The sequence below is a fragment of the Rhinolophus ferrumequinum genome, chromosome 21, assembly GCF_004115265.2.
Source record: "Rhinolophus ferrumequinum isolate MPI-CBG mRhiFer1 chromosome 21, mRhiFer1_v1.p, whole genome shotgun sequence".
Taxonomy (NCBI): Eukaryota; Metazoa; Chordata; class Mammalia; order Chiroptera; family Rhinolophidae; genus Rhinolophus; species Rhinolophus ferrumequinum.
In genome coordinates this window covers 32,604,426-32,748,604 of record NC_046304.1, presented here as the reverse complement: position 1 = coordinate 32,748,604, position 144,179 = coordinate 32,604,426, and the positions used below count along the sequence as shown (strand labels likewise).

The 144,179-nt window shown below is 39.7% G+C and overlaps 1 protein-coding gene across 20 annotated transcripts; it reads right to left on the bottom strand.

Annotated features, from left to right (window-relative positions):
- Positions 1–31,094: 31,094 nt before the first annotated feature.
- SPAG9 (sperm associated antigen 9) lies at positions 31,095–140,038 on the bottom strand. Of its 20 annotated transcripts, none has more exons than XM_033089465.1 (33): positions 139,558–140,026; positions 116,043–116,163; positions 102,470–102,540; positions 96,697–96,791; positions 90,931–91,081; positions 76,766–76,973; positions 76,106–76,205; positions 71,881–72,002; positions 67,278–67,289; positions 66,028–66,042; positions 65,509–65,566; positions 64,438–64,590; positions 63,892–63,943; positions 61,586–61,716; positions 59,667–59,723; positions 59,474–59,485; positions 58,451–58,624; positions 57,256–57,385; positions 56,492–56,581; positions 56,067–56,234; positions 55,444–55,615; positions 54,103–54,321; positions 53,599–53,794; positions 52,281–52,403; positions 50,943–51,023; positions 50,176–50,243; positions 48,065–48,213; positions 46,886–47,057; positions 45,062–45,175; positions 43,246–43,284; positions 42,149–42,325; positions 38,377–38,526; positions 31,095–34,455 (listed from the first exon to the last, which is right to left on the bottom strand). In XM_033089465.1, exons 1-33 carry the CDS (start codon positions 139,858–139,860, stop codon positions 34,340–34,342), a joined length of 3,999 nt encoding a protein of 1,332 aa, XP_032945356.1. In that variant the 5' UTR covers positions 139,861–140,026; the 3' UTR covers positions 31,095–34,339. The 20 variants fall into 20 exon arrangements, with proteins under 20 accessions (XP_032945356.1, XP_032945355.1, XP_032945362.1 ...); XM_033089464.1 differs by having other exon boundaries at positions 52,281–52,406; positions 139,558–140,025; XM_033089471.1 differs by lacking the exon at positions 43,246–43,284 and having other exon boundaries at positions 52,281–52,406; positions 139,558–140,025.
- Between the last annotated feature and the right edge of the window lie 4,141 nt (positions 140,039–144,179).

Genomic DNA, 144,179 nt, shown 5'->3' with positions numbered 1-144,179 from the left:
GTTCCTCTAGTACTGTCTCCCTCTTTCTTAACCTTTGAGGATGCTCAAAGGGGAGGAACCCAACGCTTTAGTCCTGGGTGCTGTTCTGCCTGTAACTCGTGGAGGAAGCTGAGACCCAGGCCGACACCACAGCCTCCCGGGTAGGGTTGCAGTTCCTCTTCTCCACCTGCATCTCCTGTCTTAAAGGTCAATAAACAGTGATGTCGGTCAGATGAGGGCTGAACACACACCAGGGATGCCAGGGGTTGGCCGGTGAATGGTGAGAGGACTTCTCAGCCCCGGGCAGGGTGCGCCTAACGCCAGCCAGTTTTCTGGCCCCAACCATTACCAAGCTTTGCTTATCATTCTTTCATTGAACAAGTATTTCCTGAAGTCTGTGCTTCATATTAGGAAGGATTTTTTTTTTTTTAAGTCTCCAAACAAGCCAAAAAGGATGGAAAGGAAAAAGAAAAAAAAAAAAAATAGGCTAAATACCTGTGATCCCTGCCCCCACAGAAGAATACAATCTAGTTATAATTCACATCTAACATCACTTGGGGACAGAAAGAAAGTACTATACCTCGCAACACTAACAGTGGTCCTCTCTAGCTCGTGGCATCGTGGGTGACTTTTAAATATTTTTGCCATATTTACATACCTTCTACTCTGTAAGATATAAGTTTTGTAAGCAGAGGAGCCCCAGTAAACGTGAGTGTCTCTTGGGAGCCTCTTAAAAGACACACCATTTACAGCTTCCGGGCCTGAAGGATGGGTTTGTCAGCTAGTCCATCCCTTCTCCTGACAGGGGCATGCTCAGACAAGCCCATAACGTCCTGCAGCCCCACCTCTGCAAGATGAGTGAGACTGTCTGGGCTGAGAGCCTGGGCCAAGCGGGCCCCTGGAGACCAACCCCAGCCAAAGAGTGCAAACCAACCAAGGCACCAGAGGGCAATGAATGGACAACACCCACCACAGGCCTTTAACCTCCTCCCTGGCCCTCCCAGCCTGGGGGAGCAAAGGGGAGAAGTGGGGAAGAGGAACCAATGTGACCTGGCCTCTCCCAGCCTCAGTTTAGTCATCTGTAAATGGGGACAATAATACCACTTGCACAGGCTGTTGGAAATAAATGAGACAACTGGTCCATGGGCCCCTAGAGAGCACCTGGCACATAGTAGTTACTTACTGCTGAACATATGGGTGAAGGCACAAGCTAGCTACTCTCCCTTATTGGGTTGGAAACCCTCCCCTCTCTGACTTTGGAGTTGTAAAACATTCTTCCCTTTATAATCTGGGCGAGAAGCTGTCTTGCTCCCCAAATTCTCCAACCCAGGCTGCAGCAGGAAGCCCATGACTGAGGTGGCAGTGAGGCGCAGCTCCCTGGAATTCCTCCCCGTGTCCTGAGGCCCAGGCAGCCCCTGTTGAAACTGCCACGTCCAATCCCACCACACCCCAAACAGTAGCCACAGGAATGAAAAGGATTATGGCTGTTTTGTGGGAGGTTCAAACATTTAAAAAGCCCTGTGAAGGCCAAGGCCATCTGCGGGCTACAACATATGTTCTAAATCTTAGCGTGGATCTTGCTGAAATAACACCTTTGCATTTTATCAGGGCCCTTCTGGGAAGTGATTTCCGCCCAAAGGAGAGAACCCAGTGGGCTGAATCTCCGGCCTTTTGGCCGCCCTTGGGCCACACCAGGAGTCCACACGTTCTGTGCTGATTGACTCTTATCTGCCCCCACGGCATTTTCAGGTACCAGTGGTTTCGATTTTGGCAACAGGTAAGGCACTGAGTTTTGGCCAGCAAATAAGGTGGGGTCCTCTCTGCAAGCACAGTGTCAGCTGTGCCCTGCAGTTACAGCCAGAGGGTCCACCAGGGCTGTGGGCTTGGCATTCCCAGGAACATACCCTTCCCCAAACTAAGTAGATTAGGGTTTCCATCTGCTCTTCCCTTCAATAGTCCCAGCATTTGATTCTCTCACCAACCATGAACCAGGCCAGGCAGGGATTGTCATGATTCCCATCGCAAGTGAAGAAATGGAGGCTCAGAGTAACTCACTAGAGGTTGCACAGGCACTAAATTCAAGTCCTAAGAACTAGGACCACATTACAGCAGATTTCCCAAAGGCTGTATCTTAAGCACATCTCCCCCAGGAGACTTTGTGGCTATTGTGGCCAGTGGGCTTTCTTTCCCTCTCTAAATTTTATTTTGTAATCATTTCACAAACCCCATGTTCATACCCATGACAAGAACCCCAAAAGACCAAAAAATAACCTGTAACCCACAGCATCATTCTGTTGTATTTCTTCATGCATCCTTCCAATCTTTGTTCATAGGACAATCCTATTTCATTGTCTCTGAGATATACATTTTTCACATTTCCAAAATCCAAATGTATTTTATAATTGATGTATACACATAGTGTACCGGGGGTTTTTTCCACAAAAACAAAACAAAACAAAACAAAACAAAACAAAACTCTTGGTAAATCTCTTAGAAATCAAGGAAATACGACAGGTCGTTTTGCAGAGACATAATAAAATCATCAGTGTGATTTGCCTCCCACTCCATACACTTCCCTTAGATGCCTTGGCATCGGCAAAGGTTTTAAAGTAAGGACAACCAGCCCTGACTGGATGAGACCCAGTATTTCATAATCCCCCGCCAGCTGGCCACCCCCACGCAGGGCACTTGGGCAATGTGACTAATTTCAATATAAATCAAGACAGCAGTAGGACTTATGTCAAGCCACTGCTCTATAAATTCTAAAGGGAAAAGGGAAGGAAAGAAACAGCCATTTAGTGAGCACCTACTACATGCCAGCCTTGTGTTGGGGAATGAGGAGGTCTGCAGGCCCCAGACTGTACAGGAGGGGTTGATTAACAATTCCGTGGTCAGAGTAGGGAAGGTTTCCACTTGAATAAGGGAGAATAGCCCAACCTGGCGTGTCCCCTGACCCTGGGAAATTAATAAACCTCAGTAACATTTTCTTTTTTTCTTCAAAAATCATATTTTAAGCAAATGTGTCTTGTTAAGCTGCTTGTCTTCAGATGTGTCGAGTTACTGATGGGCACCACCTGTGCCTCATACCTCCTCAGTCTGAAATGAGAAACCTCAAAATTTATGGAGAAAGAATCAAAATCACACCGAGGGTTTGTTAAAGCACAGGTTGCTGGGTTCCCATCCCCAGAGGTGCTGATTCAGCTGGTCTAGGGTGGCGTTTGAGAATTTGCATTTCTCACAAGCTACCTGTGATGTTAATGCTGCTGGTGCCCAAGAGGAGCTTTGTAAAACGCTGGTACCTGGGCCCTCCCCCAGGATTCTGATTTTATTGGTCTGGATGCGGCCTGGACGTCAGGATTGTCAAAGCTCCCAGATGATTTGCACGTACTGCCCAGACTGAGAACCACTGGGGCTTATGGGAAACACCGCAGACATGACTAAGGGTTCTTCGGGTCTGAAGGGTTCCTGGGATTTCATGGACAATCTGTCAATCTTCTCAGATGGGGCCTGCCAGGCAGTGGGTCTCTGAGGGTCGGAGGGAAGCTGTCCTTTGCAAGCCATACTTCCAAACCTATATCTTTGAAACCAAGTCAATTGTTTGCTGATGATGGAATTAATGTTTTTTTTGGATTTGAATCTACCTGACTCCCTGGACTTCTGTATTTCCCTGTTCACCGGTTCTTGTGGCCCACCTGTTGGGACACATTCCAGGAATTTTGACCATGGGTCACATTAGGCTCTTAATATACTTGGCTCCCACTTATACCTCCCCAGACGATTTGAGCCATAGAGCCAACCCCCAGGGCCTGTTCCACATCCCCTCACCACCTCATCTAACCTAATGGATCTGATGATCGTTTGGTACTCTTCATTCATTCATCCAACACATTTTATGAAGTGTCTGTGATTGTCACACCTCCTCCCCAAATCTCTCCCCAAGTTTTGGGTTGAATGTCTAACGAGCTTCTAAACATCTCCACATGGACCTGTCTCAACACTGCAAAAAGGCCAAATCATACTCGCTTCTCCTCCAGGGTTCTCTAAGCTGCTGATGCTACTACCCACCCGCCTACCCAAAGCAGACACCCGGGAGCTGCCTGCGACCCTCCCAGCCAGGCACCTGGGCCTGACAATTTATTTCCTAAATGTTTCTCACGTCTCAGCTCTCCCAGCTGAGATCTGGCTCTGGGATCCCCAAGTTCTCTTTCCTAGGTTTCTGCCTCCTCACTGCTCTATCCACCTCCCATCTCCCCCTTCTCTTCTCCACCTCCTGCCTCCACCTCCCAGTTGTTCTCCTGTCCCTCAGGGCTCCCATGATCTGGGGTCCCTGCCACGTGCCCGGCCTCATCTCTTTCCATTTTTTCCAGCTTCAAAAGGAGGCCCCTGACTGACATCATTCTGTTTCTCACCTCAGGGGCTTACTCATGCTACTCTTCTGCCTGGACCGCCTTTCCATCTTCACCTCACCTCTTATTTGGACAACCCTTACTCACCTTTCAAAGGTAGTTCAATGTCACCTCCTCCAGGAAAACTTTTCAGACCCCACCCAGCCTAGATTACAGACTCTAGCTCTGCTCCTATATTATGGGGGCATGACTCTGTCGTGCTTACCACATTATATTATAATTATCTGCTTAGGTGTCTAGCTTCGCCATTAAGTTGTTAGTTTATTGGGGGCAGAGACCATGCTTATTCGTCATTCTATGCCTCTGTGTATGATGCCTGGCGTAGAGTAACCCCCTTTTCAGATACCATTGCTTTGTAACAAATCACCCTACAGTTTAGTGGCTTAAAATTCCTATTTTATTTTGTTCATGGTTTTGTAAGTCTGCAATTTGGGAAGGTCTCAGTCAAGGGTCTGCTAGGGGCTGTAGTCATCTGATGGCTCAACTGGGCTGGATGGACAAGATGGCCTGTGTACCTTCCTGCAGCTGATGCTGGTGGTTGGCTGGGGGCTTGGCTGGTCTTTTGACTAAAGTGCTGTATAGGTGGTCTCTCCAGCATGGCAGCTTCAGCCAGCGTAGTCAGACTTCTCACATAATCTGGCTTCCCCCAGAGCAAGAATCCCAGAAGAAAGCTGCCTGGCCTTCTGTGATCCAGCCTTGGAAGTCAGGCAGTGTCACTTCCACTGCATTCTGTGGGTTACAATTGAGTTGCTAAGATTCAAGGGGAGGGGACAGAGACCCCACTTTTCAACAGGAAGAGTGTCGAAGAATTTTCAGACATGCTTTAAATCTGCCATAGCCCTCAACGCATTTGCTGGCTAGCTCGCTGGGTGCCAAATTGCCCCCCACCTATCCTGTTCCACAAGTACCTAGTTCTTTCCTTCCGTCCCCCTTCTCCTGTACCACCATGACACCAGCATATTTGGGAACTGGGAGGGCAGAGCAGCCTGGTGGTGGAAGAACCACAGGCTAACAACCCACAGCTCCTGCCTCCACATGCCTGCTGCCAGCTGGTGTGAAATGCTGGAACCTATCCCTCTCTGGTCCTGGGCGTCAGTGCCCCATTCAGATAACAAGGTGCCAGACCCCCCTTGCTGTAGGGTCCGCCATGTCCCTTCCTACTTGCTGTCTGAGAAGGCTGCTGGAGGCGGAGTTCAGCCTCCATGGACAAGTCTGCCCCCAGGCTTCCGGTCTTTGGGGTTTGTTTCCTAATGGCACAAGCACACAGTGCATGCTGGTGTGAGAAATTCAAACAGTCCAGAAGTATACAAAGTAGAATGTGAGCTTTCAGTGACCTTCCTTTACTCCCAGCCTCCCTCCACAGACCGTCCCCATCAGTGCAGTGACCACCCTGTGGCCCCTTTGAAAGCAGCTACTACTTTCCCGTACATTACAGATGCAGAAAGAGATAGCTTTGCTGGGAATCTGTGGTTTGTTTGTTGTTGTTGTTCTTTTAACACAAATGAGCCCATGCTATCCATGTTGTTCTGCAACTTGCTCTTATTCACTTAATCCCACGTCTGGGACTTCTTTCCAGGTCTGGCCGGCGAGATCACGCCAGTCTTTTCGCACTGCTATCGACGATGCCAGGGGACCAATGCTGCAAAGTTCACCTGCCCACTCTCCTCACTGTCAAACATTTTGGTAGTTGCCCATTTTCTCTTAATTCCACACAATGCCGCAATGGACATCCTGGGGCTGTGTTCAGGGCTCCGGGAGCTTGCAGGGCTGCGGAACATGCCACGTCTGTGCAACCACCCAGAGAGCCTCTTTCCAGGCAAACTGAGTTGAAATCCTGAGTGCGAGTTCCTAGCTGTGTGGTCTGGGTCGAATCACTTGAGCTCTCTCAGGGCTCCCGCGTGGAGCAAGCTCACAACAGCGCCCGCCTCGTTCGGGCGGTTGGTGAGTGGTGGTGGGGGGGGCGCCCGCGGCGGGGCAGGTGGCACAGAGGCAGAGGCCGGATCTGGCTCGCTGTGGCCGCTCATCGGAGCCGGGCTGTGGCTCCGGTTACGTAACTGGGCCGCGAATGCTGCTTTCCTGGTCTGTGGAACGCAAATTAAAAGAGGAAATTATTCTCCTGATGCTCAACTCGCCTAATCCCCATCTGTCTCTCTCCTGGTGCCCCGCGCTCGCATCTAAAGGTCTTGAACGCATTCCAGAGTTCTAATTTAGTTTGCTTATGCAACCAAAAATATTATGGCCGCGTTTCCTTGGGGTGATTAAGTCTATATTCTGGGCTACAGGCACACTAAAAACGGCAGCGCCAGGGCCGCGCGCCGCTCGCGCGCGCACCACGCGCCGGCTTTTTTTTTTTTCGGTTTCTCGGAGGCGCTGGCAGCTCTGCAGCCGCGGGGGCTGCAGGCAGGAGAGGCCGAGCGGGTGGACGGTCCAGAGCCCGGAAGGGCCGGGGAGACCCCGGAGAAAATGAGGGGAGCGCAATAAGGGCGGGCCTAGAGCTCCTGCAGACAAGGGGGCGCCCTGGTGGCAGCCCCCTGGGGTCCTCTCAGACCCTCGGCCTCTTCCCTGGTCTTTTATTCTCTGGTTTTGGTTCCCGTGTGCCAGGCGCAGGCATCCATCTTTTCTGCATGTGCCCCCACCCACAGATCTGTGGAAAGATGTCATACCTGTGTTTATTCTGGAATAGAAAAAATGGGAAACAACACGTCTGTCAATAAGGAGTAAATCAAATAAATGAGGGGAACATGGACACTCGGATCCTGTGTGACTGATAAAAAATAATGGGGGTGTGTTAAGATGTATTGACGCAGATCAGATTAAATTTTAAAGAAAGCAAGTCATAGAAAAATGTAGAGTATGGTTCTACTTATGTTTTAAAAAATCAACGTGGAATGGAAGGAGATCTCGAACTGTTAACTTGGTTACCTGTGGGGTGGGGACCAGGATGGGACGATGGGGAGGGGGGAAAGAGACTCGGGTTTTACTCTACTTCTGTATTATGTGAATGGTACGAAGAGACGGTCGTCGTGTATTACTTGCATCATTTTCAATATTTGCTTTCTGTGGTGTGGGGGAGGAAGAGGACAGTAGCCTCCCTGACCATCCTATTCTCTGACCATCCTATTCTCTGGAAGCCGTCGGTGGTCAGATCAGGAATGGACCTGGCTGGACGGCATCTGCTCTCCACCAGCCCAGGCTGGGACTTCAAGATGTCTGACCACTGTGCTTTGAGGTCTGGGCTGCTGGAAGGCTTGGGGCTCAGGAAGGGATGGGCCCCTGACCTGATAGGGTGAAGGCTGAGGGGCAGAGCACTGGACCAGGAGTCACAAACTTGGCTTTTAGTCCTGGAGGGGTGACTCAGATGGCTGAGTCTGCCTTACACCCACTGCTCTGGCGTCCTCTGCCCTGATGGCCAGGCCAGGCCCTGGGTAGGAATGAGGTGCCACCCCCAGGCCACCAGTTCTGAGGCCTGGGACGGAGTGCGAGGACTCAGCCACTTCTGAAGAAGTGTCCCCTGACTTGGCTTATTCCAGCAAGGCCAGGGCTTTGTGTGGCCCCAGATGCAGAGGACCAGAATGTGTTTCCCCAGCCCAGTCCCCACTCCTAATATGGGCCCAGGCTATGTCCAAGCAGCATCAGCCAACCGGAAGCGTCCGTACACAAGCAACCAGGCTGCTTGTCCACAGTGGGGTGACTCCACCTCGCACTGCAGGCATATCCAAGTGTACACTGGTTCCAGAAGGGTATTATAGTTCCAAACAATTCCAGGAAGCCCCATGTGGGACTAACCTAATCAGGTTTCTTTACTTCAGCAATTCTCTGGACCTTTAATATGCTCAGGCACATGGAGATTCTGTGTGTGCTGAATGCAGCTTTTCCCCAAAATATATGCCTCAGGAGCCCTTTCCTTGCAGGGCCTCCCATGACGCTAGGGAGCTACAAACCGATGAGCTAGTGAAAGTGGGAGATCAGCATGGAGAGTGACGGACCGTCACCGGCACAGTTGGGGGAAACTAAGATGAGGATGGTTAAGTACAAGGAGGTGTGAGGAAAGTAGAGTCTCCCTTATCTGTGAGAGGTTTAAAACACCAGGATGTGTGGGGAAGAGGAGGGGCGTGTCTGCCAGGGGCCCGCCCCGTGAGGGGCTGACGTCCATCTCTTTTCTCACCTCTGGACACACGCATATATGTGCGCATGCCAAGGATACACGCGCATACACAAGTTCACATACAAGTGTGTACTCATACAGAATGCACACTTGTGTACCTGCCAGGCCATCCACACAGCTCCTCACGCAAGCATATCCACTCGTGCATACTCATACCCACCAACTCACATCAAGTGGGTTCACCACACGTAAACAGAAAAGCACACGTCCGTACACACACCCAGGTACACAGCCACACAAGCCCACGTGCCCAGGCAAACCCATGGGAGCACACCCACAGGAAGGCAAGCACGCAAAGACACCAAATGCCAATAGAGCCACCGGTGTCCACACACCCAAGCACAGCACCCCACACACCAGCACCCACTCATATACACACACTGGGGCGTGTGTGCAGGTGAGTACAGCTGCCAGCCCATGGGAACACACATAGGCCGGCTGCAGAGAACACACCTGCATCCACACAGTCATACTCTCACACACAGTGGTTTCTAAGGCAATAACAGGTTCCCTGCTTCTTCAAGTAAGTGGGGCTGTTGGGGGTGGAGTGAAATTGTGGTTTAGAGGGACGCTGAAGGACTCCCAAAGCACATTTAGCAAAGCAGTTCACAGAAGGCATGTGTCCGATTATTTTTATCTTTAGCACTCATATGTCTAGCAGAGTCTGAGTGGCTCTGTATTGCTACCAGGAAGGAGGACAAGTGGCTGGATTTTAAAGCAGATGGCCTCTGGGTTCAGAGGAAGGATGCCTTTTGCTCCCCACCCCAGCCCAACACACACCACACTGTTCCCTCCCCGCAACAGACTGGGTTCCCCAGAAGCCTGTCAGCCTGCCCCCTTCCCACCAGGAAAATAGCTGGCAGGGCAGATTCCCCAACCCCTAACTAGGTGCTTGGATGAGGGTCTGACAACCCCCAGCTTGTAATCCAGAACCCCCTCTCAGGAGCTCAGGTCTCCAGAGCACTTTGTGCCATGACCATCAGCTTTGGGCCTAGGCTGTGACCGATTGTGGGAGGCCTCTCCCCAGCTCCCCCAAATGTATGCACAGATGATTTTCCACTATTCATGAACTGGCAAAAGGTCTGGGCATGTCCTGGCCCTCCGACTGGTCTCCGAAATCCACAGCTGGGGGATTTCGAAAGCTCTTTAATCCCTGGGTTCTGACACACCCGGTTCACCACCAGGCAGGATCTAGTGCCCACGGATCTGATGTCAGAGGGCGGCCCTGGCATAGTGCCATCCTTCCTGCCTACATGGCAGCGTGGCAGAGCCGACAGAGAGAAAGGGGAGCCCCACAGCCTTTGCCTCTTGAATCACAACTATTTGGTTTATGCTACTCCTGCAAACATCAGCACTTTCTAAAAAATGATACTGTAAAAGAATAATGACAAGGAGAAATAATCAGGAGCTATCAAGTGAAGAGAGCAGATCAGCCAAACATTATAACCTTGTGTTTAATTTAAAACAATAATAAATGCATTTAAGCAGAGGGAGAAAAACTAACAGTGACTATCTTTAGAAATTTACCATTCAACAAATATTTATTGAGCACCTACTATTTGCCAGACTGTTCCAGGAGTTATAACAGTGAAGAGACAAAACCCTTAGGGATCTTATATGCTAAAGTTAACAGACAATAACAAAACACCTAAGTTCAGTATATATAGTATGATAAATGGAGAAAAGTGAGGTGGGAAAAGGGCTATGGGATGTTGGGGGTTGTAATTTTAATAGATTTTATTTTTTTAGAGCAGTTTTAGATTTACAGAAAAATTAAGAAGGTAATGCTGAGAGTTCCCCTAAACATCTCTCCCTGCACACAATTTCTCCTGTAATTAACATCCTATATTATAATGGTACATTTGTTATGATTGATAAGCCGATATCGATACATTATTATTAACTAAAGTCTATCATTTATTCAGATTTCCTTAGTTTACCTAATTTCCTTTTTCTGGTCCAAGATTCCATCCAGGACACCACATTCTACTTAGTCGTCTTCTTGGACTCCTCTTGGCTCTGATGGTTTCTCAGATTTTCCTTGTTTTTGTTGACCTTGACAGTTTTAAGGACTGGAATTTGCCACATGTGTTTCTCATGATCAGACAGGCCTATGGGTTTCTGGGAGCAAGCTCACAGAGGTAAAGTGCCATTTTCATCATATGTCATATCAAGGGTACATATTATCAACATGATTTATGATCATGATTTATGGCTATTATTCATTGATCACCTGGATGAAACAGTGTTTGTCAGTGTCTCCATATTGTCCTCTTGGGAGGGAAGTACTTTGTGTGGCCCACACTTAAGGGGTGGGAGGTATGCTGCCCCTCCTCCATTTAGGGTGCAGTATCCAAACAAATTATTTGGAATTCTTCTTCATGGGGAGATTTGTCTCTTCTCCCCTTTCATTAATTTATTCAACCACTTATTTATAATAGACTCCTGGATATTTGTTTTACATTTGGGTTATAATTAAATAATGCTTTATTTTGTTGCTCAAATTGTTCTAACTGTGCTGTTGGGAGCTCTTTCACTCGGCTCCTGTGTCCCTTTGACACGCCCACTCCCCTGCTTCAAATTTTTTGTCAAATAAATGAATCACCATCTCTCACCTCCTACAGTCCCCTAGGGCTGGCTCAGGCTGTCCTCCTCAGGTCCAAGCAACTTGGTTCTCAGAAGTTCTTAGACCTAAGTAGATCCTGCTAAAGATGGGAAGGAAATTCACCAGAACCCCAAGAGAACCAATCACAGCCTTCTGCAAATCTGCAATTCTACCAGGCCTTCCCCGTTCCCCTCTGTAAGACTGAAACTTCACATGCTCCCGAAGCCTCCTGGTCCCCTACGCTCGCTCTGGAGCCATCCGGGCCAAGACCCTTCTGGGGCACCTCCTAAACGTCTCCTTAGTCCCCCTTTTCTCCCGTCCCACTGCGCCTTCCTTATCAGCTCAAGACCGCCAAGGTGTCCAGCCTTCACTCTTGTCTCACCTCAAGCCAGTATGGGCAGGGGTCCAGAGTGATCTTGCTAACACGTACACCTGATCTACTCCCTCCATTCTTAGCCCCCTTCTATGGTCCTCAGGATAAAGTCCAAAATCCACATGCGTCTGCCTGGCCCCACGGCTCTCCATCCTCACCTCCCAGGTTTTCCTTCTGTGAGCTGCTATCTGGACAGCCCCAACACCTGTCCTGACATCCATCCCTCCTCGACAGCTGTCTTTTTGCATGATTACAATTCACTGTGTCGTTGCCATCCCGACTTCCCATTCTGAGTTCTCAGGGTGCAGCCTGGCTGGACAGAGGCCTGGGCCTCTGTCTTGAGTCCTGGTTGCATGGCAAGCCTCCTGGTCTGTTTGGAGTTTATCAGGAGCTGCTGTGGTGGATGAGGGCTTGCTGAGGGAGGTCATGGAAGATGCTGAGGCCACTGGTCTCTCCTCTGGCACCATCACTGCTGACATGGCCCCAGACCCTGGACTCCATGAGGGAGGACCTGGAGCTGGGTGCAGAATCTGACACAGAAGAAGCTCTGGCCATTGGCTGTTTGGTTGAATGGTTGACTCTAAGTAGTACCCCTGAGTGATTTGTTTTTTCTTTCTGTATTTTCCAATTTTTAAAAATAATGCACATCCCTTATTTTTTAAAATGAAAATCTAAGGGCGGTCGGGTGGCTCAGTTGGTTGGAGTGCGAGCTCTGGGCAGCTGGGCTGCAGGTTCGGTTCCCACATGGGCCAGCGAGCTGTGCCCTCCACGGCTGGAGTGGGGTCAATGAGCTGCTGCTGGACTCCTGGGTGGCACGGGCTCTCAACCACAAGGTTGCAGGTTCCACTCCTCGACTCCCGCAAGGGATGGTGGGCTCCGCCCCCTGCAACTAAGATTGAACACGGCACCTTGAGCTGAGCTGCCGCTGAGCTCCCAGATGGCTCAGTTGGTTGGAGTGCAGGCTCCCGACCTCAGAGTTGCCAGTTCGAGCCCGGGGCGGGGATGGTGGGCTGCACCCCCTGCAACTAGCAGCAGCGGCTGGACCTGGAGCTGAGCTTTGCCCTCCACGGCTGGGATTGAAGGGACAACAACTTGACCAGGAAAAAGTCCTGGAAGTGCACACTGTTCCCCAACAAAGTCCTGTTCCCCTCCCCCAATAAAATATTTAAAAAACAAAACAAAAAAACCTAAAACTTACCTTAAAAAAATCACTCATATTAGCAGACATACACCCGGGCCCCACAATTCCTCTTGCAGGTATGTACCCAATGAAATGCATCCATATATTCACAATAGACAGGAACTGGAAAGTTCCTCGCATCACTATTCATGATAGCCAGGAACTAGAACCTACCCCAGTGTCCATCCACAGCAGAATGGGTGAAAACATGACAAAGCCACACAGAGAGGAAGACAGTCCCCCATATATGAGCAAAAGGAACCAGACACAAAAGAGCCCACGTGTGTGGTTTCATTTGTGAACAGGTCAGAAGTAGGCAGAAGTAGCCTGTGGGGTTAGACACCCCCACAGTCTAACCCGATTAGAATCTTCTCGCAGGAGAGAGGTTAAGTCTGGGGGTAGTAAGCGAAGGGGCTTCTGGGTGCTGGAAAGATGCTGGGCATGCTCAGCTTGTGCAAATCCATCCAGCTGTATACTTTTAATTTACGCAATTTTCTGTATAATTTAACTCCAGTAAAAAAGTTGAGGGGGAAAAAGCATGCATCCGGAGCAGGTTAAAACCACCTCTCTTTTCTGTCCAAAGGGAGGCGGAGTGCAGGTGACTGGAGGAGTCCCTCGTGTGCTTGCCCCTCAATGGTCCCACTAGAGTCCTTCTCCAGTCTCTGAGACTCCCAAAGCCCCAGACTCAGGGATTTTGTTTCCAGCAAGCCTAGAGAATGCCAGGAGCTCTGGGGTCAATTCTCAAGGTAAATGCCACCATCACAATTTAGGCTCCAGAAGCAGGGCTGGGGGACGGGGCTGTGGTGTGCTTCAGGGTGTCTCTCCCGGACAACCAGCCACAAGCTGTGAGGCAGGGCTTTAGCCCAGGGACTGTGGACAGGCTTGGTGTGGGAGGTCAGAGTGCAGGGGTACAGTCTGCCTGGGTCCCTGGGCTGTGTCCAGCAGCCTCTCAGCAACTTGGGGCCCCTGCGGGGGGCGGAGGGGGGGGAAGGGGGCTCAGCTGGGAGGTGGGGCTGTCTACACTGAAGTGCCCCCACCCCCACTATCCCAGCACAGGGTAGGGAACTGGGGCACCTGCTTCTCCTACACATCCCGGCAAGGGAAGCGGCAAAGGAAGCGCAGAGTCCTCCTCTGACCTTGCACCTCGGCCTCAGAGGTCACTGAGCGGCGACTCTTAGGGGTTCAGGTTGCTGCAGTTGGGATAGGGAGGGCAGTAAGGGCGAGGGGCGCGGATCCAGCAATGCCCTCTGCCCGCCGGCTGCCCCAGCCAGGTTATTTATAACCGTGGGTCTCCTTACCTCCTGACCTTCAGCTGGGGCCCAGCAATCCTCTGCGATTAGAATCTTCTCGCTGCCCACTGCAAACAAACAGCCTTCTGTGTCCCCTCCCTGCACCCGGCCCACACTGCAGGGCCCTGCAGGAAGCAGGATGTTGACCCGGAGTCAGAGTCAGCGCCCTGGGGCTCCCTGGGGTGGACCAGCCACGTGTGAGTTGGGGGAGGTGGGTGCGGTTTAGGGGAAGGTATGAGAAGTACTGCTGTTCCATTGCTTCCCATGTTGAAAATTTTGGTCTATTCTGGGAGGAAGTTTTATTCACAACATAGGGCTCTCAAGCCCGGCTTTGCCCACAGGGGTGCCGTCTTCAAAGCCCGTCCATGGGTGGGGAGAGTGGGGGTGGGATGGGGAGGCGGAGCTGGTGACTGGCCCCTTGCCCCCCAAAGGCATGGTCCTGTAATCACACAAGACACACTGCCTTCTTCCCAACAGTGGCCCCTCCTTCTTAGATACCTGCTGAAGTTCAGAGGGAAGTGACTGGTCCAAGGTCACATAGCCACCCATGGCAGAGCCCCAGCTCCTGGCTGATGGGAAGCAACTAGCCAGAATTCCTGATTATGACCCAGAGGAGGCACTGTAAAAGGAGGCCTGGGAGGGGAATTGGCCCATTCATTTATTCAAGACATTTTATTGAGGACCTACTAGGTGCCAGGCACTGCTCCAGGCAGAAATCCTTCCCCTTCTGAGCTGACAGGCTCCAGGTCAGAGTCAGTCCCGGGAGCCTGTGGTCCCCTGATGGAACCACATTCCAGGCAGCTGCTGAGGGTCTTGAGTCCTGGGAGGGAGACTGAGGTAGGGAGCAAGGGGGCCAAGCTGAGGGTGTATTGTGGGACTACAGCCTTGTGCTGAGTATTTGCTGTGGGTGGCCAACGCCAACTGAGTGTTAACATCCTAAGCCCACAAGGACTTTGCCTCAACAATAGGTGCCCTTCCCTGCAGCTCAAATGACCTTGCAGCTAGGCTAGAGAGTGAAAGTCTCACAGAGCACCCAGTCTTGGCAGTCAATCCTGGATGAAGCCCTGGGACTGGGACCAGCTGAGGGGCTGGTTCTGCCCAGTGCAGGGAGGAACTGAGTCAGGAGGTTTGAGAAGGGCAGAGGGAGGGAAGAAGGAGTTCAGACGCTTCCTTCCTTTTCTGCCATGCTCTCAGACACTTGGAAGCACTTGGAAGAACTTTGGGTGTGTGACTTGACCATCCCCTTGCTCTCTCTGGGCCATAGTTTCCACAAATAAGAATGAAGGGGTTGGCTGGGATGAGCTCTCTCAGCTCTGGTTGCCTGGGGTTCTAGTCAAAGGACTCAGAGACGTGCCCATTCCAAGTCTGGCTCAAGGGCACAGGCTGGAGGTGAAGTCCAGACGAGCCAAAGCTAGCCGTGGGTAGCTACTGGTGCCCAATCGTCCACGCCAGAGTATAAGGAAGTGCCCTGTACACACGTGTGCCTGTGTGAGCGTGCAGGACATGCTTGCAGCCACATATGTGTAGGAGCATGTATTTGAGGGTAGGTGGCTGTATGAAAAGTACACATGGGAGGGAGTGTGTCTCATGGGGTGTGTGTAGGACTATTTATGTTGAGGGGCAAAGGGGTAGTGTGTTTAGAAGTGTGAAGTGTATGTGTGTGGGGGTCACATGTGTATGGTCCAGGTATGTGTATGGAGGGGGGTGTGTGTGTGTGTTTGTGTGTTTATATGATGGAACCACATTCCAGGCAGCTGCTGAGGGTCTTGAGTCCTGGGAGGGAGACTGAGGTAGGGAGCAACTGGGCCAAGCTGAGGGTGTATTATGTGTGTTGGAGGAGTGTCTTGGGGGTGGGTGTTGGCTTCAGGCAGGGGATGAAAGCCTGGAGGTTCACTCTTCAAACCCCCTCTGACCTCATGGTTAGCCTGTGGCCGATGGGCCCTGACCAGTCAATGAACTCAGGGTCTGGAAGAGTCAGCAGCTTTTCCAACCTCTTTGCCAAATGGGATGTCAGCAAGGAGCCTGGGTTGGACCGGCGGGGTGGTGTGGGCTGAGGAAGGTGGGAAAGATTTCATGACAACTGGCTGCTGAGCAGTTGGGGAAGAGGGGGTGGAGAGCCAGGGCCTGGCCCAGCCGAAGAAACCTGCCCCATTGGCCCCTGTTTAGGGCAGGGCCTGGGGATCCACTCTGGGAGGGGAGGCAGGCCCGCCACAGACTCATGCTTCCTGGGGACCCTTTGGCTCATGGGAGCTGTGGTTGTTATGCCAGGCCATCCCAGAAAGGCGGGAAGCGGGACCTCTAGGGGACTGAGCACCCTCCAGGAGCTTTCACACATGATCCCGTACACACTCACAGCAACCCCACCAGGTCAGGACTCTTCTATTTTGCAGATGAGCAAACTGAGGCTCAGAGAGGCAAAGGGATGTATCTGAAGCCACACAGCTAGAGTTAGTGGTGGAACTGGCCTGGGAACATGGGTTAGTATGTTCATACTCCATCCCACAGTGACATGGGATGGGAAGCAGGGAGAGCCCTGAAACACTGCTCCTCTGAATGCCTTGACATTTAGGCACTGGACCGGCTGCTCTGAATCCGTAGACATGATGCTCTTCATGCCACCCAAAAGGGCCTCCTTCTTGGGGAGGCCCTTCACACACTTCCCTACAATTAGTAACCATGCAGTGGGGCCACCACAAGGAAATAGAACCCTTGACAGGTGCCAGACCCTTTCTCCAAGCACAAGCCAGAGTATGGGCCCTATTCTGGGCAGAATGCCCTGGTCTGCGCCAGGCCACCTTGACTCACAGCGATCAGTCTTGCATTGCTCCTTTGTGGGGTTGGAGGGTTCCCAGGATCACACACTTGGGAGTGGGTGTGAGCACTGTCATTGCACCCAGAAACTGAGATCAGCTGTTGGGGTGCTCTTTCTTCAGTCATTTACTAGTTTCCTATAATAATAACTACCCCTGCCTAAGCTTTGTTTCACAAAGTACTTTCACAAACATTCTCTCATCTAATCATCACACTAGCCCTTTGATGAGGAGTTAATAATATGCCCATTTTATAGACCAAGACATTGAAGCTCTGGGAAGGAGGTTCTGGGCTAGTCTCAGGTCACAGGTCCAGGAAGTGGCAGCCACGCAGGCACACCCGAGCCCTTGTCCAGATGGCTCCTTCTGCAGCAGCAGCCCCTTTCAGAAGATCATGGTGTCTGCGTGACTCCTCCAGGGGCAAGCCTCCATCAGGGGGGAGCAATGTGACCAGACTGCCATGTTTCCCCGAAAATAAGACCTAGCCGGACCATCAGCTCTAATGTGTCTTTTGGAGCAAAAATTAATATAAGACCTGGTCTTATGGGTCTTATATTATGTTATATTATATTATATTATACCCGGCCTTATCTTCCATTATATTGTATTATATAAGACCTGGTATTAAATTACATCATATCATATCATATCAGACCCAGTCTTATAGTAAAATAAGACTGGGTCTTATATTAATTTTTGCTCCAAAAGATGCGTTAGAGCTGATTGTCTGGCTAGGTCTTATTTTCGGGGAAACACGGTATCTGTTTTCTTCATCTGGGAGCTGTGTGAAGACTGCTCCCCATATCCCCTCCTGCAAACATTGTGGGGTGGGACGGATGGAAAAATGTAAAGAAGCAGACGTGACTGCTGCACAGAAGAACTGAAGAGAAAGAGTTGGGGAGGGGTTTCCCACTGGCTGCCTTTGGCATTAGGCCCAACAGAGAACAGCAAGGGACCAGCAATTCCTGGAACATGAGCCCATCGATGGGGTGCCCAGTGCTAGCTGTCGCCATGTTCTCATCTGCTTGTGGCAAAAGTGAAAAAATAAAATAATAATAATAATAATAATAATAATCAGGACAATATAGTGAGATTTTCATCAAGCTAGATCTGCTCAGTCTGAAGTATGACCCTCTTACCTGAGCTGTATATTTTCAGTTGTGTGTGTGTGTTTAACATTTCCTTTGACATTTCCTTAACTCAGCAAAATGAAAACCTGGTGACCATGTCAGATCCTAAGTTGTTTTTGTGGAAATGTTGGTGACCTGAGAAATCCTAAACACTGGGAACCACTGAGCTGGTTCCTAGTTCTCAGGGACCTGGCATGGAAGTTGTTTTTAATTGAGGAATGATATATGAGCAGTTGGAAAAACCCAGGGGGAGAAGGGGTTGGGGTTCCTGCCCAGACTAAGCCCCCACAGCCCCAGGGACCAGGCATCCCCAGGAAACCTGAGCAGAAAGAACATTGGAGGAACCATACAGGGAATTCTGAGAAAGGCCTCAGGGCCAATTCTCCGGGTCACTCACCCTCAGCCTCTTCTCTGACCTGGAGCCAGGAGGAAATGTTCCCTTAAAACTACCCCCCACACACACCTCCCCCAACCCCTCAAGGCTGGTTTCAAAATAGCCCAAGCCCTGGATAGGACGTCATGGGTCAGGCTGGCTGCCTGCCCCTCTGAGAGGGCATGTTGGTAATGCCGAGGCCAAATATAGAAGGACACAGGACACCAATGAGGGATGGGGCTTGGGGAGCCCCTCTGGCTTCTCAGTGCCTAGCCAACCTCCATCCCTTCGGAGCAACCCCTAAACCCAGCAGCTGGGAGGCCAGCACTTCATGGCCTGGCCGGAACTTTGTCCCAGCAAGCCCTGACAGAGGTGGATGCTGGCCTGAGAGAGCACCGGGCCTGGCCTGGGTGTGAGGCTGGGGACGGACACCCCTCAATCTGGGTGTCTCAAAGCACTTTTATGAGCGTCAGTTTCTTCCGGGTGCTCTGGAGATCAGGAGGCGGAAAGATACAGCATGTCAACCAGGAGAAACCACTCTTACTCCTGCCCTCTGTTCTTCCCAGCTTCCGAGGAGACCAACGCCATAAATCTGGGGTGTGGGAGGTGGAGAGGAGGGCAGGAATCCAGGCCTAACCCCAATAACTGCTGGTTGAATCGAATTGCAAATACTGAGTTCTGATTGCCAAGGTTGCCTCCACCCTCCCTCCACTCCCGGGAATTAAAAGTCAAAGGGCAGAGCTGCTGACGCAAATGTCAGGGGAGACACGCGGTTTGGAACAGCTGGGATCCTGCTCCCCAGGCTCTGCCGCCCGAGGTCTCCGGGCCCCAGCGCCTTGGATACGGAGGTGTCTCCCAGGCTGGTCCCCAAAGCTCACTCGGGGTAGGGGGCTCCACTCCCTCTCCCTCCTCTTGCTTCTAAGGTCCACAGAACTCGACTGAAGGGTAATCAGAAATCCCCATAAAATGGCGTTTCCGGATGCCTGGGGGGCTGGGGAGAAGCAGCAGCCCAGCGGCCGGTGAGCCCCGCTCCCTACCTCCCCTAAATAAAAAGGAAGAAAGAAACCTCTGCCCTCCCTGCCAGGGGAAGCTGGCTCTCTAAACCCGCCGAGTCCCTCTAGGTCGCGGTGGGCCGGGGACCCGCGGTCTGCGCACCAGTGGTGCCCCCCAGCGGTCAGTGTGGGACTTGAACTTGGGCCTGGGGCACTGACTATGGCCGATCCAACCCTCCTGCCTCAGGCTGTGTCAGCGGCTGGAGAACTCGCGGTGCTCCAGGTTTAGGGATTTGATTTTGGTAAGGAGGTTGTTGACAGTTGGAGGTATTTTTGCACGTGCTGAATTTTCCTAATTGAACTGGCTCTTGGCCTGAATGGCCCCCTAGTAGCAAATCAGCGTCAACATGTCTAAGAACACACTCATCCTCTAGCCCTAAACCTCCTCCTCCTCCCGACTTCCCTATTTCTATTAATAGCACCATCACCCTCCCAGTCCCGCAGGCTCCAAACCTCCAAGTCATCAACTCCTCCCCGCACTGGGCTGGGTGCCTCATTCAGTCCCTCCTCACTCTGCAGGTCATGCTACGTCCCTCTCCTTGGTACTCATCGCCACCGTCCCAGTCAGTTGGCTTCTCACCTGAGCTACTGTCATCCTCAGCAGTGCCCCGGGGTCAGACCTGGGTACATGACTGGCCCCCTCCACTTATGGCTGTGTGACCTTGGGCAAGTTACTTAACTCCTCTGAACTCAGCTTCCTCAGCTGTAAAATGAGGATAATAATTACACTCCCTACTTCACAAAGCATTGTATGAATTAAATGATAGAATGTATGTGAAGACTGTGTCACATACGAAATGTTCAATGCGTGTGAGTTATTAGAAATCATTCATCCAGCCCAACTTCTCCATTTTACAGACTAGGAATCTGAGGCCCAGAGAGCTAGAATGAGAGCTAACATCTGGCACTGAGTTCTGGGTGTGTTTACAGTGTGCTACAGAGCAGGGGGAGTGCACGTTCTTGGAGTCCTGGAGCTCCTCCTCCACGGCGCCCCCATCATCACATTCTAGAACTCAGAATCAAAGGCCGCCTCCTCCTTTCATTGGGCCCCTCCACCTGTCTTGAGGGGCAGGTATGCCTGGATAAGTGTTGAGGTCACTCAGCCACAGCAGATATCTTCTGGGGTGAGACAACTGTGGGTCACGTCCAGCGGCTGTGAGTCAGGGCGACCCATCTGCAAGGTGATGAGTGAAGTTCAGCACGTTGGCCTGGCACAGCCACCTGCCTCAGGGCTGCTGGGCATGCAGGGGTGTGGCCACATGTCAGATGTCCAAAAAGGGCAGGCGCCTGCCTCTCCCCCAGCCCCACCCTCACATCCTCTCCTAACGCACCCTCACCCCCACCTCCAGTGCCCCCCGGGCATTGAATGGGGGTCAGAGGGAGGAGGGTAGGCTGACTTGGTGGCTTTCCAGCCAGGCCTATTTTCCCTGTAAGCAGGGACTCCAGGAAGGAGTACTTGGTGTTCATGAACTCCTTGAAATGGAAGGTGGGAGGCTTGTTCTGGGAAGTGATTTTCAAAGGGGACTTTTCCTCGCAAAGAGGCAGCAGCAAGAAAAGCAGATGATCCAGGTCGTTGGGCACCTATTGTCTAAGACAGTGGTTGTCAGACGAGGACAGTTTTGCTCCCGAAGACATTTGGCAATGTCTGGAGACATTTTTGGTTGTTATAACTGGGGGAGGGGTGTGCATGTCCTGTTGGCATTTAGTGGGTAGAGGCCAAGGATACCAAACATCCTCAAGGCACAGAACAGACCACACAACAAAGAACTGTCCAGCCCCCAGTGTCAACAGTGGCCCGGTGAAGAAACCTTGGTCTATGAGCCAACTGTCTGGTGGGGGAATCCCTGCCTCACTGCTGCCTTTGGATGAAGGGAAGTTATGTGCGTGAAGAACCCAAGACTGGGCCAAGCTCATGTTCCCTGTTTGCAAGGGACCCTTCTTGCCTGAGGCCTTTTCTTGGCCTGGGACTCTCTAGCTGGTGGGCGGAGGTGGAGTGGGCACAAGCTGTGACCATTACGAGAATTTTCTGAAATTATCCTGGTGTTTCGCCCCACCCAGCTTGGGGCAGAGTTTCTAGAACAGTCTGGTGCTCATTTGTCAACCCTTTTCAACACGGAAGAAGTAGGCCCTGGAAGGAGAAGCCCACCCTCCCAGCATGTGAATTCTCTGGAAAACTGGGCACTCACCATTCTGCCTCCATCAGGCCTCCCTGGATCCATCCAGCCACACTTTTCACTTGCATCTGTGCGGAAGAGGGGAGAGGACGGAGGTAAAAACTCTGAGCTCGACTCAGACCTTCAGGAAGACCCCCGCAGGGAGGAGGATTTGTGTAGGAGCAGCCTGGCAGAAGCAGGGGGATGGCTGAGAAAACCTTTGAAGGGGGTGTGAGGCGGTGAGTCAAGGAGCTGGCAAGCCCTCCCTGCCATTCAGTTCAGCGGGCACCTGGTACTCCTTCAGCCTCAGCTGTGGGCTCAAGTGTCTTCTCTACAAAAATCGGTCCCAAATAAGTCACCACCTTCTCCCCTGGGACGGGGCTGGTGTACCCATATCAGAATCCCCACACCCTGGCCCTTGAGCTTGGCGTTGCTGGTTTACCCAACTCAAGTATAATATAGATTATCGGATTATGTCCCGAGGTGGGTGGAAGGCTCAAGGCAATTGACAGAGATGGGGCCCTTAGACCCCCTGTGTAGCACTGCTCATTTGTGGGGTCTGGGGGATTAAAATCACACCCTCCCTTTCTGCGTCTCAGTTTCAGGCACCTGTTTAATGGACAGACACCGTCACCTTCCAAACCTCTGCGATGGTCTCAGGCTGGGGTGGGGGTGGGGCTTCTGTCTGTGTCTGGAAACCCAGCTGACTCCGCGGCAAGCCCAGACATGCAGCTGTTTCTGAAAGGAAGCAGCAGCTGTGGGGGAAGGGCAAGCACAGAGGGTCGGGGGAGAGGAGACCAAGGACACCACGGACTGAATATAATTAAAAGGCCTAATAAAAGGATCTGTACTGAGTCTCCAGGTAGGAGCTGCCTCCTGCCATGAGGGCCTCTTCTGTGGGGAAACATTTTTGTTGATTGGAAGCTTCTTCCTGATGTGTGACATCTGATCTTTACTTTTTGGTCTATAGCTTCGCTCTGCTGCGGGTGGGCTGAGAAAACTGTGACTGCCCACCTCCCCCTAAGTCTCCAGCCTCCCTACTCTCTTTCTTCCCGCTCAGAGGCTGCAGGCCACCCTGCCTTCTGCCAGTCTTCTCATGCAGGAGCTCTCCTGCTTCAGGAAGGGCACCCAGGCCTGTCATGATTCAGGTTTGTTTCCAACCCAAGGCGTGATCCCAACAACTTTCAAAGTCTCAAAATAGGACATGCTAGACCTGCTCACTCATGTCATGTCATTTTTGCTTAATAAACGAAACCGCTTCCATTTGTTTATTTTCTTTTCCCAGTGACTCACACTCCGAGTTAAATAAAATGTTCTGTAGTTTGGAACTTTTCCTGGGAAACTCTGGTGAGGAAGAAGTTAGGAAACTTGCTAGTGTAGAAAGCAGCACAGCCGTGTCATGGATGCTTTCATTCATTCAATCATTTAGTAAACATTTGTTAGCTGTTTTCTGTGTCGGGTATTCTGCTTTGCATTATATTTGGATTCTAGAGAAACTGAACAAGGTATTTAAAACCTCTAACAGCCTTGTACATCTGGGAAAGGGGAGATGTGGAAGTGAAGAAACTGCTGCAAAAATAATGTTCCAGGTTATATTGATTGGTACATTATGGCTTTAGTAGAAATAGAACTCAGGAGGTCTACTCACTTTATAATTTAAATAACTACATACCACTAAATGTATTCGAGCCTGAAATCATTTGGCCAAATTGTCATTCTGAATAAAATTCTTGCTGAATTTCCCATCTTGATTTTCTAGGGCTCTTCTGGGATAGAAACCTAGAAACAATGATAGTGGAGAAAGAATGAAAACATCCAGAAATACTTGCCTTACATAGCAATAGCTACAGGCTGAACAGAACATGTTTGCATCTGTGGTGTACCTTACGTATACCTGACTTCTGTGATTATCATCAAACAGTGGTACATGTTTTTAAAATATATTTAGAATATATTTACTAAAATCAATATACTTAAGTGTTATGAAGTACATAGCCCCAAATAATGAACAGGTTAAATTGAGGTAGTATAGAATTTGAGATCTAATACTACATAGTTTGTAGTTTACAGAGGTGAAAAACATCAATCCTAAATATTTCCAATAAATAAATCCTGTCATGTGATTCCCGTGTTACCCATGTGTGCCACAAAAGCAGGACCCAGGTATATATCTTGTTCATCATTACCGACCCAGTGCCTAATCTGGTAGGTGCTCAATAAATATTTGTGAAAGGAATGAAAGGAAGGGAAAAAGGGAGAGATTTGGGGTAGGGGCATGGAAGAAGCTTCTATAAGAAGAGGTGTTTAAGGAGTGATGTAGGGTCAAATTTCCTTTTTTGCTGTCCCTTTAAGAGACTAAAGACAAATTACCCTTCAGTGCTATTGAGAGTCAAATTTGTGTTTGAGAGTGAGGGTGGACAAAGGGAGGGCGAGAGAGCGAGGGCGAGCGAGGGAGAGAGAGAGAGAGAGAGAGAGAGAGAGAGAGAGAGAGAGAGAGAGAGAGAGAGAGAGAGAGACTTCATGCTGGCTACAAAGGTATATTCACTTTGAAAACATTCATTGAGCTGCAGACTCCCATGTGACCTCCATGTGACCTCCATGTGAACCCCATGTGACTTCCGGTTCACCTTTTATTTGAAATTCTTTATTCATTGTATGTATTTATTTCTAGGAGCCAAAATTCTCTTCTGAGCCTCTCAGGAGAAGAACTATTTCTGACAGAGGTTCAGCCAGTGCTACTGTTCATTAGGTTTACAGGTACCTTCTAAGGACGCGGCAAGATTAGCATTGCTGAGTTCACATTATGTTTCACAGCAGAAAAAATATTTCCATCAGCTCTAATGCCTCTTTTGGAGCAAAAGTTAATATAAGACCCGGTCTTATTTTACTATAGTATAAGACTGGGTCTTATCTAACATAATATAATATGACTGGGTCTTATGTTAATTTTTGCTCCAAAAGACGCATTAGAGCTGATGGTTCGGCTAGGTCTTATTTTCGGGGAAACACAGTAACTGCATATGAAGAATTGTTATTCTGTGTGCCCAAGCTGTGATCCCATCATCAAAGACCTGGGTCCAGGCTCCTAAGGAACCAGGCAGCCCGGCTCCTGCTCACCAAAGGATTCTCATCCCTCTGGCTGGTCCAACTCCCATCCAGCTTTCCTGTCACTTTCCAATACCACAAACCTTTTCACGTCCTCCCCTCCCTCACCAACTTTCCACGGGCACTCCCAGCTGGTGGGACCTAGCTTGTAGCTTTGCACAGGAGGCTGGGCTAGGAGGGAGAAGCTCTGAGTGGTGTGTGGGTGATGGGAGTTTCCATCCCCAGGGGTGAGGGACGGAAGCTGTGTCTAGGGCCTGGATGGGGCCTGTCGACTAGAGTTTGGGACATGCATACCCATGCCCTGGCACAGCCCTGAACCTTCTCAGGCACTGAACTCCCAGGGCTTGAGGATGGCAAATGCTGCTGAGATGCCCTCCTCTCCAGCCCTCTGTGCGTGTGTGTGTGTGTACCCAGGCTGGCTCTGTCATCTGTGTTTCCTAATCCCAGCCACCTCTGGTCTACAGCACCTAAAGGACATGGGGAAGGTGGCAAGGGTCCTTTACCCTGTGCACTCCCTGGCTCCCTGGCCTCAACCCCCCCGCCACACACACAAGTCAGCCACCTTTATCTCCCTCCCTCCTTGGGACCCTCACTGCCCCCATTAATAAGGGAACTGGTCACTCTCCCCCTTCCCCATCAAGAGGATCCAGCAGCTTCTTGGAAATAACTCTGGGGATTAGGGGTAACAGGCACTAACCCCCACTCTTTTGCTCCTAATGTTTAGTTTAGAAGCCAGGGGTGGAAAGGGATCCTAGCAGTCATCTATTCCAACTTGTCATTTTACAGAAGGAGAAACTGAGGGCCAGAGAGAGAACGACAGCCTAAAGCTCCTGGCTTCTCCGAGCAGCTTGGGACAAGGGTCCATGTTTCCTGGTTGGACACCCAGAGGGTCTGGATGCACTGGAGCTCAGCACGCCCCTCCAGGACTTAGCGGCAGTGGAGGCGTGTGAGAGAGTGGACGTGGGGATTTATTCCAGTCACATGGATTCTCTCCCTCTAATCCTCACCTCCTCCTTTTTTTTTCCTTTTCAGCAGCAGTTATAAAATCCAGGAAATAAATGTGGATTTATGGCCTATAAAGGGTTTAGTTAGTGCTGTGACCTGCTGTGTTATGTAACTCCTATTTATTATCGGCCTTGGATGACGTTTCTATTGAAGCAACTCACTAAGCTGATTCTGTGACATTTCCTTTAGCCTTGTTCAGAGGTGGCTACAGCAGAAATTCCCCTGCAACTTCAAAAACCAGAAATTGGGGGTGGGGAGGCTTTCAAAAATTCCCTTCTTTAATCCCCTGGGCTGATGTTTCTCTCAAGCCCTGCTCACCTCAGCAGTGGTCCCAGGTTCTGCACCACCTGCCTTCCCTTTGGGTTCCTGGGCTGCCTTTGTGGGGAGGCCGAGAAAGGTGTTTTCACTGCCCTTGGTGAATGAAAGGAACTCAGGGCTATGAGAATCTAGAGGTACCCTTGTAGAAAGAGCATTGAACCAAGTCAAGAGTTCTAGTCCGATTCCTGTTGTTGGATAACAGCAGCTCTGGGCCTCAATTTGCTTCTTAGTAAAGAGAAGTAGTTTACCTTATCTGTTCAATCAGACCCCCACTAGGCACCCTCCTGGATAGGGTTTGGCCGGCCTTGCAGGAATGGAGAGGAAGGGAGGGGGGAGGGGCTGGCAGTCTTTGGGTGCTACTAATACCAACACAGCGCCACCTTGTGTTGAGAAGGGAGCAGAACCCAGCCCAGCTTCTAGCAAGGCCGCTTTCCAAACAAGTTGTTTTCCGACCCCACACCACCTCTTTTCTGCCCTGGTTGGGAGTGGTATTGGGAAGCCAAGCATCTCCCTAATCGAATGTCACCTCTCAGCCCTTCTCTTTTTTCCCCCAAGTGGTATCAAAGGGGCCCTAGGGAGATGCTGTCTCAAGGCTCAGCTGCCATCCTAAAGGACTTTTGGAGACTTCTTCCCAGGTTCAAGAAGGAAACGATGGACACCCAGGGGAAGTGCAGGACCCAGAGAACTTAACAGTGTCTCTCCTCATAATTAAGACCTATTCCTCCCGGTCACGGAAGTGATGCTTTGATGCCTCAGGGACAAGCTGGTGTATCAGACAAAGGAGCTGGTTTGTACCAAGTGGTGCAGGCTATGTGATCTTCCCTCCATTAAGGATCTGGCTGGGCAAGAAGGTTACTAGTCCATACAACCCAAACTACACGCACACAGGTGAGCCACCCCTAAAGAATGTCACCCCAGAAGCAGCTTTAGAACTCACTTGAGCCAAGCCCCAGCTTTTACAGATAAGGGAAGCTGAGGGTCCAGAGAGAGAAGCCGAATTTTGATGGATCAGTGGCAGGGCGGGGCTAGAACGCTATTCTTTAACACGACTTGGTTTTTTCAATGCTGACTCATATTATGGGGAGAGGGGTGGGGGTGGGGGGTCTCTGGAAGAAAGGGCTGTCACCGTGGGGCCCCAGAAACATGGCCTTAATATTTGAAAGGAGATTGATTTTAATGAGTGCTCTAACTTCATAGCCTTGTGATTTTGAGTTAGTCACTTCATTTTACAATACACATCTGTAAAACAGGAATGGTAATATGAAGCTATTGGGGCAGGATGGTCTGATAAACCCTCAGTTGGGTAAAGCCCAGGACTGGTCTCTAAGTCAGCCAAGGATGTCTACAGGCCTCTGCACAGTTTCTGCTCAGCTCCAGCCAGGCTCCTCCAGGAAGGACAAATGCTTGAGATGCCTCTAAGAATCAATACTTTTCTGGTGAGAAAAATGCCCAACTTTTGCATCTAGTTCCTTATTTACAGCTCCAGGTAAACTCTCCAAAATAGAGATGTAGATTGCTCACAAGAGCCTTTTTCCACAGAAGCACAACAGGCTGAAACGCAGCAAATGGCAAGCAGTGGAAAATTCACTCTGGGATTTGTCACTTGTCTGGGTTAGCCGAAGGTAAGGGAAAGGAAGCTTGATGAAAAAGGGACAATCCGAAAAGAAACCGAGGCCTCACCAGGGGAAGGGCACAGATATTTGGTTACTGTAGAGTGGTACCTTATCTCATTTAAACTTTCCAACAATCCAGTGAATAAGATATCATTATCGTAATACTCCTGATGAGGAAATGCAAGTTTTTGGGAGACCACCCACTCTCTTTGGGTGTCTCTGCACCTGAGATGTCCTGCATCAATTGTAACAGATGGAGGTCTACATTCTCCCTTAGGCAGAGTCATGCTCAGCTTTTTAATCACGTAGAAAGCATAGCACCCTCCTGGCCTCCATTCCACACAGTTGTGCATCAAATGTTAACACTGTCTTTAGTTTTCTGTATGTCTGTTCCCTACCCATTTATATGCAGTGACTGGGAGTTTAATTCTTGTCATAAAGCATTATGAACAACAGATACTGAATAAATGTTTAATGGCATCTAAAAATGTTGAACTTAACCACTTCTTTCATGCTTCAATTATGTCCCTTAGTGTGTCTGCACAGGAGTAAAATGAACTCTCAGTTACAAAAGAGAATATGTGTCTCCTCCTGTATTTAATATCCATGGAACACTCCTTTACCTTAAATTGGGGAGAGTGGGGCAACAGAGAAAGTTATTCCCTGAAAGGTGAGACAGGCCCAAGGTACCTCTGCTTCTTAACACAGTTCTTTTGGGATAGACATGGTCCAGAACACTAATAAACACACTGGAAATAAGAATATTCTGCATTAGATAAGCATGGGAGAGTTTTTCTCGTTTTTACATTACAAAGTAGCCAAAGCAGACACCATACCAATATCACGTTAACTACTGCTTCTAACGTACAGACCTAATACTTTATTATACTTCACCATTTCCGTGTCTCCTTCCCTCTCCTATCCTTATCTCCTTGACCGTGTCTTACTCATCCTCACATACCTGACACTGAGGAAGCTCCAAAGTCTGCTGCTGAGCTCCGACCAGAAGCAGGTGGTGTGCTGGTGGCTATCACATCATTTCTTCACTTAGTCACCACAAGAACCCTTGAAGGGGAGGAGGGTTGTTACTCTATTTTGATATATATAGTAAGGAAACGGAATAGTTAAGTGACTAATGAAGGGTCAGAAAAACAGTAGACCCGATTCAAACCCAGGTCTCCTGACTTGAGAACGAGTACTTTCCCACACACGCCTGCAGTCGCCTGTAGTGTTGAGTGAATCTGGTTATTCTCGCCACAGTGAGGACCCTGAGCCTTTACTCGTCTCATGTGGACCTGAGGCAAGGCCCCTCCTAGGTCCAGGCCCCTAGATCACTCCAAAGAGTTGCTCTACCAATCACCTTTGAGTTTATGGAGTAAAGACTTTGGGAAAACTATTAGAGATGTTATGGAATGTAAGCTAGTCATGATAACAACTAAAGGGTTTTATGGCTTTCTTCTATGAAAAAAATAGGCTGACCAAGTGAATGGAAGATGAAATATTCTCTGTAGTCTTTTAATGTAGCAGGAAGTTTGAAGTACCCTAAGCTTCAATTATCCATGAAAGAAAAGGGAAAGAGCAGTGCGTGGAGCCTGGGGTGAGCTCATGTGCTGGTAATAACTGGCCAAGAATGAATAAAACTTTGTTGCTCCTGGAAAACAGATGTTTGTGAATCCAGCTGGGCTGCTCTTCAGTTCCTCTTAAGCAGCTGTTCCCAATGCAAGAATCAGAATCACCTGAGGTAACTTTTTCCATATACAGTCTGATCGTCCCTATATGAGAGGAAGAAGGAAATCATTTCATTCTGGAACTAGCTGGGGGGCGGGAGGTGGGGATGGAGGGGATTCAGGCCACACTGTCCTCTACTGGCCGGGTTGAGAACTGCAGCTTTTACATGAAAAACTGGCCGCCCGGAGCTGAGGCTTGTTGGTCCACCTCTTCTTTGAGGCCTCAAATCAAATCATACCTTTTCGTTCTGTGGGTCAGAGGGACATGAAAACTAGGAGCTAAACTATCTGGCTTCTTTTGTGCAGTGTCGTTCTGATAAATTGGAAATTCTAAATTATCAAATCCCACCCACTAGATACCTGGACCTCCTGAGGGGGTGGGCAACCCTGGGTCTGCAGGCCGGTGAGGTTGGTACCTATGCACACAACACACTGAGGCAAATTAGAGCCAGGGTCACAGAACCAGAGACATTAGAGCTAGGATTTTTTTTTTTTAGATCACCTGGATAAACCACCCTCCTTTAACTCATGAGAGAACGAAGGTCCAAAGATGTAAAAGCAGTCTTCTTCAGCCTAAGGCACACATCACCTGTACCCATGACACTTCACCGATGCATAGATTCAGTAGATCTCGGCTGCAGTTTTATGCCTTCGTGGGTGATTCTGGCGTGCTATGTTAAAGTGACTTGCCGAGGGTCACTGCAGGGCACAGCCTGGATGGGTCTACAGCCCACTTTGCCATTATACCACCGTGTCTCTAAAGGAAATGAGTTTAAAACAACCGTATCATTAAGGAATATTTAAGGCATTCTGAAAAGTCTCCCAACTACCAAACCTTTTCTATCAAATTGGCCACTGCTGACGGTGAATTAAGTTCATGTCTTTTGTGATGGCCAGGGCTCTGAAGCCCACAACTGAACAGGAGAGGCCTGAGGGGGCTGAGGAAGAGCCCAGGCCTCAGACCGCTCTCTCTTCCCTAAGGTGTGAAAGGCAGTTTCGCCACTGGGTGGGACTGCACGTTGCAGTCCCAGTTATGAGGACAGCACTCCCGTCCTTCCCCCAACACAATGAAAATGAACACTTCCAGTCCTGCACTGCGACTCTGGCTTTCCACTAGAGACCTGCCAGCTCAGGGAGAGGACCGAATGAGGCCGACCAGAATTAATCAGTTTCCCAAACAGTGACCTGGCAGGCCCCCGAGGACTGAGGGGGCCTGTCAAGTAGGAAGGAGCCAGGCTATTAATTCTGTCCTAGAGTGTCCCACCTCACTGGATAGACGGCTGTGCTTTCATCTAGTCAACTGTTCTATTAACGTGCCAATCAGGACTGTTACTATCACGCCAGGAACCCACATTTCTTATAAACAAAATACACTGGATTGGTCTAAATACCACTTCACATTGTGCTACCACATGATTGGTTTTATAATCATCCTTCCTTTCGGTCTCTCCCAAGCAAATGGATCACAAATAAGCATACCATCCATTAACATCTACGGTGCGGCCCGCCTCTCATCACTGAGCAATCTGGCAAACGGCATGCCTTAGTATCACGTGTAGGTTGTTACTCAGCACACCCACATTTCTAGAAAGCCCTATTGTCTATTACTCATGTCTCATGTGAACAGCAAGCCAAGCAGATGTGTGTTTTGTGTACCCCCCAGGGCTCACCTTTAGCTAGTGCCAAATGGCAACAGTCCCTCAGAAATGACAACGACAACGTGTTTGATGGGGAAGGATGACTGGACTTTCAAATAAAAACCAAGGTCAGATGCCTCAGAAAAGCAAAAACAAAATACACTGGACCTGATACATGTTTCATATACATATTTATATATATTTCATGTACAAAGTTACATTCCGAACCCCAGGGATTCCATAATAGAAATAAATACTGAAATAGCTACATTGCTAAACAAGCTTTTTGCTCATAGAAATGAAGCCTCAGCCTCTAAGAGACAGCAAGTAGGACATCCTAGAACCCATTTTTCAGATTACAGAGGCAAGTAAAATTTGGGATAAAATGTCTAGGACAAAAAACAAATTCAGAACATAAAATGGTTAAAATATATTCAAATATTGAGAAATGTATGACAACATTAATAAAAACTTAATTTTTTAAAGAGAAAGAAAAAGACATTCTGTGTTATAAAACAGCGTAACCCTGTTAGAAAAGCATTTATGATTTCCACATTTAATTCTCTCTTCTCCACTCTTCCCATGTCACAAACTAGGACCAATGAGTCCCTTTCTCAACATGATCAATTAAGAAGTGCCCTAAATCTGGTTGAGTCCTTTGGTAAAGGTCATAATACTCACAAGGAAATAAATATTCAGTTCCATAGCAGTTGCCCGACACACATTCTTTAGGCCGGTTAATATTATGAGACAATTGTTTTGTTTCTAAGGCAGCCATTGTTAAAGGATCTATTTTCAAATCTAGGAAGACCTTTAAAAGCTGAATCCCTAGAGAATATTCTCCCTTCGCCTCACAGGGATTTTAACTTGCAAACAGTAGTGTTTGGTTGATGTGTATGATACTGCCACTTCTGTGGATCAGCAATGGTCCAACATCAGCAATTTTACACAGTTCAACCTCACACGTAACCCAAGCGTAACAAAATGAGAAAATTCTCAGGCATCCCTTATTCCTTCCAACAGGAGTAAATGTTTTTTATATGGAGACCAACCCGAGGTACTCAATCCTCTTCTCTGCCCTTAACGTGCTAGCTAAGGGCAGTTTACACCAATCACTTTGCTGCTTGAAAGAAGCTTGCATTTTGGCCTTTTCTTCCAAAGGTTGCCACTTTGACTAAAGTGAACATTACAAGAATATAAACGTGTTATTGGGGGCAAAGGGGAAAGAAAGCAATATGCGGAAAATACTTAACTGAAATTACAAACATGAGGACAAGCCCTTAAAATAAATTGTACAGGTTATTTTGAACTCTGTGCCCCTGAAGTTAATTAACAGGGGCACAGGCAATCTGACAGTTTGAGATAAAATAACGACACACCCACATTCCTTAAGTTAAAGCCAGTAAGTTTAAAAAGAACAATTACAACATGTTTGTTAACATTTCTCATCTTTAACTCCTGATTTCCTAAATTACATTCGGCCATATAAACTGTAAAAGATTGAACAGCAAATGGAGTATGACTCTGGGATGTTTACTTCTGGATATTAAAATTTTCAAACACTTTGGTGTCTCCTTTTTGTGAATTTAAACAACATTCCCCAAAATGTTTAAGACTGTGGGTTTTTTAAGGTATTGCCAAAAATGACTCAAATTTAAAATGAATTAAAAGCATAGCTTACAAGTTATGGAAAAGTGGCCTGAGTTTTAGTGTCCTAAAGAAAAGTACATAGCTCAAGCAAAAACATCCTTTTAACAGCTTTTACCAAAAGTTTTTTCTTCTAGCCATTTAAAGTGGCTGCAATTTTACTGTGTACATAATGTGCTTATAGACACACATGGCCAAATGGATCCAAAGGCCTCCTCCAGCTCCTTAAATCTGATGTAGTTTACAATCTAGCCTAATCATGTATATGTTTAAAAGATACATGTACTTTTTACAAATATCTTGCATGACAATTCAGAAAAAAAGTCCCTGGTAATTAAGAATGCTTAGATAATCTGAGACCTGTGTTTGCTTTCTTTTCTTTGAAGTAGTCCTTCTGATAAGAGGTCTTTATCCAATAGGTTTATATTTTTAAAATAGCACTTAAATTTATATTTAGCTTTGCTTAAAGTAATCAGTAAATCACACATTTTCAAGAAGGTTGAGAAGGAAAAAAACTGCAGTATAATTAAACAAGGCAATCAGACCTAGACTCTATTTTTTAAATGGGTATTGTGAGTAAAAAGATGTCACGTCGACTTTTACTCTTGGTTTGGTCTTCTTGGCTTTGTCTTGGCTTTGTCTTCTTCCCCTTCGTAGTTTTCCTCTTTGAAGATGGCATTTCAATTTCAACAGGGCATAAAAGCTCAAATGTGTCATTTACATACAAAATATCAAGTATAGCTCTTCTGTAGTTTTATACAGAAGAGAAAACACCATCTAATCAAATCCCTCATTCAGTCCGTCAGGCCACACTCCATCACCACTACGGCTTTACTCTTAGGAACTGGAAAGAGCAGTCCAACAACTGGTAAACAGGTGAATCTTTCACATGGAAGAAAACTCAACCAACCACCACCACCTGCTGGTACAAGGAATCCAAAACACAATTTCCTTTAAAAGAAAAAAAATCCTCCCATTGCTGATACCTATCTTCTAAGCCTTGTAAGTATAAACCTTTCAAACTTGTCAGTATGAAATGAGTGAAACTAGTCTCAAAAAAACAAACAAAAAAAAAACACAAAAAAACACAAAAAGTCAGAATATTCAGAGAAGCAGGCCTCACAAACTTTAGAGCTCTAATAAGTCAGAAACAGGAAACTTTTATTTAAATAGTGTAGTCTTAATTTCTTTAATATAAAACCCCCCCAAATCTGATGAAAACAAAGTTTTATATATCATATAAACAAGATTTGTCAGATTTGAAAGTGAAAATTAAAGTAATTTACAGTTAGCTTTTAGCCCTCTCGGGACATTTAGATAAATCCTGATAATCCACCTGATATTAGTTTGTGTCAATTTTATAATACACTGGGGAAAACTTTACTACTGTAGTTTCATTTATCAAGTGTTTCCATTAATTCCATTATTAGTGACAGCTAAAAAGTGACCCCATCAAACGAAGTGTCATTAGCTGTGGCAGAATATACCACATCTGGATTGCTTTCTATAATTCACCAGTTTGCAGAAAGTAAACATTCCTTGATTTGTTCATAATATACTGAAATTGCCTATAACACTGGTGCAGTAAAACGGCTAGTTCCTGTATTGTTACGATAAGACAGATTTTGTAATGTAAAGTTAACAGGGAAAAAAATGCTCACACATTATGTGGTGAAACTTATTTCACGAAGAGAGCATTAAATAAAGAGGAAAAGGGAAAAGAAACCATGCAGAAGAGACGGCGTCTACGTGTCCACCGGTGTCCCATGGGCTCACTCACTGCCATACATCACTTGCCACACGATCAAGTGACTCCTTTCTGCTTTGGCAACAGAAGGTTCAAGTGGAAGATCCTCTCCAAGAAGTTCTGATTCTCCACCTTCATCACCTGGAGGATGATAAGGAGGATGATAAGTTAGTTTGAGTGTGGAATATGCAGGCCGACGTCCATCCCACAAGACGCTAATGCTCAGTGCATGAACAGTGCGCACGGAACTCGTCTGACTCCCATTGCGGACAACACAGTAAAAGAAATGCCGTGAATCCGAATCTTCTCTGTCCGATTTCTGAAAAGATTCTTCATTTCCAGACTATATGTGTAACAGTGAGTTCACTATATTATGTTGGGGGCTCATCCCAATATGTGTGCATACTGACGCTAACAGAGACGGAAGCTAAGAAAGCAAAGCTGTCCAATTCTGTGTTTATCCAAAATGGACTGTCTGCTCTTGTCTATTTCAAAGTAAGAACGAGACGAGACAGTACTATTAATGTGAAAGCGTGGGGATAGGCCCCACAAATAAGCAACAACAACTCATGCTTATTGTGACAGTCAAGTTCTCCAAAGGTAACTGACACAAGCATATGGAAACTGACATCATCTCCCTGCAGCGCTATGACATGGCAGATTCATCACCTAACAGGCTGACTTTTCCTTTTCAATTTCAAATTTAGAATAGGTCATGAGTATAGTGGAGATGAAGAAACGAGGCCTAGGTACAAATAGACTAGAGGTTATTCCAGTAGCTGCTGAACGAATTTGACAAATGAGGTCCTGATCAAAGGCACTGCTCTCTATAAGGCCCAGTGCAAACACCCGTACCCCTCTATACAAGCACCCGTACCCCTCTGTACAAGCACCCGTACCCCTCTGTACAAGCACCCATACCCCTCTGTACAAGCACCCGTATCCCTCTGTACAAGCACCCATACTCCTCTGTACGAGCACCCATCAATTGTTTTTTTTGTTGCAGAGCAGGGTTATTCTGGCATAACCCAGTGACAACTCGTGTAATGGGTCAGATTCTTCAGCAGAATCCTACCCACTTATATAAAAAGGGATTAAGCTATAACGCTGATCTCCAATAACCTTGTGCTGTGTCCCAGCTGAATTTCAGCGGGCAAAAGAAAACATTGATACTGTCAACTAGGAAGAGTGGAAGAGGAAAAGCCATAAAAATTTGCATTTTCCTCAGCAGGCCAATCTCTCCCTTACCCACCTCCTACTGGCCTTTTCACAGCAATGTCCAACTGTGGAGAGGAGCATGCTTTAAAAGGCTCAACACAAAATCCAATTCTGAACTGAAATATAATCAGGTAGAGTTTGAGTATAAAAAATTAAGTTTGGTTTTTAAATTTTAAAAACTTACAATGATAATGACTAATTAGCCGAGACAAGATTGCTGGCATTTGTTTTTTGTGTTGTTTTGTTTTGAAGGTTCTATTTTTAAAAATTACCCTGTTTCCTAAGGTCTCTACATCCTACTTAATCCATATAGGACTGCTGGGATTAATTTTTCATTGTTAATATATTACAGGAAATGAAAAAGAAAAAGGAACAACAACAAAAATCACACTGAATTTTTTTTTTAAAGCATATTTACTATTAAAATTAACCTATGCTTTAAGACAAGTCTGTTTTTCAGGTTGGGTTAACTAGAGATACCGACAAACCTGGTCAAGCAATTTCTATGCTATTTTCAGACTCTACAATGGAAGGAATTTTTAGTGAAAATGGAAAAACCAGAGGTTTTAACAACATACTTTGTATGGTTCCAACTGCCATATTGCAGTCAAAAAAAAAAAAAAAATCACCTCAGCCAAGTAAAGTCCCTCTTTTAAAAAGGAATTCTGTACCAACAGACAATTATTTAAAACACTTTGAAGTGACTCCATTCCTGCTAACGTCACCAGAATCCAGCAATTTCTAAACTTAACATTAACATCCCCTCGTTAAAATGTGTCAATAGCCTTTTTGCATCAGATATTCTAGTTTATACTAATTACATGTGGCACACTGTCACTTACATGACCCTAAATTTTATACCTCTTTTTTACAGTGTTCATTGATGTTTAGGAACTTTTGAATCACTATAATTTCAGGCCAGTCTGAAGGATCCCTTCTTTATAGCAAATACATTTACATCACAGTGCTCTATAGTTTATAAAGCACTAGACTTGCACAAACATCAATTCTCTGTTTTCTTTGTACCTCTTTGGTCATTCCTTCTTAGACAGATCATTTCCCAAGATCCCTCCCTCCTGAGACAAACAAACAAAAAAGACCCAAAAGCCCAGTGAACGTTTCCCACCTACGTAACTCCCAACTCCCATGCTCTCTTCAAGGTCAACACACCCAGTCCTGGAAATCCTCTTTCCCTCCCTCCAAATCCTCTTCTTCTGTCCTGAGAGTCCATATCTCTGAGTCAATGGCTCGCTCCCTTCCCCCACAGCCTCTTCCAGTCATAATGGCATTGCAGATGGTGGTCCCGTAAGATTATAATGGTGCGGAAAATTTCCTGTTGCCTAGGGATGTCACAGTGTGCATTCCTCACGTGTTTGTGGCAATGCTGTGTAAAGTGACTGCGCTGTCAGTCACAGAAAGTTTAGCACATACATTAAGTACAGCACGTAATACCTGAGAATGGTAATAAACGACTGTTACTGGTTTATGTACTTACTGTACTACACTTTTTATTATTTTAGAGTCTATTCCCTCTACTTATCAAAATAGTTTGTTGTACAACAGTGTGCTGTCTTATACCGGCAGCAGTCTCACACATCTCACCTTTACTTGATTGCATGATTTTCTCTTGTGTGTGATTTAACTGCGTGTTGTTTTGTACAGTAACAGACTGCATCGGCTTGTAGCTTAGGAGTGCTAGGCTGTACCGTAGAGTCTAGCTGTGCAATAGGCTACACCATCGAGGTTTGTGTAAGTGTACTCTATGAAACTGCCGAACGATGCATTTCTCAGAACATACCCCCTTCATTATGGGGTTCACGACTGCACTTACCAATTTCCCATCATGCTGTTTATCTATTTCTACTGCTACTACCTTAATCAGTTCACTTTTGCTTAAGTCATTTCCCTATCTCTAGTCTTTTATCTCCAATCTATCTTCCACACAAATCTAATCACATTGCTCTTCTATTTAAAGGCCTCCAATAGTTTTCCTTTGCTTTAAAGATAAAAATGCAAATTCCTTAATTTGGCACATATAAAGGCCTTCCCTAATCCAGTCCCTTCCTCCCGTTCTAGACATATCTCTGGTCAAACTTGTACTTGCTTCTACTCTATGCTCTAGTCACTTTTCAATAGTTTTTCTTCAATTAAGGTGGTGTCACATTTCTAAACCTTTGGTCAAGTTATTCTCTTACTTGGGAATGCCAACCCCCAAGTCTTCTCACCCCATTCCGTAACCCTGTTCTTCAGACTAACACTACGGGGTGTTGAGTCACCTCAAGCACCCTTTCTGGACTTCCTCCTGCCCCTGCTCCTTCTCCAATAGAGCATCAGAGCAGCTCTACACTGTCGCTCGTCAGCACACTTCTATCTCTGCACTGTCCTATGGTCTACAGGGGGAGATACCGGATTTGTTTCTGTATCTCATGCTTAAGGCTGACAGGCACATAGTAGATAATGTTTACCAGGTGAGAAAATGAACAAATGAAATCAATTTGATACAAACAACACTTTATAAAATATTATTATTTCTCCATTTTGCAGGTGAGGAAACTAAGGTTCTGGGAGGTTGAATGATTTGCCCAAGGCCTTCCAACCCCAAATCTTATGCTCTTCACATATACCTTAATATATGACAAATCTTCTATTTTCTAATGCTCCTTCAAACACATACACTTTGGTGGAAGAAAGAAAGGATGGAAGGGAGGGAGGAAAACAGAAAGTTCTTTTCCAAGTAATGAGTTCAAAGAAAACCTAGAAATCACTTATCAGAGTTTATCGTGGGTGAAAATCCAGGTCACAGAACACAGTGGAAACTGAGCTCCCAGAAGCTTACCCACTTACCCATCCGGAAGTCAATGTAGCCCTCTCCTCCACTGATGACGAGCATAGACTTCAAAGGCGTCTGGCTGCCAGGCTCCTGTGCAGATGGCCCTGCTTTGTCACCTGCCAGATCTGTGCCACTACTGCCACTTTGTGGGCTGACGACTTGACCTATTTATACAGGATCAGAAGTGAATATTACTTATCACAGATTGGTGTGGGAAACTCATTTTTTCTGAATATTTTCAGAAAGTTGAACCAAAAAAGGTAAGTATAATCTAATACAACCAAAGTCCTGGAGATGCTAGAAGCCTCTGCGTGATCAGAAAACAACTATAAAGGTCATAAAGGCCCAATTTGAAAAATCTAAGTGAAGCCGTTTTGTACCAAAGCAGATGTAGGTCCAAAATCCAGTATGAAATCTGTTTATGGCCAGGCTAGTCTTAGCTGCCTGCTTCAGACTTTTACAATCTACATCTTTTGACTTGAGGGACAGTGGAAACGTCTCTTCCCTGAGAAGGTACATGTGGGTTTGTGTAAAAGACGGAGAAAAGTATTCATTTCAAGCATTATGAGTTTGAGTACCCCTAATTAATATTTACATTTATTTCAAATCCATGGTTTTCCTCTGATATTTAAGAAAAGTACATCTTATTTTTAATTTAGATTATGCAAATAAAATTACTGGTAAACATGCCATTTCCTGTAAAGTTTACTTCTAAGGTAGAATCCTTGAGCTTAAAATGGTAGAGAGAGAAACCAAATATTACCCACAGTGTAATCCCTATGACATCCCTCTTAGAAAGCTTTGACTGTGTGGGGAATTTGCTTTTTCTTGCCACAATCTGTTTGCTGTCGTTTGGTCAAACTACACAGACCACACCTCCAGGAGACAGCAGGACACACTATGATGCAACACACTTTAATTTATGTTGAAAGTGGAGAGGGCAGTTTGATTTATTCCCACAGTATCTCCTTCATGTATTACTCATTAAACTCTGGAAGAAATAAGGCCTGCTACAGAGAACTACTGGCAGACTAGTTAGTTCTCCCACAGAAGCAAGAGCACAGTGGGATGAGAAGGCCACCCTGATGGTTTAATCCTTAGGGCCAACTGGTCAACAAACAGCAGTGTTACCAATTCTACTTCCAGGTTTATAATAGAAAAGTCTTTGCCACTTGCACAAAAAGATCTGGGGCAATATTGTTTTTAATAGTGGTGGTGGTGCGGGGAGGAACCCAGCCCTCCATCAATAGGAGACTGAGTAAAATGTAACACATTTATTCAGATATTAGAATACGATAGTTAAATGAATGAACAAGATCTGTATGTATAAACTTAACAAATCTCAAAAATGAGAAGCAAGTTGAAGAAACCCTTCTTGTCTTATCTAATGAACAATTCTGTTAATAATGTAACATAACATTTAAGTTAAATTCAAAAACACTATGTATTGTTTATCGATATGTTCCAATGGAGTGAAAGTATAAAACATGGTTAATGTTTACAGGAGGACAATAGTTACAGATGGAGAGGAAACGGGAAAGGGATGGGATTGGAGGAATATAAAGGAGACTCAAAGGGGACTCTATGACATTTAATTTCTTTTTTAAAAAAAGCAAGAAGACACTATTACCAGCAATTCCATTTCTAGGAATTTATCCTAAAGAAATAACTACACAAATATACAAGATGTGTGTTTTGGGACGCTCATCACCATGTTGCTAAGGGTACCACGGGCCAACCCTGCAATATTTACACGAATCATCTAATCTTTGGGACACCCTCGGGAAAATGAGTGTGATGGTTAATTTTCTGTGCCAGTTTGGCTAGGCCATGGTGCCAGATACCGTGTTTCCCCGAAAATAAGACCTAGCCGGACAATCAGTTCTAATGCATCTTTTGGAGCAAAAATTAATATAAGGGCCAGCCTGGTGGCTCAGGCGGTTGGAGCTCCGTGCTCCTAACTCCGAAGGCTGCCGGTTCGATTCCCACATGGGCCAGTGGGCTCTCAACCACAAGGTTTCTGGTTCAATTCCTCGAGTCCCCCAAGGGATGGTGGGCTCCGCCCCCTGCAACTAAGATTGAACACAGCACCTTGACCTGAGCTGCTGCTGAGCTCCCGGATGACTCAGTTGGTTGGAGCGTGTCCTCTCAACCACAAGGTTGCCAGTTCGACTCCCACAAGGGATAGTGGGCTGCGCCCCCTGCATCTAACAACGGCAACTGGACCTAGAGCTGAGCTGCGCCCTCCACAACAGAGACTGAAAGGACAACAACTTGAAACTGAACGGCACTCTCCATAACTAAGATTGAAAGAACAACAACCTGACTTGGAAAAAAGTCCTGGAAGTAAACACTGTTGCCCAATAAAGTCCTGTTTCCCTTTCCCAATAAAAATCTTAAAAAAAAAAAAATTAATATAAGACCTGGTATTATATCATATGATATATTATGTTATAATTATATTATATTATGTTATACCTGGTCTTATAGTAAAATAAGACTGGGTATTATATTATATTATACCCGGTCTTATATTATAGTAAAATAAGATCAGGTCTTACATTAATTTTTGCTCCAACAGACGCATTAGAGCTGATTTTCCGGCTAGGTCTTATTTTCGGGGAAACACACACAGTAGTTGGTCAAACACTAGTATGGATATTGCTGTGAAGCTATTTTTTTTTTTTTAGATGAGATTAACATTTAAATCAGTAGACTTTTGAGTAAAGCAGATTACTCTCCATAACGTGGGTGGGCCTCATCCAATCAGCTGAAGGTCTTAAGAGAAAAACATAGGTTCCCCCAAAAAAGAGGGACTTCTGCCTCCAGACTGCGTTTGGACTTGAGCTATAATATCAACTCTTGCCTGGGTCTCCAGCCTACCAACCTGTCTTGCAGATTTCATACTTGCTGGCCCTTAATATCACGAGCTAATTCCTTAAATCAATCAAAATATCTCTCCCGCTTCTCTCTCTCTGTGTTCTGTTTCTCTGAAGAACCCTAATACATTGAGACACTACTATGTCCAATGTCACACAGTTAGTTGATGTGGCAAAATCAGATATGAACTTTGTCTAACTCCTACACTTGCCTCTTATAGGGGAAAAAATGCAAAACATTGGTCAGTAACATCATTTTAATATTCTCAATATTCAGAACATTTTTCATTGGACTCCATCATTACCACCTTTCATCTGGATGGCACTTTGTAGTTCTCAAAGCACATTCATTAACTTTCACAACAAATGAGGCCAGCAGAGAGCAGATATGAATCACATCCGCTTAAAGAAAATAAGGCAATGAGTCTCAGAGGTTAAGCGACTTGCTCAAGGAAACAAGGCACGGAGCGAGGTGGAGGGCCCAGACCCCCCGGCTCCTGGTCTACGATCTCTGTGCCACAATGCCGAAAGAGGCACCAGGGCACACTCTCCATCTCTTCCCACACACAGCCTTGATGTCGGGGCCTTTGTTCTAGTGATCTCCTTTATTAGGCCAAGACCATTTTGGTACTCTGTGGTGACAAAATAATTCCACCGCTTTTCAAAAGCAAGCAGGTCTCTTAAATAAAAATCAAGAAGTTTATTTTGGGGGGTGGAGGAGAGATTCCAAAACAACTTCATTCAAGTATCCCTATAGCCCTTCATTCATACCTCCATTACAGAACTTTTCATGTGTTACACTGGAATGGTCTGTAATTCTAGTACTTAGCATTAAAGTAGGTAGTGGACCCAAGGGCCAGAACAGAGACAATTGCATACAACTTCTTGACAGAATAATCTATGTCACCTGGGACTGCCACAAAGAACTTCACAGCGTCCCGATGTCCATGGAAGCAAAGCTGTGCATGTGCCATTGAACAATAGGGTATAAATGTCCCTGGAGTCACTTTATCGCTGTTTTCATCACCATACACACGGATCACACTTCCAGGGCGATTTCCAGGTGCTCCTGAGGTTTTATTTGCTGCAACAAAAAAACCAAATACCAAATATTTTCCAGTAGAAAACAGTAATGATGCAAGAGGTTACTGGTTAATCCTTATGATATTATCTAAAAGCTACAGCCAGTTGAGATAAAACAAAGGCAGCAATGCCAATTCAACACAAAGCTGGGAAAAAAAGATACATAGCATGCTAGTTATTTTGAAATACCTCAGTGAATGGAGTAGGGGATTTTGCCAGTCTAGCAATTACTAAGCTTACTTTTTAAACACGTGTATTACTTTTTAAAAAATCATTTTTAGTTAACAAAATAGATTTCATGTATGAAACAAACAGGTATGTCTGTTTTATTTTGTTGTTTAATCCCCATTTTAGAAAACTAACCAGTTACATAGTTTAAAGTAAATGGGTACATTTTTTAAATAAAACTTTTATAGTTTATCTTCTGCTTTTTCTCCCCTGTAGTAAGAATACCTCCCTTGAGGGGGTGGTAAAAAGCTGTGCTTAAAAGGATCCCACCACTACAACAGACTAGCTTTTATTCACACCAGACTGGCGTTTGCTGGATTATTTTGGAATGACCAGACTCACAAAACATCCCCATTCCATGGGCTAGGAAGTGAATGAAAGAAACATGATTGGTAACAAGAGTAAACAATGTAGATTAATGACAGTTTTAAGAGATGTTTCGTGTTTTTATTGCAAGGAAAAAAAAGTCTGAAAGAAAGTTCAGCTGCAACAAAAGGTGATCAATAGACTAAGCCGCTGAGCAGTAGTTTGGTGGCCATGTAACAGACATCAAAACAAAAACAAAACAAAACACCTGCTGCGATGCGGTGACTGCAAGTGGATGACATTTAGGAACATTCTAGAGCTGTGAGAACAGCCTCACAGTGGCTATCAGAAGCCAGGAAGGAGAGTGGGTTCAGGATCTGCACTTACCCCTCAGCCCCAGTAAACGTCCCTGGTGGAGGATTACGGCTAAAGTGAGAGAGGAGGAAAGGGGACATGGAGAGGTGCACGACAGGGAGGAAAAGAATTACTAGGAGCCAGCACTCTGTGTCTTCCATCTGGCAACGTGGTGCCCAAAGCTCCTAACAAAATCCAACTTGGTGTAATACCAAGTCACACTCAAAATTCTTACCAAAGCCTCTACAGAATCTCTCTGCTCAAAAAACACAATTTCATTTACTGTGATTTTATTTTTCTTAATATAAAGCAATTTCAGTGCTTTATAATTTAATGGGAAGCATTTCCTAAATGCTAGTATTTCTACTTTTTCTTTAGAAATCCCGTTCAAATAACTGGTAAAATGGAACTCTCTTTTATAAAGAACTGAAATGAACTCTGGGGATCCTAGAATCGCTTAGGATGCAAATGGTCTAAACACGTAGATTTATAATTGCAGAAAAGTCAGCTGGGATTAAGAATTTAGTTCTCTAAAGGCCCCAGATATATCACCTTCCAGATATACCAGTCTTCCTGTCTTTCCCCTAAAAAAAAGGTGGGGCGATTCTGAGGTGTTCATTTATTAAACTTATTTTATGGACTTATGGCACTTGTTTTCAAACCATTCCCTGCCCATGAATTTTGCAACACAAAAACAATTATTTGATGAATGACTAATGTAATGGAACATAATGTGAGAAACATACAATGTGTATTTTGTTCACAAAAATAATGGAAAATAGAAACAACATACAATGTACATTTTGTTCACATTCTTTTCAAATACAGGATAGATGACTTGTCTTCAGCATAAAGGCTTGCTAACCTCCTGAGAAATTTCTCCCACAACTTTCCCTAAACCCCAAATAAGCCAAATGGAATATCCTACACTAACTGCCAGGGAGATATGAAAAACTAGGGTGAATGTTAGGTAGTGTTTCTGGATACTGATGTAATAAGAGGAAAGGAAAATAGACTTTGACCTTTATTTAAAAGATGAAATAGAAATTCAATTCCTGAATTGAAAAAAAGAGCTGCTCTGGGGCCAGTCCGGCGGCTCAGGTGGGTGGAGCGCCGTGCTCCTAACGCCTGTCTCGGGTTCAATTCCCACAGGGGCCGGTGAGCTGCGCCCTCTACAGCTGAGATTGTGAACGACAGCTCTCCCGGGAGCTGGGCTGCCGTGAGCAGCTGGAGGTTGGCGTGAGCTGCTGTGTGCTGCCGTGGGCTGCTGTGGGCTACCGTGTGCTGCCAGGAGCGGCCGGCGGCGAGTGTGAGTGGCCAGCAGCCAGCGTGAGTGGCCGTGGGCTTCTGTGTGCTGCTGTGTGATGCCATGAGTGGCCAGAGCCAGTGTGAGTGCCCGGCAGCCGGCGAGAGCTGCCATGAGCTGCTATGAGCAGCCGACCAACAACCAGCGACCGACTGCCTCAGCCGGGGGAGCGCAAGGCTCCTAATGCCAGCATGGGCCAGGGAGCTGTGTCCTACACAACCAGACTGAGAAACAACAGCTTGAACCGGAGTGGTGGGAAGGCGGAAGAAGGGGAGAAAAAAAAAAAAGAGCTTCTCATAGTGAAAAACTTTTAATTATAAATATTGGTCCTGATAGATGGAAATAGTTATTCATTATTCACTACAGTTCATAAGTTTCTATGAAACAGTTCCTAAATAAGAGTGAAGGAACAACAGTTAGATCTCTGCCACCAGCTTGCTTTTCTGAATTACCAGAGCTACTGACATTAACACAATTCCTTCTGCCTGAATTCTGGCCATCACTATTCCCTGCACTGCGACAGTCAGGTGAAAATATACTTACTTTCTGTCAATGGGATGGAGATAATGACACCGTTTCCTGTCCCCACCCACAAACGATTGCAAGACACCATAAGAGCTGTGATCCTCACAAAAGAGAAGCCCAGTTTTCCAGTACCTGTACATGGGGGAAAAGCATTTCATTGAGAAACTAGAGCACATGATGTTTTAGGTTCCAGGTCCCTCAGCGTAGCTGGATTAATTATAATATAAGAGAGAGAAAATGTCCAGAGCTACTTGGATGTTTCCTAACAGTACACATCAAAGCAAAATAATTTTGGCTTTATCATCTATCTGACAATTCATGGTCAATGGGAAAGAAAATTCTAAACATTATCATTCAGAAGGAAGATACCGTGGATCAGGAAATATGGCACGGGATTTAATTACGGAGCTGCAAAACCAAACCAAAACAGAACACAAAACATAAAACCCTACACAGAAACAGTGTTTACTAAATTGGGAAATCAAATGTCCTTCAATTGTATACGCTGAAAGAGTTCTGGTTTGCCTTAAATTTCTTTGAATGGATGAAAAAAAAAAATCTTTGCTAACAAAACCTACACTCTTCCCTTGTTCACATATTTAGCAGTTCAGAAATTTTAGGAAACGGTAGGCATATAATTTAGAGAGAATAGATGCACTTTTTTATTTCAAGAGAATTTTTAAACTGATCTCATTTTGTTATTTGAGAGGTTAATTATTAAACAGATAATACATTTAAGACAAAGAGCATTTAGTCACTCATAAAGTTCTACTTGTAAGAGTTGAGAGTACGATCACAGAATCACTGTGTCAGAAGGAACCTTTATTCAGTCTAAGCCAGAGACCTATCACCTGTGGTCAAAGTCTTGCCCTGAAATTAGTCTGGGTTTATGTGTACATATGTCCGGTTCCAGGGAGGGTACAATAGCTACCAGCAGGTTTTCTGAGGGCAAAGACCCTAAAGAGATAAAAACCACTGATGCAGTTCAATCTCTCTTCATAAAGGAATCGTTTGTCATCCCTAACAGTCATGCATTAGGAGGAAGGATACAGCAGGGAACACCCCGAAATGGTCCCTGCCCTTCATGGGGCTTATGGTCTGTGGGGCAGAGATATAGTAAACAAAAAGCACATAATGCCAGGGCAACCACACTAATGACAGGTCCATGAAGAAAAGGTGTAAGGGGACCTGTATCAAACTGGGAGATCTGAACGTGACACGTAAGCGATGGGCTGAAAGCCAAGTAAAAAGGGACCAAGAAGCCGTTCTCGGGCAGCGGATACAGCACAGGTGAGGGCTCTGAGATGGGAAGGAACTTGTAGAGTCAGGCTCAGTGTGGATAGAACAGAGTGAGCGAGCAGAGTGGTCCGGGCCCCTTAGATTCTTCTGGTCATGTCACAAAGTGCCACTTCACCTAAGGCAGGAATATTCTAAAAGTGGCCGGCATTATGTAAGTGGAAGTATGTCACAGTGACACTGCATAGTAGTTACTATGCAGAGAACAGACGGGAGTGAAAACAGGGAGACCAGTTAGGAGGTTCAGGGTTATCCAGTGGAGAAAGCATGGTGGCCTGGTCTACAGGGATAGTGACAGAGATAAAGAAGTAATTGATTGAAGGTATTTTTGGAGGCAGGCTTGACAGTCCCCCACAAAGGTTAGATGTGGGAAAGAAAAGAGGAGACAAAAATGATTCACATAACGACAGGGTGGATGGAGTATCTGTCTGATGCTTTCAGTGATTAAGAGCTCAACTTAGTCACTGGTCCTACTCAGCATTTGAGACCATTGAAAAATAAAACATTTTCTTTAATTGACAAAAATAAAATGCTTTGGAAGCTTACCTAACATTTTGCTTACATAAGGCTCAATGTCCACATCCTGCAGATGCTGGTAAGTGTGTGCATGATAGAGACGGAGTGTGGAATCCAAGCGAATGGAGACCCACACACCGTCACCCACCCACGCAAGCTGCCGCACTTGGCTCTCCTTCCTGGGATGTGCATCGAATGATTTCTAGGAAAAAGTGTTCAATCATGTTACTTTAATTAAGTAGGAGTTCGTCTTTAAAAACTGATGATTTGGCAGAATGTATATTGAAAGAGGAGCCTAAATATTTTTATTAAATATGATCGCTGTTCTATACATAATTGCTTTTATCCTGGACTGTAAAACAAAATAAAGAACAAAGGGAAGCTGGATTTCAACACTGTACAGGGTACTGACTTATGAAAGCAATACTGGCACATATATCCATGCTATGTAACAGTGTTCAACAAAAAGACTGAATTTGATCTGAAGAATTTGTATGGTTGCAGAGAAATACATGAAGATACCATTTATAATTAAACTAAAGGAACCTACATTGGTGTGTGTTGTGTGTGTGTGTGTTTGCACGTGCGCGCATGTAGGGAATAGATCTGAAAAATAAACACCAAATGGTTAACTTTGGGACTTTTAGGTAAGGGAATGAGATTTGGGACAAAGGGAGAAGGGGACCTTCCACCTTAACATTTTCCTTTTGTAAGTTTTTCCTTTTTTAAACAATTATAATGAATTTATGTATTACTGCAAAACTTTTTTTAAAGAAACCAATGCTAAGAGGTTTTATATTTATAACAAATGCCCATTGCAATATTATTTCTCAGTCTTTGACACATATATGGATTTGCCTAAACACACATAGGGTGGCAGAGACTTGGGAATCTCCCTCCCCAGCAACCCACACATAATTACATCAAGAACCATGTATTCCAACAATACATGGATGCATCTATGGATACTGGGACACACATGAAACATTTGTGTTAATCTTCTTCCTTTAAAAAAAAAAAATTTCCCACCCTCAAAGTCAAAAGTATCAAGAGGTGAAGGAACACAGAAAGCTAAGATGCCATCAATACATCACTGAAGTACCCTGAAACACATAGATTCAGAAAACAATTTCTACAGAAGCTGAAAACAGTCTTAGAACCTTCAGGAAATACAAATTCAGTAAGGACAGAAAACATGGGTTAACTTGCCTCTATTTTCATGGCCTTTGGCTGAACCACATAGATTTTGTTCCTATAGCCACACCAGACTTTGTCATGGACCACAGTCATGCATCGGATGGAATGGTGAGGCCGTCCAAGATCTAACAGGTGATAGTTTGACAAATCCCACTGCCCGTCTTTAAATAAAGAAATCGATTATGAGTTAACGTACACCATCTTTTACTCAATTTTAACACAAGAAACATTCTATAGGGTGCATAACTAACTTTATTGATGAAGCACCCCCAAATACCATGTATTCAGTGTATCTTTTATTTGTAGAGAGTCAGTTCTCTTATTCTATAAACTGCAAACTTGGAAGAGACCTCAACCTGCCATCCAGTACCTGGACCTGCATGCCCTCAACAGTAGTGATGTGATAAATCAGTTGTAAGTTATCTATTTGTAATAATATCTTAAGAATTAGAATGGATTTAAAGTTATTTGGGGGATATTATCTTTCACTCGTTTGCATTTTGATACATTTTCTTGAGAAGTCAAGGGCACCTCAACTGCTAACACTTTAGGAATCGTGTGTATTATAATTTTAGTGATAACAGAAATACAAATGAGAAGAAACTACTGGAAGTTTGCTTTGCTTTGTAGCTGTGCTTGAATAATTTCAGTGGAAGAAAATGTACTGCCTCACAAAGCAGCTGTTCCATTTTCAGAAAGATATTAACTGTCAGAAAAGATATTCCCCCATACCTAGCTAAAGTCTGCCTCCTCGTATGTAATTACCCATTAGTCTGTAGTTTTGCCCAAGGGAAACAAACAATAAATCCGGTCCAACTTCTTTGTTACTGCCCTATTGTCTTCTACTTTCACAACCAAGCTCCTTGGCATAGGTTTTGTGCATATCACAGTTTATGGACCCTTCATCCCAACTCTGCTTTGTCCATGTCTATTTAATGTTGTCTATCTACCAGAATGGAGAGGATTATCACCAGCCCTGTTCTGGGTACTAATTTCTATGAGACTTAAGGTGTTAACTAACTCATATGGAATTTGTAGTCAACCTTTAGGTTAATTCTCACTCTTCAGACGTGTCTCCTCTATCTTACTCTTCTGAACCCAAACGCAGGACTTTACGTTTATCCTTATTAAATGGACTTTGTCTTATTTTGTCAACATAATCTTGGACTCAGTTTACCAAAACATTTACTATTCCATTTTTTAGGCTATTCCACTTACTAGCTGAGTGACCAAGAACAAGTAACTAAAATACTTTGTGCCTCAGTTTCCTCATCTATAAAACGAAGATACAATACGATCTTCCACATAAATTATGGTGAGAGTTAAACTCAAATAGTCTGTACCGGGCCTGAAAAAGGTAAAACAGGGGCCTGTTACTCTTTCTGTTACGTAGTCATTAACCAGCAACCTCTAGGTACCAGTCAGTTACAAAGCCCCCAAGCACAAAAGCATATGAGTCTGGGGAAAGCTTTGCTAGAATCCAAATTTAGTGTATCTACATTTTTATATTTCCCTGATCTGATCTACCAATCTAGCAGGTAGGGAATGAAGTACCATTTTTGGTTGATACATGTACCAAGAGTTATGAAGTGTTACACGCGCTCGATTCCCTTAATTCACTCAAGGCAGGTTTTCTGACACCACCACTCCTCTGTGTGAAGTTGGTGGAAACACTGCTTTTAAAGGGGAAGAATATAAATAATGTGTCATGAAAGTGATTAAACCATAGCCACTTAAAAATTATTTTTAAATACTTACTAAATGTTAAGTGGATGCAAATTATTTTTAAAATACTGGACAAAAGAAAACATATCCTCTCATTAAATTTCTCCCAATTGAATAAATATATGAATAAAAAATAAATGTCTCCATATCACAAAATGCTAAACTACTTGTTCATTACGGTAAGCATATTTTCAGTGGTATACTATTAATGTATATACATACCTCTAAGCAGGCACTCACGTATTTTCTGATCGTATACATTGTTAGTATTCAGTTTAAATCTTTATTCTTTCTCCTATTAAGCATCATTTCTTTAAAACATAAGAAGCCAGTCTACTTGAAAATGCTTTTGCAAAGCAACACATTAGTGCGCATGTAATAGATTCATAACAACTCACCAACTCCTCTGTGAAAGATTGCAAGGGTGCCATCAGCCAGGGCCACTAACACAATTCCTTTCACATGTCTGCAAACAGGGCAAAGGATTTCAGAACTCTCCATCCGGAAATACAGAAGGGACCACATGCTACTGAACTAATTCAGAGGCTCTCAGAGGGCCAGTATGCGACAGATGAAGAGCTTACATTAGAACCTAAATGAACACACTCTTTTCATCATTGAGAAAGTCTTGCTATGAAAATGTCAGCTGAACGAAATAAATAGCACATGTGGCGCCTCAGGTGTTCACTTTCTGACCCAAACTATCCTCCTCATCGAAGACTACAGAGAAAAGGTCCACAGACCAGAGACACATACCTTAAGTGGAACTAACAGTCAGCTCTGCGACTTAAGAAACAAACTGATTTTTGATAGTCAACATATAGAAAAGGACTAGTAAATGACTCTATCAACATATTCATACAGTAAGAAGAATATTCCCAAACAACTGTAAATTAATAGGTATCAACTGGTTTTTCTCCTCAAAGTACTAAAGAACTCATAGTATGGTAAGGAATCAAATTTGGCAAGTTTTCCACTTAAAGTTTTCTATTTTACTTTCTAGTTAGGCTTCAATTGCACTCAACATCTCTAATTCTATAAAGAGGGAAAACAAATCTGGATACTGATTTAGTCATTTAGCACATGTTAGCTTTAATAGTTTTAAAATTTAGTTTATACTAAAATAGATATTTTTAAAAGAAATAATTTCTAAAATGAAACTTACACAATACTGAGAATCGAATCTTTAAGTTTAATAGAATGAAGACATTTCCTCCACTGGGCTACAGATGAATGGACATACAAACTGCAAGAACAAAATCAAGACTGGTAAGGCATAGAGAACATCAAGTCATTGCTTATATCTAATACAAAGCTCCTTCAGGAGAAAAGAAGAGTAACATACAAATTATAGGAAAAAAACAACGATAGTAAGGGTAGGCCTAAGGCAGAGAAATAAACTGCTTAAGCAACCAGAAACATATGAAGACTGAAAAGCCAGAACTAGAATAATGCACGGTCAGTTAGTTTCAGGTTACCCCATACTTCAGAGTCCTTGGCTAAACTCCTGTTTAAAATGTTCTTACTTTTCTACTTGACTGAACTATAGCTTTCTGATGACAGAGTGGCTTACAACAGGGAGTGGAAAACTATGGCCTACAAGATACATCCAGCCCTCCACCTGTCTTAGTACAATCTGCAAGATAAAAATGGTTTTTACATTTTTAAATGGTTGGGAAAAATCAAAAGAAGAGTATTTCATGATGTATGAGATCTGTATGAAATTCACACTTCAATGTTCATAAACAAAGTTTCTTGGAACACAGCCCCACTACTCCACTTACGTATTGTCAATGCAATGGCTGCTTTTGCACCTCAGCAGCACAGCTGACAAGTTGTTCGAGATCATATGGCCACAAAGCCTAACAATTCTTATCCGACTCTTCATGAAAAAAGTTTCCCAACCCTTCATTTTATAGTTTTAGACCCTTATGGAAAAGATACACTAGTGACCTTGCTTATTAATCTTTGGACATGTACAATTTTGTTAACACTCCCCACACTGCTAGAAAGTGAACAAACCATGTAATGTTAGTTATCATCTTCGAAGCTTACAGATTGCTTTTCCTAGTAACTCTACTAAAAAGTTGTATGTGGATTTGCGCCTTCCTGAAGCCAAATACATTAGTTTAATTCCTAGTATTTCCTGAACACACTCTAGCCTATATAAACCTTCTATGCATCAATAATTCTGTCTCTGTGCTGTTCAGAATCTTCTATTTCTGGGTCACCCGGATTTTAAAATTTTATTTACCTCTTCTTCCAAGATTATATAAAGGGAACACTGTGACAAAGAAACATATGGTTTACCATTCAGAACCAATGTAAGTCCAGTTTATGAGATAGTTGCAACATAACCTCAACATGTGTGTATATAAAATTCTTTGCTTTAATATGTACTTTTTGTTTGTATTTATATGTACCACATTTTGCTTATCTTCTGATTTCAAAAGCAAAGGTAAAAGACTAAAGATACTCTAATATTAAAAGAGTTGGCACCTACCAGCCATTCTGAGCGCCAAGCCACATAGTTGGTAAAAGACTACTCATTTTCTGGGCTTCTTCTCTCACCAGGTCTTGTTCATTTGGCAATACTGATATTTGATCTTTATATGCATCTGAGTCACTACTGAGAAAGGTGGGACAAAAGGGAAAAAAATCTGAATGTGCTTCGTTTTCAGGAATTGATCATTAATATATTTTACTTTATAATTTAAGAAAAAAGCTCAAACAAAAATTCCAGAAAAGCCAAAGTTAAATGTTTACATTAAATATAAATGTTACATTAAATATATAAATGTTTACATTAAATATTTCAATGATTGTACCAAAATAACATTAACATACTAGGAGGCCCAAGGTGCAGGTTCTAAAAAATAAGGGAGTTAAGACATGGTAATGAAATATAGCAGTTAATATTCAGGCTATAATTATGGCTTTGCCTTACAGTTATTTTGAATTTTCTAAGTTTCTTCTTAGAGGAAAGGGGGAGGCATGGTTTGTTTTACCTATACACACACACACACACACACACACGAGGGTAAAGCATAAAAAATTTTCTAAAACAAATTAATAAACTGAAACATGCTTACATTCTACCCCAAAACCTTCTTTCTTTAAGTAGATTGTCAGAGCACATATACTAAAAAGATATAACTAGGCTATCAAATTCAAAACAGACAAATGAATGTACTAATTCTAAAGAGATGATTATTCTTAAATTAACAAGTAAATATTAATAGACACTTGGTTGCTCCATACACTAAGAGGAAGAATTTTCTGTAAGGCCTAGAGTAGGCAAGAAAAGAAATTAAAGAATTCACTAAATGGGCCTAGATTAACCAACTTTTAAAGGAAGAGCCCCAAACAAACTGTTTTCTAATAAAATATTTGCCAGAAAACTAAATTCACAAAGGTCATTCAAGCCCACGTGGGAAATTGAAACAATGGCCAATTTTATAACTAGAATGGGAAAGAGAGTAGGGGTGGGGATTAAAATGTCAAAAGTTATTAATAGAATGGAAGACAAAGAGAACAACAATTCAAAAAAAAATCATACTAGAGGAGAATATGTCCAGGAAGATTTTGACTAATATACTTTATAGACAAAATTTTTCTTTTAAGTTGCAAGTAAAAGAGAACAAATGAGAAAAAAATATCCAGAGAGAATGAAGTGGAAGGAATAAATGAAGACACAGTGGGAATCTAAGTCTGCCACAACAGTGCCAATTAATGGGAATAGTTTGGCTGTTTCAGACTATTTTGGTTCCTTTTGTGTGTGTGCTTATCTGGTTTCCTAAGTTGCTGTCCCATTTGTATACCTTGATTGATACACTGGTGAGAGGTCTTCTGGGATTTGAACTCCTAAAGGATCTGTAAAGACATGCTCTGTGTACACGCCGGTTTGGGAGATGTCCACGGTGTCTTCAGCTGACCCTGCATTGCCTTCTGTGGCTTCAGTTGCTTCTTCTGCTGTTGGAACATTTTCATCAACCTCACTATTTTCTGCTTCCTTTTCTAAAAAATAAATATAACGTGCTAACCATTCTGAGTTTGAACTTTTCTACCAATAATTTCCTTACACAAACCTCAACTAAAGAATTTCTCTCCACCTACCTCCTCTTCCTCCACACGATCATGAAATTAAGAATTCATCATTTAAAAAAAAAAAAACCCAAAACTTCACGATTTCATTTAACAGGCATTATAACATCTTCTTTAAGCTCTTTCATCCTTGTTACTTTAAGATCCAAATTCAGTCCACAGTGAGGCATATGGGATAGGCTCAGACTCTATACAGATGGTATGTAAGGGGACAGCTATACCTGGTGGTTTTTCCATCACTGGTGAAGCACCGTTGGTACTAGGGGAAGTGGCAGCTGCTGTCACACCTTCTGCTGAACAACCAACCACCGTGATTCCTCCCAATAGGCTGTCTGTCTCTGCCGAGCTAGTGCTTGTCATGCTTCCACATAGAGACGCTTTGTCTACCTGTCCAGATTCTGAAAGCTCTTCTCCCGCAGGGTAGTCTGTTTCTCGTGCTCCTGAAAAACAAGACAAACCTTCTTTTAACACTAAGTAAACTCATACAAATAGCATTTTCTCCATAAAAGCACTGTAGTTGTTTGAAATAAGTGTGTGCAGGTGAGACAAATAGTTATTTGAACAGACTGACAAAATGGTAGCTTTAAATTTTATTTAAAGTAACCTTCACTAAATGGGAAAGTAGCTTAAAAATTTAAGACAATACTTCTTTTAATACAAGCATAAGCAAACATGACAATGTCAGAAATGATGCTTCTGTTCCTAATATGAGGTCCTGGGCAGCCACCTAATGAGGTTAAAAACAATGAAATCTAATTATATGTGTCAAGTTGGCAAAATAGTTTGCTGTTTGAAATACAAACTTCTGCCACCATATTAAAAATTAATCACCCTAAATGTATACTGTGCCTTATGGTATTAGTAAGACATTTAAAAACTAAGCATTTACAATATAAACTTCTTCAGTTCTTTTAATTTAGAAAGCTGTTTTTACTCTTATCACAATAAAAAATTTTATTGTAGTCAAATATATGTAACATAAAATTTGCCATTTTCACTGTTTTTTAAGTGTAAAATTCAGTGGCATTTACAATGTTGTACAGCCATCGAAACTGCCTATGTCTAAAACTTTCCCATCACCCCAAATAGTAAAGCTGTACCCATTAAACAATAACTCTCTGTTCCCTGAGCCCCAACACCCCTACCTGCCCCAGGTAATCTCTCTAATCTACTTCTGTCTTTATGAATTTGCCTCATGTAAGTGGAATCATACAATATTTGCCCTTTTGGGTCTGGCTTATTTCACTTAGTGTAATGTTTTAATTCCTTTTTATGGCTGAATAATATTCCACTGTGGATATATTACAAACGTCTTTAATTTTTAAAAAAATTTTTTAACATCATATAAGATTTAATCCAAAACTTTAGAAGCCCTTCCCTTACCAATCAACCTAAATACTCCCTTGCCCTCTGCCTCCCAGCCATCTTCTAATATTACCACTGTTTCATTTTCTTCAAATATCTGGAAATATTTTATTTAGTCATTTGTTTCCAGTTCATTTTGAATTAGGTCCTACAAAGGAGGTGGACCACTGGAAAGCAGGGGCACAGCTCACTCTTACCTGGTACACTTGCTATACACAGAACATGAGAGTTGCAAACAGTGAAGCTGTCTAGGATGTTGCCTGGTTGAATAGCATCAATAATGATAACTTTTGTAGCTGCATGAGTGCTGGTACAGATCCAGACTAGACTGGATAATTCTTCTTGATTTTTAAACTCCTTCTGCTGCTCCTGCAGGGCAAAGTAAGGAAAATGAGTGTTTAAAATAATTTATGGGTAAATATCTGTAAGGCTGTGCTATTACAGTCAAGGGCAATACTCTTCTAAGTTTACTTCCAGATTATTTGGAAGGCTCAAAATATAATTACCATTCCATATTAATTAGTAGATTAAAAACTGGCAGTTAAAGCAGATCGGTGACAAAAATGTTCTATATCCTGATTGTAATGATTGTTACTACATAGGTGCATACATTGGTTGAAACGTTGAACTGTCCCCATTTCAAGTATACACTTTTTTGTATATAAAATACATCTCAAAAAAATTGATTTTAAAAAGAGAGAAAGAGTGAGGACTAAGCAGGGGCCTTGTAATCCTAATTAGAAGTTGAACCCAGAAGTAAGTTTTGGACCAAATAGCTAAAGTAATAGTCTTATTAGGTGTCCGCCGCGCACGCGCGTACCTTAAGTTCCTGGTCCAGCTTGTCTAAACTGCTCTGAGAGGCACTTCGCTGTTGGCTGCCTTCTGCATCCAGACCAGCAACATCCTTGTAAAACACACTTGCTCCAACAACAGAGCCGCCGTCTCTGGTCTTCCCACCAGATAAATTCACGCCAACAGCACACCACAGCTTTTGAGTTAAAAAAAAAAAAAAAAAAAAAAAGGTATTAAGTCATTTTCTCTCCAAAAAATGTTTAGAATTTTCCATATATTTTTAAAAGCCGATGACAATAAATATAGATCTTTAATATTAAAAGTTATCCCGGTTTAAAACTACAAAATAAATAATAATCTGATCCACAAAAGTAGAATTTAACATTTTTGGTTTAGAAAAACAATTCACCCAGAATTTAGGACATATCCCCTTTAACTTCAAAATTAATTTACCTTCATTGATGCATCTTTTTCATCTAGAGGTCTGAGATAGACAGGCACAGGTAAATTTTTCATCTTATTTTCCCCTTGACCATTGGTTACCTAGTAATTGCGGAGGGGAGAGAAAGACATTGCTAAACCTCACCAAAAGTGAACTTACAGAACCACTGAGACACGAGCAAGCTCTGCTGTTACATAATTTACTCTGAAATCAGGTTCAAGTTAATTTTGTCATTCTCATTTGTAAAATGAGAAAATCAAGTGGCAATTAGAGAAACAAGAGGCTACGGGAGCTCAGAAGAGAGACACTAATTCATATATGTGTGGGAGTTTATGTGTGTGTGTGTAAGCATGAGCTGAGTCTTGTAGGAGTAGGAAAATGGAGTAGACAGGTAAAGTTCCTGAAGACTGAACTGAGTTTTATTTAAGACAACAGTTTGAAAGGCTCCAGGCCAATGTCTTCTTAAAACTTTTAAACAATAGACGCTGTTTTTTTTAAAACATGAAATCTTCAAATATAAAAACAGAGCTGGATCCCTCAAGTTTCATGCTCTCCCACCTCACAGACTCAGAGGCATTTCTTTTGAGCTCTAGGGCTCTGGAGAACAGCCTGAAAACCACTACCCTCAACACACTTCTCTAAATGGATGGCAAGTCCATGCAGCTTGAAATGAGCAGGTATGGGGTGTGTATTAGAGCCCTTCATGCCCAGGCATACTCTTCTCCCCCTGCATCTCCCCATGCAAAGAGATGCTCTTACCATATTCACATGTTACCTGTCTATACTTTTGAGGCAGACTCCAGCCAAAAGCTTGCACTCTCCCGTCTTCCTTCTGAACATGTGCCTTTACCTGACGATACTGTTCTCTCTTTTGTTCTCTGCGAGAGGCTAAACTAGCTTCAGTTCTAAAAGGAAAAGAAATTTCCTTTTTTAATTAAGTGAATGTAACAAAAGCTCTCCCACTAAAACAGCAAAAATAACAACAAAAAAATTACATGATTTCAAATTAGTTTACTTCAGACTAAGATTCCTCCTTAAAGTGTTATACTAAAACCGGTCCTTTAAAGTTATGCAGTAAATACAGTGCCCAAGCTTTAACAGGTTAGCAAGCCGCCTGTTAAGTCATCAACCATCAAATTTACATCAGATTTCAGATCTGGGCCATACGAAAAGGAAAAATTCTTAAATATTTTTGGCTCCTCTTTCTTTGTTCATTTAACAAATATTTACTGAGAATTTTCTAGTATCAGGGAATGTGCTAGATGTGACTGAAGATCAATAAATTAATGTCTTCTTAGGAAGATAATATAGGTTAACTTTTGGATCCCATTAACTTGTTTCAGGAAACAAAAATGTAAACTGACTAGGTAAGCTTTAGAGCTGCAGAGTAAAATGCTATAAAAATGATTCTGAAAATAATTTGTCTTTCTTTGGGCCATTTAAATTTTTGTGAGGTGACTTGCTATGTATCTCATAGTAAACAAATCTACTTCTGCGTCAGACATTTTACAGACACTAATTTAATCCTAACACCTCTGAGATAGGTAAGCATACTCATTTTCTAGGCAGAGAAACTGGGGTTCTGAGACATTACCTTGCCCAAGTTCCCGTACCTAATGAGAAGCAGAGTCAGAATGGAAAACTAGGTCCTTCTGACACCAACGGAAATGTTCAAACATTTAGGATAAAGACTTATATAGGCCTTTAACATTTCACTTAATATTTACCCATGTTATAATACCAGCCAAAAGGAGACATTCAAAAAAAAATTCCTTCTTTTTATGAAAACTGTGAAATGTAATTTTTATAAAAGGTGTTGACTACAAGTAATTTACTTACAGGTAGTTAAGTTATGGAAATACTCTATTTACACATTTATCTGAATGCTTATAGCTGATCTGATAAGCAGCAAGAACATTCTGAACTGTTCATTTATTTAGGGCACAACCACTAGTCTGGAAAATACTTACTCTTCACTAAGGAAATCAAAGGCTTTGGACTTATCGCCAGGGAGTTGAGATAAGGTGCTGCTTCTTTTCTTAACAGAAGGAGTAACATGAGAGGTGGGTGCATTATACTTCAGATTAACAGGTGGTTCGGGCTTCTTAGTAGTATTACTTGAGGAGCTGAAAAGTCGGCTGAAACTAAAAAGGAAAAAGTGAGTGTGTGTGTGTTACATGTACTGTGAAGAACAATCTATATTTTCTCACAAATTCCAGAGTGCTTTTACAAGGCAGTGAGTTAGAAACCGGCAAAAAGATTTTTTGTAGTCACACAGTACAGCCTTAGCAATAACTCACAGCCAAACATAGACATTTAGGAAAGAGAAACCATTGCTTAGCAAGGTAGATCCCTGTTTGTTAATTAGCAATTCACACTATGAAAGGAAAAGTTCTTAAGTACAGGGAGCTTCCCATAATGGAGAAATAAAGTAAGATGGCTCCTTTAGCTAGCTCCTACTTGGTGCAGTTTAAAAGTGGTGGTGAAACAGCAAGGTTATGGCTGCACAGTTTGAACAGAAGCTTAGCACGCCAGTCTAGAAAGTCATAATAAAGTACTAGAACACATATCACCATTTTAGCACACATCTTACACATTTTTCATATTAAGCTCTATTTAAATACTATTTTCACATCCACTCAAAACAAAAACAAAAAAAAACCCCCACACCACTTCTATTAAATAGCAGATTCACCAAAAAGGGGTAAGTATTAAGCAGTAAATGCACAGTGCTTCTGGCATGAACATAACTCCAGTCCAAAACAGACACTACTCAAACCCCACAAACACTAAATTTCTAATCTTCACTTTGTAAAGTTCCTCATAATCACACAACCAGTGAGTCAGTAAGTATTTAATGGGGATCTAGGTAATTATCAACTCCATGAATAATTCCCCATTATTTTATTTAATTTAGCAGAGGATTCCACCAAATGCATAACCAACGATGCGGCTTACGACAGCATTATTTTTGTCCTCAAGAACAGCCTTACCGAGCTGGCACACTACATATCAAAAAGAAAAAGTTCAGTTTAGCTGTATACCTCAAATTTACGAAAGGAGGGGAGACGGGGAGGGAAGGAGGGACTGAGTAAGGAAGGAGACACCAAATCATTCTTGAAAATAAGTTTTGACTGTAATCTTGTCTCAAAATACTAATGTGTTTGTGTATTTTTAGATACTTACAACTGCCAAATGCTTGACCTTTTTTTTTCCTGCATGGCTGGGTTTTCTCTTGATGCTCTACATTAAAAAAGAAAGAAAAAGAAAAAAATGTGTTATCAGTGAGGGGTTCTAACTTTCTAGCTAAAGAATGGAGGACCCAAGAAGTTCATGGGCTACACAGAAAAGAGTCAACAATTAAATTCAGTAAGTAATTACTTTGATCTATAATGTGTCAGTCAGTCTGCTAAGCAACAACAACTTAGATAAATAAAATACTATCCCTCCCTCAAAGAGCTCAGTCTACTGATAAATATGAGATTATTACCTGTGCTGGATAGACAGCTAACATGCCTGAATGTTAATATTTAAAAATTTTTATTGAAAAGATATCCTCCAACTCTCCCTTTTATCAAAATTCCTGTCTTTACATAAAGGTGTCTATCATCTTATACTTCCAGCTCTCACAACTTCACTGTTCTGATGGGTCATTTTTCACAGGACTAAAACTTTTCCATCACTGAAAAGATGACCCAGGGAAGGGCATAAACTGGATTGATATGTAATTCAACAAAATTTCAGAAAATAAGGCATTCTAAACTGATTTAGTAAGGTGGGAAGGATTCTGTCATCGCTTTGAAAGCCCCATTTTCACTTTAAAAAAAAAAAAAGATTAAATTAAAAACATCTTTTAACCCAATGGAAAAAAGTTAAAAGTAGCTACCATTTCTTTTCACTTGTTGACTACCACTTCACGGAATTAAAAATAGCAATGAAAAGTGGAGCCTGCCTATATGCCTCAGTTTTTAAAATATTTATTCATTACTTCTTTAATATCCATTAAATGCTAGAATTAAGAACACATTTCTGAGGACATTTGTTTCTTTGTCCAATAAAGGGGAAGGGATTAAGAAGTACAAATTGGTAGTTACAAAATAGTCATGGGGATGTAGGGTATAGCATAAGGAATATAGTCAATAAAATTGTAGTAACTATGCATGGTGTCAGATGGGTACTAGACTTATTGGGGTGACCACTTCATAAATTATACAACTGCCTAAGCACTATGCTAAACACCTGAAACTAATATAACATTGCATGTCAACTGTAATTAAAAAATAAAAAGAAATTTTTTTTAAGTATATTGATCTCTTTCCTTCTTGGTAGCTATAAGCAATTATAATTTTAGCAAATGGTAAATATTCTATACGAAAGAGTTCTAGTATAACACTGGTAAAGGACATATAAATTGATAAATACGTGATATTATCATAAGGTTGTAAAAGTTGGAGGTTAGGAAGTATGTTCATAAACTAAAACAAGTGTCAGTGTGTACTGTTATTGGTAAATCTGATATGACAATCCAAACTCAAAAATATGGGCAAATTAGGGAATAACTAATTTACAAACTTTTCACGAGTTCTTTCTAAATTAAAGGAATACTTTTACTGAGAATATGACCGTTAGATGGCACCATCAGAGGTGAGATTTAAGATCTAACGGACAAAGACCTCAGTGGAAGTGGTGTTTTGTGCACAGTCAGAAAATGGGAGTGCGGGAGGGGAGGGTGGGTACAGCAAGAGTGTTTTATAGAAGACAGAGTAAAAAATGATTGTTTCCTATGTGAAATTCTTATCTTTTCTTGACATTATTGCAAAAGCAGTGTCAATTGCTACATTCTTTTGAAAAATGACCATCATTCCTGAGTAATAACAATTGCATTTTAGAGGTCATGGAAACATTCTCCAAGAGCCCTACTGGTCCCAAAGGCACCCACTTTGATCACATTCTATTACTAATTCCAAGTGTTACTTTAGAAAGTCTCTCCTAGTAAACAGGGCAAGGGGCTTGGCTCTCCAAGGCAGGACTCTAATTCTGAATGAAGGAATATTCAAAACTAGGAAACAATATTAGAAAGCACCAGAGGCACTTCTCATACAAACCGAATCATCTCTGTCCATCGAACAGCTTCCTGAAGCTCCATCAATCTCTCTTTATACTGGTTTCTCTCCATTAGAACACGGGCCATTTCTACTCTAGTAAAACGCTTCCTCTGGGCTGTGGGAATATCACTCTATAACGAAAAGAAGACTACAGATCACTCTGGGAGCATATATTTGTTTTGGTGTTATCCCAAACTTAAGCAAAATCTTTAAGCTTTTAAATAGTCCTTAATGTCTACTCTAATTGATCAAAGTAAAATAGCTTTATAAAAATAAAATCAATAAAGTAATTACTTATGACTGAAAAGATAAGAGGTAGACTATTTCATTTCTCTTTTTTTTAAACATTAAAAACAATTTTTTTTGGCGGGGGGAATATTGGGGAACAGTGTATTTTCCCAGGACCCATCAGCTTCAAGTCAAGTTGTTGTCTTCAATTTAGTTGTGGAGGGCACAGCTCACTGGCCCATGTGGGAATCGAACCGGCGACCTTGGTGTTATGAGCACTGCGCTTTAATCACTGAGCAAACTGGCCATCCTATTTAATTTCTTAATATAAATACAGATATTTGAACATAAAGGAAATACAAAGAGTAGTGCATATTTTGAACTAAAACCAAAAGAGTTAACTGCTATCTTTATAGATTTAATATGCTCACCTGGAAATGTTGCTCACATTATTTTAAATTCATTCTATAACAAATTGTAGTCATTCAGAAATTAATTACAAGTTAGTCCCAAAAGGGGTTCATTTCATTCCAACTACCAATCCATATGCATACAAGGCCAAAGTAAAGTATAAACTAATCGGCTAGTTACCAAGGTACCCAACTATAAGAGTCACTTAAACACCAACAGAAATACAAGACGGATACAACTGTATTAATCAGAATTCTTCCTAGGGAGAACAAGGGATGTTGAGTATGGTAAGACCAAACGAGCATGTTCAATTCAACTTCCTTCTACTGCTGATTTCTAAAGGCTCCTCCTGAGGAAGGCTGGATTAGTTGTAAAGCTTTTGTTTTGCTGAGTAGAGTGTGCACATTTTGGATCAAAGCTGAAAAGCTTGGGACAGTAAGAAAGAGGCGGAGCTTAGCCTTTAGCAGTCTCCTCCATTGTTCTCTAGCCACAGAACATGGCCTCTCTTTTAAATAGAAGTCAAAGAACAAATGATTAGAGGACTCTGAGTTTGCAATACAGCAATCCCATTCCTAGGTATATACCCTGGAAAAACCAGGAGACTTGTGCTACAATGTTCATATCAACTGCATTGTTTATGGTAGTAAAGCTGAGAACCTAAATATTCATTAACTGGAAAACAGAAATACAAATTGCAGTATATTCATACAATGGGAAATTATAAAGCAGTGACTGTGAGTGAACTATATAGCTCTATATTACAACACAGGTGAATATCAAAAGCAATACTGAGTAAAGGAAGACTCCAAGATGAAATACAGTATAAAACACAAAAACAACGAAAATTAAACCCTACTTTGTATGAATACATACATACGTAGTATAATAAAACTATTTTTTGAAGGTGAGAAAATTACTATAGGATAGTTTCCTGTGGAGGGGAGGAGCACAGGATAGCTTCCATGTTTGAAAATGTTCTAGCGCTTAGTTGGGTGGTAGGTTTATATTGTTAATTTATTATAATATTAAGTTATTATTCATAACTTATTTATATTACATATATTTTTATGTGTCGAATATATTAAAAAACAAGAGATTGAAGGGGTACCAACTAATCATTCTGTCCAGGACACCCATATATCTCTGATGCTTGACTAACAAACACCTGTTATAGGAAAGATAACCTAATTACCAACAGAATGACCAATATGCTAATAAAACTGGCAAGAAGCTCATATTTATTCTTTAGTATTTAAATATGTTGACAACAATATGGGCTAATTGCCTACTATTAAAGTTCTAGACTTCATCTTTTTAAGTTTCATACTATTAAACAATTTTTATTATTAAGCTTTTGTATTTCTAAGTCAAAATTTCAAGCAAAACAAAAATAAAAAACTCCAAAATGTCCCAGTTGGTCCTTGAACTTAAACATGCAGACACAGGTCAGAGCACAGAGTCACAGGGGAAAAATGAGTACACCACATGTAGCTAGAAAGCTTTGCATCTGGATACAATGTGGGAGCATAAGCATATCTTACTCATGACCACAAACATGTCTTCTGATTTTCTTTATCATACTATATCCAAAGCTTAATTAATTAAGACTTCCCCAACATACCAAAATGTGGTAAGGTAAGGAAAAAATTCCAAAATTGTAAACCTACATCATCATCATCTTTTGCTTTTTGCCTTGCATCTTCAGCTTCTGCACGAGCTCTAGTGGGGAAAACAAAACAAAACATATTATGTGAGTTGAGTTTATCCTTTCAAAGAATGAAAGAGTGGGTCAAAATTTTTAACCACCACTTTATCTTTTTCTAAACAGACTATTTATTAAATTGTCTTCATTTAGGGGAACGTTATCATAGCAGTGATCTCAGGAAACAAAACAAAACAAAACAAAACAAAACAAAAAAGAGGCATTAAAGAAACTTGAGTGAAGGAAAATAATGTCTCTAATTTCCTTATTAGCAATATTTGAAGTTCTTCCAACTTTTTTCACATCATGACAAACACAAAGGCTGTCCTATTCAGTAAATGGAGGGGCCTGCTCACAGCAGAGGCCATCGGCTGGGCACACTACCCTCTTCCAGGCAGCTCTTGGCCCTTCCTGGAGGTTGAGAGGGCTGAAGGCCCGAGTCTCGGGGTCATACTACTCCTTTATGGCACACTGGCACAGTGTGGCTTAGAACAACATAGTGAGAACTTACTTCCGCAGCTCTTCCTCCAGTTCTTTGTTCTTTTCCTCCAGCTTCAGTTTGGCTTGTTTCACAGCCTCCAGTTCCCCTTGCAACACATCTTTCTCACAGGTCAGTTCATCCACTTTTGCTATCAAGTCATTCTTCACTACATTCAAAGCATTTCTAAGAAATACATATTTCAAGTGCATCATTACAAATAAATATCCTTTCCATCTTTCAGCTTTTTGTCCTGTAGACAAAGTAACTACACAATCACAAAGCTGAATAATTGAATACTTCAAACGTATCTACCTACTGTTGTTTGTAGATAAAGGTAAAAAGAAACACAAAGCAACCTTGTAATACCATCCATAAGAGTACAGTTAGTAAGTTCTGAAGATATTACCTATTCAATAAAGTTAAGTCAATCCTTAAATTAACTTTTAATAATTAATGAGGAAAAAAGCCTAAACTGGAAAGAACTGAAAAAAATCTAAGATCTAGTTCCTTTTGGGTATACTGGGCATAGAACCTCGTTATACCTGTATTTCTTTTGGATACACACAGACGTTCCAAAATTGCTGATACAGCAAATTAATAATGGGGCACAATCTGCTTTTCCACCTGACTCAGGACCTGTACCACTGTAAGATTCCAATGTGTTTGAGGGCCTAAGACCCACTAATTGTACCTGAGAACCTACAGCTATGGAGGAGAGCTCTGAAGAGGTGGGGTGGGAATAGGTCACAACATTTATGCAAAAATAAAAGAAACCTCAGGAAAAGCATGCATAGAACACATCAGAATATTAAGAGAAAGGCATGGATACTTGTAGAATGGAAAGGAGGTGAAAATCTCTGCAAACAACTGAGCAACAAAACATATCCATCAGTGAATTTAGGCCCCATGATCTATCTGCGTGCGTGCACATGCGTGTGTCCGTGTGCTGTGTGGAAGCATGAGCCCACACACAAGGAAGGGGAACGAGATGGGGCTGTGAGACTGCGTTAGTGCTGTGTTGAATTGAAGAAAATCATTGACTTGGATAAGAAGAAAATTCAGTGTTTTCTTGCTCCTTGTTAAAATTTTATATATACTTACTTGGTTTCCAACAGTTGTGTATTTTCTAATATAAGATTCTCAACTTCACGGCCCATTCCTGGCAAAAGAAAAAGGATAAAAACTTTGAAAATAGATTTATCAAAAATTATATAAACATAGTATAAGCTATAGTTGCAAATTTTATTCTACAAATTGTATGTCCTTTAGTAATCTCAGTTTGTCTATAATTTCATTTGATATTACCTACTTGAGTGGATTATAAAATTATAATTATCCATCGCAAAACAAAACTAAAGATTTTGTTAGCCAATTCTTTACAACTGTTAGTCTATATTGTCTCGTAGATATTATGTCAAAAGGATCAAGAGTTTTCTGACAAATATTCAAAAATGTAGCAGTATTTAGGGGGGGGGAAAAGAACAGCATTAATACGGATCAGAACATTTCAAAATCACAGTTGGTATTATAGTCTTTTGCCTAAAAAGTAAGCCTTATTCATAGGCAATAGGCAGAAACTAGGCCAAAGAAGATGGAACCCCAATGCAGATGAAACCTTACCAAAGAAATTATGGTCTTAAAGCCCATGCATTCCATGTAAAGCAAAAACAAAGAACAAGAAATGTTTTATGTAAGAAACAGCATGAAAATAGATCATTAATCTGTAAAGTTTTATGCATGATATGAAAAACATCGGGAATCACAATGCTATGGTTTAGTGCATAATGGTGTGTAAAGGACAGAAATTACGATGATTTCCTTCATTCATAAGGATGCTCGGATAGGTTATACCTAAAAACATGCTTTATCAATTCTTTGCATAACAAAGTTGAATATAATTAGATTGAAACCCCCATATCAATAATATAAAGTTTCCTTCAAAGCACAACCTCTGAATAATAATGTTCAGTCGTCACTTTATAGAATCATGTTTAATAATTTAATGAGTACTATAAGGTAGGCAGGTAGAACATTTGATGCAAGGTCCAATGTAGTGATCTTTAGGGAGAAGAAAACTATTTCATTTGCTACTCATAAGAAACTGAAGAAATAAAAAAACACACTAAGGAATATATCTCAGAAAGTTACAAAAACAAAAAAATGCAAAGCAAAACCAAAAACCCACCAGTCATTTATCCTAAGCTAATGTTGGAAAATCACATACAATGGAAGAAGTAATATTCATAACCCAGATAAACAGGAAAAAAAATATTTCTAAAGAAAACTACATAAGGTAAAAGAGTTAACATGTCCCCTTATTTTTTAAAAAGGTAATGTTTCAAATGACTTAAGATAATTTAACAAAAAACCAACCTACAAATGCTAAAAATTCAATGCTCACATTTGGTCTCATATTTTGTCTTTATTACAATTATCTCAAATATTCTCAAAGATCAGGGTACTTCTACAATGAAGAATTAAATATAAGAAATAGTGCTTATTTCATTACCCATCTACGTAGTCGCCAAAAACTGAAAATAAAGAAAAACCAAAAAAGTTTCCATATTTCAATTCAAAAACGAATTTTGGCAAGATATGTTTTAAATACCAACATTAACTTTTCAATAAAGCTACAGCGTCAGAAGAAATAAGATTTGGACTGGTTTTAGAAAAGGTTATATAATGGCTATATTTGCTATAAACTCTCAAGCGTATAGGGAGATAAGCATAAAAGCTGAAAATATATGCAGGGCAAAAACAAAAAAATAGTTGAGCAGAAAAAAATTATGAGAAAGCACTAAATAAGAACAGCAGCCAAGAATACCTAGTTTAAAAAGCAGTAATATTAAAGTATTTAAAAGCATACACACCAGAATATTCCCCTGGGTAAGCCGCCCAAGAGAAAAATGAATGAGAATCTCAATTAGATTGTGTTCAGAAAGCAAGAACTACACTCATTTATTTCAAAAATGAGACAGAAGAGACAATAAAATTGAAAAGATGTAGAGAAACCATTAACTCAACACAATAAAATGTAAATATTTTAAGTATGAAAAAACTGAAATATCTAGTATATGGGAATCATATCCTATAATGTATTTTCTACAGTTTACACATTCCTAATGAAGAGTACTCTTAAAATCTAGCATATAAATTTAGTATGTCATCAACAGAACTGCCCAAAATTCTCATTTTGAAATATTTTAGCAAACACTAATTCATAACTTATGAATTATATTATATTATAATTTATATTATAATATTATAATATTATATTATAATATTATAATAATATATTATAATTCATAATATAAGAAAAACATAACTTGAAGTGGCCCCATTTCTGTTCAAGACTTCAACCAAGCAGAAACTTAGGTCTAACATACTTGGAAACTTTATCTATTAAAACAGGCAAAACCTGCTTTTTAAAATCACAGACATCTCATATGGATTTTAGCACTGAGCCTCAAGCTAGGTTCATGGATGGACTTCCAAATTATGTGTTAATCTCTTGAGAAAGTATGTGATTTTATCCAGTTCTGTATGGTCATTTTCCCAAAAGCACACTGCTCTCTTACAAATTCTCCAGTAAAGGAGTTTTAACCCCGAAAGGTTAAGAATCACAGATTTACAGGTAAAACAAAACTGTCAGAATTATTTAGAAATCCACTCACTTAGTTGCTGCACTATGTACTAAAAACTTAACAGTAAGAAAAAAGACACATTGTCTGGGCCACACTGAGCTTATAGTCTACTTAGGGAGACAGGTACACAAAAATTATAGTACAGTATATGAAGAGTGGCATAACAAATAAAATGCAGTGGTATGGGAAGACATTGCAAAGCTAAGTAAGCTTTAACTCAGGGATCAAAACAGAATTGCTAGAGGAGGATGTGCCAATTAAGCAGAGGCAAGAAGGAGACAGATTTTTTTTTTTTTTTTTTAAAGAAAGGAAACAAACAATCCTTTGTGATTGGTTGTGAGGGAAGAGGGAGAGATCTAGGATGGAGAACAGAGTGGGTGGTGAGGTCATTCATTCACTGAGTTAGTACATGTTGGTATAAGAACAGCCTTGAGGGACAGGACAAAAAGATGATGGCATATAGTATAAGCCCTACAAACCACCTTAGAGGTGTCTATGGGCTGTTTGACAGTAGGCTCTAGAAAAAGATTTTAGATGGAGATAAAAACTTTTGGAGTAAGTGGCCACGAAAGCCAAGAAACAACAAGAGCAAATAAGATTTCCCAAACAAAGAAGCAGGCCTGGGCCAGGAACACTGATATCTGAAAGATGGGCAGAGGAAGAGAAGCCTGCAAAGAAGATTGAAAAGCAACAGTCAGAGTCAGAAAAGAATGCTGGAAAGTGTGATATCTCAGAAATCCAGCAAAGACAGTTTTAAAGATAAATGCTATTTGAGAAGCCATGTGAAATAACTGAAAAGGAACTGCTGGTATAGTAAACAGAAAGCTGTTTCAGGCAAGGTGAGTGTTGGGGACAATGCCCATTCAGATTGCAGGTCAAGTGGGACTGGAGAAATCCTGCCAGTTAAAAGGAGCCGCACTTTTGAGAAGTCTGTTTTGTTCACTGATGTATGACAAGCATCTAGGATAGTAAAAAGCACGTAACAGACACCTCACTGATATTGCTACACAAAAGCATGACTAGAAGAAATGGGAGAGGAGTGAATGATAGGGTGGGTAGCCACTGAAGATAGAGGGTCAGAGGAAGGCAGTATTTTTATTTTTAAATGGTAAAGAAAGACCTGAACATGTTTAAATGATAATAGGACATAGTAAAGAAAGTAAAGTAGAAAATATAGAAAATAATCAAGAGAAAGAAAATCCTAGCAGAAGGACGTAGGAATGTATGATTTCCAAGTTCTAGAATGTGGCCATGGGGAGTAAATGGAGAAAGGGATCAAGGAAAATAAAGGCAAGGGATGAAACACTAACCAAGATAAAGGACAAACTGAAGCAGAAAAAGTAATCTAAGTACTGAGTACATGTATGATTGCAAAAATTTGTATCTGCATCAAATATATGGTGATGGAAGGAAAACTGACTCTGGGTGGTGAACACACAATGGGATTTATAGATGATGTAATACAGAATTGTACACGTGAAATCTATGTAACTTTACTAACAATTGTCACCCCAATAAACTTTAATTTAAAAAAAAATTTTATATCCGTGATTAAGAGGAGAGTTTTACAATAATAATTAGAAAAATGAATATTGAATTATAGAAATGGACTATATACTTATTTATCAACCCTATTAAACCCAATTAAAGAACTTTAGGAAACAGTTTTGTTAGTTTAACTATATTCCATTTAGTGAGTATTACACCTCAAATGCTATCACTGAATTGTACAGAAGATAAGCCAACAACAAGCATGTGCCTTGGAAATTTCATTTACTATCTTTGACCAAAAAGTATTCATGTAGGCATATGTTGTTACATTTATAGCAGTATTTTAAAATCTTCTAATATGAAACATTCTAGAGATAAATATATCAATACCTGCAAAAGGGAAAGGACAGTAGTTTACAGTCTATTTCTTATTTTCAAAGTGGAAAGAAAGGAAACCACAGTGTCAGGATTTTGCTTTTAACTTATTTAGTATGCTTAATTTTCTGACTTAAAGATGGAAGCTTTCAGAAAATACTTCATTTAAAAGACCACAATTATTTTTAAGTACTATATGGCTCCTCAACTCTTTACAAAAAAGAAAGTTTGGGCCACCATCCTCAAAAACCGTATTACTCAATATTGGATTATGAGGCAGCAGAGCGTATAAATTACATCAAATAGTACTTCATTGTGGTTAAATACAAAGAGGCAGGATGAAGGAAATTTTGGGGGTAATGTACACAACTCTATGCATTTTTCAAAATTCAAAAAATTCACCAAAGAGTGAATTTTACTATATATAAATTTGAATATAAATTTAAACATTTTAAAATGCTTCTTTCTAACATTTTTTGTATCTGTCCCTCAATTTTGCCAGGGAGTCAGTTTATCAAACCAATCAAATCTGAAAAGGAACTTTTCATGCATAATTTAATGTTAACTAAAGTTAAAGTATAAATTTAAATGTAAAAATGGGGTATTCTTTAAGAATTAACCTTTTAGCCCTCCTTGAGAAATGCAAACTCATTCAATTGCTTCCAATGTGTTTACTTAGATTTTAATGGTGGAAGTCTATGTCTAACTAAGAATAGTTTTATGTATTTTCAATCTCTTACTAGACAGACTGTGAGCTGTTTGGGCAGAACTTATGTTTCCTTCAGAAAATACTCCAAACTGTCAAGGACATTAACTGGTAATCAACAAATTTAACATAGAGGCATAGATTTTTCTAACAGGTGGTTTCATGGAAGCCCCAGCTGCTTTTTTCTTTTTTTTTTAAGGAGGGCGCAGCTCACAGTGGCCCATGCGGGGATTGAACTGGCAACCTTGTGTTATTAGAACCACGTTCTAACGAACTGAGCTAACTGGCTTCCCCAAGGCATTGACTTTTAATGCTATTAGGTTTCCAATTTCTGTACAATCTTAAGTTATAAGAAAGTTACACCAAAGCTACTTGACATGTCAGAATTAATGTAATTATTGTTGAAAGGAACTTTAGATATCACCTAGAGCAGGAGTTAGCAAACATTTTCTGTAAAGGGCCAGATGATGAATATTTTAGGCTTTTTAAGCCACATGATCTCTGCTGCAGACTACTTAATTCTCCTGTTGTAGTGCAAAAGCAACTACAGACAATAAGTAAACAAGTGAGTGTGGTTGTGTCCCAATAAAACTTTATTCACACACATAGGAGGTGATCTGAATTTGGGCCATGAGACAGAGTTTGCCCAACCCCTGAACTAAAGTCCAGACCCTTCATTGATTACACAAAGCAACTGCGGCCCACAGAAGTTAAGCTGTTTGGGGAAAGGTCACCAAATAAATAGCAGAAGAGCCAAATGCAGTATTGTTTTCAAACCAGCTGTTCTTCAACAACACAAACTCATTTGAAATGATTACATTTCCCGTAGAGCTGAAACAGAATACTCAGTGAAATCTCAGAAAAATCAAGTGTTATAGTTTATTTCATTAAAAGGAACAGAATTTAATGAAATCTATTTCAGTCAGGAACTAACTATCCATCAATACACACACACACACACACACAAAATGTGTAATACTAATCTTGGAACACAGCACGAGCTCAATAATTTGTGTTCTATGAATGCAAAATACAAATTTAAGTGCAATTCAATTTTAAAAATATACATGTGCAAAGATGCTTTCATTTAAAACTTTTCATGATCTCAGAGAATATATTCCTATTAATTACCTAAAGGTGCAATACTTCTGGTACCACACTAAGCAGGTAGGACATTTTAAAAGAATTTTCAATTAAACCATTTTTAAAAATTTACTTTTAAAACAGTGTGCTACTTCTTCAGACAAGCTGTCATACCTAGTAAATCTGCTCCTTCATCCACATCTCCAATTAGACCTGAGCCAGCTGAAGACAGTTCTTCAAAGAGAGATTCTGTATTGCGATCAAAAGCTTTGTTCTCTATGCCTTTGGTGGGAGTGCTATGCAACAAAAACAACAGAACCCAATCAACAAATACTATGAAGACTTTTTTAACATTGTAAAACAAATACAACAGACTAAGTTAAATAGGAATTTTTTAAACCTACAATTTACATTTAATACAAAATATAATTTTAAAAGATTTCTCAAAGGTTTCCTAAGAAATTCCCATTAAACTCTACAGAGATAACTGGTAAAGAAAACAGAATGCTTTTGCAGTCAGATCCTAGCAAACATATAGCATCACATCCATGAGTAAAAGAGGCAAGATTCAAACACAGGCAGTGAGGTTTCAGAATCCGTGTTAACTACCATGTTCTATGTTGTCTGGGTATGAACTGGCATGGATGTTTTTTCTTTTCAGGGCAACTTGAAAGTATCTATTGAAACTTTAAATGCAAATACCAATAAGCCAAGAATCTGATGTCAAGAAAATGTCCTACAAAAACTGTCACAAAAAGGCAATTATGTATATAAAAGGAGGGTCAGAGCAGCATTTTTAGTAGCAAAAAGCTGAAACCACCCAAGTGATCATTAATGGGGCACAGATGAAGTAAGTTATGGATATACACATACACATAAAGTTGAAAATTTTTAACTTTATAGTTAAAGACTTTAAAATAGAGCCTTATAAACTAGAGAAACCCATTACATAAAGGTATTTTTTAAAAAGCAAGTTACAAAACATCATCCCTTTTTTGCAGAGCTGTAGAGGGACGTGGGGAAGTATGTGTATGTTTGTGCATTAATGTTACAGTAATAGAAAAAAGTCTACGCAAGATTTCCAATTAAACATAGTGAACTGAACATAGTAATTTATCACACAATAATTCAGAAACTCAATTAAAGTGCCAGTGAAGGAATTAAAAAGGTATATACTCACAAGGACACAGGGAATAGAAAAAGAAACTACAGCAGATTAAATGTGAATAAAATTCTGTAAGATGGAAAACAGACGGGTAAAGAGTAGACACTGATTTAACAGACAAGAGAAAGCTGAAACGTAAACCACTGGGGTTTAGGGAGGAAGTCAGTATGCTGCCAGAACCCCTGAAAAGGCTAGGAATTGAAGGAACCAGCAATCTGCCGAGAGAAGCATGCAAGGTGGAACATAAAACTAGAAGAACAGGATGAAAGACGACACAGGATGCAGTATGGCACCTAGATCCAATTTTCTAGAAAAGTGAGACTACCCTCCTCCCAGCATAACTCCCTGAACAATGGAGGCCAAGTTTAAATGTTATAGGTAGGATACTGGAGAATCAGCATCATTTACTTCAGTATGAGCAAAACAGCCACAGAGCAACAGACATTCAAAGAAGGTCTCTGTTATAAAAGAACCCAAAACAAATGGACTGTGACAGAGGCACTTGGAACAAAAGGTGAAAATGCAGGCAGCAGCAGAAACTTAAAACAAAAACCAGTTATTTTTCAGAATAAATGTTGAAAACAAAAAAATTTTAGAAAAAACAAAAATCAGTGAAGGTTGAAAGATAAAGTTGAAGAAATCATCCAGATATTAGAACCGAAAATAGAAGAGATGGAAAAAGGGGAAAAGAAATTATGAGGGTCCATTCAGGATGTTAAATATCCACTTAACAGGTGTTCCAGAAAGAGAGAGGAAATAATAAGGAGATATAGAGAAAATTTCTCAGAACTGGGAGATAAGAATTTAAAGATGAAAAATTTACTGCACACAAGAACATACAAAAGAAGACTCCTATATCAAGAACGTCATCATAATTTTTTAAGAAAGAAGAAAAACTAAAATAGGGATAAACTAAAGATCCTGAAAGCTTCCAAGGAGAATGTACAAAAAAAGCAGTATCACAAACGGCTGCAATCCAAACTCAACATGACAATAAAATGTGTCTTCACAATTCTGAAGGAAAACTTCCCGAGGTTTTCCAACCTAGAATTCTGAATCCAGCCCAACTATCAATCATGTCTTCTTCAAATAACATTTGTCACATTCAAATTCTCAAAAAATTTACTCCCAGGCCACCTTTGCCCATAAAGCTAGTAAGAAGATATTCTGTCAAAACAATGGCATAATCAAGAAGCGAGATGACTGATCAAGGAAAGAGAAGACACAAAAGAGGAGAGAAATGAAAAGAATTCCCAGGATGATAGTAAGAGCCAATTCTAGGACCAGAGAAAACTGAGCAACAGTCTTGACTGGAGAATAGAATTAAGACGCCAGAAGAAAGAGTGCTAAGAAACTGGTTTTGTGTTTGGCCATTTTGAGAACGGTTACATTTATGGTTTGAGGGTATCTGTCAGTGAATTAGAGACATATATATAAGAAACGTAAGCAAAAGACATAACAACAACAAGCACCTGAGTCTTTACTAATTCCAGAAAAACTATTGTAAAAGAAAGAAAATGTAATCACAGTATATTCTGTGATTAGTATTTATATAGTCATAATGATATAAACAGTGAATGTTAATTTAACAAAATTGAGATATTATATTGGGTGCATGAAAGGAAGGATGGTGGTTTAAGGAACTATATATCCTCGTCATCTTCCATTCTAAAATCAACAGCTAACGTGGCAGGCTTTTCAACCAGGATTCCTCAGCTGGTCCACAGAACACAGAAAATGATGTGAGTGACTATATTCTCAATTCTACCCAAGAAAGTACATACATAGTTAACACTATTCTAGATGCACAGGAGTATAAATAATGTATTAAATACAAGGGATACCCTAGGGCATTAGGCCTTAATTTTCTTATAGAATCCCAGCTGAGAAAGAGAGGGACCAAGGAAGACCAGCGTAAGGATGTGATTTAGATACCTGAAGACAAATAGCATAAGATAGCTGAGTAGTGACAGAGATTACCTCTTAGGAATGTGAATGAGGGGCAGGAAGGGGCCAAAATACGATTGCCCTTCGTATTTTGTATTACTATTTGACCCCAATACTGCATAAATGGATTAGTATAATAAAAATTTCTGATTTTTATAAAGAAGTTCAAAATGACAATAGCACACAACTATTAACAAGTAGCTACATCTCCTAGGCTTAGGAGAGAATAGATAAGAAGCAAATATTACTTTTTACATTCTAAATTGTTTAAATTTTTAAATAAGCAATAAAGTAAAACATATTTTTATAGGGCACAGTCTTTGAAATCAGAGTTTAGACTGAACCCAGCTCTACCTCTTGCTAGTTTAGGAATCTTCATTCCTAAGTTTCCAGATCTGTAAAATGGGAATGAAGACTTCTATTTCATTTGGTTGTAATTGAGGTCAAATTACACAAAATAATGACGATAGCAATAATAGCAGCCAACATTTATTGAACTGGGCACTTTGCCAGTAATTTAACATATACTGATTCATTTACGTCTCACGACCATCGGAAGGAAGTACTATTATAAATCCCTTTCACGGATAAGGAAACTTAGATTCAAATCTAAGGCAGGATTTGAACCCCCAGTCTTACTCAAGGCTCATGTTTTTTATCACTATTGTATACTGCACAATGTCTAGCAGAAATCAATAAATGCATGTATTTTTAATGGTCATTATTAATTAATTAAAAGATAAGATTTATGGAAGAAATGCAAAGGCAGTATTTCCTGTCTGACATTCTTGAACATCAATCTATTTCAGATGACCTTCATTAAGATGACATATAATCATTCTCTTCCCACCACTAAATAGCCCCCCCCACCACCACCATGTAAAATGAGACTAATTTCTTCCAATAATGAGGTCATTACACTTCTGAAGGGAGTACATTCTCTTCTTCCTGATCTGGGGGAAGGAACAAAGCTTGCTCAAATTGTTAATTCCCCCACTCCTGCTTCTATGTTTCCTCAAGTTCTAGAAAGTATGGGCTATCCCTTCGCTGTCGTTTTTCCGTCCTTCCACATGTTCCTAATCCCTGATGCTGCAAAGGTAACATTTCACAGAACACTTAAACCACGTACAATGTTTACTTTCAAAAACAGGAACTGGAATATAAGACCGACATTTCTTCAACTAAATATTTGAAAGCATTTTGTCTGGTCAGAGACCAGAGAACAACAGTGTGCTTCTGAGAGGGGAGAAAAGGAAGGATGACATGTCTATCTGACATTGGCAGTACCTTGAGCCTTTATATCCACTGAGGTCTTTGTCCATATCCAACTCAGGCGTAGATTCAATGATTGCTTGAACTTCTGACTTCTCTTCATTTTCAGCAGAGCCTTAGGAAAGGACAGGATGACAAATAATGCATACATCACGTATTGTCCCTAATATGAAAATCCTCTTGCTTCTATGATTGTAAATACATCATTTGATCACAAAAAAACTGAAAGAGTGGATACTAGGAAACACAGGATTAGACATGTCATATATTCAATTAACAGTTAACAGCAGACACTAATAAATAACCAAAGAAAGTTTTCATTTGTATTTCTTGAGACACAGCACAGTGTATCCCAGGCCAGAACTCCCTGTTTTCATTCCTATTTAAGGGGTGGAATATGGAGAAAGCAAAGACAAAGACTGACGACCTAAGGCAGGGAACAGTAAAACATTATCCTGCTACCTTACAGGCTCTCCAACCCTCCAGCCCCCCAAATTTTTCTCTCCAAAACTTTAATCATCACCTCTTTTATGCTTATTTAGAATTGAGTATGACAAATTATTTAGCTATTTTATAAATCTAAAACAGCATCGCCCAGTGATGAATTTTCTCATGCCCACATCACCTAGATTTATTGACTACTTTGCCAGTAAGTAAAAGAGGAGGGTCACTTACCTGTTGACGCATTTCTAGTTTCTTGTGCAACCTGTATTTCAATATGCTTGCTTATCTCCGACTTATTTGGTGTATCTGCAAACTTCACAAATCCTTCATTATCTTCCTTTAAGGGAGTATCAGTAGGAAGTGTTGCCACATCTGAAGCAGCTGTTGATGCTGGAGTGGTAGCTTTAGATCCTCCTTGGCTAACATCAGAAAGTTCATCCTACAAATAAAAATAATTACAGAGAAAATTTGTACATAAGTGATTTATTCTAAACCATTTTAAAAGTGGGTTATAAAACAAACTTGCCGAAAGAAAACTCTATTTAAAGCAGTAATAAAGAGTCACTGATTACCAAAGAAAATAATCTCTACAGACCAGTAAATAATAATGAATAATCTCTACAGACAATTCAAATAATTGGGAAATATTTAAGTAAATCACATTTTTTCAGACATACATGAGATTCTTCTAAATAGAAAATTTGAAGATAAAAGTAGATTGGCAGTATTAGCAATACCATTATATCTTAATGTCCACATCAGAGTTTTTAAAGGCAGTTATAATAATGTACAATTATTTGATAATAAAAACCTATTTCAACACACTTAGAGCATGTACTGTGTAGCAACTGCTCTAAAACATCAGTGGAATAAGATTCTCAAATCTCAGGAGTTTTGTAAAAAGTGTTCTGAAAACATCCTGCTTCCAGCTCACTTGAAGTATTTGTCAAAAGGGAAGATTGTAAAAGAACAAAAAAGGGGAGATTCTAAATCCAAGCCCAGACTTTAGGCAGTGAGAGATCAGGTAATCTGCATTTTGATAAGCAACTCAGGTGATTTATATACTCACTAAAATTTGATAACTACTATTCTAGGCTTCACAGATAGGCTTCAAAAGCTACATGCCCAAATTGAGGTTATATGAAAAATTTGTGGACCACACATTTTTCTGAGAAAAGAATCTACAACTTTAATCAGATTTTCCAATGGGTTTGTGACTCCAAAATCATTAAAAACATTGTCCAATGGCTACCAATGAGGCAGTTCTTATAAAGCAAAGTACCCAGGTATAAAGAAAAAAAAAAGGCTGAAAAAAGTTTACTACTAGTAATAGTAAGGATTAAGGTAAATTTACTGAATTTATCATTCACTAAATGTATGACTTTGGGTGAACTGTGTTTTCTTTCTATATCTATGTTTTCTCATCTATAAAATAGAACTAATGGTACCTAATTCATAGGATTATTCTAAATTATTCTATATAAAAACTTAGCAATGGATTCACGCATACTGAGTGTTTTAAAATGTTCCCTATAATTTATAACAATACATTGTGCAAAACTGAAAATTTTGAAATGCATGCTTTTGGGGGGAAAATAAACATATTTAATTTGTGCTGTGGTAGAGATGATTATCAGTGATTTTTATTTCCCTCTTTAAAATTTTTTCTTTTATAACTTTTAAAGAACATTGTTAAAAATGCATTACGGTTATAAAAATAATGGAACCAAATCCAGGCAATGAAAAAAAAAAAAACCTAACACTATATATCAATCAAAAGTATATACACACGCTCCACAGCTTTATATTACCCTGCCTACAAGATTTAGGTTATTTTAGGTGCTGAGAAGAGGGTGTTCAAATTCAATGTAAAACTATTCGAGTATAAGAAAACATTTTTGGCACATGGACATTAACTATAAGGAAGGCAACCACACCTGTAGAAAACTTCATCACCAAAACTCTTAAGTTTTACAACATTAAAACGTTTTCATCTCCACTGTCTTCTCTCAATATCAATTTACTATCATTCTGATGTAGCACAAATTTGACTACCAAGAATAACTGAACAAATATGAAACCAACAGCCAGATGACAACGTAGGTTATGCAAAAGGAATTATATTTACTATGCAAAGGGAGAGCTCTTCATCCCTTCAACAAGTCTCCTGGCCACAATTCCTATCCCAGGCTTCTGGGTTTTGTTTTGTTGTTCTGAAATAATGGGAAATGTAGAAAGTCACAGAATGTGAGGGCCACACCCAGCACAGAGTTACTCATTAAAGAGCCTTGATATCTTAGCTCTAATGTTCGGCTTGAGCTCTAACCCCCAGTTACATTCAAGGCTTTGCTCAAGATCTTGATCCTAATAAATCCTTGCTATTCTCAATTTCTGTCAGTTTATATTGCCCTTGAACTTCTATAATAGTGGGTCAGCTACTGGTTATTTTATTGCTCATCATTATTTTAAGAAACACATATATCCATCATAGATATTGATTCATTTACCAAAAACAAAAACAAAGTCCTGAGTTTCTGAGTCTATCAAAAGAAAAACAAAATGGTATATCCAAGTTAGCATAATATACTTACTTACAAGGAATTTTCAGTGACAGAGAGAAATGCTTATACATTAAATTGGAAAAAATGTATACTCTTAATTAAAGAAATAATCAGAGATATATATATATATACAATGTCATTTAACATCAAAAAACTGCAAACAATTTAAATGCTCCAAAATAGGAGATTAAGCAAATTACACTACATTCACACAACAGAATACTATGCAGCAATTAAAAATGGTGTTATAGATGAATATTACCGAGATGGAAAATATTCAAAAATTTCACAAAGAGAATGAGAATTAAAACAGTTTGTACAGTATGATCAATCAAAAAATATATGGCTAGAAAAATTCTGTTAGCACCTATCTGACAATTTTAACAGTGGTTGCCACTGGGTAGTAGGATGAGTGATTTTTGCTTTTCCTTTGCTCTTGTTAGTGTGCATGTGTGTGTGTGTGTGTGTGTATATACACACACTAAAAAAAAAAATTATATATATATATATATATATATATATAGTTTTTTAAGTAGAAAAAGTTATAAAAATCAGAATATAAATCTATATATGAAGCATGGTCTCAAAAAAATTTTAAGTATATAAAGTGACTCAATACAGTAAGTGAAAAATTTTTGCTGTTTATAATACTTTTGTTTCCAAATTTTTAATAGGCATGTGCTACTTTTACAAGGAAAAAAAACAGGTTCTAAACAAACTTGAATTAGTATAACTAGATGAAATTATCTTTCAACTTGAGAGAAAGTTTTAAGAAAAAGAAAACCATTCATACTCTTATGAATGGGGAGCTATCTATTCATTGCCTTGTGTGTAAGATAACTTTGTTGATCTGTCATCTGAAGTGCAGTATTAACTATAGCTAATAGGATTAGCTAAATTGTGCAGCCAACTATCCTCTTCCCTGCATCCCCAATACTGGGCTGATTTCCAATGGGAGGAGAAGACAAAGCAAAGAAATAAGTAGTTCAATTCCCTATCATCTCCTCCTCTCTTAAAATTAAAAGACAAAATTGTTAACTATTTCCTTGACCCGGGAACTGGCACCTAATATAATAGCATCTGATAAAAATTTACTAAGTCATGCAAATTAGCTTGTTTGGAAGTGAGTCAGAAAAACTGACAGTAATATTCCTGGAGTCACAGAAGCCTACAGCAAAGGCAACTAGAAGCCCGGAGTCCCACTCTCTGGTCTGTGCTTTGATGTGTACTCTAAAAAAATAAAAGTGGTATTATGTTGGTTAATCAAACAACCTGGTTAATTCATATTATGTTATCATATACATAAATTTCCACTCTTTGAAGCTTTAAAACATAATACCAGCATGGGCCAGGGAGCTGTGTCCTACACAACCAGACTGAGAAACAACAGCTTGAACCAGAGAGGGGTGGGGGGGAGGTGGAAGAAGGGGAAAAAAGAGTAATAATTTGAGATCAATCTTGCACTTGTCATTCACCTCTCAAATAAAAATCAAGTAGAGATATTATTTCCTCTTCCTCCTTATCATCTCATCCCCAAGGTCTAGTTATTTTTACTTAAGAAAAAAATTACTTAGCAATAAAAGAGTCCACAATATAAACAGTATGGCAAAAGCCCTCTTCCCCAGGTTCATTTGGGGACCTGGGAGTATGAAATAAACCAACCAGGAGTTCCGAACCGAAAGGATTCAGAAAAGGATTGTGACTATGAACCTAAAACAGGAAAAGGACCTCAAGGTTTGGGACTACAAGGAGTGGCGAACTAGGATGTGCTAGAAGGAAACGATGCTTTAAATTTGTCCTAGGCTATCCATCTAACCCGAGATTCACTTATCTGCAACTTATGTCCCTTTTCTACTTTTATCACATGAAAATACTTTACACTCATTCAAATCGCTCACTGTGTGGGCTGTACTTCTGACAGCTGGGGCCCAAGGATAGCGCATGACTGCTGCAGAGGGAAAAGCTCTGAATTTTAGGGGATAGTTTTCAAAAGAGGCATTTCTCCTTGGTCTCCCAGGCAGTTGACATAAGCTTCTAAGATTAGCAGGAAAGCACTAAAATGAGAAGTCTCTGTTACCATGTTTGACTGGGGGTACAATATTCTTATATTGTATCCCCTATGGAAGGAACTATGAAATTCAGTCCCTAACAATGCCTGCAAGTAAAGACAGAACAAAGACAAGTCTACATATTAACCTATTAAAAGATAAAATTATATCACTTTTGTTCAACAGTAAGCTCATAAGATACCATGTGCAAAGCGAGGGAAAATTCTTACTAGGGTCTAAGTGCAAACTGGAAGAATTCATATACGAATTATTCAATATAAAATTACAGGGAAATTGCATACTATTATTTCATATTCAATCAGTGGTTTCTGGAGACTTCCAACTCCTATTTTATTCCAGTCATATGCCAGGTTGTGCTGTTTTGGCTAATAGTCTTGACTACAAATGCTGCTTTATTTATCTGATGACCACTGGTCTATCAATTCTAGTTCCCTGATGTGATTTGGATATCCTCTTCAATGGCTGGTGGGTGCTAAACATGGATGCTTACATGGCTGTCAAGTCTTTCTGACAAATGTACTTATTTTGTAACCCCACTTCCCCCTCAGTCTTTAAGTGACTCTCACGTTGTAGGCTGTGCATGTCACGGGAGAATGTCCACAAAAAGCAGCGACCTGATTTTGGGATCCCAGTGCTATAACTATAAAGGAATGGCAATGCTGTGCATGCTTAAGTTGTTAAAGGAACAGGTGTCAAAGATGGTACACAAAACAGGCAACAAGCATAGGAAAAGATGCTCAACATCACTAATCATCAGAAAAGTGCAAATCAGTATCACAATGATGTATCACCACACTCCCATTAGCATGGTTACTATCAATAACAATAATAATAATAATAATAATAAGCCATAAAATAACAGGTATTGGCGAGATGTGGAGAAATTAGAAATGTGCACTGGTGGTGGGATTGTAAAATGGTGCAACAGCTATGGAAAACAGTAAGTAGTTTGCATATAAAATTAAAAATAGAATTACCATATAATCCAGCTGGCCCCCTTCTGGGTATATAGACATCCATACTAATTGAAAGCAGGATCTTGAAGAGACATTTACACACCTATGTTCATAGCAGCACTATTCATGACAGCTAAAAGGCAGAGGCAACCCAAATGTCCAATAACAGGTGAAATGAATAAACAAAATGTGCGTACATACAATGAAATGAGCAGAAGGACGGAAATCCTGTCACACGCTACATACAACACGGATGAACCTTGAGGACATTATGCTAAGGGAAATACGCCAGTCACAAAAAGATAACTACTACATGATTCCATTTATATGAAGTATCCAAACTAGTCAAATTCATAGAAACACAAAGCAGAGTGGTGGTTACCAGGGCTGGGGGGAGGGACACAGGGGGAGTTGTTGTCTAATGGGTATAGAACTTCAGGTTTGCGAGACACGAAATATCTAGAGGTCTGTTTCACAACAATGTGAAAATTCTAACATTACCAGACTGTACATTTAAAAATGGTTAAGATGGTCAAATTTTTCGGTGTTTTTTACCACACGCAAAAAAGAAAATAGGTGTCATTACTTTCAGCTTCACTTTAGATACCGTGGTGAAAACAATCTGGTCCTTATGCCATTTTCCTACTTGTTTTAGAAATCAGGCTAAAATATAAACCTTTACAAAAATATTTTCAGTTGTTCCATTCATCAAATGCCTCATGTGCTCAGTGCTGTATAGAATACACACGTCATGTGTTATCTGGTGTTGCACTGTAGCTATTTATGTTCTGAAAGACTATAAAGTATGTCTACAACTATAGAAAATAAATTGTCCTATTAAGGACAACTTAGAAATGCCTTATGTTTTCTAAGTAGCCTGCCTGACTCCATCTGAAGTAAGCTAAATAAAGGGGCAAGCAACTCTGCTACATAAGTTTGTCTTTTAGATTCAAAGACTTTAGCCCTAATGAAAGTAAAGACAAAATTACAAAAGGTAATAAACTAGTCCCGTGGGTCCCACTATAACACATTACCTTATATTTTAAATTCTATGTTGACTTTTTTCTCCCCAAATAAAAGTTAAATGTCTAAAGCAGCGGTTCTTAACCTCTTTTGATTTACAACTCTGTAGCATAACAGAACCATAAAATTCTGTATGTAGATGTATTTTGTGGAGTTTCATAACTTCAATTTATTCCTAGAGGAGTCTATGACCCAAAGAAACAGAGAGCCATAACTCTAGACACAGCTAGCTTAAATAAATCTAGATATAAATTATGATGCAGGTTCACGAAAATTCATATTATTAAAGGAAAGGTATGAATGTCCGAACCCTGTGGATATTTCTGAAGAAAGAGGACACTGTTTCACTGTCACAGACCTGCCTGTTGAAGGGCTTCCACCAACCCAGGTTAACCCTGACCTAGTGGGTAGGAGATGTCTCATTTATCTTTATGTACTAAGCGCCCCGCTCATCAAGACTGACATGAAGTAGGTTCTCAACAGATGTTTGCTGAGTGAAGCTGAGTGGTGCCCTGATTGGGGCTGAAGAAATCTGTTCAACTAGGGAGGCAGAAATGGCGAAATGACACACTGGGCTGTATCTAGGATTCATCTAAGTTATATACATCGTCCTAGGAAGATATTTGTGCAAAGCATACTAGTTTTCTTACCTAGAGCTATATAAATGTAAACAGACTGAATTTCTATATGATTCACTATATTTTCTCTCCCTTATCTCAAAAGGCTGACTTTAGAGGAGGAGTCAATTATAGATTACAGTAAAGCCCTGACAACCACTGTAAATACTTTTCTTTTGTATTTCAGTGAATAACATCAGTAGTCTTCCAAACTGAGCACTTGGTGTCTTGAAAATATCAGTTGAGGAGTAACCAACAGTTAAACACTTTCGTTTACTCTGTGAAAACGTTCTGCAACACCATTCTCATCTCCTGTTCTACAGCCTTCACAGGTTCAGAACTACTGCTGACCTGGTAAGAGGGAAAGATTGTCAAGAGAAAACTATCATGTATTTACTAAATATTAGCGTAGTTCTAGTATCTTTGCCTTGTACTATCTCCCGGGATGACAAGATCCATTTTTCTATTATCTAAAATGTTACGATGAGGGTGTGTGGGGGGGTTTTGTTTTATTTTGACTTAAAATCATCTCCTCTAAGCCTCTAGTTTAAGCAATTATAAGGCTCTGAAGTCACTACGTGGATCTGCTGTAGGTAAGATCCACTGATGGATACCAAAAAACTGAAAGTTTGAGGAGAAACAAGATATTTGCACAGTCCCAAGGTATATGTACCAAGATATTAATTATAAATGGGAAAACAGTAACTGCACAATGGAGAAATCCCACACACACGCCAGCAGAACCAAGGGGTCAAGGTTAGAGGCATACTGCTTCTGCAGCATTCTTGCCAAAAGTCTGTAACCTCAATCTAACCATGAGAAATCATTAGAAAAACCCAGATTGAGAGAGATTCTACAATATAACTCACTAGTACTCTTCAAACCTCAAGGTCATGAAAGACAAGGAACTGTTACACACTGGAAGAGACAGAGGAAACGTAACTCACTTCACTGTGGGGGCCTGGATTGGGTCCTGGAACATAAAAAGGACAGGAATGGGGAAACTGACAAAATCCAAATTTAAATCTACACTCTAGCAGCTAATGGTAAGTACTGTCCTGTGGAGTTTCAGAACAAGCCCCACCAAGACGTGCTTCTGTAGTATGTGGATTGTTTTGAGCTACAGGCAATTTTACCTTCAGGCTCAAGAGAAACTTCTTCCCCTACCTTAACTACCTAGAAGGCCTTAGGAGACTTGCCCGTAAGGGATTATTAGAGATAATCTATAGGGTAGGACCAACTTCCATTTACTAAGCAGTGCTCTTATCATCCTGCAATGACCCCTGCAGTTCCCCAAGGCACCTCACTGCATCCCTAGCTCACATGTCTTATGTTCCCATGTTCCCTCTCAAACTGTGAACCTCTTGTGGCATGTGGGGTCTCTGACTCTGGTATGTGGGCTTCCTATACATATGTATGTATTAAATTTAGTTGTATACTCTTGCTAATTTGTCTCGTGTCAATTTGATTATTAGACCAGCCAGAAGAACCTTAGGGTAGAGGCAAGTCTGTGCCTCCCCTCAGTGCCCATGTTCATTTCTTAGTTGGGATAACTGCACAATGGTTAGTTAACTATGGTGGACACTGGGTGATAGATAGACGAGAATTCTGGACTACTTTTGCTATTTTTCTTTAAGTCTAAAATATTTCAAAGTAAAAAGTTAAAAAACAGAGCTTTAACTCAGTTTGAGAATTTAAAATTACACATGCATTTTATAACAGGAATCTTCAATCACAGAAGACACAGGCATATGATTCAACTACTATAAAGAGTCAAGTTTGGGAAAAACTAAAGAAATAGGAACAATTTAAGAACTTAACCACAAATGGAGGAAGTGGAAAATTCTTCTGAACAAGAATGCCGGCTCTGTGCCAACATTTCCTGTTCTGTATGCCAAGCACATCCTCTGAAGAATGCAGCACCCATCGACCACTGGCTTCACATACCAACATTGCTAACAAGAGCTTCGCACAGCAGCTCTGCCAAAGCATTTTAGGTCATATGGTTTTAACAGAACTCTAAGTAGGTATCAATCCAATTGCTTTTTAGTTAAAATAATTTTTCTCAGTTCTAAAAGTCACATTCTGCCAACAACTAACAACTTAGAAGATTCTTCAAAGGAAAAAAATACTTTTTTGGAGTATATACACGTATGCAAATACGCACACACGTGTCTTTGGGCATGTGCAGGAGCATGTATACGTACAGGTATAAATACATATATGTGTGTATGTGAAACTGGATGGAATCTGTGAAATCATTGCCAAACTGATACCAACCAAGGTGTAGAAAATAGCATGAAAAAGTTTTATGTGTAGGATATAAAAAAAGATATTTAAAACACTTCATTCTCTCTCTTTCCATATTTGGGCATAAGGGAGGGATATGTGAACTCTAAACTTAACAAAGCAATAAAGAATTTATACAACATTGCCAGTAAGGTGTCTTGGCAATATCTATTAAAATCTTAAATACATGGTTTGATCCAGCAATCCCACCTATGGGAATTAGAAATGCAAGTACAAAATTATGTACACGGTTATCCACTGCAGTATTGTGAGTAATAGCAAAAGACTAGGAAAAACTGGGGTGTCCCATCAACACAGTACACTTTTCATTGCAGCTGGGATATATGATACCTTTCCCCACTGCCTTTCCCCTACGATTCTGATGCATCATCTTCCTTCACACCCTTGTTTGAAATTTCTACCCATTGGACTCTTCTTCTAAGTCTACAAACAACCCAGTCTCTCCCATCTTAAAGAGTACTTTTCCCTCTACCCTGCCAACTCAGGTTATCCTTTTTCTCTCCTCCCACTACAACACCTTTCTCGAGTAATCTATACTTTCTATTTCCTTCTTTCATGATTCACATTCCCTTTCATTATTAGCCCTGCAACTCAAACTGCTCAAACCTACACCTACAAATTCAGTCCTCATCCAACTTGACTTCCCCACACCAGCTGACCCTGCTGACTCCTTCCATTCTAAAACGACTGTCCCCTGACTGCCACGCTGCAGTCTCCGGTAGTCTCTCTTCTCTGCCACTACAATGCCTTCCTTCCCTGCCAGTCCCCATCTCTCCCTGTGTATCTTTTGCTTCTCCATCCCAGACTGCCCCACGCTCACCCATGCTGCTGCTGCAGGAGGAAGCATCAGGCTTCCCCACCTGGTCAGACTCTGACACCCTAAGCCTGGTGCCTTTCCTTGAGGAGAGCCTCATCACCCTGTTCAGGATCTGAGCCCCCCAGGCCAGGCTGTCCCTTTGCAGGGATGTCCTTCACATCGGTGGGGCCCTGACTGTCTACAACAGGCTCTCCCCACATGGACACCCTCCTGACCTTGCTTGGGTTGTGATACTTTCCTCACCCTGCGCACACTTACCTTGCTCTGCCCTACCTAGGACTGAAATGTGCAGAAAGAAAAGAGGGTGGACAGTTAATGCAGTACTACACCATCTTAATAATTAGAGCTTTACAGGAAGTCACGATATCTAGGAGGGCAAGTTCTTGTTCTTATTGTTCTTCTTCAGGACTGTCATAGGTTATTCTTGGCCTTTGTTCTCCAATTCCTTCTTTATTTGCAGCTTGTTCATGAATGTAATTCAGTTGGATAAACAACCTTATCTTTTTTTTAAGAACCTTATTTTTGCCATCCTGGCCTTTGCACTTTTATAATACATTTTTAACAGAAAAAGTTTTGCTTCTTTATTAACATAAGAAGTTACTTTTTACCAATTTCACTAGAAGCCCCCTGCAAAAACATTCTGTTAAGGTAATATAAACCTCCTCTGCTTTTTGCCTTGAGCTGATCTCTAAATTAGACTGAAGACCATCAACGCGGTGTCAAGGAAGTCTTTATGTGAGCTGTGCATTTAGAATGGCCTTGAAAGAGGGTACTCCTACTGGTGGTAACCTAAGCAGGACACAAATACGGAGTGAGAGAACTATCAAAGAAGTACCTGGATGCAGAGATCTGGAGTTCAGGGAAGAGGTCACGGTCAGAGATTCAAATTTGTGAACATCGATGTGTGGATGGCAGTTATAGACGCGGAACTTGAGCGGCCCAGATTAAGTAGAGAGGAGGATTGAACTTTAAGCTCTGGGGAACTCAAACATTTAGAGGTCCAAAACCAGCGATGGAGAAGGAGCAGCAAAGCAAAGCAGTGGGATGGAGGGAAGGAGGAAGAAGGGGTGGGGGAGGAGGAGAGGGGAAGAAAGAGGGAGGGGGGGGGGAGAGAGAGAGAGAGAGAGAGAGAGAGAGAGAGAGAGAGAGAGAGAGAGAGAGAGAGAGAGGTGTGTCCTGGGAGCAAAGTAAAACAAAACATTTCAAGAAGCAGAAAGAATTCAAATGTGTCAAATGCTGCTACAAGGTAGGGTGAGAGATTTTCCTACTAGATTTGGAAAGATGGATGTTTTTGGTAATCCTGAGAAAAGCGATGTCGGTGTAGTAGGTAGGACTGAAAGTCTCAGGAGTGGGATGAAGAGAAAACAATTGTCCCTCAAACACCCAAGTTTCCCCGACCTCAGCACCTTTACAGATGCTGCGATCATCCTGAAACACATTCCTCTGGACACATGCACGTCCCTCATGTCAAGGTCAGACCCTCCCCTCCAAGAGGCCTACAATAAGCACCCTCCCTACTAATTACTCTCTATCCACTTACCTTGCTTTCTTTTAATAGTACATAACAATACTTGAAATTCTATTATTTCATTTACTTGTTTACCTATTTGTTGATCCCAACAGGAATATGACAAATGAAGGAATAATTATGTACAAACACTTCTTTTTAAGGATAACTTGTACATTTTTCTAGGTGCTTCATTGTTGGCAGATTTTCCAATACCTGAAGGTATAATCTTATTGACTACAACTCTCTTACAGTGAAAAATTTGCAATATAACAACAAAGAAGGTCCACAACTTTACAATCACTGGCAAATCCCCTTTACGGCCATTCTTCTGCCACAAAGTTTCCTAAAGCTATTTCCTTGGTTATAACCCATCATGCGGTTTTCTCACAGAACATTTTTACCTTAACCTTACTTCACAGAAATTTTGTACTAGTAAAATTAATAGATTCTAATTCTCACCTTCAATTCCTTTATAATGAAGGCAAAGCATGCCCTCAATATAGCTAGGTCATCTCCAAAGTTCTCAGAAAAATGCAAGTTGCAGAACATATGAAATTAGAAATAGTCTAGTCCAGTTTCTGTTATGCATGGAAACCAAGACTAACTAAATGGGTACATTGTGAACTAAAAACCCCTGACTCTCAGCCTTTTGCCAAGTTAGAGAAAGACTTCTGGTTAATGACAAGGGCTCAGGTAAATTATATAACGTCCTAATTATTAGACACACTCGACAAACTGGACTTTTGCCCTTTTGAAATGTATCACTTTAGCCGTTCCTGGAAATCCGTATCTGTTGAGCCTTTAACTCACTTAGTGGCTCCATGTCCAGAGTAGAATGAGACAGGATTTTATTTTAGAAACTCTCTGGGGAGTACTTGCATTAATATCTCTGGGAGGAGGACACACACCCAACAAACCACCTATGTCTAAGTCCATATTAATAATCTGTTAATCAGTTTATAACTTGCCAGTAAAATTCTGCCACAGCACGTCACTGGATTAAATAAAAAGAGAATTATAAGAATCTTCTCTTAAGGTGGATAGTAATTAAAATACTGTTACCATATGTAACTAAAAGTATCCCTCCTTATGTAACTAAAAGTATCCTTATGGTAGTATCCCTACCATATGTAACTAAAAGTATCCCCTTGATGTACTAAAAGTATCCCTCCTACTCAATTTTTTTTAGGAAAGGGACAAGGCAAGTAGGCGACTGAGAGATGGGTCTGTTGGAAGATCTATGAAATCCACAGGCAGTGTGGCCGTGGGAGTAAAGAATGAGAGCTCCCCAGGGTTATGACTGTGAACTGACACTGAGAAGCTGCATGATTAGCTTCTAATAGATTGAGCAAAAAAGAGAAGGGAAAAAAAGTGAGGTCAGTCTTACTGTTAAAAACACTTTTCAGGCAGAGAAAAGCTATCAAATATTTATTGACTGCTTACTGTTTTGAGCACATTTCAAAGGTCAATGGAATGATTCTAAATGCTTCCACCTTCCAGAGCTGAGAAATAGACCATTTATTTATATTTTCCTAAAACAGCCTAATAACTAAAACAAACAATTCATTCAACAAACATGTTCTGAGTAGCCATTACGGGCTAGGAACTTTGCCAAGTGCTAGGGATACAGCAGCAAATAAACTGCATGGATTTCATGTTCTTAGTAGAGAAAACCAGACAAAGTCAATAAATGAATGAGCATTTCAGAAATATCCCACAAGCCATCTTCAAGTACTTAGACCACAATAAGTACTTTGGAGAAAAAACAAGGAAAGTAAGATGTAAGTGATTCATTTTTATTCATTATAGGTAGCTTGTTTGTTTTACGACAGTAGATTTTATAATTTAGTAAGGTTCGTTTATAAATAATATTCCCTTTATAAGCATTCTACTTTATAAGACATAGACCCTATCTCCATTCCTACAGTATATTATTTATATATTATACTATATTTACACCATATACCATATTTATAACTTATTTTATGACAAATTCTTGGTCAAGAGTGTATCTATAATGAATTAACATCAGGCCTTTTTAGCTAAACACAATGTTACTTTTGGATGTTGCTTTATGAAGGGTTTTGAGGAAGGAAGGTTTTTTTGTTTTGTGTTTTGAAAAGTGAAGTCCCACTGAATTGTGAAGCTTCCAACAGTGAACCAAGGAATTCAGGTGGCAATGATTTTCAATTCTAAAAAAAATTAGGCTCACTTGTCATCCCACACTAAATTCATATAATGTAGCCTAGACCAAATAGAAACTTTTGTCAGTAGTGCCCTTAGTATACTAATTAAGATGTAACAACGCTTGTTTTTGTTTTCCTATAACTTGAAAAAGAATAGTAAAAAACTAAAACTCTTTGGGAAGAGCTCATTACCAATTAAAAAAAAAAAAGAAAGCTTTACAAATTAAAATGTATACAAACTATTTCATTATTATGTTTGTTTATTATGTTCTAGCAGTCTAGTCTTTTAATTTAGAGAGAAAAACTTATGAAAAGTAAATTGAAGATTTCAGCAGAAGAAAGCTTACCTTCAGGCTGGTATGAGAACGTGGTTGACTTAATTCCTGAAATTTCCATTGCTCTGATCCAGGGGTCTCTCCACCTTTCTGAGTATCAGGTGTAAGCAATCCGTCTCCAGCAGGTAATGGAAAAATCCCTAGTGATATAGGGCGTTCTTTTCTATTTGGAGAGGGGAGAAAAAAATTAAGCATTCGTTATTTTTAATTCTGTTCATCATGACTATAAGCAATAAGCCTGGGCTGTCACTGCCTTAGAATCATTACTCTTAAATAATATTGTCTGCCTATCTGAACAAGTAGACTTACCAAAAAGAAAAAATAGGGCCTCAGAAATTTAAATTAGCTCAAAGAAATCGACTAAGAAAAGTAGTAAGAAATGGTCTAGGAAATCTCACAAGTCACTGAGGAGCTCCTTGCCCAGGAAGCAGTCTGTGGACTGCTTTCACAGTGAGAACTGCTAAATTTTCACTCATACTTAGGTTAGCCCTAGGGGAACTTGCAACGCCTCTTTTGGAAGTGACCACAGCCCCTGCTTCTAGACTTCCTCACACTAATCCCTAGATGTTTACCCAACCTTCTTCAGGATATGCCTTTTCTGCCTAAAGGAGTATCCACATTGATAGGATCTAAATCAGGGCTACTGATTAAATGGTACAAAAGAGCTCAAGAGTTTTATCCCCGAAATCAGGAACCCATGTATGAGTTCCTTTTAATCACAGTACATAAGAGAAAAACCATTGTCAGTTTTTCCAAACAAGGAAGACAAAAAACTCTATGCAAAACTGTAGTTTCCAATGCTTTGTGGGAAATTTCAAACAAGAGTTATCATTTTAATAATAATAGAATTGCAACAAGAAACATCCTTTGTTGACGCATAGAAGATTCTAAATCAAAGGGATTTTAGAGAGTGGAAACAAGCTTACTAACAGGTCAGCCTGGGTCATTAGCTCATAAGTGTGGAAACTGGAAAGAAATGAGACACTAAAGGTCTGGGCCCTCCTGGAACTTGTACCTTGTAACTCTACTGATAAGAATGTAAGACTAGAAACACTGAGGTTATAAATAAAAGTGGGAAAATATTCAGTTTTGTTAAATAAGTCTTTCATTCTGTACACTCATTTTTATGCCAAGAATTTAAGCTACTTTTAAATGTGTCCTCACTTAACACAAAGGGTATGCTCTTCCATTCCTAATGACAATCAGAAAGGATTAGTATTATAAAACTGTCAGAACACTTTCTTAAAGATGAGGTGAAGCAAAAAAAGGGTTGGCAGACTGCATTTTATCAAAGTTGTATGCACAAGAAAATAGAACAGGATTTTTCGCTCTCAGAGTTAATTATTCATCTCTTCTTCACACCTGGAGTACTTGTCCTATTTGATTTGAATGCAGGTAGGCAGCACAATTAAAGACTGGATTTTAATACCTAATCTGAGTTTATGACTATGAGCTGCCAAAACAACCAAAGGATAAAAATTAAAGTAACTAGTCAACTATTCTGTTTACACCAATTATTCCCAAATGCTGATTCAGCAATAGTTTTTATAAGTCCATGGCAAAAAGAGGTATTATTTATGATATGCTGATTAGATAATACAGTATGTATTGTACACATATACATTTCCATATATCATATAACCGGCTCTTTCTTGAGAATGACCCTTTTCTGTATCTTCTCTGCTTTGGTTTTAAATGCCCTTTTTTCATCAAATGACAGTGACAGTGATTGCAGGGGAATTTTTTTAATGTCCATAATTGGCAAAATAAAAAGTTGTTGACCTGATGTTTATCTCTCAATTTGAGGGGAACATATTTTGGGAACTGAAAATCTAAGGGTTTAAGAGCTGCTAGATGACATACTTATTTTTTAACATATCTGAATGACTTAAGCAAAAAAGTGACTGGGAATTTAATGGATCGAGTTTAATGGAAAACTCTCTAACCCCAAATGCAAAGAGAACCAGGAAGATAACACAGATTTCATATGAATCGTCATGCTGATAACAGAAATCAAAATACAGGCCAGTCATTAGAATTATCTTCTTATATCAATGACGACATATTCATTTTCACACATATCAAATACTGAAAAAGTGTAAAACTATTGGGAAAGGAATCTGTAAATCTATAATCCAAATTACAAGTAGAATGCACGCTTCTTTGTATGGCTTTTATTAATCATTCAGAAGCTGCTCTATAGGGAGGGAACTTTTCTTTAGAGAGTAGTTAGTAGCCATCTGTCAGGAGGGCCAATGACACAATGGCTCCAAATCTAGACAAATAATCTTACTACATATATCTCTTCTCTCCTCATTTTACTGATAAATTACATAAGAGTTAGGAGGAAGGAGAAGAACATGTAATTATGCAAGCCAGTTAGAATCCTACTTGTGAAAAAGTAGGACATTTTCAAAAGGTGAATGTTAGTCTTGTACTATGCAGGTATGCATGTTTGGTACTCTATGTATTAAATGCTTCAATAAAACTCACAGAAGGAACCACAGAATGGGACACATGTGGAAAAATTATCAAGTAGCAGGTTTAAACCTCAGGTGTTTCAATATGCTATTACTGTCTAGAAACAAAGCTATCATCAAATATCAGAACCCTTGTTACATTCTTTTGTAAACTGCCTTAGTTCTATGTATCCATTTTTTAATTGGTTATCTAAATGTATCTTACATGTATAAATAATTTCACAAATATGTTTGGCTACATTCACATTGAAAATACATAATCATTAATAAAATCTCATATATAGTGTGTATATATATATATATATATATATATATATATATATATAAAAAGACAGGGCAGTAAAAAAAAGGTTACATTTGTTCAAAACCATGTGGCACTAAAATGGGTGATTTACATGATCTCATTAATCCTCATAAGGAAATAGGGATTATTTTCCCAGTGTTCAGATTACGAAAAGAGGCTCAGAGACTTTAACTAGCAATCAGCAGAGATGGGAGGCAAAATCAGACAGACCGGTTTGACTTGAGGCCCATGTACTTTCCTTGGAACTACCTACTTCTCAACAATTCAATCTTACTACTGAGACAATGACATTTTTATTCAATAAGAGTAACAGCAATGTTTGTGTCAAGGAACTTTTTAAATTTAATCATAAATTATATCATCAATAAAATAGCTGGAGCTAAAATAGTTCTGCTAAAAAGGGGTACATATAAGTAATCTACCGTGTTTCCCCGAAAATAAGACCTAGCCGGACCATCAGCTCTAATGCGTCTTTTGGAGCAAAAATTAATATAAGACCAGGTCTTATAAGACCGGGTATATAATAAATACAATATAATAATATAATATAATATTATAATATTATATAATATAATATAACATAATATATACTGGGTCTTATATTAAGTTTTGCTCCAAAAGACACATTAGAGCTGATGGTCCAGCTAGGTCTTATTTTCGGGAAACACGGTATGAAAACTATTTACTTGTTTAATTTGCTGTGGACCTTGTAACTGATTAAATACAAAATAATCACCTCACATGATTTTTAAAACCACCCAATGGGATAAGAACCTCAGATGAGGAAACTCAGGCACAGCGAAAGTAAGCAAGTTGCCAAAGGTCCTATAGCTCACTTGTGGTAGAGCATGTGTGCCCAACCAGCCCAACTCCAAAGCCTGCTACCCAGTGCCCAGCACGGCAAGGCACAGCATGGCACTGCCTTCTCAGATGGAACTGAAACCTAAGACAGCCCTTTAAAATTAGTCTTATTTTCATATTCTACATATTAAGGTATTTTTAATTTCTTAAACGCCTATATATACATATACATACATACAAATCTTTTATGTGCTGAAATATATACAAACAATAAAATTAAGGAAAAAAATAAATAAGCATTTAGTTTTAGACCTTAAAATTTAATTTCTAGGCATTGAACTAATGTTGAACATGAACTGACCTATGAATTAAAAAGAACACATTGAGGGAATTTACTATTTTCATTCATTTTATTTATCTAAATCCCATATGGGAATTGAATATTTTAGGTAAAAATTTAAATAATAAAAGCTATCCACTATGAACCTTCATTTAAAACCATACGCAAAGCAGAAAAGGGACCAACAGATAGTTTTAGTTTGGTAAGTTAGAAAACAAAATAAATCGAAACCTTATACCTCTAAAATGTACAAGATAGTTCTTATAGGGTACAAGTAAAATGAAAAGCAGAGAAGCTACAGAGATTAATGACTATCCCCACAAGCAGGCATGAATATCCGTCACCCAAGTCTACAAAGAAAGGGCAACATCTGACAAAACAATAGTGAATAGGCTTTGTAAAGCTTTCACAACTTTGATGTGTGAATGATGGGGGTGGGGGAGGAAATGCATTCCTTGCCCTAAAAGGTTTAAATCCTTCCACTCTATATTTTGTTTTAGGATGAAAATATTTAAATTGTCAGTTCCCATGAGCTGCTATCAAAAATTGCAAAAATGATGCCTAAATCTCCATCAATCAAAAGACAACTGGAACAAAATTACCGGCCTACGTCTAATCGAATGCAAGTCCCAGCATAAAAGATATTTGCCCCTAAATACTCAGAGGCTAAATCAGAGGTTGTATCAACTTGGACGGTGCTCCACTCTGATCTCTCTTCCCACTTTGAACACTCTGCTTCAAACAAGACCACACTGACCTTGTACTTATGTATAAGTACAATACGAAAATCCTTTTCCTAAGTCCGTGGTTTCCAAACACAAAGCTGCATCCCTAAGTGATAGCCAATAAATGACTATAAAAATAGAAATCCTAGCTTCAGGCCATTTTCCATTGTTTCAATCTGCAACAGAAATGGTTACAAAGCAGAGCCAGGAAGCTAAAAACTGAGAAAAGCCAACTAAAGGGGGATTCTAAGAGAGACGGGAGTACCTGAGTATCCTTGGTAGATTCTGCGTCAGAGCTGGCACACCGGTAGAAATAGAAAAGTGCACAAGCAGCAAAACAGAGAGCGATACTAAGATAGCAGAATTAATGACCACCGCCCCGCCAACAAAGCCAAACACAAACAGCAGCATGCATCCAGGACTCATGGCGCTGTGCTGGCATGGTGAAATGCCCGAACCAGGAGGCCTACACGGGGGCCAAAGGGGTATCTCTGTAGTGAGGATCTGTCATTCAGCTGCTGCCACAAAAACAATGCCATCAGCAGCAGCTTTCCACTTCATCCTGCAGCAGCTCCGAAGCGATGACGTCATCCCGTTCTCCCCACCTCATAACCATAGAGCGGCGGCCCCTAGCATTTGTGCAGCAATCCTGAGCGACAGCCAGCCTATTAACTACTATGTTCCTCTCCACTAAGAATCCTAGCTTAGCTCATTGGCTACAATGCTTGGGGATCTACATAATTTATTCACACTCCTACATCAAACAAGTCTCACTAACCCTTTCAAACCTGCCTCTCTGTAACAAAAAGGATTTTAAACCAGGAGAAATGAAAAATTTTCAGCGTTCCCACAAATCAAAAAAGCTTAAACCTAATGTAATCTCTGTTAAGTATTCGAAAACAATTAAAATATCTCAATACGCTGCTTATATGGCATGGCTCGCAATGTACCTTTTCAATAGTGAAAGCTGTTTCTATTTTTCTATGCTATTCTCTTCTATAGCATTCCAACCACAGTAGAGAGCTTTTCAATCGGCCTAACTATTGTTCCAGGATTAAAGAACAGAGAAACAGAAACATTATTTATTTTGCTTTTTCTCAAGGCAAAATGTATAACAACAAAGCTTACCTAATTCTACTATGAGCTGTGGACTCTAGTTGATCACTCCCTGAGAGCTGATGAAGTTTTGTTCTTTCTAAGTGTTCCATATAATTATGGATCATCTATTTTGAAGGAAAATAAAAAAAATTAAGACTAATACCTGGAATAAAAACAATGTTTTAACAAGAGAAACATTTTTATATAAATTTCTTAATAATCAGATTACCCATAGTTCCATGTACACGAATATTAAGAATGAACTTTTTTTAATGGCAAAAGAATATGCAAATGATTTACATTTAAGGGTGCGGGTGTCCATAAAAGTAGCCAACATATTGCTTAGCATAGCAAAAAACTTTTTTTTTTTTTTACAATATGTGATGTCATTAAATGATATAATTTTGACATAAATAACACAAATTAGGAAATAGACACTGGAGAGGTGGTGATCAGCAACTACTGGTTAAAAATAACAGAGGGCATTTGAGAAATCCATTCACTAAAATGAGAAACAACAAAGAAATGAACATGAAATGAGAAGAAACAGACAAGGAGAAAATTCACAGATGCCCTCAGAAGAGCTTTCAGCTATGAAAGTTTTTTTGTTTAACAAAACCATACCAGTACGTGATGATTTTTCCATTTTACAAAGGATTCACAGAGTAAAGATCACTTTCAATTTAATTAAATTAATTAAATACCAAGATGTGCATTTCTTTTTTTTTAAATTTATTGGGGTGACAATTGTTAGTAAAATTACATAGATTTCAGGTGTACAATTCTGTATTACATCATCTAGAAATCCCATTGTGTGTTCACCACCCGGAGTCAGTTCTCCTTCCATCACCATATATTTGATCCAAGATGTGCATTTCTTATGTCTATAGACTTAGCTGAAAGAAAGCTAAAATATTTTCTCCTTTGAGTGCTAATTTACTAGTATCACTACTTAATATAATTATTTATAATAATAATAGCAAATTAAAACAAATCAAGAATCAGAGCACTTTGATTATGAGTCTTGGATAAAGAACCATATGATAGACAAGCTGAATATGGAAGTGAAAACTTCAAAAATATCAAGTACACAAACTGCCAAGAAATCCTATTGTCCTATCTGATTCATTACAGTTCCACTTTTAAGAAACCCAAATCTGGAACTAAAATATGTAAAAATGCACCAAATTTCAATCATAAAATCAAAAGGCCTTTGCTAGACGCTAATGTGATAAGAATAAGAAAAAATTAATTTTAAAAAATAAGAAAAGGTATGGTAGCAATTTAAAGGAATGTAAATATTAAGCGTAGTCAAAAAAAAAAAAAGGTTGACGTCTTTCTTGGGGATATTCCTTGAATTCTGAAAACTAGCATGGAATAGCTTTGGAAATTTCAAAACTGTAGCTGTATGAAGGTGGGTTTCAATCTTAATAACTTAAATATTCATTGTAGCATATTAAAAAGAACTATTGAAAGAAAAAAATGTTAAACAAAATTTAAAATCTGTTTTTCAAAAGCATGCTTTTGTTGTGAAATTTTTTCTTGGCATTCATGTACAATAATTAAGAAATATGTAAATCAATTTGAAAGTGTTACTTCAAATAAATAAAGCTAACTCTGATGTATGAGATAAAGTGAATAATTCTATCAAATCAAATATTATAAAATAATTAATCAGGCTGCTCCTCACTTGAGAATAGTCCAGGCAAACAAAAATGAATATAGAATCACATGGATATATGGTATGTATTTTTAAAACTTTTAAATTTACATACTTTTTATTTTATATTTACAGATTTTTCTCTTTACCACCATTTAAAGAACAGTTTTGCAGAAATACAGTTTTTGTCTGTGTCAGCAAGCCAGAAATGTTTTCTTCTTGTATCAGGAAGAAGTTTAAGGGAAAAAATTTAAAAGAGACTAATAGAACAAAGTGATGGTTGGGCCAAATATCAATTTACATTTTCAAAGAGTTTTAAAAAACCTAAGTTGAATTCTTATACACAGGATAGTAATCATATGAAATTGATTAGTTCAAATGGAAGCATCCAAGTTTCGTTAAGCATCCAGATGAAGAAAACAAATCCCTCTTGATTGTTTTTATATTAATCTATTTATTCAATATAGAAAAATGAAAAGAATTATAAACTGCAAAGATAGACTCAGTTCTATTCCCAAATAGTCCATTGATAGATTATTCTTGTCTTAAATGATTAAATACATTTTTTTAAATTTAGAAAATGTTGAATTTGAAACCTTCTTCAAATGACTGATCTCAAGTAATATCAGATATCTTCTGATATTCCAAAATGGTCTATGTAATGAAATTGGTTCCAACCCAACTAAACTAGCACTTAATAGGAGAGAATAAGATCAACAAAATAACAACTAACATTTATTGAATGCCAACTACAAGTCAGCCAGTGCATTTACAGCCATTGCTTCATTTAATTCTCACAACAATATTTCAATTTTATAGGTAAACTCCAGTTTAAGGAGGTTAAAATAACTAGCCCAATCTAACCAGCTAGTTAATGATAGACCGTGTTCTAATTGCCGTTAGCCAGTGGCTTTACGGCAAGAACTCAGGTCCCTCTGATTCAATCGTCCTGAGCAGGTGGTAAGCATAATAGGACTCATGGTGTATCTGGCCTTTCAGTCAATTCTCCAGGGAGGCAATTAGCTCATTGTCCTTTCTTCCTCACACCCACAAGAAAATCCCACACCCTAAAACATTTCCTGACGTCTGAAATAAAATATGCACTATATCCTATAAATGCACAAAAAAGTCAAAAAATTAAATTATACAATAAAAATTAAAATTTTAATTACAGGGCTTCACAATGTAGTTTTTTAGTTTTAGTTTTAGTTTTTTTTTAAGTGAGTGGGAAGGCAGGATCAGTGTTGTCAGATAGAAGAGAGGAGTAAGATTGTAAAATAAGACATGCTTTAAGATGATCTACCATTGGGTCCGCAAGCCCCTTCTCTCCTGATCTGCAATTCTCTATTTCCTCAGATATGCACATTGATTCACACATATTCAGAAGTCAACTCAGCAAGAAACAGTTGAAGTCATGAAGAAGGATCCCAAGCACATTGTCTGGAAAATCCCAACTCCCCTCCCACCTTGAGAATCTTAACAGCAGAGGTTGACTTTCAGCTTTGGCTAAAACTGGAAAGCAAGGCAAAAGTGAGGTCATGGACCCTTTAATCGTGTTGGCCTTGAATCTTTCCATATGCAGCCCAAGAATCACATATCTATACCCACAAAGCCACTATTCTTAAAGTTGCTGAGAGGCACAGAGAAATTTCTAGTGCATTTAACATCCATGTGTTCCATAACCTAAAAGCATTAATGAAAATTCAGGCAATGGAATCAGACAGACCCAGGTTCAAATCCAGTCACATACTAGCGTGGGATTTGGGACAAATCACTTCATATTTTCTTTCTAAACTGCAATCTTTAAAATGGGGATGGATGATAGAGTTTGGTCAAAGAATGATTTGAGAATGCATTTAAACATTCCGTGATATAAGTCCAGGGTTCAAGTTTTGGTGATTAATATTAAGAGTATGTACACATGGTGGCCCGAGTGACTCACAATTACTTGATGTTTCTATTTCCGCCACTGCCCTCTTTAAGGCATGTCTTCTTTTAAGCAAATTCAGTAATGTGTACAAAATTTTGGATTTGATTAGAGAACAGTTATTCACATTACAAAAAGAGCCATAGCAGATGGCAATGTGTTTGATAAAAATGCAATTTAAACATTTTTGTGCTTATAAAAAAGGTTACCTTAGTTGGATGTTAATAGTAAAAAATGAAGGTTAAATCCTTCTTATTTCCTTTCCCTGAAGGTTTCCAGAATTTGCCTTTAAAATGACACCTAGTTTGTTAGCATTGGATAACTATTGTAATTGCTAATTGAATGGCTTTTCTATACAGATGTATAAACACAGAAAAATGTGAACTCAAGTAGAACAAACCCACATTTCAAAGCAACTATGTCTGTGTTACATAAACCTTCCTTGAGGCAAAGCAAAATAAAGGGAGACTGTCAAGGCAGAGGATAAGGAGCTGGTTGTGACTGATGGAGGGGATCCTACAAAAACAGCTGCTCTGCTACAAGTGAAATTGGCCTTGGTTACTGCACAGGGCCAGCTCTCTGAATGTATATCGAAGATTTTTCTGAAATCTTTTTTTTCTTCCTAGACTGTCCTTCTCTGAAGGAATAGGGTATAAAAATTACTGTATCTTTTCATTTAAAGATGTCAGGTTGTTCCTTCTGTAGCAACATTAACTTTTATTAAATTAGTATGAGAAAAATGTAAAACTTCACTTTCCAGTGATTTTTCAAGAATGCATGTAGTTTATATATACTTCAATTTAAAACATCCTAATTTAATAATCCTCAATTATTATAAAGGTGAGAACTTCAATGAAAAACAAAAGGATTATTCATTATTTAGCACTATCAATTGTTTACGGCCCATAAACATATTCCCCTAAACCTATTTATAATTATAGCACTGATAAGCACTACCAGTAAACACAATGTACAGAGCATTGTTCAGTCACTGAAATGAATGATATAAATCAACAATAGGCCTTTAACCACCAACTGTTTTTTAACAGCCTTAATATCCACCAAGTGCCATCTTATTAAAATGTGGGTAATTTTTACACCGAAAAGGCTGCTGTGAAGCTGTTTCTATGGTTCCAGTCCTCCGTGGCCAATCTTTTCGCTCTGCCACTGAATTTCAATTCTGTGATACTTCATGCTTCGTGTGTGGCTATGTAAGCTAAGATAGCAATAATCAAACCTCATTATGTCAGGAAGAAATTCCAACCCCTCCCCAAGAAAGTGTTAAGCACATTATTCCAAAGCAAATGAAACTAAGTGCAGTGGGGTTTCATCTCCCTTAAAAGCAACAACAAATGTCTCTACCAGAGGAAGGATAAGAAATCATACAAACTAGTGAAAAGAAAAATGGGAGCTGAAGACTGGAACCACCTGTATCATGGGAGAGAGATTGGACTAGAAAGGGAAAAAGACAGGAATTGTTTTTTTCTTGTAACAAATAGTGCATGTGTCTGTGAAAATTCTACATATTTAGGTATGTGTACCCCAGATTGATCATGACACACAGAAACAATTTTCACATTAAGGCGATAGGAACAAAAGCAACTAAATGAAAGGCTGACAGAGAATCCTAACAAGAAGGTTAAAAAACCCTCAAGTACATTTTCTAAATTTGCTTTGGAGAGATTACGTGGTGGGGTTGTGAATTTAAAATACTGAAATTTCATGCAGAAAAGCTGTTTTAGAGTCATTTTGATTCAACCCTTTAAAATTTGTGTTTATGTTACTTGTTATAAGCTTGATGTAAATAAGTCCTTTATACTGGATTACAATTGTAGAGATTTTTACCAATAATTTACTAAACCATTATTTCCCAATTGGTAAAAAATAAATACATTTTCATATTATCATCACATATACTTTTTATTATACACTCATTAGTGTTCACTTAGCCAGCCAAAGAAACAACTATTGGAACTGTCTTACTTATTACATTATTCTGTGGCACACTAATTCACCAAATGAAAAGTTAATTCCAAATAAAAAAACAATGAAGGTCAACATTTAGTAACTAGGTTAATGCTATATGAAAATTTAATGTTTCTTAGAAATAATCCCCAAGAATTATACTAGCTGATTTTCAAAGAAAAATTAAGACATATTTTCTAAAGTTAATTTCTTTATCTCTATATTAGCATGGTAAGAACCCAGAAACCCACCTCGGTGTGTCTTTGATGTAATGCATTATATTCCTTCTTCAGTTCTGCTTCTCTTTCTTCAAGTCTGCTAACTGAAATTAAGATACATACACTTAATCAAAACAAAATTTACTTGAAAATTCCATCTGAAAAACTTGGAATGGGTTATCCATAATCCTTAGCAACTTTAGGATCAGCACTCCTTATGAAATTCTTCACAAAGCTGGTAATCTCATTTCATCATCCTTAATAAATAAAACTTTCGAGGGTGGCGGAGATAAACCAAATTTTAAAAATGTAAACATCAGATGGCTTCTCCCAATATGCATGTTTATCAGGTCATTCCCCCTAAACAGGTTTTAACATGATATAGAATTACCTCTTTCAAAACCACTTTACAAATTATCTCAGAGAAGTTTTAACCTAGGATTAGGACCCAAAATCATTGATTTCTAACATTATTCAAGCTCTTTTTTCCCTACTGAGTAGTACATGAAAATGTCATTGTTTAGAAGCACTTTTTCTGCTTCGGACCTTAATTTCAGGGACTCATCTTCTTTTATTTAGCTCCCTCTGCTGATGGAGTTTTGAGTGGCACTGATTTGGGGTAGTGCTCATGGAGTAACACTATGATATTTAAAAAAAAAAAAAAGTTTTGGACTAGAAAACAAATCTGAAAAAAAAAGTTTTAGAATGCTGGGACAGGATTTCACAGGAAAGAATGACATCAGAAAGGAATGCTTCTGAGAGAAGGTGGAGTCCAAGCAGGACCATGAAGAAATTACAGTATTCAAGACACAGTGATGAGAGTGTACTGGGCACTGCTGCCACAGAGTAGGGGACACAAAACCATGCTGGTGGCCAGCTGGGCAGAGGAGAGGCTGGCCAGCCTGGAGGAGTCCATCCTGGCTAAGGATCAGTGGGGGACAGTCTGCTGGGGAAAAGTATAGCTGGTGCTAGAAAAGCTTGTCAGGATACTCATTCAAGTCTGTTTGAAGGCCTGACATTAGTTGGAAATTTCTCTTGGTGTAAGGGTCAGCTACCTACAAACAGGCAGGGTTGTTTGTAAGCAACCGCCTGTGATTGTGTCAGATGGCTGCAGAAGTAACTACTCTGAACTATCAGCACATACACGAATGTTTTTATATGCCTCATATTAGTTAACACATCAGACACCAAACAACACAACGTGTGCTGCTTGCTAAATTCATCTTCGGTTTGTGTGGCTTTATTTGCCAACTTTGTTTAAATCTTGAAAATATGTCAGGAAATGTGTAGGTCTGACTTTTGATTTGTTTCTAATCAAGCCTATATGTTGGCTCATTAAATTTACACACATTACAGTCCCCATGGAGCACCGTTTATCATGCAGGGCAAGGGTTGAGTACATGTGCTGCTCATCTTATCCTGTGGCTGAGAGCAACAAAAAGCAAACTTATAATGCAGATGTGTTGTGATAATACAATAGGTATTGAAACCGTAATAATTTTTAGTGCTATTTCTCTTTTAAAACAGGAAATCAAGTAAATTTAGAGATTTAGTAGCAATTTCTAAATAAACCTTTTCTACTACTTCCTGTTAATTAAACTGATCTAAAAGCTTAATCCTAAAACTACTGGGTAAACCTTAACTATTTTTAATTGCATATCTGCACGAATCAAGATTTTCTTGGTATTATACAATCAAAAAAAAAAAAGGATGCTTAGGCTAAAATTCACAGCTGTCATCCATAACCCTCAACTTCAAATCTCTGCCCGCAATAGAACCTCATTAGTCTCACCAGCTAACTTGCTGTGAATTCATAAAATAAATTTATATCACCATCACCATCACCATCACTACCAATAACAGCTAACATTACATAGTACTTATTACATACGCTGTCCTATATACTTTATATAAACTAACTTATTTGAGCCTAACATTAACTTATGATGAAAGTATTCATACACTCATTTTAGAGATGAGGAAACTGAAGCAAGGAGGAGTTAAGTAACTTGCTCAAAGTTGCACAGCTAATAAGTGGCAAAACTAGGATTTCTACTGAAGGAGTCTGGGTCCAGAATTTGCTTTTAATTATCATGCTATACTGACCCTCAAGAAATATTCCTTTTAATCTGGAGTCTACTTTAAAATTTTACTTGGGGGAAAAAGTATAGAGTACTCATTTCTACTTTAATCAAAAACCTCTCTGTTCTTATAGAAAGAACCTAGTCACAGACACTTCAACTCAAAGGTATCAAACTTCCAAGCAAAATACGTATCCAATTTTATTATTATTTTTATTAAATTTATTGGGGTGACATTGGTTAGTAAAATTATACAGGTTTCAAGTGTACACTTCTATAATTTTTCACCATATATTTGACCCCTTTTCCCTCTACCACTCCCCACCCCTTTCCAACTTTATTAATCATCAAGGAAATGCATAATAAAACCAAAGTGCAACACTACTACATACCTGTCAGAATAACTAAAATGAAGAACAGAATACACCAAATGCTGGTAAAGATGTGAAGCAACTAGAACTCTCATATGTTGCTGGAGGGAGTATAAATTGGTACGACCAATTTGAATAGTTTTTGGCAAGGTTTAACACAAAGTTGAATATTTGCGAACGCTACGACAAAACAAGTTCATTGCTAAGAAATGAATAAATGTGTCCACCAAAGGACATTTGAAAACAGTGCTCCAAGGAGCACTATTTGTAATAATTCAAACCTGGAAACAAGGAAAATGTCCATCAACAGCAGAATTAATAAGTATTTATGTACTGGAATACTATACAACAATGAGATGAACAAATTATTGCCATACACAACATCATGAATGAATCTCAAACAGGATATTGAGAGAAAGAAGCAGAAGCAAAAGAATACAAAGTTCAAAGACATACAGAACTAATTTAAAACTAATCTAATGTGTTAGAAATCAGGATAGTGGTTACCTTTGGGAAAGAGTTAGTGACTTGATGAATTACTGTGTGTACAGCCCCACCTCAGCCCAGTCCAGACACTATGTGTCCCCATTCACCCATGCAGTTTCCTGGGCTTGCATACTCATTCTGTACGTTCTCCAACAACTGCTGCTAAGTTGTTAACACAGGATTTAAACAGACTATTCAGAACAACTACAAACAAATTGTGCTAATTTACCACTAAAATTTATAGGGAGATGAGCAAAAATTTTACCAGTTTGAAAAATTATAAAAGAAAGAAAACAAGATGGGCATCATGGGAGGACAAATTGGAATTACTCTTTCGAAGATCATGCAGGTGATATCTATTAAAATAAGCAAGGTGTATATTCTTTGACCCAGCATTACTATTCTTATTCATCCTACAGAAACACACCAATGCTCAAAAGATATGAAAATGGATGCTCTATGCAATGTATCTTATACCAACTCCCAAATTGGAACCACTCCTAAATTTGTCATTAGTTGGTTGGTGAAATGAATTATGATAGTCAGACAATGGACTGCAATGCAGTGACTTTGCTACTTCCAAGTTATGTTACCTTGAGTATATTAACTTCTCTGGGCCTCAGTTTCCTTGTATATAATTGAGGAATAATGATAGCATATTAGAGCCGATATTTGGATTCAGTGAGTTAATATTTGTACAGGGTGTAGAATAGTGCCTGGCATACATGTTTTTCAAATACAACAATGAAAGGTATTGTTAAAAGGAATGCAGTATATCTATATGTACTGACATGGGGCGGTGCCTAGAACTGAATGGAAGGATGTTGAATATATATTGCTATATCTGAAAATAAAAAATACAAAACAATTCACAGTATGATGCCACTAAAATGTCAACAAAGTTGAAACTGAACTGATTGTCTCTCTCAAACCTACTCTTTCCCAAAATCCTACTCAGGCAAAAACCTTGCAGCTATCCTTTTACTCTTCTCTTTCCCTCATCACATATCCAGTCTACCAACAAATTCTGTCTGTTTTACCTTCAGAATAAATTTATAATCTGACCACTTTTTACCACTTCCATCGCTCCCACCATCTCTTGTCTCAATGATTACAATTATCTCCTGTCTAGTGTCACTGCTCTAGCCTTTACCCACCTGTATTCTCAAAATAGTAACCTGGGTAAAGTCAGATAGTGACTAACTGCGCAAAATCCTTCAATGGCTTCCGTGTCACTTGAAAAAAAATCCTTACGATGGTTTACATACATATAGCAAAAGCTAGATGCACTATTTCTAGGCCTGGCCCAATAAAAACCTACTGCACACAATCTTCCATTCCCTTTCCCCATTCTCCAACTTAATGTAGGTGACTGTGACCAACCTGGAGCTATATGTTGGAAAGAACCTGTGTCTCCAAAGGAGCTAACCATCTATCAGAAATATCCATTTTAAACTTCACATGAACAAGAAATAACATATAACATTTGAGTCATTATATATGTTGTGTTTTTTTGTGTGGCATAGTTTATGCCTTTGTTATTCTGGATGATTTTCTGAATGTTATTCTGGCGATTATTCTCTCCAATCTAATACCTCCAGCAAGTACCTTGACAGAAAACTGCTATGACTTTCCATATTTCATGTTTTCTTTATCAGTACTGTGATTATAAATATTAGTGTTATCTTTTTAGGTATATGAGTTAATCACCAAGATCATGTAATACAAAACCTCTCAATCTCTTCTGCAAATACACAGAATACTCAGTACCAACAATGTAGTCAAAGGACTCAGTTTTCTCAAGGCCTACCTCACTTGAGACGTTACAGTGTTTAACTGAGAAGTAGCTTTAAATACTGGGAAGAGCCGTCTCTTCAAAGTGCTGAATAACGCCACTAAATAATCAGGAAGAGGAAAAGAAAAGGTAAATACAAAGGAGGGGAAAAAGGGAAAGAAATGCCCATCTTGGCAAGGATGGTAGATAACCTGAAAACCTCAAGTACCATAAAGTTAACCTATGCCTACATTGTTGCATTATATCTGAAGTGATTGTTTCTTGCTTAAAAGTTCCCATGTGAACCCAAACCTTAAAATGATCTCAGGAAAAATACTAAAACCTTACCATTTTACTCATCAAAATAGCCACAACTTGAGATTGACTGGAAGTAAACAAGATTCGGTTCATCCTTCCTATCCCCAAACAACTAATCAGCCTTTGTTTTTAAACTGCAAATATTCTGAGGAGGAAAAAAAAAAAAAAATCATGGCGTCTAAAAACCAAAATGGGAGCAGGGGCAAGACAAAAGACTAATGCAAAATTTACCCCTTATAATAGCTAATGGAAATACTTCAGCCTTGTTTTAAAAGCTCTTTTCTTCTATCCCTCTTTCCAAAAAGCAAGAGGACATGATTAAGGCAGGAAGAGCCACCTGCTCTGCCTGCTCAAAATCAGAGCTTACCTCCTTAGATTGATGGCCTTTGCCAAGTTTGGAACACCTTCCATCTCTGTTGTCTTCTGCCCCATCAGACTGCTGATAGGCCTACGGGGGGAAGAAAGAGAAACAGACCTGCTAGATAGCCATATCCAACTCATTATTTGCCTTCTCAAAAGGAATCACCAGTTCTTACTATTCATGGAAGGCAGATAATCCAACTGTTACTTGGTCTCAGAAGACTGACATTGGTCTTTCAGAATCTTTTCCTTGAACAATTTAGCATCAAAAGTCTCAACAGGTAAGCAAGAATCAAATGCTGACTTAAGAGCAAACAAATCTCAGACAACCACATCAAAACAGTAATAAAAACCTCTCCTCTGCCAACTAAGTCCTTCACCATATCTCTGAACTTCAGAACATTTTCAGATAGATATTATATGTTATTAATCAATGACATGATGTGAAATTCTAAAACATTCTCATGAATCAATAATCACATCCGTAAAAGAGAGTAGGATAACTTCAAAGAATCCCAGTGGTAGGGGCTTCTAGCGATCTATCCTCATCACTGTCTTGAAGATGCTGCCTAGCCATCCATGACAGAAAGGTGACTACTCTCCTACCTAAAATCTCTGTGTAGGGTGAGTCCATGCTTTCCCTCAGCACATATTCCTATGTATCACCTCCATGGTCAGGAAATACTTCCTTATGATCAACGAAAACCAACGAATTCATTCTCTCTAATCTGCCAAAATTACAGAAAAACAACTTAGTCTTCCTTACCCATCCCTTTATATATTTGAAGGAGTAATCACATCATTTTTATTCTGTTCTCTAAGATAAATCACCATAAGTCCTTTAATCCTTCCTTACTCATACAATTAATTGGCTATGAAACCTCTAGTTCTACATATATTATAAATTACAACATTAAGGTTCTCAATAGGTTAACACTAGACTACAGAACTGAAAAGAATCCAAATACAGATAGTAAAACATAAAACACATCTGAAGACCACACAGAATATTTATTACCTACTGAAGCAGAAGTAATAAAATGTTAGTATTTGCCTCAATTATCTTGTGCCTAATTTTCTGCTTTCCCTCTTATATGTAGGCTCTAAAAAAAAAAGAAACAACTTTCAAATGAAGCTTATTAAATATACAGATAATTCTAATATTTCAAAGAACTAAATTCAAGTTAAACAGACTAAAAAAGTAACTTTCTATATAATGAATTTTATTTTTGTCCTTTTTTAAAATTAAAAGATATAAATCTAAAACTCCTAAAGCTGTCTTATTTAATAATATGCTCTAAAAAAAATACGAATCATCAGTTATCCACTTTAATCACCTAAAAATAATGAAATTGCCTATTGACAAGATAAAAGTAAAATGAGAAAAGTGACCTATTATAATACTATTCAAATTGAGAATATTTACATTCATTGCCAATTGCAAACCACAATAAAGAGGCTGAGAAAGCCTTTCATTGGCCTGCAGGTCTTGTTTTTTAAGTGACTTGAAAAACAGTGACAGAAAATATTTAGGTCTTTTCAACTATTAATTTTGGTATAAACTATATACCTGGTAACTTAAAAATGGATTAATTTTCTTCTGTGTTGTGAAAATTCTCAATGTATCAGTCATATCATTAATATACAAACCTTGCTTGTAAATAATTCTCAAATGTGAAGTCTGTTTTAAGCCATTTATTCCTTTAAAATAAAAAAAAGTTAATGATTATACTACTTCCCCATACTTCCCATCTAGTAGTGTATAAATTTTTATAATCAAGAAATAAGAAGGGTCTTCCTTACAATAATAAAGTGTTTCAAGGTAAAGGCTTGAAGTTATTTTATTAAACTAAGATCTGATACCAAAATTAAAAAGTAAATGAATGTTATATGAAGGATGTAAAGGGTAGAAAAGTGAGAGAACAAGGCTCTTCCACAAATGTCTTCAAGTTGTCAAAAACATTTTTCTATTTAATTTTTTAAAATGGATTTTCATTCAAAGGCAGGAAGGGCAGAATCAGAGAAGCATTGTTAAGTTGTTGAAAATCACTGCCATCTAAATCTTGCCATCTTCTCCCACAATTCAAGGGAAACATCATTATGTAAAAAAGTCATCCATTATAAACTCAAGAAGCTTGAGACAGGCAGCGCTAGTCACAATAGCCAAGATATGGAAACAACTGAAATGCCCATCAACAGACGACTAGATAAAGAAATTGTGGTACATTTATACAATGGAGTATTACTCTGTCATAAAAAAAAAAAATGAAATCTTACCATTTGCAACAACATGGATGGACCCAGAGGATATTATGCTAAGTGAAATAAGTCAGACTAAGAAAGACAAATACCACATGATCTCACTTACATGTGGAATCTAAAGTATAGATTAAATGAAAACACAAAACAGAAATAGACTCACAGATACAAAGAACAAACTGATGGTTGCTAGATGGGAGGAGGGTTGAGAGGATGGGTGAGAAAGGTGAAGGGATTAGGCAGCACAAATTGGGAGTCACAAAATAGTCACGGGGATGTGAAATACATTATGGAGAATATAGTCAATAATGCTATAAAAACTATGCATGGTGTCAGATGGGTACTACACTTATGGGGGGAATCATTTCATAAATTATATAAATGCCTAACCACCTGAAACTAATATAAAATAATATTGAACGTCAACTATAATTAAAAATACAGAGTGGCCGGTTTTAGCTCAGTTTGTTAGAGTGTGATGCTCGTAGCACCAAGGTTGCCGGTTTGAGGAGAGCTGTGTCCTCAAGTACGGCATAGGGAATATAGTCAATGGTACTGTAATAACTATGTACAGGGCCAGACGGAGAGTAGACTCGTTGGGGTTATCACTTTGTGAGGGGTGTAAATGTCTAATAATTATGTTGTTTTGTACACCTGAAACGAATAAAAATAAAATAAATAAATAAATGAAAGGCTTGAGGGAAACAGGTATTTCCCAAGAAAATCAATACTAAACGGATTTACATCAGTTCTGGGCGCTAATATGTTGTCAATCATTATTCAAATTCATAATTATAAACAAAATGAAATGAGCTACTAAACCTCACGTCTTCAATTCTGTTCACATTAAAAATGACCAAACACTATTATATTCCAAGAACCACTAAAACGTTCTTAACTCTTTGACCTACTTCCTTAAATATATTCTAAGAAAATTATTAAAAGAGAGAGAAATCTATAGGTGTGAAAAATATTCACTGCAATGATTTACTGCACTAGAAAAAATGTCCAACCAACCAACAGGTAGATGTCTTTTGTGTTTTTTTTAAGTTTACCTGTATTTATTTTTATCCTGATTCATTCCTTCATTCCACAAAAAGACAGCTTACAAGAGCATATCATAACAATTCATTATATATGTATAATATGTGGATCAAGGAAAAAAACAATTTAAATATGCTAATCAGGTTAGGTCCAAACCAGTCAGTATGGTTGCACTTCTAAGGTTGTATGAGTTTATGAGTAGCCATAGTTAAAAAAAAAAAGTGGCCATTAAATAATTCTCATTACAGAAAAGGAAAAGAGAAAGCATAGTTCCTTAGGAAAAACAGAATTGTTAACAGATGGTATATATTCTGGATGATGGGTACAGGGAGACATTTAAAAAAATAATTATTTCAGTTGGTTGGAGCGCGTGGGCTCTCAACCACAAAGTTGCCGGTTCAACTCCTGCAAGGGATGGTGGGCTGTGCCCCCTGCAACTAGCAATGGCAAAATGGACCTGGAGCTGAGCTGTTCCCTCCACAACTAAGACTGAAAGGACAACAACTTGACTTGGAAAAAACCTTGGAAGTACACACTGTTCCCCAATAAAGTCCTGTTCCCCTTCCCCAATAAAATCTTTAAAAAAAAAAAAAAAAAAATTATTGACTCCACATAGTCAATAATATTGTAATAACTATGTATAGTGTTAGAAGGGTACTAGACTTATATGGGTGATCATTTCATAGGTTATATAAATGTCTACTCATTATGTTGCACACCTGTAGCTAACACAATATTGTATGTCAATTGTAATTGAGAAGTAAATTTTAAAATATAAATAATAATTAAAAATTATACAAGAACTGTTATAATGTTAATGAAAAGATACAAAATCATATATGCACTCTAACTGCAGTGATGTAAAACCATGCTACATATGGAAAAAAGACTAGATAGTCATACATATACCCTTTTCCCCCACAAAACTATGATTCCTTTGACTATAATGACTGTATCATATTCTTCTTTATCACAACCATACCTCGGTTGAATGCCAAGCACACAGTAGTAGTTAAACTCTATTAAAAGGACTATATTTACTTGACTCATTTAAGATAATATTTGGCTTACAAGATAGATATACTCACTATACAACAGAATAAAGAATATAAAGTAATTTCTGATGAAGACCCATTACTGCCACACTATGAGTGGCAAGGTTGATTGCAGACTCCTTACATAGTTGAAAAGCACCAACAGGTCTTTCTCAATTCACAATTTCCTTATTCCACTCTGTATGTATTTCAGATTCTTCCTTAAGGCTCATAAGATACCTAGTAAAAAGTGTTACTGTTACTCTCAGATAAGGAATAATACACAGCATTTTAAAAAATGCTTTATTCATGTTGGAAAAATCAAAAATACTTATTATAGCTCAAATTTTGAGAAGAGAGCAACCAGAAATCTCCAAAATCTAACATGACCACAAAATTGTAACAAAATTTTTATGGACTCAACTTCTCAACACTGTGAAATCAGATGACAACCTGATATATTTCATACTATCAAAAGCTGTAAAGTATGTTCTTTAATTCAGTTCCTATTTCTTGACTTTTTCTTGCTTCTCAAACAGCAACTACAACCAAAATTTCCCCTTTTAACATAGGAAGTAGTCTTCAAAGCAGAACTTGGACTTTTTATTGTGGCTACATTTTAAAAGGGGTATGTGACCTAAAACATGTAAGTCAGAATTGACAGTCTTAAAATTAAAGACTCTAACATATAAGTATGGAAATTAGACAAGATACTGTTATCATATAGCACTCAAAAAATGACACTAAATAAAAAATCCTCTACTGTAGGTATCATCATCAGTTATTTCTGTGGCCATAAATAAGTGCTTATTTAAAACCAGATGTTAGGAACACTAAAAAATACATTTAAAACATTTAAAAAGTAGTTTGGGTTACAACAATTTTAACAAAAATCACTATATATGCTTCAAAAAACAAAATCAACAGAATATTAAATAGCCCAGATAATCTATTTCCTATTATACAAAAAAGAACTAATATACTCTGACATACACACATTTAAATGACTTCGTCTTTTAAAAAACATATTCCCAGTCCTGGCTTTCCATAGCATATGGCATTGAGAATACTTAAGGACTACCTCCTACCACCACCTTTTTAAAAAAGGTGCTTTGATTCATAATTGGAGATTTGGGAGAGAAAAAGCTAAGGGAGAAAAATGCAAAAAAATTCAAACTATTTTCCCTCCAAAATATTTTATAGATGTTTAAATGTGGTAAAATAAGATTTGGAAAAAAAATGTAACATATACTTAGATTTCATATTATACCCAGTTAAAGCTTAGAGAAAACAGAAGAGAGAGGAAAAACAATTAGATGGAAAAGAGTAAGACTCCAAGGTATCAAAGAAGGGAATAAGTCCCAAAGCATTCATAAAAGAAGGCTCATCTAGCCTCAGCTCATGGACCAAGAGATTTAGTGTTTTCAGCTTTGACATCTGAATGGTCAATTCTGATTAACCACAATTGTAAGTTCTTTAACTATTACTTGGACATCAGGATTTATTTCAAAATGGGATACAAGATTCCCAGGGGGAAATATTAATAACAAAAATAAAGATTTCAGAACAAATTTAGTTCAAGACCATAGCCAATACTTGGTGAAGAATTTCCTCATCCCTTCCCTAGAGAATGATAGTTACTTTTAAAAGATACCTTATTTTAAAAAATTACTTTGGGGGCCAGCCGGGTGGCTTAGGCGGTTGGAGCTCCGTGCTCCTAACACCAAAGGCTGCCGGTTCAATTCCCACATGGGCCAGTGGGCTCTCAACCACAAGGTTGCCAGTTTGACTCCCGCAAGGGATGGTGGGCTGCGCCCCCTGCAACTAACAACTGGCAACTGCACCTGGAGCTGAGCTGCGCCCTCCACAACTAAGACTGAAAGGATAACAACTTGATTTGGAAAAGTTCTGGAAGTACACACTGTTCCCCAATAAAGTCCTGTTCCCTTTCCCCAATAAAATCTTTTAAAAAAAATTACTTTGAATTAAAATAGGAAACAGTAATCAGTACTTTTGAGAGAGGAATGAGAAGATGGATATCACAGAACATGACAATTCCATAAAAGGTGGATATGATTCACTGGATTGGATAACAAATCTTAATTAAGAGACTACTATATTTTGTTTACATTTACTAGAAAGGAACAGTAAGTAGGTTTATAAATTTCTAGTAATAAAAAATATAAAGTATAAGTGAAAAAAATTAGTAACTCATTCCATTTAGTTGGTTTTATAAAAAAGGCAATAGTATCTCCTTTGAATGTGAGAGACGTTTTATCATACTTTAATATCAAAAATGCAATTTCAAGTACAAGGTAATTCTTCCTTTAATGTCTCCCTTATCATAGAAGCAGATTACTAAGGCTAATTACTTAAGGCAGAAAAAAGGATTCTAGACAAGCAGTGCCTTTCTAAGTGAAAGGAAAATTTCCTTATCCAAAACTTGGTACTCTTCAGAAATCAAGAAGAAAATTTAATAGGTAAAACAATGAGAGGCTGGTTCTGTCAACTGTGCCTTTAGTGTTCGAATCTAAAATACTACATAATACCTGATATGAAAACACAATCAAGTTAGGATTAAAATATCTCCAATGGCTAATTTTTTTTCTTTGGATAGAGAAGGTGCAACTCTTGAAATATACCAAAAGCTTGCAATTGCCACTAGATGAGTAGTACTCATAGTAATGTGACTCCAGTAATGTATTTATTAGTGTATGCACTGTGGAATCCATCACACAGCTAAGACCTCAGATTACTATCGTAAAATCATATGTCAAAAACACTGACATATTCAGTGTTAACAAGGGGCACAGCACTCTAGGTATTTATACGCCTAAAAGTACAAAGACATGACACGTGGTTCATTCTGTCTCACTCTAGTTGGCTTCTGTTACCAAACGTCCATTGGCTCCCTTCTATGGCATCTGTTTAACAGCCTTGTGAAGTTCTCCTTAAATTCTAGAATTCTTGAACTCCAGATTCCCAGTAATTCTAGGATTAACTTTATTAGGCTCTTCGAGAGCCCTAGAGGGAGCAGTCAGTTATCACATACACTCCAAGACTAGTAGTGAAGGTTATCCATCATGAATGCCAGTCCTTTAGCAGCAGGTGTCACTATGTAGCTTTAATGAGCGATGTGGGAAGGGTAACTGCTGGCCATCTCTTGCTCCCTAAGATTCTGAGTTTACAATGCTGAGAAGGAACTGGCAAGTACCCTGCCTGCCTGAATCAAACATGAAAACAGGCCATGAAGTTTCTCTCCATTTCTTTTCTAATTTTGACTTAATTAGGTCCACCTTCATTTGCCAAAAAGGGGAAAATCAATCCTTGGGGTTTGAAACAGTAATTATTTTAAAATCAAGAATAACATGTGAAATTATGTTAAAAATGAAATGATCCTGAAAAATGACATTGTTCCCCTAAAGGCCATTTGCCACCAGAAAGGAACAAAAAAGAAAATTCAGTAATTTTTTATACATACTTCAAAGCTCAAGTTTCTCTTATATTTAAAAATTTCGAGCAATACAGAAACCAATGGAACTTTGTGTAGTTGATCAAAATTAGAAGAGGTGATCCACATACACACCCCAGAATCCTGCATAACAGATATAGCATACCGTTAACTACAAAGGCTGAGAGCTAAATTGAAGAAGAGAGTCTTATGGGTAATTTTTGATTTAGTCATTTCTGCAGACATGGATATCATGTGAAAATGTGCACTAAAAAGAACTAAACCTCACTCCCAGGTCTCACTCTTAAGTCTGGGATGACAATTCCAAGCATATATTTGGAACCCTAGTCAAATGTCAGGTTGACTCACTCCACTATTGGAGCCCACTCTTTAATGTGTACTTATGAGGAGAGGTATTTCTTACTTACTCTGGTCAGCATAATTTTTTGCTTTGAGTTCAAGTTGTCTTGTTTGGGATTCTAAAGATTCCACTCGGGTCTGTAGATCCTTTTTTTCCTGTTCTTGAGAGTCTTCAAATTCAATGAATTTCTAATAAAGAAGAAATAGATATTATTTTCATTAGAAAAATGAAATCTTTATAACATTATCAACTCTGGTGTTTCTTGCTATCAAGAATCACAATTCAGCATTAACTACTCAAAAAGATCTCAGAACCACAAACTTCGGTTGACTTTTTTAGTTTCTCTATAAAAATTAAGTTTTAAAACCTCTGAACAGACAAGGAAAAAGATGACAAAATAATTTTTGCATATTTATCTGAATTCAAGACACAACTTTTACATAATTTTGTACATAACATGTACAACAAAAAAGAATTAAAGAATGATGGAATATTAATTTTACTAACCATTGTCACCTTAATAAATTTTAATTTTAAAAAAGCAAAAAAAAAAAGAATGATGGAACATCAATAAATATTTGTTAAATGATTATTTGATTAATGACAGTCTTCTAAGTTACCAGAACCATGAAATTTAAATTGTTTAAAAAGAAGAACATGAAATATCTCTACCAATCAAATTTAATTTACTAAAACTCATGGAGATTAATCCTGCATCTAATCATCAAATCTCAACCCTCATCATCTTAATCAGGATTACTTGACAACTAACTGATCACTCACTCTCCTCCTTAAAACTTATGTTTTTCACTTAGTTTCCAGGACTTCTCTCTACTTTACTGGCTGCTCTTTCTTGGTCTTCTTTGTTCGTTCTTCCTCTTCTCAACTTCTTAACATTGGCTAGCTCAGTCCTTGGACAATTTTTTCTTTTCATTGTTACTCTTATTCCCTGGTGATCTCATCCAGGTTCATGGCTTTAAATACAAACTACATGCTGACAACCGCCAAATTTCTAGCCCAGTCTCTAGCCCAGACTTGAAATCCAGATTTGTATGTCCAACTGGACAACTTCATTTGAATGGCTAACAAGCACCTTAAATTTAACATGTCAATGCTTGCTCCTCCTGGTCTTTACCTAAATTGTTCAATTACTTCGGTCAATTGCTCAGGCCCAAAACTTTGGAGTCAGCTTTCACGCTTCTCTTTCTCTAATACCTCGTATGTCTAATCCATCAGCAAGTCTACCTTCAGTCCCAGCCCCTTTTCCTCATCCCCACCACCATCTTGGTCTGTACCACCATTATCGATTGTCTGGATTAATTCAATAGCAACAGCCTCCTAACTGGCTTCCTTACTTCCATGCTTGCCCTTCACAGTGCATTCTTGATACACAAGTGTGGGTGACCCTTTCAAAAGTAAGGTATATCAGTCTACCCTTCTGCTCAAAAATCCTCTGATTGCTTACATTCTCCCAAAGTCCTTCCCACAGCTTCCCAGGACCAGCACAATCTACCATCCTCTTACCGTATTTCCCCAAAACTAAGACCTAGCTGGACCATCAGCTCTATTGCGCCTTTTAGAGAAAAAATTAATATAAGACCTGGTCTTATTTTAATATAATGTAAGACCGGGTATAATATAATATAATATTAATATAATATAATATTATATAATATACCGGGTCTTATATTAATTTTTGCTCCAAAAGATGCATTCGAGCTGATGGTCCAGCTAGGTTTTCTTTTCGGGGAAACACTTCTTTGACACATTCCTCTAGTACTTCCTCCTCCTCTGCCCAACTCCACATACTCTGAAGCCTCCCTGCATTTCCTCCAACACTCCTGGGCTTTGCACTGGCTTCCTACTGCTCAGAATCATCTTTCTCCAGACATCTAAATGGCTCGCTCCCTCTTCACCCCCTTAAGTCTTTGTTCAAATATCACCTTCTTACTAAGACTTTCCTTGTCCATTGTATTTAAAACTGCACTACTCACTCTGTCCTGCTTTCCCTATATTTTTCTGTACAGCACTCATCCTCATCTAACATACTATGCATTGCAGTAATTTAGCTTACTTATTATCTGCCTTGCCTCACTAGAATGTAGGCTCCATGAGGGCAGGGATTTGTTTTTGTTTGCTGCTGTCTTCGCAGAATGATGATGGCACATAGCAGGTGCTCAAATATTTGTTAAACAAAAAATGTTTTGAGTGAAAAAACTGAAACCCAGGGCGGACGGGTGGCTCAGTTGGTTAGAGCGTGAGCTCCGGGCAACAGGGTTGCTGGTTCGATTCCCACATGGGCCAGTGAGCTGCGCCCTCCGCAACTAGAATGAAGTCAGTGAGCTGCCGCTGAGCTGCCACTGAGCTCCCGGGCAGCCGGATGGCTCAGTAGGTTGGAGTGTGTGCTCTCAACCACAGGGTTGCCGGTTCGACTCACGGTAAGGGATGGTGGGCTGTGCCCCCTGCAACCAAGACTGAACAACAGCAACTGGACTTGGAGCTGAGATGCAGCCTCCACAACTAAGATTGAAAGGACTACAACTTGACTTGGAGCTGATGGGTCCTGGGAAAAACACACTGTTCCCCAATAAAGTTCTGTTCCCGTTCCCCAATAAACTCTTTAAAAAAAAAAAAAAAAAAAAACACTGAAACCCATATAGAACAATGTAGAGTTCACCAAAAACTCAGGTATCACTAAATACACCTGAGTTTTAATATGAAATTTTTTGTCTATTACATGATTTATCTGTTCTGAAACATTTCAGTCACTGTAGTGGACATTGGTTTTTGTTTGCACACATTGCCTTCCTTTGAGGAACAACCTCTTCCCAGTTTCACGCTAATTCTATTCAGCCCATGCAAATCAACTGGTCAGCATTCCATCTCCCTAGGGGTGGGCACATGGCTTGAACCAGAACAGTGAGAGTCCTCTCTGGGACAGCTGCCAGTTATTAGGAAGAATACCTCTCTTCCACTGGGATCACAAACTCTAAGAACCTAGCACGCTTAAGCTGCAGACATCTTTTTCCAACATATGGAAAGAGCACACCTGAAAATAAAGACAATATAAAAGAAAACAAAGAGCGAGGAAGAATAAAACACGAATTAAAGATATTATTTGAGTCCTAGATTCAGTAGTTCCAGGAGCCAGCATTCCCAGTTGTTTTTATTTTTTCAGTTACATAAGCCAATAAATTCCTATGTTATATAAGCTGGTTTGAGTTGGTTTCTATCATAAGAAACGGAAAGCGTCCTAATATAGTCATCTACTTTCCCTCAAGAGCCATTTGATTTCCTTACGTCAACTATTAGCCAATGTTTTTATTATCTTTGAAGCCTGAAATCTACAACCTCTAGAACACTGGTTCTTTTTTCAAAAAATTAATTAGGATAACCTTGGTTAATAACATTATATAAATTTCATGTGCACAACTTTGTAATATGACATCTGTATACTGTATTGTGTGCTTACCACCGAAAGTCTGGTCTCCTTCTATCACCATATATTTGACCCTCATTACCTGCTTTGTCCTACCCCCATTTCTCTTCCCCTGTGGTAACCACCATACTTTTGTCTGTGTCTATGAGTTTGCGGTTTTTGTTTGTTTGTTCATTTGTTGCTTTTGGTTTATATCCCAAATGAGTGAAATCATATGGCTCTTGTCCTTTTTTCATCTGACTTACTTCACTTAGGATAATACTCTTAGATCCATCCATGTTGTCACAAATGGCAATATTTCATCTCTTTATGGCTGAGTAGTATTCCATTGTATATTTGTACCACATCTTCTGTATCCAATCATCCATCAAAGGATACTTAGGTTGAAACATGGGTTCTTAATCATTTAAGGGTCCACAGACCCATTTGGGAGTTTGATATATCCATGAACCATGTTTCCCCAGAAAAAATGTCCTCACCCACCCCAAATTTTGCCTATTTTTTTCAGGGGCTCAGAAACCTCTTAAATCTTTCCACAAACCTACATTTAGTACGCCTGGCCCATATTTTTCTATGAAAATACTCCATATTTGTGAGGCTCTTAGAAGCCTCAAACAGTGATTGTTTATTTTTCCAGACTATTAATCTAAAGATGACTATATGTCGAAGGAGTAAAGGTTATAGGAAATATCAGAAAAGAGGCAAATTTAACAAATCTTTCAAACAAATCGTTCCTTCAAGAAATATCCATGGCTACTTGCGACGTGTCAGGCATGTGGAACGTGACTGTGAGCACCACACTATGCCCACCTTCCAGAGGTGTTCACTGTCTCCAAACTGAAGCAGGCAGATAAAATAAAGGCCACACTAGACGGAAACCATCAACTATATAGCAGGATGTTGCTGATAAAGTATGAGTAAGTTATTTCAACATTTTGCCTGGGGATAGGAGCAAAGACTAAGAATAAGAAAATGTAATTATTTTTTGGCCTGTTTTGAAAATGATGCACCCTTGGCTAAATGAACTACTATATCTGGGTAAGTAACCAGAAATTCTTATTTTAAGCTCCCGTTGTGCTATGAATAAAATATCGTTTTAAAGTGCATACAGCAGATATTTACCAAGTGACACTCAAAATGCTGTGCTACTAAACTCCTAACAAAAAACTTTACCATTAACAGGGGTAGGATGAGGGGTTGGGGAAACGGGTGAATGTGGTCTGAGAATACAAATTTCAAGTTATAAGATGAGTAAGTTCTGGGGATGTAATATACAACAGTATGGTGACTACAGTTAACAATACCACTGTATTGCGTATTTGAAAGTTGCTAACACAATAGATTTTAAAAGTTCTCGCCACACACTAAAAAATTTGTAGCTACAGTATATGAAGTGATGGATGTGATAACTAACCTATTGTGGTGATCATTTTGCAATATATATACCAAATCATTATATTGCACACCTTAAACTCACATAGTATTATATGCCAATTATTTCTCAATAAAGGTGGGGAAAAATAACTGGCTTTACCATTATTCTGCCTATTCAGACCTCCTTTCTGACTAAGAGAAGAAACATCATATGGACACAGAACTTCATGTCTGCTCTGTTTCCTGGCGACCCAGTTTGGCTACAGAAGGGCATGAATAATCCATAACTGTTTAACAGTAACTGGTATCTGCTTACTCTGCTACCGTTCCTTAGACCTACCTAGATGATTCAAGCTTCAGAATTTTTCACATTTTATTATGATTACTGAGGTCTTATATCTATATTACCTTAAGTAAATATGGCCGAAGAGTTTTTTGGGTTTTTTTGGGTGTGTTTTTTTCCTCCAGAATTATGTGAGTTCTTGGAAGGGCAGTGCTATTTATCGCCGAATGGAAATCTCTTGTTTCTGCAGCTTCCCTTCACAGGAAAGGACTGACGATAATGAAAATATTCCTCAGCAAATACATAATCCCAGGCCTTTCCTTACAGCAAATTAAAACAGACAAATGTAGAGACTACGAAATGCATCTGTCTCATAAGGGTATGTTCTTTTCTTTCTTATTCTAAATGGTGGATTTTAAATTTTTTGGAATAATGAACTCCTTTGAGAATCTTATGAAAATAAATCTTTTCCCCAGGAAAGTAAATACATGAAACACAAAACTATGTATTCAATTTCAGTGCATCTTCAAGTTCTACCATAAATCAGGAATGATTTTCCCCTATTTACAAAAATTGTAAATGTTGAAGGTTTTTTGTCTATAATATTTTGATACTTTTCCATTTTTAAATACTGGTTTTTAATTTTGTGATTGTAACATGGGAGATCCAACTTTATTGTTTAAAAACATCATCAGGATCATAAAGCTATTATAGAATACACTCCCAAGGAAAATGTTGATTTTTTTAAAATACAGTTTTAATAGAATTTTAATCTCTCTGCTCTTGAAAATCCCTATTTAAATGTGTATGATTATATCTTGGCTGGGAAATGCACAGCTGCCATCTACTCACTATTGCACAACAAAAAAAAATTATGGTAAAGCATGTTAAGAGATCATACAGAGCACTGAAAGACTAGTAAGATAAATATTTAACAGTCACAGTCTTCAAAGAGTAAGGAAAAACAACTGAAATTTTCTAAATTGTTAGCCAAGAAAAATATCTGTCAAAAAGGCTAGTTTGGGACCGCTGTTTTGTGAAATATCCTTCATAATATAGAAAACCGTGGGAACAGAAGTTGCTATAGGGTAGAGTAGCTCAGGAAACAGAACACCCATGATTAAGTACAAAAAACTTCAGAAAATGGCCTAGCTGTATATGGCACTTAGCAATAAAGTGAAAATAAGGAACACTGATATAAGAATTTAAGAAAAACATTGGAATAAACAATTGGAATAAAAATAGAGAAGGTGCCGTGATATTCAATCCGGTGCCAAAACTGGGCTCTTGGCAGAAAAAGGTTTGGATCCCTGGTCCTAACAAGAGCGCTTTTTCCTGGCTTTTTCCTGGGTGGGGAATAGAGAGAGTATAAGGGAGGTAATGAGAACTGTTTCTTTTCCTATACCTAATAACCCTCTCATAATTATAGAGAACATAATTAGGCAACGTGGGTTAGACATGGGTTAGACTAAAAAGAAAGTTCTCCAGTAAGGCTTTCCACTTCTATGCTCAGAGATCCTAGGTGGGCTAATAATAGCACATGTAAGTACTGCTGAAACTTGTCACTAGCTTTGTAGACTACAAACATGACTGAAGCTTAAGTTTTAAAGTCTTCTTAATTTACTTCAAAGAAACATGGCTGCTTTCTACTTACACAAACTGAGATAACGTCCTCATAAATACAGGAACATAGGCCACTCTATCACTTTCTAGTCAAAGAAAAATATTATAACAGTTAAACCACACACCTATTTATGACTTGTTCTCCAGGTGTCAGCAGAAGTACAGAATAAGGAGTAAGGGAGTATGAAGGTACTACAAACAAGTAATGTCATAAGATTTATTCAAATTCAAAAATAGATTAAATATAAAACTAAAACTCTATCTATCCAATCCAATCCAAGCACTTCTTTCATGATAGCCATCAAAGAAACACAGTAAACAGTCAACAATATAACATGCTAAGTTCTATAATGGAAGCAAGTATATGGGACAATAGAAACATAGACAAATAAGTGACTAAATCTACTTTAAAAGAGAGAAGCCATTTCAGGTGACTCTAAAAGAAATAGTTTACCTAATGAAGTGAATGAAATAAAGACTTTCCAGGCAGAGGTAACAGCACATGCAAAGACATAGAGGCATAAAGATCATGGCATGCCCGGAGAATACAATTTGGGACTGAAATTTTAGTAGCTGATGTAAAGGGCAAACCATTAGCCAAAGAGTAAGTTGGGAATCTGTCCTCTGATTCACAAAGGGAGTAAGTGGCAAAAAGATTCCATTCATCCACCCATCCTTTCAACACAACTTGAGTTCCTACTGTCCTAAGTATTCTAAGGTGCTGAGAATATAATAGATTATAAGACAGACTTGGTCCCTAAGTTCCATTGCTTGAAATTTAGCAGAAGTAAACAGAATTAAATATCCATGACTGAGGGGTGGCCAGTTAGCTCAGTTGGTTAGAGCGCCGTGCTCAGAGCACTGTGCTCTTGACAACAAGGTTGCCGGTTCGATCCCCACATGGGCCACTGTGAGCTTCGCCCTCCACAACTACATTGAAACAATGACTTGACTTGGAGCTGATGGGTCCTGAAAAAACACACTTAAAATAAATTTTATAAAGTTAAAAAGAAAATGCATGACTGACAAAAGATGGATTTGCAAAGATCTCAATTCACCAGTCACCTAATTTGAGATTAATGCTGATAAGGGATGACTGGCATTTCTATTATTGCCTAAGTAACACCGACATGGGATACAGCACAATCTTGGTTTACAACTCAGTCGCAGGCTTGTATATGACATGATTCTTGCAAGATGTTCTAAAATGAGTTAGCATTTCAAACTCTGAATATGAAATGACATAGTTCAAGTTCACACACAATGCAACCACACTGTAAGCATATGTGACATAAGAAATAGTACAAGATATCAAAAAAGTGTGTTATGGGGAACTAACTTGATATAAGAGACTCAGGGAAGACATTTTTGAGACATTTACACTGAGACCTGCAAGATAAATAAAAGTTAATCAAGCAAAGAGAGGCTGAAAGAAAGTAAGGAAGTCCAGAATGGCCAAGCTTAGAGACACGGGAGAGAGAATGGCCTGAGGTGAGGCTGGAAAATAGATAAAGACCAAATTATACAGGGCCTTGCAGAATAGTGGATCATATTAAGAATGCTAAACTCCAATTATACTCTGAAAGGCTCAGTCTGGGAGGATACAGGGAATGCAATGGGGGGTGGGGGGAGCACAGTGAAAAGGGAACATTTGAAGGAAGAGCAAAGGTTACCACAGCAATCCAAATGAGAGATGACTGAGCACTGGCAGTGTGGCTGGAGAGACTAGGATGAATTCAAAGTGTATTGGAGGTACCCAAACAGGATTATGACTGAATGCATGGAAGGGAAAAGAGAGGCGCAAAGGTCAAGAAAAAGTCTAGATTTCTGGTTTGACCAATGGTGCAGATGGTGGTATAGCTTATCTAGGATAAACAGATGGGTATGGGTAATATAATAGATTTTTAATATCAAGTGGGCTATCTGTCAGATATTCAAGTATACATATGGAATATTTATTTGTAAATAATACATCTCATTATTTGGAGTATAACTGATACAAATCACCTGAAGGTTAGCAATGTGGATCAAAGTCCTTAAAGAATGTACGAAAAGAGTGTTATTTATTTAAAAAGTGGTACTTTTTTCATACATTCTTTAAGGGGTCTGATATAAACATTATACAGTATGAGCCTACTTTTATAAACTAGAAGAATAAATAGATAGGCAAAAGAAAAGGTTTGGAGGCAGATAGTAAAATGCTAGTAATGGTTGTTTAGCAGTGGTGGGATTTAAGGTGATTTTATCTTTTTAAAATAGCCTTATCCTTAAGTAGTCTGAAATTGCTGTTGTTTTTTTAAACAATAAACATGATTTACATATTTTAAAATAATAAAGGAAAGGGGGAAAATACAAACTACAGACCTACACCTCTTCAATGGTGGCCTAAGAGCTAAACATCTGACCTAAAATGATTATAGGCGTTTTAATCAAAATCAATTTCTGAAATGGGATATTGAAGAAGAGGGAAATCAATGTGAAGGGATAATTCTATTTTAATTATATACGATTCATGCTATATACCATGACAGTATATACAAGAGTGATGTATTTCAGGACTAAAATACAAAATAGATTCATTTTACACACTTCATTTTTTCCTATATTTTAAAGGTATTTACAATAGTTCCCAATACAAATAGGTTTCCTTTTATTACTATAATGTGCATATAACACATTATTTTTATGCAATGTAAATAAGATTTGAAGCTTTACCCTGACCAGAGACATTCTGAAGGAAACAAAAAGTAAATGAATGCTCACCAGAAGCCAATGAACATTCATAATTGATTTAACATGACTTAACTTCTTGTCAGTGGCTTAACTTTATAAAGTTGGTCACTCTCTATAACATTTGACAAATGAAAAGGTTAGGGCAGTATCAAAATCAAGGTGGGAGAGGTGCAATTTTTCAAATTATGAAACCATCCTTCCTCTAGAAAATTCTGGTTATTCCCACCACCTCCCCAGCACAGGAGTTGGTCAGCTCCCTCTGGTATGTTGGTGTAGGTGCACGTCAACCCCAGCCCCCACCCCGTCTTCTCTTTCTCTCTCTCCCTCTCTCTCTCTCTCTCTCTCTCTCTCTCTCTCTCTCTCTCTCTCTCTCACACACACACACACACACACACACACACACACACACACACACACACTTTTTAAAAAAAAAGTATTGGGTAGGGGGTTGAGAGCCCATGAATCGGCTTTTTAGCATGTATGATAAATACACCTTCACTAGATATCCCTTTCCCCTCTCAATAACTAATTGGCCAGCAACAACATTGACGTAACTTCGGATGGAACTCTCCTGGGAGCAACCTGACACTGTTTAAAAAAAAAAAAAGCTTTAGACAATACAGACTTATGTCAGGATCTAAAAAGAATAAGCTTTGTGATGAACCAAAATGGTTTCAAGTCCCGATGGCTTATAGGAGCTGTTTTGCCTCGCTGTTCTGGAGGAAAACAAACAAATACTTTGAACAGCCAAGCTCCTCAAGCTTAAAAAAAAAAAAAATCCCTAGAAGTTGTTGCTTATCGGAATAAAGATGCAAGACAAAAAAGAAGGAAAAAGGCCCTTTAAAATAGTAACTTTGACTACAGTAGTTGTCTAAAAAATAATTGACACAATAAAAGGCTCACTTATTGCTAAGTATCCACCAAGATATTACCCTGTCCTCATTTACTCTGTAGAGTGGGGGAAGAAAAATATTTCCATTAAATTGAACAATTATTGTTAAATTCAGTTAAATCTAATAGTTTTTCAGTGTAGTATCTTTTAAAAATAAAAGGATAGACCATCTTAAACAACGCCTGAGGCATTTGGTTTCTTCCCCCTCCAAATCCAAAACATGGAAACTTTTTCTAATACAAATGATTCTGTTTCTTCAAAAGTAAATAACAAGGGGGGGAAAAAAGAAAAGAAGAACTGTTACAGATTAAGAGAAAGTTAAACATATTAGACCAAGTATAAATATGTGGGCCATCTTGTTTTGATCCTGATTGAAACAACCAACCAACTATAAAACTACATTTATGAGACAATTGGGGAAATGTGAACACTGATTAAATGTTAGTAAAGAATAATCATCTATAACTTTTAGGTGTGTTTTTGTTTTAACTCCATCTTTTAGAGATATACTGATATGTAGTTTTTGATCTATTTTAAAATTATGATGCAAATGCTGACGGGAATCAGGAAGGACAGATGGAAAAATATTGGCTTGATGTTGATAACTGTTAAAGCTGAGTGATGGGTACACAGAAGTTCATTATACTATTCTGTCTATTTTAATACTTGGATAGTTCCAAAATAAAAAGCTAATAAATACTTGGAATATAATTTATTAGTGGCATTTAATATTACAAAATTTTATAGTAAGTTTCTTATCATTAAATATCAAATGAAGTGCGGCCGGTTGGCTCAGTTGGTTGGAGCGCGTGCTCTTAACAACAGGGTTGCCGGTTCGATTCCCACATGGGCCAGTGAGCTGAGCCATCTACAACTAGATTGAAGACAACGACTTGAGCTGAGCTGCCGCTGGGCGACCGGATGGCTCAGTTGGTTAGAGAGCGTGCTCTTGACAACAAGGTTGCCCATTTGATTTCCGCATGGGATGGTGGGCTGCGCCCACTGCAACTAGATTGAAAACGGTGACTGGACTTGGAGTTGAGCTGTGCCCTCCACAACTAGATTGAAGGACAATGACTTGACTTGGAGCTGATGGGTCCTGGAAAAAACACACTGTTACCCAATAAAATTAAAAAAATAATAATAATAATTTAAAAACAATCAAATCAATATGCACAAAAGGGGCATGTATAAGGACATTCATTGAAAGTACAACAGTTTAAAACTGGAAGATGACTTAAATGTCCATCAACAGACAATAGATAAGTAAATATGATAGATTCATATTATGAAAACTATGTAATTGGTTAGGGAATTGGGATAAGCGGGGCCTGAGAAGAGGGGGGATGAATGGAAATCTAAAAACACTAGTTAGGACTATCCCTAGTAGGTCCCTAGCGCCATCCCAGAGCACCCAGGTGGCCCGCTTTGCCCACCCACACAGAAGATAGGAAATTTGTTTCCTGAAGAAATTCAGTAAGAGAAATTCTAGAGTAGGGGATACCGGGCACAGCCAGGTGCCAAAGAAATGAGAGGAATGAAGTAAAATCTACATACCAAACAGTAATACTGACAACCCCCTTTCCCTTCCTGCCCTCTCAGATTCCCATGATAACTACTTATCGACCACCCCACTACCCCCATCGCCAATAAGATTATCTTTCTTTGGAAAAACTATTATGTCTCTGAGAAAAGGACATGGGGTACTGAAATCTGGGTTCCCAACAGGCAATAAACTGCATCCAGACACACAAAGCTTCTAGCCCTCCTTTTTCAGTTCCTCACTCTTAAAGCATGAAGGGATAATTAAGGGTCATCAAGTACTTGAAGCTCCAACCTGAAAGAGAGAGACTCAAACTATATTTAAAAAAAAAAAAAAAAGACTCTGAGGAAATACACAAAGCAGCGAACAAATGAAAACTATAATTTATATACTCAAGAGACCGAAGGAAAGTCATTGCATCCATGAAACCAGAACAGTATGCTATTTTTAAAAAGAGGAGGGATGGGGGAAGAGTAAGAACAAGAAAGAACTCTTGGAAAATTATAAAAATATGAAAACTGAAGAATCTAGCACTTAATCCTGTCTTTCTTATAAAAACTATACCTTGAGGTAACCAAATAGTTGATGAGGGGAAAGTTTTCCTTTATAAGAAAATTTAGTTAATAAATACTGAAAGATTAATTGAGTTAGAATGGACCATTTCCCAATCCTTAATGAAATAATAGGGACTATCCAGTCACCATTCAGAGTTTCCCGGTTGTTTCATAAATGCTTTTAAAGACAGGATCCAAACAAAGTCCATGTGTTGCATTTGGATGATACATCTCTTAGGTCTCATTTAAATGAGATTTCCCAGTCCTTTTCACTCAATGATCTTATTATCAGCCATTGGTGATCATAATACTTAAAACCATTATAAAGTATAATTTAGATCTAGTCAGACATAGGTTGTTGCCAGTTATGAGTATATGAAACCGAACAGGCAATTCACAGAAAAGGAAAGTAGAATCATCAAGAAAATATGCTCAACCATACCAGTGATCTGAGAAAAGGAAATTAAAACAAGAGGTGGTTTCACACACATCAGATTGGCAATAAAAAACAAAGTCTGATAGTGTCAAGTGTTGGCAAAGATACAGGGAAATAACTCATACACTACTGGTATATACATATGCCTTTTAAAGGATTAATTGTATACTACTCAAACTTAACCTGAGTTATAAAATTAGACTTCCACCTTGTCAAAAGTTAAATATTTCCAGATATTACAAAACAAAAAAACAAAAAACCACCTGTACCTAAAAATATATCTGAACAGCACTGGCTTATCTGACTAGTTATAGAAAAGGCATTTGCCAAAATTCAATATACTTCATAATAAAAACACTCTACAACTAGGTGATCTGAAAAAAGGAAATTAAAACAAGAGGTGGTTTCTCTTGTTCCCTTTAGAAGGGAACTCCCTCAACCTGATGAAGTGCTCTTCAAAAACCCCACAACTAACATCATACTTAATGGTTAAAGACTGAATACTTTCCCCCTAAAATCAGGTACAAGACAAAAATTTCACTCTTGCTAGTTCTATTCAGTATTCTACTAGAGGTTCTAGTTAAGGCAATGAGGCAAGAAAAATAAAAGACATCCAAGATTGGAAAGAAAGAAGTAAAACTACCTTCATTTGCTGACCTCATGATATTGTCTATTAAAAAATCTTAAGGAACGCACACACACACACACACACACACACAACCTATTAGAAATAATGAGTTCAGCAAAGTTGCAGGCTACAAGATCAATATACAAAATCAAGTCTATTGCTAAACAACTTGTAATGAACAATCAAAAATGAAATTAAGGGGCAGACAGGTGGCTCAGTTGGTTAGAGCGTGAACTTTAGGCAATGGGGCTGCTGGTTCGATTCCCACATGGGCCAGCGAGCTGCGCCCTTCACAACTAGAATGAAGTCAATGAGCTGCCGCTCAGCTCCCAGGCGGCCAGAAGGCTCAGGTTGATGGAGCACGGGCTCTCAACCACAAGGTTGCTGGTTCGACTCCTCGACTCCCACAAGGGATGGTGGGCTGTGCCCCCTGCAACTAACAACGGCAACTGGACCTGGAGCTGAGCTGCGCCCTCCACAACTAAGACTGAAAGGACAACACCTTGACTTGGAAAAGTCCCAGAAGCACACACTGTTCCCCTTCCCCAATAAAAAATCTTAAAAAAAAAAATGAAATTAAGAAAACAATTCAATTTACAATAGCATCAAAAAGAACAAAAGTTAGAAATGAAACTTGTACTGACAACCACGAAACATTGTTGAAAGAAATTAAAGATCTAAATAAATGGAAAGACAACCCATGTTCATGGATAGAGACTTAATATCATTAAAATGGTAATACTCCCTAAACTGACCTACAAATTCAACAAAATCCTTGTGAAAATCCCAGCTAGCTTCTTTGCAAAAACTGACAAGCCAATCCTAACATTCATGTAGAAATTTGAGGAACCCAGAATAACCAAAACAATCTTGAAATGAAGAAATAATCTGGAGGATATACTTCTCAAAACTTATTACAAAACAACAGTAATCACAATAGAGTGGTACTGGTATAGGAGAGACATATAGATAAATGGAATGGAATTGAGACTCCAGAAATAAATCCTCACATTTATTTTCAACAAAGATGCAAAGACAATTCCATGGGGAAAGAATAGTCTCATCAACGAATGCTGGCACAACTAGATTATCCATATGCAAAGGATTTAATTTGGACTCCATACATAAAAAATAATAACTCAGAATGGATCAAACACAAATATAAGAGCTAAAAGTATAACTCTTAGAAGGAAACAGCTGTTTTTGTGACCTCAAACTAGGCAATGGTTTCTTATACATTCTCCAAGAGCATAGGCAATCAAAGAAAAAGATAAACTGGACTTCATCAGCATTAAAAACCTTTATGATTCAAAGGACCTCATCAAGAGGTTGTAAAAAGACGACTTACAGAATGAGAGAAAATATTAGGAAATCATATATCTGATAAGAGATTTATATATACTACATAAAATGGAATATTATTCAGCCTTAAAAAGGAATGAAATTATGGTACATGCTATAAAATGGATGAGCCCTGAAAACATGCTAAGTGAGACAAGTCAGACACAACAGGGCATATATTATATGATCCCACTTACATGAGGTACCTAGAATAGTCCAATTCATAGGGACAGAAAATAGAAAGGTGGTTTCCAGGGGCTAGGAGAAGGGGAAAATTGGACTTATTGTTTCATGGGTATGGAGTTTCAGTTTGTGATGATAAAAAGATTCTGGGGGGTCGGCTGGTTGGCTCAGTTGGTTAAAGCGCAGTGCTCTTAACAACAAGGTTGCTGGTTCGATCCCTATATGGACCACTGCGAGCTGCGCCCTCCACAACTACAACGAAACACCTACTTGACTTGGAGCTGATGGGTCCTGGAAAAACACAGTTAAATAAATAAAAACTGAAGAAAAAAAAGGTTCTGAGGATGGAGGGTGGTGATGGGTGCACAACAATGTATATATTTAATATCATTGAACTGTACACTTAAAAATTGTTAAAATGGTAAGTTTTATGTTATGTATATTTTACCACAATAAAAAATATTTAAGGAAAAAATATGGTGGCAACTATATAAACTATATAAAGTCTCAACTATATAAAGTCAACTTGAGAAAAAACCTCAAGTTGGTCTATTTTTTTTTAATGCAGTCTGTTGGGGGAATGAAAATTTTCAAAGTCAACAATATTTAATACTATCAGTTGACTAATATTACTAACAATCATAACCATACTGTTCATACTTTCATAACCATACTTTTAAGAAAAAACTGAAGCACCAAAACACTTTTATCATCTGTTTTAATGAAAAATATTTCTAAAATTTCATATATATATCTCCCTCCTCAAAATGGAATATATTAGAAAAAATGTAGCCTTTTGTTGGTAAGAATCATCATTCTGAATTACTGTGAATCACGATTATAAACCATACTGCATTATAGTGTGAGACCCCTTCAAGATAAAAATCTTAATTTGACAACACCATCCTTTACTTTCGGACCTGTGATTAGCTAGTCAATCTCAATTCTTGCCATTCCCCTGTGTGGCAGAAGTGCTAGTATATTTTATTTAAAAAAAAATATAGAAAACTAATATAATATTTAGTACTTAAATATATCAAAAAAATAAATATCATGTTTCTGTAGTTTTCTGAATAGGTCATATACTTTCAAACCTCGCATACTTTGGCTCTGTGACACATAACCCACCCTGTCTCTGTGAAGCCATCTCTCAGTTGAATTAGGCTTTTAGCACCTTGTACATACTGTGTTTCCCCGAAAATAAGACCTAGCCGGACAATCAGCTCTAATGCATCTTTTGGAGCAAAAATTAATATAAGACCGGTATTATATTATATTATTATATTATAAAGACATGGTCTTATTTTACTATAATACAGGGTCTTATATTAAATTTTGCTCCAAAAGACACATTAGAACTGATTGTCTGGCTAAGTCTTATTTTCGGGGAAACGGTAGAGTACTTGTTTAAAATGCTCACCTAAGGCTGCCCTAGTCATTTACATTAGATTATGAGCTCCTTAAGGGTAGGACCCTGGACTATTCATTCTTGAACCCCCACTCTGGGCAGTGTTTAATTAACATCTGTCTTATAAGTGATATGAGATGGGTAAATAGGTAGGTAGACATCAGACATACAGGTAACATTTAGTACATATTAACCAAATGCCTGGAACTTCGAAAAACTCATTTTTCTTGTATAATCCTCACAAATTCCTGTGAGGTTGTTATTATTATCGCTATTTACAGATTAAGAAATTGAGGCCTGGTATTAAGAAACCTGCCCATAATTATACAGCTAGGAGGTAATAGAGCCAGGATTTGAACTAAGGCAATCTGACCCTATTGCCCTTGCCTATGGCCACTGCAGGATATTGGTTTTTGTAATTTTCAGTATCCTGCTTCTGAGACACCTGCCATTTGTTATGTATAAGTACTTATTGCTAATAGATACCCTTTTAATTTTGCTGTTTATAACCTGCTGAGAGCTAAGAAACTATTTTATTCAAAATAAGGGTAAAGAAGTACTTTGCCTTTAAATGCTTTTTCAGTAAGCCAAGATCAGGAACTTTACTGCACAGTTTGAGATATTCATTTTAGCTATTTAGAAATCTTTGTTCACTTCCTGGCCCTCAGGTAGGTTAGAGAGGATTAAAACTGAGTAAATTAATTCCTATCTCAGCATAAAAGTATTCTTTAAAGAGTTAAAATTAAACAGAGCCACAAATGAGCGGGTAATTTCTGTCAAATATTTCCCAAATCACATCAAACAAGTCCAAGTAGACTATTTTCATAGTAGACAAACAACACTCTTTTTAAAAAGTTACCCTTCTGGTTTTACAAAAGCCTGTTTGATTCCACACTTCTGTGCAACCTGTTTAACTTTTTAAAAGGTATTTGTTTTTGAATAGGTAGCAGTAACAAAAAAAATGAGGTTAGAATAACAGGTAACAAAGAAAATTCAAATTGAGGATTTGATAATTAAAATAATTATTTATACCATAATAGCCTAAGCAGAGGCTTTTAACCAATATATCTTTCAATGTCCAAAAAATAAATGTTTACTATTCTTCAGAATGAGTGTTTCTTCAAATGCTGTTTTAAGTAACCATTCTATTTGTTACTGTAGGGTATTACTGCTGTATCCAATTAGAAATGTCTATCAGAAGATTCTAAGCAAATAGTTAAAATTAGGTCTGTGTTCCTAATGCCGAGGTCGCTGGTTCGATTCCCACCTGGGCCAGTGAGCTGCGCCCTCTACAGCTAAGATTGTGAACAACAGCTCTCCCTGGAGCTGGGCTGCTGTGGGCTGCCGTGTGCTGCCAGGAGCGGCCGGCGGCCACTGGCCAACATGAGCGGTGAGCCCACCGACTTCCTCAGCTGGGGGGAGCCCAAAGCTCATAATACCAGCATGGGCCAGGAAGCTGTGTCCTATACAACTAGACAGAAACAACGGCTTGAACTGGAGTGGTGGGGAGGCAGAAGAAGGGGGAAAAAAACTTAACTTGGAGTATAAGATATTAGAAAATCTTCTCAAATGTAATATTGTGTTTGAGGTAGAATGCACTCATTTTTTGAGATAAGTACTTTAGGTACTGATGGATGAAGTGTCATTACATCTCCAATTTACTTTGAAATAGTTTAGTAATTTAAAAATATGTATATTTAAGGTCTGACAATTAAGTTCGCAAACTTATTGCAATAATGTTGCTAACCTTTTTTTGATATCAGAGGGATTATTCATTATGAATTTGTACCAATTGGACAAACAGTTAACCAAGTTTACCATTTGAAAGTGCTGAAAAGGATGCATGAAAAAGTTAGACGACCTGAACTTTTCGCCAACAATTCATGCTCTTGCATCACGACAATGCACTAGCTCACACGGCACTGTCTGTGAGGGAGTTTTTAGCTAGGAAACAAATAACTCTATTGGAACACCTCCCTACTCACCTGACTGACCCCCAATGACTTCTTTCTTTACCTGAAAAATAAAGGAAATATTGAAAGGAAGTCATTTTGATGACATTCAGGACATCAAGGGCAATACGACGACAGCTCTGATGGCCATTCCAGAAAAAGAGTTCCAAACTTGCTTTGAAGGGTGGACTAGTTGCTGACCTCAGTGCATAGCCTCCCAAGGGGAGTACTTCGAAGGTGACCGTAGTGATATGCAGCAGTGAGGTATGTAGCACTTTTTCTAGGATGACTTCGCGAACTTCAACTGTCTGACCTCATGTTGTGCGTAGCTTGTATGTATATTTATATACACACATACATGTATACATTCACATACACGTACATAGGTAGATAAATAAAACTACTACTAAATGTAGGTAATGGATGTACAGATGATCAGTGTACTTTTAATTTTTCTGTATGTTTGAAAATTTTCCTAATAAAATGCTGGGGGGGGGGGGGAATTTTCAAAATATCAGCTTTCTGAATAGAGACTTTATATATATTATTGAACTAGGTTTATGTTGATATTTTTAAACTCAACCTATTAATTTATTCACGTAACAGCCATATTCATTATGAGTGCTGAGCACAGCAAAAAAGGTGTTTTTAAAATAACTCAGGCATTAGTCAATGGAACAAAAGAACACATATTTGGCTAGATTCTAATACTACTTTTCCTGGGAATCAGTGGCTTCAGATGATTTAAGTATGTAGTGTGTAGTTAAAGGAAAGCTAAGAAGTCAAGAAATGGGCGGACGGGTGGCTCAGTTGGTTAGAGCGTGAGCTCTGGGCAATGGGGCTGCCGGTTTGACTCCCACACGGGCCAGCAAGCTGCGCCCTCCGCAACTAGAATGAAGTCAATGAACTGCCGCTCAGCTTCCGGGTCGCCAGATGGCTCAGCTGGTTGGAGTGTGGGCTCTCAACCACAAGGTTGCTGGTTCGATTCCTCCACTCCTGCAAGGGATGGTGGGCTGCGCCCCCTGCAACTAACAACAGCGATTGGACCTGGAGCTGAGCTGCGCCCTCCACAACTAAGACTGAAAGAACAACAACTTGACTTGGGAAAGTCCCAGAAGTACACACTGTTCCCCAATAAAGTCCTGTTCCCCTTCCCCAATAAAATTAAAAAAAAGAAGTCCAAGAAACAGAAATCAAACTTAGGCAAGAAGCGGATCAGTGACCTGTGTGTGGCACATGCCACAGCAATCCAGTGAGTTGTCCTGATTCTACTACTCTATCCTCTCATTAAAGGTACCTGATCCAATTTAGGTACTTGTCCTTATCCTATCCATTTTGCTATTCTGTTTTGTGAGATTAAGTAAAAATGTGAACGTCACTAAAGCAAGGATATATAATTGTCTCATTTAGATACCTATATTCAGAAATCTCTGGGGAAAAAAAAGAAATCTCTGAAGGAAAAGAAAGGGTAAGAGCTGTCTTAAGAGCTAACAATGGTTAATCGGTTACCATTTCGAAAAGCAACGACCCCACAGCCGCCCATGGACCAGCAACTTACTCTCCTGTACTGACAGATCACCTGTGCATATAACTAAACTACCCTTCTTCCTCTGCTGCTCCACTTTAGTGAAATAAAACCTACATAACAGCAATAAAACCTAGTGTTCACCTCCTAGGACACCAGAGCTGATAGAATTAAGGCTAAAAATCGGAAGAAACTTCACAATTACTAATGTAAGTAACTGTAAAAGGCAAGAATACACAATGTTGAAGTAAAAGTAGAATTTTGGCTTTTTAACTTCCGAAGTCCTCAATAATCAACATCAACAAATTAAAACTATAAAGTATGCAAAATCACTCTTCACTCCTGACACGATTAAAAAGTCACAAGACAGAAACTTCCATTTTCATTTATTTATTTATTTAAATTTTTATTGGGGAATATTAGGGAACAGTGTGTTTTTCCAGGACCCATCAGATCCAAGTCAAGTCGTTGGTTTCCATCTGGTCATGGAGGACACAGCTCACTGGCCCATGTGGGAATAGATCCGGTGACCCTGGTGTTATGCGTGCTGCACTCTAACCACTAAGCCAACAGGCCGCCCCTCCCTTTTTATTTATTAAAGAGATGACCTTAACTATCATTGTAAATTATTTTGCAAACAAATCAAAGTAACTTCAACAGTTTTAATTAAAATATTTTTATGAATGAATGAGAACTATCGTGTTTCCCCGAAAATAAGACCTAGCCGGCCAATCAGCTCTAATGCGTCTTTTGGAGCAAAAATTGATGTTTGGAGCAAAGAATGATGATAAGAAACAAGGTCCACAATCACCTGGAACTAAATGCCTAAAAAAAGGTTCTTTAACTCATTTGCCTACTTATCAGAGAAATTCTCTTTTCTTTTTAATTATTCAAAGGAAAGCACATCTATTTTTAAAGAATGAAAACCTGCACAAACAAAAAATATGAAAAACACTAACATATTCTTCCCACGAAGAACCTCTTTCTCCAGATCATTTTCTATCTAGATTTTTGTTTTTAAAAATCACTGATTTACCAAAAAATTGTTCATAGATTCGCAGAGCTTACTCTGCATAGAGTAGACAGGCATGGTCTAGATGAAGAAGTTAAACTGAAGCTAAGCCTACGTGAGGAGTTAGCCATGGTGAACCTCTGAAGGAAAATCATTCTAGGCCAAGGGAACAGCACAGGCGAAAGCATCAGACAGAACATGGTTAAGGAATGAAAAGACAGACTGGGGCAGGGAGCCCAAAGGGGAAAGTAGTGAGCAATATGATAATAGGGTTCCTGAATTTTTGAAACGGATCACAAAAATCAGCCTTCCTTTAGGTTGTTTTTGAAGACTTACAAAAAGAGGTTAATGCCACACAAAAAATTCAAATAAAAGCAAAGAAAACGAGAGAAGTTATTCAAATTCAGTAATATCGTTATAATAAAGATTAAACATCTGGTTCCTTGCTGAGAATTCCTGCAAGCAAGAGATAGCACTTCACACCTCTTAAAACATTCTCACCATTTACATATCCTCCTAAATTTCCACAAAGGTGTTTAGAATTTACTTTACAGTTTCTAGTGATGGACAATTTCCATGCTTTTAAATACTTTTGCTGTAAATACCCTGAGGCACTTTTGCTATAATAGCAGACTCTTAGTCTCCATATTAAAGGCCACAAACAAAACACTCACAGAAAATTAAACACAGAATTCCCTTCCGCATATTGACTTAAAAGAGACTGAATTTCTGGGTAGAGGGTAATACTTGATTTATGATCTTACATGAAGACTGATAACAAGGTGGTTTTATGTTTGTGGTCTGGGAGTTGGCACATCTAGCATTACATCAGTGTTCTCTATTCTCAGGTCATGGCCCTTTGCCCGAAGGTTTCATTATAGAGAATTTATAGATGTGTTTGAAAAAGTATAAATTACAAGAAAGTCACTGGATAACCTATTTTTAAAGTCATTTGCTTAAGAAATTAATATGCAATCCAGAGTCTAGCAGTTAGTTTTATTTTCTGATTCTGCAATCTGTGGCAGATGGTTTTCTTGGCACATGTGACCCTGGCATTTTGCCCTGGTTTTTGCATGGACTGACAGTTTAAGACTGGAGGGAGTATTTCTTTTATCCGAAGTTATAGGTCATGCTGGGCGTGCTCCTCACCTGTGTATATGTGATTAATTTCCCAGTCCGATCCAAGTACATCCACACATTAGCAAGGGCCTGTCTGAGCAGGAAGACCTGGTATGTATGCCACCTCAGAAGGAGTACATGACCTCTGTTCTATAAACAGTGCTAATAAACTAGTGGAAATTGTGACCCCCATCCTTGGATTTTTTTTCCAACCGCTCCTTCCCTATATGCTTGGAAATGCTCTTGAAATAAAGTCAATTTTGTTTGACAACATTTCTTTGAGACAAATGGATCACAGAATCAGAACTAAAAATCATAACTACAGTCAAGCTTAAAAAAGAAAAACGATTTGACCTGTCACAAAGGTATATGTGATGAAACAGAAAGTTTACATAGTGGTACTACTTAGTGTTAGGAAACAAGCTGGTAAACAAATCTCACATCCTAAAACCTTTGCAAGTATTTTTGAAACATACCACGTCATTCCTTCAATGAGTTAGCTTCCTTCAATCATCCTGTAATTTAGTCAGGTATACTAGATGCTCAGGAAACAAAGATGAATAGGATACTTCCCCTGCATTAGATAGTTCCATCGGAATAATGCCAACACAGCCTGAAAGCGAAAATCCTTGAAAGTCTCAAAAAGTCGAAGACCTATCTCTTGAACACCACCAGAGCTCCAAAAGGTTCACAGACCTCGGTGCGGGTACTGAGGTCACTGCTGAGGTGCTAGCCCGCCAAGCGCACCTGGAAATTACAGTCGTAAAAGGGCTGCCAACAAGTCACCTACACCTCCTCGACCCCGCCCCCGCCAGTCCTCCTGATAAACAAACAGGATATTTAAAGGGAACTGTCCAAGGTTACCTACCACCTGATATGGAGGAATGCTTTGCTGTGGGATACCAATAAAATAAAATTGTATACTCCATACTTACAGAGTATTGCTATACAACATCTCAGGGTTGACAAAGAGTCAACCGAGGCACATGAAACGTAACATAAAACCTCTTTCTCAACAGGGTTAAAACGTCAAGAAAAAACATGATCGAAAGAGGGAGAGCTCTAACTTCCCATAGCAGTAACCCCCGGGAAAGGTTTTGGAGTCAGCGGAAGTTACGAAGCCAGGACAGAAGTATTTAAATGCACCCCCGTCCCCAGGGTAAAAGTTTGAACCGCCATCTGAGTATCTTATGGTGGTCGGAAACTTCCCTAAACTACAAAAGGCAACCATACACTCTGAAATCTCTGCCCCCAGCCCACCCTAGGTGCCCCAATGCCAGGCTGTGGTTTCCTCCCGGGCCTTGCCTCCCCAGCTCCCTCCCTTCTCCTGGACACCCACTAGCCTGCCTCGGCTTTCCACGCCGGCCGGGGGTTTCGGGAACCTTGCGGCCGCCGAGGCGGGTCCGCGAGCCTCCGCTTCAGGCAGGCCCGCCCCCATCAGGCCGGACGCGGGCGCGCCTCCCCTCCCCGGCCGGGCGGCGACCCCGGCCGCCCCGGCACTCGGCGCGGACCCTCCCCGCAGCCAGCCGGCCCTCACCTCCTCGGCGTGCTTGCGCAGCGCCTTCTCCCGCTCGTACTGGGTGATGAGCTGCTCGTTGTCGTCCCGCAGCAGCTCCAGCTCCACCTGGTGCTCCTGGTCCTGCGCGAACACCGAGTCCAGGTTCTCCAGCACGGCCACCACCAGTGGCATCAGCTCCTTGACCACCTCCTCGTCGTAGCGCCCGATCAGCCGCTCGAACTCGCGGTAGATGGAGCCGGCCAGGCCGGACACCCGCTCCGACATCACGGCCCCGGAGCCTCCGGGCTCCTCCTGGTACACTACACCGTCCTCCAGCTCCATGGTGGCGGGCAAGCGGGCGGCCCGGGGCGTCGCCGGCTGAAGGGGCGGCACGGGCCCGCACGGGACGGGCCCGGCTGGGGCTGGGGCTGGAGCTGGGGCTGGGCCCTGCGGGGTGGGGGCCCGGGGCCTGAGGAGGGGAGGGGTGGGGTGAGCGCACTCAACCCAACGGCCGCTGCACCAACTGCCTGGGCGGCCCGGCCGTGCGCGGCACACGTCACCCGCGGGGCGGGACCGGCGCCGCGTCTGCCCGATGGGCGGGGCCCCGCGGGAGGCCAGGCGCGGCCGGGGGCGGGACCAACGCGTCATCATGCGCCGGCGGAGGCGGGGCCAGGCGTCAACAGTCGGCGCCGCGCGCGCCGTGCGTTCGCCAGTGAGAAAGACTGCGAGAGTAGGGTAGTGGGGACTGTGCGCTCTAGACGTGATTTGCAGGGCGGGGCCCAAAGGAAAGGGAGGGCTTCTGGAATCGTGCGTAGCTGTCCAGAATTAACATAACTAACATTTCTATTGTTTTACAGCTCACAAAGGGCTTTCTCATTTGTTCCTCAATACGGGCGCGATGAGGTAGACGTTTGACCTCTATTTCACAGACTAGGAAAGTAGGCCCAGAAAAGTTGTGGTTCACTCAAGGTCACGCAGCTAGAACGCGAAGGAGGCTGATCCGAGACTCAAACTAGTTCTGACTGAGAATTAGGCAGGCTCGGAGAAAAGCAACCTTAACCAGGTCAAGGTCTGTCTTAAGTGATAAGGAGGTCTCCAATAGGATAGACCTATTTGGGGATCATGAGTAAGGATAGGTTGAAACAGAGGAAGTGCAAAGCATTCTGGAAAGGATAAAATTGTGATGCCACATCTTGGTACTTTCCCAAACACTGAATTTCTCTGCTTCTCCCGTCCAACTTGGGAGAGGCATTTCCTGGCTCCAGCCAACCCCCTTTCCTCTTGTCTCGAAGTGGGGGCGGAGCGGGGAAGTGGGGGTTGGGGAACAGAGAAGGAAAGGGGTAGGATCACTGGGGTAAGTCCCATGATAAGTGAGGTCTCCACCGCCCGGGAGAGCATCACGTGTGGGGAATGACACACCCAAGCCTGCGGCGGGCTGAGTCTAGAATCGCTTCCCGGTGTACTCGTCTAGCTTCTGCAAAAGGATCGGAAGACACTCCCCAAAGCCCCTGCACTCCGCCCGCAGGTGACTCAGGAGTACTGCGGTCCAACTCTAATAAGAAGGGGACCCGGCGGGGGGCGGGGGAGGAGAGGCAGGCCTTGCATAAACAAGGGTGTAGTGGGAAATCGGCCACCTCCCAGGATTATAAATATCCTCAACTTGGTATTTACAAGTGCGAGTTCTTCCTACCGAGCACGAACTAGTCCTCCAAAGTCTCCCAATCTGGACCTACCTGGAGACCCACAAAAACAGTACGAAGGTTGAGCGAGGGCCAACCTATAAATTCAGAAGGACAAAAATGAAAATACTAAGCCTTATGAAGTCAGACGGGACTGAATTTGCGTCCTGTATTGTCCTTTCTCACTCTCACCCCACAACTCCACACCCACCCCTTAAATTGTTTGTGTATATCCCCGGCTTTTAGGAATGTCGGTCCGCTGGTTGGGTGTGAGCCCCAAATGCCCTTTCTCTTCTAAATCTCACAGTTGAAACCAGAAGAAGAGGCGTGCTTTGCATCTTTCTTTTCTTTTTTATCTCTTCCTGAGGGCTGTCACTTAGGCAATCTACCTATATATGTGCCTGTATTTTCCTGGGAGTCAGAGCAACAGGGAAACTCAGGGCAAGGTTTTACTTCGTCTTTCCCCAATATTATTATACACATAAATTTTTTTTTTTTAAGGAGGACGCAGGTCACCTTGGCCCATGCGGGGATCAAATCAGCAACCTGGGTGCTACCAGCACCATGCTCTAACCAACTGAGCTAACAGCACCCCTCACCCCCATCAGAAAATTTTTAAGAAAAAAAGTCTTGATTTTCAGGTATGAAATAATAAAGTCTTCATAATAAGTATGCTTCTTTACGTATAAATTCAACATAGAGATATATATTTATGTCTAGATTTTAAGCTCCTGCTAGCTATCAGAAATCAAATTTGTTTAAAATAAAATTCAGCCAAATATCCATCAACTGTTGAATAGAGAAATATGGTGTATGCATATAATGGAATATTTATTTTTCAGCAATAAAAAGAAATACATGCTACAACACGGATGAACTGTGAAAATATTATGTTTTGTAAAAGAAACGAGTCACAAAGGGCCACCACATATGAAAGATTATCGTGTTTCCCCGAAAATAAGACCCAGCCAGACAATCATCTCTAATGCGTCTTTTGGAGCAAAATTAATATAAGACCCAGTCTTGTTTTACTATAAGACCAGGTCATATATTATGTAAAACTGGGTCTTATATTAATTTTTGCTCCAAAAGACGCATTAGAGATGATTGTTCAGCTAGGTCTTATTTTCAGGGAAACACAGTAGTTGTTCTAGGAGTAGGTGGGAGAAAGAGGGAAAATAGGAGTGACCGCTAATGGGTTTAGGGTTTCTTTTTGGGGGTAATAAGAATGTTCTAAAATTGATTGTGGTGTTGGATACACAACTCTGAATATACTAAAAGCTATTGACTTGTACACTTTAGGTGAATTGTATGATATGTGACATATCTCAATGAAGCTGTTAAAATTAAGTCAAACTTATGGCTATAATGAGTTTATAGTAAACCAAATGGAAGTACATAACTCAGTGTGATAGAGTGGAAGGAAAATGGTTTTTAAATTGGGGATCTTATATTCCAATATGGACTGGTCATTTTGAACTTAGGCCAGAAACTATAATGCAAGTAGTTATTGAGTACTGTACCTACTAGGTGCCAGTGACTGTAATAATGGGCTGTGAGCCTCAGCTTCTTCATCTGCATGATGAAGAAGTGTGTTATAGAATCTGTAAAGATTTCTTGCAATTCTAAAATTCTGTGATTCTCCTTTGTAGGTGGGAATGAAAGACAGAAAAGAGAGGGCCTTGAGATAGAGTCCCGTTAGTCAACTCCTAATTATGTAGTCGGTAATGCTAACTCCTATACCCAACAGCTTGGATAAATTCCCAGCACCTACCTCTAACCCCAAGATCTGAGATTATTATTAAAGACTAAGAGTCATTCAAGAAAACAGGTCATGCAGTGGACTTTAGAGTAAATGTTTACTCTTGATTCCTAAAAGGAAGGAAATTCCATTTTAAGAAATTCTTTGGCCTTGCAAAAATAGAGGCCAGTAAGGGAGCCGCGGAGGGGAGGAGTCGTTTAGGGCAGGAAGGAAGGAGATTCTTCCTAAGTACAATAACTATAATCACTGGAAGACTAAAACGACTAGTCCTGTTGTTTGTCCAGCCTTCTGGAACTTTTAGTTATTTCTACGTGAATCAGTTTCTCTGGTTTCACAAATGACGGTTTCTCACATGGGAAGAGAGAATGTCTCTCTGCTGACAAGGGAAAAGAGGGCTCCCAGTTCACAGGGCCTTCCACCTATGGCGGTGTGAAATGATAAGTGATTCATCACCCCTTACAAACTAGAACGTGCTCCGCGACAAGGAGAAGCAGCATTTGCCACCTCAAAATATGCCTCTTTGAGATATATTAACCTGTTAAATAACGAAAGACTCAGAAAGAACCTTTGAACTTCACCCTCCCTGCCTAAAAGAATTTGGATAGAGGATCTGCTCCAGGAAGGGAGCTATTACTATAGAGTGTGATAGAGAGAAACCTAGAAAGGCACTTTTGATCAAAGTCCTGTCAGTATCCCCTTGTTAAAGATCCCAGCAAACACTGATTTACCAAACATTTGTTTTTCCATCTCCATGAGAATTGCCTTCCTGCCCTTTAAAATCCCAAATCACAACCCCACCTTCTCCTTGGTTCAGGATGGTTCCAGATGACATACAAGCCTTAACTTCCCCATCTGCCCTCCAGGCCCATACTGCTATGGCATCCCAGTATATATACATGTAATACATTTGGTTATTTTCTCCTGTTAGTCTGTCTCATGTTAATTTGATTGTTAGTCCAGCCAGAAGAATTACTTTTAAAATATGTGTATTTTTAAAATTAGGGTTAGGAATAATTTTTTGTCCTTCCCCACAGTGAGGCAGCCTAGGTGTGGAATTCAAGGCTCTCGAAAAATGCCAGAGGACTTTTCTGAGCCCTCAATTTTTCCTTTGAAAGCCTTTTTAAGGTGTCAGGATATGACGAATAAATGTGTCCAGGTTGAAGTTGAAGAGGCTAAATACATGGCTGAAGCAAGAATCCCAGTATCTGAGGCTGTTTTTG

Bases quoted from the DNA above. Each gene is read 5' to 3' on its own strand.
- SPAG9 (XM_033089464.1), bottom strand. From the start codon at position 139,860: ATGGAGCTGGAGGACGGTGTAGTGTACCAGGAGGAGCCCGGAGGCTCC. The intron at 72,003-76,105 runs GTACTGCCAATG...TTTGTTGCATAG, and splicing joins AGTGGATATAAAGGCTCAAG to CACTCCCACCAAAGGCATAG. The intron at 57,386-58,450 runs GTAAGTATTTTC...TTTTCCTTTTAG, and splicing joins TTTGATTTCCTTAGTGAAGA to AACTGAAGCTAGTTTAGCCT.